Source organism: Thalassophryne amazonica, chromosome 5, assembly GCF_902500255.1.
Source record: "Thalassophryne amazonica chromosome 5, fThaAma1.1, whole genome shotgun sequence".
Taxonomy (NCBI): Eukaryota; Metazoa; Chordata; class Actinopteri; order Batrachoidiformes; family Batrachoididae; genus Thalassophryne; species Thalassophryne amazonica.
Window position 1 is genome coordinate 123,253,441 of NC_047107.1, and position 144,179 is coordinate 123,397,619.

Here is a 144,179-nt window from a genome sequence, read left to right on the forward strand (position 1 = left end):
ACCCCCTCCTGGTCCTGGACTTATTGCTGTGGTTATCATTCTATTTACAAGGCCTCGGGGACATGGAATACAACAACATCCACACAATGTTAGAATTGCAGCAAATACTGCTATAGACACTAATAGTGAAGAAATCAAAGACCTCCATCTTCCCATCCCTTCCAGCCACCAATCCCAGCCTTCGGTGTTTACTCCACTGTGCTCTTTCATCTTCCTGTTCAACGTCCTCAGCCCGTCGATGGCTTGAGTGAGACTGCCATCTGCAGCTGTGTTGTTGGGAATGAATGTGCAGCATTGTTCTCCGAACATGGCACAAACACCTCCTTTCTCTGCCAACAACATATCCAGAGCAATACGATTCTGGAAGGCCATAAGGGACGTGGCTTCTAACTGTGAATGGACAGCCTTAAATCCTTCCTCAGTCCAATTTCCTAATTTCTGTACATTGTAGTGGATGTAGTTTATTCTGTCCACGTTTTTATTAATTGAACACCACCAACAGATGGAAGATTCGAATCCAGCTGCTATTTGATCAACCAGTTTATACTCGTCAGGCACTCCTCTGGGGACTCCTATTGCATCAATATATGTTGGATTTCCCACTCCTTTCCAATCTCTTTTTACTCTATGTCTGACTATGCCTTTCTGCCAATCTTCAGGAATAAGAGAGGCTGCATATGTCGTGACGTCTTCAGTGGTCATGGGTATTATCATGTCCCGTGCTTATGGCTTTTAATAATAAGCCCAATCCAAAAAAGAAAAGTAGCATAACAAGGACTGTCCATGGGGTCCAGAAACCCTCGTTCTTTTGTTTTTTCCTTCGCCATTTCTGCACACTACAGCACACCTATGTTCAGAACAGTGGCTTCTCAATGTCTTCTGCTAGCTTTCGTGTCTAACCTGGATCTTAACACCAAGCTCACACACTATTACTAGTCTTGTCCTACTGTTCTTACTGTTTGTCTGTGTCTGCAGAAATGACTTTCTTACAGTGAGTTAAATGAATCCATGTACTTCTTTCCCCAATTTTCAAGGCCGTGGGTGTTGTGAGTAGTACTTGATGGGGCCCTTCCCATTTAGGTGAATGCCAGTGTTTTCTCTTGATGCTTCTTATCAACACCCAGTCTCCAGGTACCACTTTAGGGTCTTCCTGTGGAGAAATGGGATCATCAGTGTTTGGAGCTCTCCCTCGTTGTCTTTCTAACATCTTTCTCATGTAATCTGCCAAATTGGCTTCCTCAGGTACATCCCAAATTTGCCCATAATATGGCATAATATTTTCTGCCAAACAATGTTTCATACGGTGTCAACCCCATGGTACTAGTTATGTTTATATACATTTTTACCAAATCTACACAATGTGTCCATGGTCTGCCTGTTTCCTCCATTGTCTTTCTAAGTCTGTTTTTTACTGTTCCATTCATCCTTTCCACTAATCCGGCACTTTGTGGATGATAAGCACAATGATTTTTGAGATTAACCTGTAGCGCTTCTCCTACGTATTGCACTATTGTATTAACAAAATGCGCTCCATTATCTGAATAGACTGTTTCTGGTATTCCAAATCGTGGAATAATGTCTTTGCACAATGCCTTAGCCACTGTAAGTGCATCTGCATGTTTTGTAGGGAACAATTCTACCCATTTTGAGAAGGCATCAATTATGACTAAACAAAATTCCTTCCCTTCATGTTTGCTCAGCTGTATATAATCCATATGAATCACTTGAAAGGGATATTGTGGTGTTGGAAATTTGCCTCTTTGGGGTCTCAAATTGCCTTGTGAGTTGTGTTTTGCACATATCATGCATGCTCTACAATGCTGTTTTGCATATGCATCGAACCCATAAAGACAAAAAATAGATTGCAATTGCGATATCATACCCCCTGATGAGACATGCGTCACGCCATGGCTCATAATAGCTGCCCATTTAAACATATTTTTTGGCAATATGGGTTTCTTTTGTGGTCATACGTACAAATCATTTGCATACGTAGCTCCTTTATTTATCCACATTTGTTTTTCTCTTTCAGTTGCCTGCTGTTGCATGTCAGCAAGCAGTGTATGACCTAAATGCAAATCCAGAGGGGTGTCATATAGGAGAAAAATAGAAAGAGCTGTTGCTGCCTTTGCGGTTTTGTCAGCAAAGTCATTTCCTTGTGAAACACTGTCAGAGCCTTTGGTGTGAGCCGCACATTTGCATATAGCAATTTGCTTAGGCAATCTCACAGCCTTCAGTAGTGCAGTTTGGAGAGTGGCATGAGTCACTGGCTTTCCAGATGATGTCACCATTCCACGCTCTTCCCACAGTTTTGCAAACACATGCACTGTGCTGAAAGCGTACTGGCTGTCTGTATAAATTGTTACAGCCGTACCTTTACACAGATAGCAAGCTGCAGTTAAAGCAACTAATTCAGCTGCTTGTGCTGAAAATGAGGATGGCAATGAAGCAGAATCCAATACTTCTGAATTTGTGACAACAGCATATCCAGATTGTGTTTGTCCATAAGCGTTTTTAGTGGAAGAACCATCCACATACACAATTGTACTGTTTGGGATGGGTGTGTCCTGGAGGTCTGGGCGTGCTTTCGTACAGACCGTAGCTACATCAAGACAATTGTGCGGCTCACCATCCTCAGGTAAAGGTATCAATGTGGATGGATTCAATGTTGTACAGCGCTCTACCGTAAGATGTGGTTGTGATAATAGCAAGGACATACACGAAAGATGTCTTGCTGGGGACAAAAGGCTCATGTTTGTCTGCAACAGAAGTGCAGAAACTGCATGTGGAACTTTCAATGTCAGCTGATGGAATAGAACAACATTACTGCTACTTTGAACAGCCATAGAGGCTGCAACAACAGCCTGTACTCATGGTGGTAGAGCACTTGCTACTGCATCCAATTTAGATGAGTAGTAGGCAACTGGCCTCAATTTTGAGCCATACACTTGAACCAAAACACTAGTCATGAACTTATTCTTACAATCAACTGTTTGAATGAATGGTTTACTATAATCTGGTAGTGCCAAAACTGTGGATGACACTAATGTTTGTTTGACTTTTACAAAAGCTTCCTCAGCATCTATGTTCCATTCCAACACAGTTGACATTGAAATATCATCCTTGTACATCAAATCAGAAAGTGGACTAGTCAACTCTGCATAGCAGGGAATCCATGCCCTGCAGTAATTTGTCAGTCCAAGAAATGACATCATCTGCTTTTTGGTTTGTGGTTTTGGAGCGTGCAAAATTGCTTCCTTCCTGTCAGACAGGATCGTGCGCCCAGTGGCTGATAATTCATGTCCTAAATATTTTACTTTATCCCTACACAACTGAACTTTGTTTTTACTCACTTTGTGGCCATTATCAAATAAGAAACATAATAATGCTACTGTGTCAGTTATGCAGTTTTCTCGTGTGTCAGAGGCAATCAGAATGTCATCAACATACACTAATAGTTGGCTATCTGCCGGTGGAACGAAATTAGCTAAACATGCTGACATGACTTGAGAATAAATAGTTGGACTCTCTGCGTAACCCTGCGGTAATCTGGTAAATGTATATCGTTGTCCCCTAAAGGTAAAAGCAAACCAGAATTGACTATCTGGGTGTACTGGCACAGAGAAAAATGCATTACTTATGTCAATTACTGAGAAACTATTAGAATTTTGTCTCAGCGAATTTAACAAGGTGTGTGGATCTGGAACACATGGTGCTCTTTTAATCACAGCAGCATTTACTGCCTGCAGATCTTGAATCATTCTCCACCCTACTGAGGGCGGAGCCTTTTTTACAGGAAATATGGGTGTGTTACATGGTGAATCTGGACATGGCACTATTACTCCTGCTGTTAATAAATTCTCTATTACTGGCCTGATTCCTTCAATTGCATCAGGTTTCAATGGATACTGTCTTACACATGGTCTGTATTCTGTTTTTGGTCTTATAACTACAGGTTGTGCATTTTTTATCAGTCCTACGTCTGAAGGACCTGTTGTCCACAATCCTGATGGTACAGAAGAGAGAAGATCATCCTCTTCAGGACTCAACTGAAACACTCAGGATTGTGAAGTGGACACATCAATGTGTGTTCCAGCTGTCAGCACCAATGAGACATTAACTGGCACTTTATACAATTTAGTTGATTGACTGAACTCCGTTCGTGGTCCAACTCTGCTCCAATCAGTGGCTGACAAAGCTGTTATGACTGTCAGTCCCAATTCTTGCCATTCTGTCAAATATGGCTTACAAAGTGACACATGCAAAGGCATACCTGTGAATCTCAATTTTAAAACGTCTTCAGTGGCACCTGTCACTGTTATGACAGCTGTTGAGTTGCCATCATGAATCAAATCGGTCATTGTCAGCTTCACAGGTGAAATGTTTTTCAATTTGTTTTCATACACTGGTGTTCCTGGCAATATGCCACTGTGGACTCTAAATACACTCTCAAATCTGCATCTAAACTCTGTCCATGGTTCTCCTTCTTTCTGAGTTGTCCTGGTAATTTCAGTATAATTTATCTTTGGTCCTAACACACCTTTTGCACGTGTAATCATAGCTTCCACTCTTGTTTTCAAGACTAGATCATCATGTGTCAGTGGTATGCCTTGTTGGTCTGCAGGATTCCAGTCTCCGCGTATCTGACTCCATTTAGGGCCACATGCTTTCATCCACACCTGTTGGACTTCAGGTCCATTAAGGTGGTAAGATGTTCTAATGTTTTCTATATCCTGCATAAATCCCTCAATATCGACATGTGGCGATGGTATCATGTCGACTGCTGCTTTGATATCATCAGCATTCCATGTTCGATATACGAGCATGGTTGATCGCTGTCCTGCTGTTCCTGCACAAGGATTTGGTACTTCTATCATAGGATAGGCATCTCCCTGGTCACTGTGTTCCACCATGGGAGGGGCTGTAGGCACTTTCGCTTGACTGCGTGTTTGTGGTTTTTCTGGTTTTTCACTTTTTACCTTAGGTTTTACTGCCAAATCATACTGTGGTGGCGGCACATCGTCATCCTCTGGTAGAGGAGGATATAAAGGTGTTGTTGTCACCGACGATCCAGCCGGCGGTGGTTGTTGAGGCTGTTCTGGTTCTCTGTGCTGAATTATCACATCTTCTTCTGCCTTACCTACAGCTTTCTTTTTCCTTGCTTTCTCTAATCGTCGCTTCTCTGCTCCCTTCCGTCTGTTCTCTGCTTCCTCCTCCCAAAATGCCACTAAATCGGCCCCTACTTTCTGCATCTTTTTCTCATCACCTTTATGTTCCTGTTCTAACTCCTTCTTTAGCTTCTGTATACTGATCAGGTTCAGTCGTCCGTCAAAGTCATGTTTATTTATCCAGGTCTCCAATTTCTTTGTTGCTTTTGGATTTTTTGCTTCCATAAATTTCCAGTCGTCAGTTGATAAATTTTCCTTATTTTTAGACGTCTTACCCCCCATTTTTATTATCCCTTGTTATAATTTGGACTTCAGACGGGGGCACACCTAGGGTGTTCTAAATCTGAAGTTTTCACTTTCTTTGGACGTGACAATTAATTTGCCGTCGTGTGGTTGATTCCTTTCACCTCCCCGTAGGAAGCGGAATCACTTGCCTCCGCATCCACACACACGGTTGTCACTAACGTTGTCCAAAGTATTACACTTTCACACAGTTATTTACACTTACACAAAACACTATTTACACATAGAAACACTTTTAATAATCGTACGCGTATTCTTATGCCAGGGGAGCTCGCCCTCCCGTGAAATTTAACTAATGTCCTGCATTAGGGGACTCCACCGTTCCTGCGAGATTTAACTGCCTTTTTACAGTGCACGTATTTCTACCCGGGATTTCCCTTACGTATTAAAACAGAGGAGTCCGTACCCTCCTTCGGAATTTAACTACGTGCGTCCCTCGCAACCGTAGAGGAGTCCGCCCTCCTCGCGGATTTTAACTGCTTTACATTAACAGACGATTCCACGCCATCGCTTACGGAGTTTAACTGTTTTATGTGATCTGATCACCACTCACTCAGTACTGTTACAAAGAAATTCTACTCACTGACTCGACTTCCTGTCTGTCTTCTTCGGGAAAATCTCGTCAGCCAGACGATGCCAACGGTGGTCGACAATTGCAGACACGATCAATCGATCGGACCTTGGCCAAGGATTTACGTCTGGACTTGGCGACCCCCGCCGGACACCTCCGGTGTTGTTGAGATCCCGGACGTAGCCCCCAGTCAATGTTGGGTATTTTCTCCTCCAAACATTCTTAAAACCTTTGATAAGACAAACAGAGTCAAGAAACACCAGTGAGACAGAAAGTCAAATTAATCTCGCACGGAGTGCAGCCAGGCTGTACACCAAGGCTACACTAAAGTCTGGCCTGTGCTCCCACTCTTTTTATTAGAGAAGCCCTCATTACATCATAAAACTTGTCCTAAGGGGGGGGACAACGCGAGACAAGTTTCTTCCCGTAACATAAACACATACGTCAATAAGTGCAGCTGTAAGGAAAAACAGTTTCTTTCTTTTACTCTTATCGTCGAAGGTCAGCACATCCCGTTCGTCTGTTGCAGTTATCAGCTGTTGTGCATCTGCCTGGAGTGTCCTGGTCTTCACACTAAGCATCACATCACAACAGTCAAAACAACCTTCAGTTCTTTTACTCCCAGTTCAGCCTGACCCCGTCATGCTTCACTCCCAGTCGTTAGCGGCTACGAAAACAAAGTTGTATAATAATAATAAGTACATCCAGCTCTTCATTCCCAGTTCAGATTGACCCCAGCATGCTAAAAACAAGGTTGAATAACACGTACATTCTCAGGGTTAGGTGCAAAACAGCACAACACCGTTTTCATGAGAAAGAAGACAAAGGTACAAATGTTTAACAGTGATAACATATATACAAAATCTTTAACAACAGGAAAAACTAACCCAGCCCCAACCCCAAAGCGCAGCGGAGAACCGGAAATACGTCCGGTGCCCCAACTCGACCATACCCCAGCCTCTCGGGAGGGGTGGAACTACCGAAATGGCGAACGGCAACAGATCAGCCCACCCCTCCGACTGAGGTAAGTCTCCGCTGCACCACACCCCGGCAACACCAATGACGAACGGTACAAAGGCTCACCGAGGCTGGAGTGGAACCGGGCCCTAACCAAACCAAGAAAAACGCCTCTAACACCCCCCCCCAGGTGCAGAGGTCTTCTGAGAATGCTCAGCGTGACCAACCTGCACCACCCCACAACCCACAAGACAAACGGTCTTGGGGCAAGTGAGGTTGGGGTTAGGGATGTAGAGAAATAAAAAACAACAAAATAAAACGACCCAACAACCCAAACAGAAAATACCTAAAAACACATAAAAAAATGACAATTAAGTGAGCCCAGGCGGACTTCTAACCGCCTAACAATCACTCCGCCAGATACGCCTCTGACTCCCCATACAATTATAACCCCTATTTAAAAAAAACAAAACATTTACCCGTGCTAGATTTTTTTTTTAATTTTTTTTTTTATGTGTGTTATTTTGCCTGTCCCAGAACACTTGGAGATACGTCACCATTATTTCTCTTGACGCTTACGTGTCGGGGCAATACAGGAATCTCTGCTCGTCCGAGCTGCATGGGCTCGTCAACAGGAGAAGCCAGAGGTCCCGTCGGAGGAGCCTCAGTGGGGCGAAGAAGAGGCGGCCCAGATTTGTGTCGGGGAAAGCCCCGAGACGAAAAAACCCGCTCTGATGGGCGTCCTCTCTCGCGTCCACGCTCCTTCATCCGATCATCTAGACAAATCACCAACGATATTAGCTCATCTAAATAGTTTGGCTCGTCACGGACTGCCGGCTCGTCTTTTAATGACTCATTTATCCCATCTACAAACATTCCTCGTAAAGCTGTGGCACTCCAACCTGACTGAGCAGAAACCAGAGAACATTGCATCACCGCACAAGGCTCCGGACGACAAACAATCGGTTCGGACGCCGAATCTCTGGGTGACGGAGTTATCTGCACTAGTATCGATGATGCCGCAGCTGGAGCAGCAGGAAGCGGAACGGCTTGCGCTGCAAGCTCCGTAACACGGGCGTCTGTTTGTTTAATTTGGTTTGCGAGATACTGTAATTGCTCCCATATTTTCTCCAAGTGTTCTTGAACTTTTTCGGCAAAAGGAACCGCCTCTGCCGCTGGGTCCATTATGGAATGGCCGGGAACTACTGTTATGTGTCGACGCGGGTTGAGGAGCGGACCTGCGTCAGACGGAACCCAGCGCTACAAATAACCAGAAAAGCGGTTCCAAAAACAATATATTTATTACACCCACTGTGCCTAAAAGGTGTAAAAACAAAAACAGCGTCCCTCTGGTGGAGTGACTGTTGGCACGCTCTCCAGCGCCCGCAAGGATAGAAGCCCGGCGTTCCTGGACTCACTACCACCGCCAAACACCCCCCAGGTGGACACGACAAACCGACTCTCTGTGAAGCAAAGAAGAGGTGAGGTAAGTCAGCAGTTACAACAATATCTTTCAAAAGACACACGCTATCAGCAACACATTCAGGTCTGTATCTTTTTTAACTTTATGCAAATGAGTAGCTTCTCACAACAGGTGGAGGATCACTTATCCGCACGCCACAGCAGTGAGAAGCAAGCTGCACAATTCTCATCACAATTCCAGTATACTGTGTAACAAAACACCAAGTTACTATCAACACTTAATCAAACACTTAATTACCTTTAATGCGTGCTGACAGCATGTGTCCTCACCCTTCCTTGCTTCACGGGCTAGATGTGTCAAACCCAGGTGCGGTCCTCAGCGTCTCACAAACGAACGTCACAAGGTCGAGTTCCCGGCAGTTCTGCTTGAATCACACATGCCTTAAATGCAGAACGCCATCCAATTATCTGCTTCAGCTGAAAGTCTTTAAGGTTGCATGTGAGCACCAGTCACAGGTGCTACACATGATGTTGATGAGGGTGAGGACTCTTCAGCCAGCACCTTCTCCACAGACAAATCAGTTTCCATGCCACCTGAAGAGCAAAGAAAAGAAAAAAACACCAAAACATCCAGCCACACCCCCCAACACACAACATTTTGTCTGACTTAGTGATTAGCTCAGATAAGATAATTATAGTGGGCGATTTTAACATCCACACAGATGCTGAGAATGACAGCCTCAACACTGCATTTAATCTATTATTAGACTCAATTGGCTTTGCTCAAAATGTAAATGAGTCCACCCACCACTTTAATCATATCTTAGATCTTGTTCTGACTTATGGTATGGAAATTGAAGACTTAACAGTATTCCCTGAAAACTCCCTTCTGTCTGATCATTTCTTAATAACATTTACATTTACTTTAATGGACTACCCAGCAGTGGGGAATAAGTTTCATTACACTAGAAGTCTTTCAGAAAGCGCTGTAACTAGGTTTAAGGATATGATTCCTTCTTTATGTTCTCTAATGCCATATACCAACACAGGGCAGAGTAGCTACCTAAACTCTGTAAGTGAGATAGAGTATCTCGTCAATAGTTTTACATCCTCATTGAAGACAACTTTGGATACTGTAGCTCCTCTGAAAAAGAGAGCTTTAAATCAGAAGTGCCTGACTCCGTGGTATAACTCACAAACTCTCTCTGATTGTTCTGTCTGAGTTATTTTCATTAGTTAGTTCCTCCAAACCATCAACATGTCTATTAGACCCCATTCCTACCAGGCTGCTCAAGGAAGCCCTACCATTAATTAATGCTTCGATCTTAAATATGATCAGTCTATCTTTATTAGTTGGCTATGTACCACAGGCTTTTAAGGTGGCAGTAATTAAACCATTACTTAAAAAGCCATCACTTGACCCAGCTATCTTAGCTAATTATAGGCCAATCTCCAACCTTCCTTTTCTCTCAAAAATTCTTGAAAGGGTAGTTGTAAAACAGCTAACTGATCATCTGCAGAGCAATGGTCTATTTGAAGAGTTTCAGTCAGGTTTTAGAATTCATCATAGTACAGAAATAGCATTAGTGAAGGTTACAAATGATCTTCTTGTGGCCTCAGACAGTGGACTCATCTCTGTGCTTGTTCTGTTAGACCTCAGTGCTGCTTTTGATACTGCTGACCATAAAATTTTATTACAGAGATTAGAGCATGCCATAGGTATTAAAGGCACTGCGCTGCGGTGATTTGAATCATATTTATCTAATAGATTACAATTTGTTCATGTAAATGGGGAATCTTCTTCACAGACTAAGGTTAATTATGGAGTTCCACAAGGTTCTGTGCTAGGACCAATTTTATTCACTTTATACATGTTTCCCTTAGGCAGTATTATTAGACGGCATTGCTTAAATTTTCATATTAAATAAAATATTTAAAAAAATATTAAACAAATATGTAGGACTGCTTTTTTGCATTTGCGCAATATCTCTAAAATCAGAAAGGTCTTGTCTCAGAGTGATGCTGAAAAATTAATTCATGCATTTATTTCCTCTAGGCTGGACTATTGTAATTCATTATTATCAGGTTGTCCTAAAAGTTCCCTGAAAAGCCTTCAGTTAATTCAAAATGCTGCAGCTAGAGTGCTGACGGGGACTAGAGGGAGAGAGCATATCTCACCCATATTGGCCTCTCTTCATTGGCTTCCTGTTAATTCTAGTATAGAATTTAAAATTCTTCTTCTTATTTATAAGGTTTTGAATAATCAGGTCCCATCTTATCTTAGGGACCTCATAGTACCATATCACCCCAATAGAGCGCTTCGCTCTCAGACTGCAGGCTTACTTGTAGTTCCTAGGGTTTGTAAGAGTAGAATGGGAGGCAGAGCCTTCAGCTTTCAGGCTCCTCTCCTGTGGAACCAGCTCCCAATTCAGATCAGGGAGACAGACACCCTCTCTACTTTTAAGATTAAGCTTAAAACTTTCCTTTTTGCTAAAGCTTATAGTTAGGGCTGGATCAGGTGACCCTGAACCATCCCTTAGTTATGCTGCTATAGACGTAGACTGCTGGGGGGTTCCCATGATGCACTGAGTGTTTCTTTCTCTTTTTGCTCTGTATGCACCACTCAACATTTAATCATTAGTGACTGATCTCTGCTCCCCTCTACAGCATGTCTTTTTCCTGGTTCTCTCCCTCAGCCCCAACCAGTCCCAGCAGAAGACTGCCCCTCCCTGAGCCTGGTTCTGCTGGAGGTTTCTTCCTGTTAAAAGGGAGTTTTTCCTTCCCACTGTTGCCAAGTGCTTGCTCACAGGGGGTCGTTTTGACCGTTGGAGTTTTTCCGTAATTATTGTTTGGCCTTGCCTTACAATATAAAGCGCCTTGGGGCAACTGTTTGTTGTGATTTGGCGCTATATAAATAAAACTGATTTGATTTGATTTGATTAAGAGACGAAATTCAACTCCTTTGCACCCTGTGAATTATTTTGCACTCAGATTACAGTACACATATAAATAACAGAATTTCATCGCCCAAAAAAATGACCCCAGAAGAAAATATGCACACACATTAAGGCCAATAGTTACGATTTAACATTAATAAACAGTGACTTCCAGCAGCTATCCAAAAAATAAAATATACTTTCTGAAGGTAAGACGAACACACCTGCACTCTTAAAGTCCTCACAGAGCTGACTGTGCTCTCTGTAATTCCATGACTCAAATATGTGTTACTGGTCTTCCGTAGCATCCCGCGAAGGCATGGACTCCAGTGTGTCCTTCCTGCTGCTGCTGGTCCTGTGTGGACTGACTGTGGCTGAAGCCCAGCTGATGGTGTTCAACCTGCGGGCTAGCGACCTTCCTTCGGACATCCTGGGAACCTCCGACGGTTACGTGAAGGTGTCCTGTGGCCAAGCATATCTGGGCCAAACAGATGTCCGGAAAGATAACGCAAACCCCTGGTGGGAGGAGGAGTTCAGCTACAGCAACGGCCAGGAGAACAACGTGCTGAAGCTCAACGTTTATGACAGTGACGTTTTATTTGACGACCACTTGGGAACCTGCGAGCGTCAGATTAAGGTGGGAACCCATGAGCATGATTGTCACCTGGAGAAAGGCAGCACCCTGCATTACGTCTACACCCTGAGTTAAGACAGTCATCTGACCAGTGACCTGACCTCTGACCCTGACAACTAAACAATGCTTACATCCTCCTGTTTGGTTTTTCTGAGTATTTACATGTCCGTGTGAATATCACAAAGTCACCATCAAAATAGATGAACAGGAAAGATCCAAACTGCTTCACTCAATAAACTGAATAAACATCACTGTGTTTGTGTACTGTGTGTATTTTAGTTTAACACAACACGGAAGCAACTGATCTTCTTATTTGGTCTTCAAGATATTTTTTTCACTTTTAAAAACACAGTGGTGTTGTAGCCTCTCACTCTCATAAAATACTTCATGGGGTTGCTTTATATAACTTGACTCACTGAAAAACGAACCAACTTAAAAGAGCACCTGAATGAATTAAGTTGTTTAATAAGTTTGTAAGTTAGTTGATCTAGAGTTGATCTAACTTACAAACTTAAGTTCAAACAACTTAATTCATTCAGGTTTTACCAGTTGCAATGCTTTTAAGTTGGTTCAACTATTCTCTTTTTTCAGTGCTGAAGAGTATTTTCAGCATGAAAGGTTTTTGCATGACCACATTTTAGTAAGTTGATAAAAATTGTTCACAGTTCTTACAAACAGTTGGACAAAGGTTGACAATTTTTTTAATAATCAGCTTGATCATGAAATTGGAATTGCAATTTGTAATTAGGTCTGACATAAGTGAAATAAATTTAAAAAATAAATACAAAAAAAATCAGATAAAGATAATTTGCAAGGACATTACTGAGTAGAATCGAGGTAAAATAAAGAAGTTAGAAAAACATAAATAACAATAAACAAGGTACTAATAACAGTAAAACCTTTAAATTAAGTTGTTTCAACTTGTAAACACAAATCAGATCAAGTATACTAAACCATTTAACTATACTCAACAAAAATATAAACGCAACACTTTTGGTTTTGCTCCCATTTTGTATGAGATGAACTCAAAGATCTAAAACTTTTTCCACATACACAATATCACCATTTCCCTCAAATATTGTTCACAAACCAGTCTAAATCTGTGATAGTGAGCACTTCTCCTTTGCTGAGATAATCCATCCCACCTCACAGGTGTGCCATACCAAGATGCTGATTAGACACCATGATTAGTGCACAGGTGTGCCTTAGACTGTCCACAATAAAAGGCCACTCTGAAAGGTGCAGTTTTGTTTTATTGGGGGGGATACCAGTCAGTATCTGGTGTGACCACCATTTGCCTCATGCAGTGCAACACATCTTCGCATCATCCGTGAAGAGAACACCTCTCCAACGTGCCAAACGCCAGCGAATGTGAGCATTTGCCCACTCAAGTCGGTAACGACGACGAACTGGAGTCAGGTCGAGACCCCGATGAGGACGACTAGCATGCAGATGAGCTTCCCTGAGATGGTTTCTGACAGTTTGTGCAGAAATTCTTTGGTTATGCAAACCAATTGTTTCAGCAGCTGTCCGAATGGCTGGTCTCAGATGATCTTGGAGGTGAACATGCTGGATGTGGAGGTCCTGGGCTGGTGTGGTTACACGTGGTCTGCGGTTGTGAGGCTGGTTGGATGTACTGCCAAATTCTCTGAAACGCCTTTGGAGACGGCTTATGGTAGAGAAATGAACATTCAATACACGAGCAACAGCTCTGGTTGACATTCCTGCTGTCAGCATGCCAATTGCACGCTCCCTCAAATCTTGCGACATCTGTGGCATTGTGCTGTGTGATAAAACTGCACCTTTCAGAGTGGCCTTTTATTGTGGGCAGTCTAAGGCACACCTGTGCACTAATCATGGTGTCTAATCAGCATCTTGATATGGCACACCTGTGAGGTGGGATGGATTATCTCAGCAAAGGAGAAGTGCTCACTATCACAGATTTAGACTGGTTTGTGAACAATATTTGAGGGAAATGGTGATATTGTGTATGTGGAAAAAGTTTTAGATCTTTGAGTTCATCTCATACAAAATGGGAGCAAAACCAAAAGTGTTGCGTTTATATTTTTGTTGAGTGTAAATGCTTTGGCAAACTTTAGTTAGTCAGACTATAAATGTCTCATGGGCTTTAGTCAGCAATAACTGACTTGGAGTAACTTAAAAAAGCTCCATGAAAATTGTTACCTTAATTTTTTTTTTTGAGCAGCGCAAAGCTTTTAGAGTCCAAACAGAGGGAGAAAGTCTATTGTAAAGCAAGGTTAAAACTTTTTTTCAGTTTATTTTAAGTGTTAACTTCTACCCATCCACAGAGAGCTGTTGGGTGTGTTCTTCTTCTTGATGAATGTGACCTTAACCCAGGGCCGGTGCCAGCTATTTGGGTGCCCTAAGCACAAATGCTTTATGGTACCACCCAGCAATAAACAATAATTCAGAATTTGTAGTTTGTAGTTCTCTTTATTAAAATAACTTAATAACTTTTCAATACTCAATATTAAATTAATATTGAGTTATTATTACAATAATAACTCAATATTAAATTAATATTGAGTTATTATTGTAATAATAATTTATTAATGTTTTGAAAACGGCTGTAAATAAATAATTTTGCATTAACAATGGCACTGAACATGACAAGAAATAAATATAAAATTTAAAATATATAAATACCACCACCATTATTTAAAAATGTAATTATAACTACACTCTGTAGTTAATTCATTAAACTCATCTCAGAAAAAAATGTTAAACTTTTTCATGTTTCAGCTTTTAAACACAAGATTTTGTGCTTTTCTCCCATTTAGATCGTTGTCAGTTGGATGAAACATTATACCGTCAATGTAAATTTTCACAAATATTTGACATTGTACACACTAAAATAATTCTGAGTAATAAAATCAGAGTAACAATGAAAAGAATCAGCTGGCTCTAAATCACAATTTTGAAATAAAATGTTCAATTACATGGCAGTTAAGGCTTATTTAACATCAGTGAGCATAAGTGGGAATTTAATTGCACGATGAATTTAAAGCATCATGTGTTTCAGAGACTTGGCTGTAAACAAAGGATCATTCAGCTCTCTGTAGCCTAACTCCAGAAAACATGATTCCAAAAATGATCCGGGTGAGGTCACACTAGACACTATTAAAGTGATGCAGTGGATTAAAAAAAACATACACTCTGGATCTGGAAGATTCAAGTTCTTACATGAAAAACAGCAGAAATAAAAACACTCACTAATCTTCCACGTCATTATACTTTTGCTCTCCTGTAATGTTGAAGACAAGAACAATGCAGTTTACTTCTTTCAAGAAAAAAAAACAACCTGGCAATGATTCTGGTGCACAGTCCGGATCATTACCTGCACGATCAATCAGTCCGTGCGTGTGGGTCTCCCAGGCTGGGAGAAAACAAAAGGAGAGTTCCGCACTGTCTTCTCCTGACAGTGAGTGGCTCTCCTCTTGTCTGTAGCGCATAGTCGAGATGCGCGCACCGCAGCAGCCTTTTTCATCAGTGGAAAACTGTCTGCTGTGACACAGGCAGTGACACACGCACAGAGGCTGCCTATGCCACTTCCTGCCTGTGTGCCTTCTCCTCCGATTACTTTTGCTTATACCTATTAACATGCTTTACAAAATTTTTAGATATATCATTACTAGTGGATGATTTTTCACAAGCTTGTTTTTTGTGGTGCCCCCTGGCAGCATGGTGCCCTAGGCGCAGTGTGTAATTTGCGTGTGCGGAACGACGGCACTGCCTTAACCTTCAACTCTTCAATGAAATGGCTTCTATCATATGTGACCAAAATATGATGTATTCTTCCATTTCAAAAGATGATTTCTTTAAATTCCTCTAACCAGCCATTCTCTCTGTGCAAAAAAATGTGTACCTAGTCCTCAAAAGTGGTCCACTGTCTTGTAGGTGTAGATAAAGTGTAGAGTCCTGACCTGTGGTGGACCATGTCTTTGAGCACTGGCTGTTTAGTTTCACCAGTATAAAGGTCTAAGTATCACATCCTGCAGACCCAAGAGCTCAGAGGTGCAAGAGGTCAAGTGCCAACCAAAAAAAATCCATTGTGTGGATGGTCCCAGTCCACCCAGCTGTACATGGGTACCAACCTTGACTGTAACCTGCAATGGACAGTGATTCTATCCAGGGATCTTCATGAGCTCTCTTCTGGTTCACACTACGATATCCAGGGAGAAGCACCGATGGGCCTCAGGGTCTGTATAGGTCTTATATATGAAGAACCTTCATATATAAAATATGTACCTTCCTGGTCATCCAGTAGGGAGACAAGTTTAGTTGAAACCAAGTGGACCTACTGTTTAGTCTTCAAGTGAAGAAATTATGTGGGTGCTTTAAGGTGATTTCAGATCATTAGTTGTATAAAACCCAGTGGAAGTCACTTTGGTTCAGTTCGTTAAACTCTTTTCAAAATGTCTAGTCAGAAAACAGCTGAAACACAATATATACAGAAATCTTTATTTGCCCCAAAAATAGACAGTTCAGTTCACTGTAGAATGTGAAAAGTGAGTTCTACTCAGACACTGTAAAGAAACTGATGACTTCCAACCACTGAAGTTTACGAGGTCTGTTAGAAAAGTATCCGACCTTTTTATTTTTTTCAAAAACCATATGGATTTGAATCACGTGTGATTGCATCAGCCAAGCTTGAACCTTTGTGCGCATGCGTGACTTTTTTCACGCCTGTCGGTTGCGTCATTCGCCTGTGAGCAGGCTTTGTGTGAGCACTGGTCCACCCCTCTCATCGTTTTTTTATTGCGAATAAATGTCTTAACGATTTGGAGCTTTGCTGCATCAATTTTTTTCCAGAAACTGTCCTCCAGGTGGACACCGTTCGGAAAATTAATATGGCTTTCAGGGACGATTTTATGGGGATTATACAGATTAAAGGACTTAAAGGATTTAAGGACGGCCCACAACTGCTGAGAGCGCGGCGTGCTCCCAGCGCCGATCGACAGGCTCAGACCCCGCTGGAACAACCAGAACATTTCCAATGTGAAGGCTTTGTTGATCCGGAACCTCGTCTGCCTTTCACAAAAAGGCAGAAGTCGTGGACATCAGCACTTTTTCGGCACATTCCACTGTTACAGGAGTTTTTTTCATGGAAAGAGGAGCAGAGGGACGCGCCACAGAGCCGTTCATTATGCGGGACAAAACCACCTCGGTGTTGGTCTCACAGGACGGCTTAAAGGTGGATTTCAGATGGATTCCGGTTGCTTTTCAGTCGTGTGATTATCCGATTGTGATTGTGCATGAGCTGGACATGCCCCAACATGTCCTGGAAGGCTTCATCACGGTGTTGCTTTGCGCCATGCAGCTCCACCACGAAGCGCGGAACTCCTCCGCACGTCTGTCTCAATGTGCCGAAAAAATGCTGATGTCCGCGTCTTTTCACAATTCCTGTGCTAGTCAGACGACATACCGGATCAAGCGTCCAGTTTAGAAATGAACGGCACATTCCACTGTTACAGGAGTTTTTGTCATGGAAAGAGGAGCGGCTCCACCGCGCGTCGCAAAGCAACGCCGTGATGAAGCCTTCCAGGACATGTTGGGGCAGGTCCAGCTCATGCACAATCACAATCGGATAATCACATGACTGAAAAGCAACCGACAGCCGTTTGAAATCCACCTTTAAGCCGTCCTGTGAGACCAACACCGAGGTGGTTTTGTCCCGCGTAATGAACGGCTCCGTGGCGCGTCCCTACGCTTTTCTTTCCATGAAAAAACTCCTGTAACAGTGGAATGTGCTGATAAAGTGCTGATGTCCACGACTTAAGGAGGTTTCTTCCTGTTAAAAGGGAGTTTTTCCTTCCCACTGTCGCCAAGTGCTTGCTCACAGGGGGTCGTTTTGACCGTTGGGGTTTTTCAGTAATTATTGTATGGCTTTGCCTTACAATATAAAGCGCCTTGGGGCAACCATTTGTTGTGATTTGGCGCTATATAAATAAAATTGATTTGATTTGATTTGACTTCTGCCTTTTTGTGAAAGTCAGACGAGGTCCCGGATCAACAAAGCCTTCACGTTGGAAATGATCTGGTTGTTTCAGCAGGGTCTGAGCATGTCGATTGGCGCTGGGAGTGCGCCGCGCTCTCAGCAGTTGTGGGCCGTCCTTAAAGCACCAGTAACGCTCCTTAATCTGTATAATCCCCATAAAATCGTCCCTGAAAGCCATATTAATTTTCCGAATGGTGTCCACCTGGAGGTCTCTCACAGTTTCTGGAAAAAAACTGATGCAGCAAAGCTCCAAATCGTTCAGACATTTATTCGCAATAAAAAAACAAAGAGAGGGTGGACCAGTGCTCACACAAAGCCTGCTCACAAGCGAATGACGCAACCGACAGGCGTGAAAAAACTCACTCATGCGCACGAAGGTTCAAGCTTGGCTGATGCAATCACATGTGATTCAAATCCATATGGTTTTTGAAAAAAATAAAAAGTTTGGATACTTTTCGAACAGACCTCGAACTTAATTCAGATTATTCAAACAAACATAAAAGAACGGCAGCTCACTACAAAGACCAAATGTGGTACATTTAATATTTTAAATGAGTTGAATTATTAGTTGGATTATTATGATTGAGTGCAACATAGTTTTGCCAACTTTATTTTACTTAAATAAAAATAAAAAATCATTTATTTAATTTTACTTAACTGTTCTGAAGTAATCAGTTTGCCTTAAAATTCTTGAGTTGGACAAACTTATCAGGTTTTACCACACACATAGGAAAGCAACTTTACAACTGAAGGATTCATTAGAAGGAAAAATTAGACAAAGATGTTGTCTGGGTTTGTGCACTATATCCGCTAACAGACACTGAAAGTTATCATTTTAAAGTTATCACAGTTTTTAAAACATTTATATCAACAAAAAAGCCTCAAGTGATATAAAAACAAAAACACTTTCAGTGACATTACAGACACAATGTAAAATGTTAGCATTTTAAAAGTAACATGTAAAAGTAGTGAAGGGTTTGACTGCATTACTAAAAGTGTATAATGTGATGAGTGGTAATTACATATTTATTAAACACACCAAGATGACTAATGTCTATAAAACTACATTTATGTCAAAAGAGGACATTTGTACTTTAGGGCATCGGTTAGTGTAAAACAAATTTCAGCATTTATTTATATTTTCACTAAATAAACACATTTTTGAAACTAAGTGTTTGTACAAAATATTGTTTCCCTTTGCTAATAAAATCTTATTTTACAAAAAATAATAATAATTTTTGCTTATTTGCGATTTTTAAACTTTTTTCTTTGAAAAAAGTATCAAATTGTAGTTCCACAATAACATACCAAATGTAACATTGTTAATCAAAGAGGAATTGAAAACATGATATCCAGCCACTGCATTTAAAAAAATACCAATTACACATAATCACATGTTGCTCAATGTAATAAAGTATGCATAGTGTAAATATATCAAGCACTGCTAAGAATTCTACCAAATTTTGGAATTTTATGAAATGGCTCCAAAGTAAAATTCTGATGCTACAACTGTTACATTAGTGTTTTTATATTTGTGTTTGTTGTGTGGGCCGCTGAAGAGGAGGTACTGCTGGCCCACCACCAGATGACGCCCTGCTTGAAGTGCGGGCTTCAAGCATGAGAGGGCGTCATAGCAACTGGGAGTGACAACTGTCACTCGTCATCAGCACCAGCTGTCACTCATCCACATCACCACCACCATAAAGGCCGGACTGCAACTCCACCTCCCCGCCCGCCGAGAAATCAGCTACCTTGGAGGTAATTTCTCTGCTGACTTAAAACTGAATAATAGTCTGAACTCTTTTGCAGCCGTTTTCCTGTGGTGTTTCCTTATCCGCTGGATTGGCGTTTGGTGTGATTAGCGACTGCTTCGCCTCACACCCCAACCAGATAAGTGGTTAAACAGGAGCTGCACGAGTGTGTGATTGGAGGTGGAGGTGCTCCCTCCCAAAAGAACACAGACTGTGGGATTACTGAGTGTGCGTACTCACACTCACCTGTGCTGTTTTTGTTCTCTGCCAGCAGTGCCAGGTCTGACAGCTGAAGACGGTGGCCACCTGGGGACTCAGGACTTGGCGGCTCCGGTGTTCTTCAGATCCGTTGGTGGTGAGGGCCGTGTGGGATCCGGCTCGGTTCTGGACGGGCGTCTCCTATCCTCAAGCCTGCCCACACGTCACCCAACGTGTAATTGACTGTAGTTCCAAACTTGTTGTTGTCTGTATTCCGTTGTGCACAATTTACAACATTAAATTGTTACTGTTTTGACTTATCCATTGCCCGTTCATTTACGCCCCCTGTTGTGGGTCCGTGTTCCTACACTTTCACAACAGGATTTTTCGGCCAGCGTCATGGATCCTGAGGGGCGTCAACCATCGTTTGAACAGCCAATGGAAGAGGGAGGTGCACAGGCGCCAGCAGGAGGTGTGTTAGGTGAGCTGCAGCACATCTTAACCGCTTTTACTGCTTGGTTGGACTTAGTTACCGAGCAGAGCATTGTTCTCAATCGAAGGATGGAGGCTCTCACCGCCCAGGTGGAAGCGCATGCCCAGGGCGCTGCTGCAGCACCTCCTCCTGCTGACCGAATGCCAGAGACAGACATTCCACTGGTCGTTCAACGAACCCCCCCACCTTCCCCTGAAGCATACATAAGCCCTCCGGAGCCGTACGGAGGCTGTGTGGAGACGTGCTCGGACTTCTTGATGCAGTGCTCGCTCGTCTTTTCACAGCGTCCCGTCATGTATGCGTCAGACGCTAGCCGGGTGGCTTACGTTATAAATTTGCTTCGAGGAGAGGCACGCGCCTGGGCTACGGCACTCTGGGAGCAGAATTCACGGCTCCTAACGACATACGCTGGGTTTGTGAGGGAGTTCCGACAGGTGTTCGACCACCCTCATAGAGGCGAGACCGCTTCAAGCGTGCTGCTGTCGATAAGACAGGGGTGTCGGCGCGCAGCGAAGTATGCAGTCTACTTCCGCAGCGCGAGCCAGCTGGAATGCTGTTGCGCTCCGCACCGTCTTTGTAAACGGACTGTCTCTGGTCCTTAAGGAGCACCTGGTGGCGAAGGACGAGCCGCGGGATTTAGACGGGCTTATTGACCTGGTTATACGGTTAGACAACCGATTAACAGAACACCGACGGGAGCAAGATGAAGGGCGTGGTCAGGCACAAGCCGTCCCTCTCCCTCCCGGGTCCGAAAGGGAGCCGACTTCCCCACGCTCCACAGCCAGGGTACTCCACGTGACGACAGCTCCCCCTGCTGACGTTGCTATGGAAACGAGCAGGGCCAAAAGGCGATCAGATCAGAGACAAAGGAGGCTGATCCGTGGGGAGTGTTTTCTCTGCAGCTCAACCGAGCACACACAGAAAAAATGCCCCAAACGGTCAATACAGCAGCACTCGTCCTTAGAGACTGGGCTAAGGGTGGGTCACAACACCCACGCGGGGAGACCCCGAAAATCTGCACGCATCCCAGTCACGATCCTGAGTGGGGATCTAACCCTTCACGCCCCAGCACTGGTGGACACGGGGTCAGAGGGGAATCTGCTGGATAGCAGATGGGCAAAGGAGGTTGGGCTCCCTCTAGTGGCCTTACCGTCACCATTGTCGGTGCGGGCACTAGATGGCACCCTTCTTCCACTAATCACACACCAGACACAGCCAGTGACATTGGTTGCGTCTGGAAATCACAGGGAGGAGATTGTGTTTTATGTAACACCTTCTACCTCCCGAGTGATTTTGGGTTTTCCATGGGTGTTAAAACACAATCCCCGGATTGCTTCTGCACCTTTCAGAGTGGCCTTTTATTGTGGGCAGTCTAAGGCACACCTGTGCACTAATCATGGTGTCTAATCAGCATCTTGATATGGCACACCTGTGAGGTGGGATGGATTATCTCAGCAAAGGAGAAGTGCTCACTATCACAGATTTAGACTGGTTTGTGAACAATATTTGAGGGAAATGGTGATATTGTGTATGTGGAAAAAGTTTTAGATCTTTGAGTTCATCTCATACAAAATGGGACCAAAACCAAAAGTGTTGCATTTATATTTTTGTTGAGTATAATACTGATGGACAAAATTGTTTTCCACACCCAAACATCCGTCAGTCAGACTGTTTAAATAAGTATTCTTGAATGTTCAAAGTTTGTGCCTGCACTCGTTTCCCTTTAAACTCTGCTGTGACGTTTAGACTGGCGAGTTGGGGTCGCTTCGGTGCTTTTCCTCTTTCGTAAACACCTTGTCTGAGCCAGATGTGAATTCTGTTCCCAGTCATCATTGGACGATGTGTCCTCTGCTCTTTTGCCTTTAGAGCTAACTACTAATGAGGGAATGGTCCTCCCTCTTAAAACTCTCTTTCTAATTACTATAGGTTCATTCTCTTCCTCGGACATACTCTGGTCATCCTCACCTTTCATACCTGTTTTCTCTGTCTCCTGGTCTGAATCTAACACTAAAGTCAGGATGTCAGCATCTTCACCACTTGTCTCAGAGGTCCGACTGTAATCCTGCACATTTTCTTCCATCATCTGGGTCTGTGCATCTGCAGAACATTTAGCTTCCTCATCTTCATCCTTATTTTCAGTTTTATGAAGTTCTACTTCATCATCATCTTCCTCATTGGCTGCATCTGTCTCACCTTCAAGCCGGTCCCCTTCTGTACAGCCTCTATGCCAATGGCTTCTCCGCAGGGATCTCTGTTTTGGATTTTGAGGTTCTTCTGTGTCTTTGGACTTTGTTCCAGAAGCAACTGGGAGAGTTATTCTCCTGGTTCTGGTAGTTGTGCCTTCTTTTCTCTCTGGTAATGCTTCCTCTGGTGATTCTATGTTTTTATCAGCTTTCTCTGTCATTGTGACCACATCAGCTGGTTCATCAAAGTTCTCCTCCACGGTGTATTTAGCAAGAGGCTCTGCTTCCTTCCCAGTTGATGATGATTCCTCTGCTTCGTGAACAATTCCAGGGAACTCTGCCAAGTGTCTGGTTTCCTCTTGCTCAGGTTTTCCTTCTTCCTGCTGCTGTTCTGCTTCTATTTGGTCTTTCTGTCTTCTGTATTTTCCTGAGGTTGCAGCTTGAGCTTGTTCCACTGTCACAGCAGATGCATCTTCAGCCTGTGTTTGCTCAATGCATTCTTCGTGTAACATGGCAGTAGCTGTGGTATCTTTTGCTATGACCAGAGAGCCTTCAACCGATTTACTTGTCCCTTCTACCTCATCTGATGGCTCCTCAATCATTCCAGGAACAGTTGCCTCCACAGCTGCCACTGAGGTTTTCATCTCTTCAGACTCTGTCGGACTTACGTCCTCTGACAACGCGCCCTCGATCAGTCCTGCCTTTTCTACACATACTACAGCAGAGTTGTCTTCTTCCTCCCTTGTCATACTCTCCACGTGTTCTGTAAGTTGTTCTTTTCCAATTTGAGGCTTCTCCTCTTCCTTAAGCATCCTTTTAGTCTCTTCTTCCGTGTCTTTCTCCTCAGAAGAGTCAAGCATTGCTGTTTGTTCTTCTTCCTCCTCCTGACGCTGTACGCGGGCTCTTTTAGATTTCCGACTGGACGGGGTAGGAGCAGACTTCCTTCCCTTTCTTAGAATTCTTGTCTCTTCTATCACTTCATCTTCTTCAGCACCTTTATCTTCAGCTGTCCCTGGATCTTGTTTGTCCTTTTGTTGTTGGTTTGTTGAGGCTTGTCCAGTTTTTACTGCCTTTGTACCACTTCTCAGAAGTCTTATTTCAGAGAAGTTTGTTTCTTGCTCCTCTGGAAAAGGTTCCACTCTATCATCTTCTGCACTTTTGCCAGGAAAAGCCTGTCCTTGCTCGGCTACAGGTGCTTCTGAAACAGTGGACTCATTCTCCTCTGTGACCAATTCATCCATCACTGTTTCCTTGTGGTCCTTACTCTTATCCAAATCTTTCTTTCCCTCAGTCTCAGTTGCAGATGTGTCCTTTCGCTCTCTCTTGTCCACTCTGTCCTCCTCTGTCTGAGTTATCGAAAGCAGATTTGTGGCCTTTTCTCCATCAGAAGTCTCTTCCTGCCCCTTTGGCAATTCCTCTGAAAGCACAAACTGTTTCTGTTCCAGTGTGTCCGATTCTTCTCCCACAGACTCTACTGTCTCAATTCCTGGTTCTGTATCTTCTTCATTTTCACCTGAAGCCACTTCCTCCACCGTTTGCTCTGTCTGATCTGTTTCCAGCTCTAATACGTCTTCCTTTCCAACAGCCTTTTCACCTGGTGAAGATTCATCTTCTTCTTCTTCCTGATGCTGTATGCGGCCTCTTTTCGACTTCGGTCTCGGTGCGGCAGGAGTAGGCTTCCTTCCCTTCCTTAGAATTCTTTTTTCTGTTATCTCTTCTTCTTCAGCACTTTTATTTCCACATGTATCTGTATCTTCTTTGTCCTTTTCTTGTTGGTTTATTGAGGCCTTCTCTCTTTGTACTGTCTTTCCACCACTTCTCAAAACTCTTGTTTCTGTAATGATGGCTTCTTTTTGAGGTGTATCTTCCTCCGCACATTCTATGGCTGCCGTTTCTGTGATTTCACAGATACTGGCGGATGCGGATGTAGAGTCTTCTCCTGCTTCCTCTGCTTCTTTTGACAGCCGTTGGTCTTCAGCATTTCGACTCACTGCATGATCTGTGTCCTTGCCTTCAACAGAAATGTCACAATGGCCCAACTCAACGGCATCTTGTTTTTTCTCCAGTTCTGCTTCTTCTGAGACACCTTTCTCAGCCACTGCTGTCACTTTCTCCACAATAACCTCTCTAGTTATAGCTTCTTTTTTAGGACCAGATTCCTGCTTTGTGTTTTCTGTGATCTCTTTGTCTTTATTTTCCAGTGTTACGTCCTGACTTCTGACTTCTGTTGTGGATTCCTCTTCTTCCATTTGATCGAGGTCATTTGGTTTTGTGGATTCATCTTCTCTTCCACAAGTAGGTGTACCTCCTTGTGTCAACGTGCTTGTTTCCTTGTGTGCTTCCACCTCTTTGTTTTCTGCAGAGTCCCCACTTTGTTCTTTATGTTGTGCTCCCTGTGTATTTTGATAATTTACCTTTGTGCCCCTTCTGGATCTGTATTTTGTTGGACTTCTTATTCTCTTTCTTCCACCTCTTTGTGCTCTAGTTTCAACAACTGGTGGTAGTTCTTCTTCCTCAGAATCTGACCCTTCAGTAGAGGTCTTTAACTCTCTAAACTCCTCAGAGACCCCTGCTGGTGTTACGGATTCCTCTTCTTCCATTTGATCTTCTTCTTCAGGTGGTTTTGTGGATTTCCCTTCAGCTTTGACACTGGTCGATTTCCCTCTCAGAGTCCATGTGCTTGTTTTCTCTTGTTCTTCCCCTTTGTCTTCTGCAGATTCCTCACCCTGCTCTTTATCTTGTGCTTCCTTTTTATTTTGATCACTCACCTTTGATGGCAGATCTTCTTCAGCACTTCGAGCATGACCTGGTTCCACTTTTTCAACACAAACCTCACACTGTCCCACCTCTCCAGCATCCTTTTGTGTTTCCACAATGCTTATTAGCTCTGCTTCCACTTCTGATTCTCTTCTTTCTTGGAAGTGGGCTTCTTCATCCTCAGCATTTTCTCTTCCTTGCTTCATCTCTGCTTCTTTGTCTTCTCGTGTTACTGGTTCCTCTTTTTCATTGTTCTTTTCTCCTTGGAGGTGCACGTGAGCTCTTGTGGTAGACTGTCTTTCTGTAATAGACTTTTTCACACTTCTCAGAACTCTGATGTGAACTTGTGGTTCTTTTTGCTCATCTTCTGATGTTGTCCAAATCATCTCAGCTCCTTCAACTAGGGTCACGACCTCATCACACCATGCCACAGATTGTTTTCCTTCCACTGAATCTTGCGTTGTGACATCGTCTGTCACTTTCTTATCAAATCTCTTCTCTTCCACAGTTGACACAACAACCTCCGTTTCTCTTACAGGTGTTTCAGGAACTTGCTCCTTGGACTTAGTTTCTTCCTCTGTCAGGTCCTTCTGCTCTTCTTCCACATCAGCAGTCTTTTCTAGAACAACCTGACACTCTACAGCTGCTGATTCTTCTTGGACCTCATGATCATCTTTGCTCCTGTCATCCAAAGCAACAGTCACCATCTTCAAATTACAAACCTGATGGACCGCGTCCTTGCTCTCCTGTTCTTGTTCTGGTGACTCCTGGCATTGGCTGGATGTGACTCCAGCTGTGTCACTGATGTCTATAACTAATATTGTGCCCATTTGTTCCACTTCCATCATCTCATCTGTATCTCTTTCTGCTCCATTTCTACTGGTCTTTTCCTTTGTGTCATCTGACATCACTGCTTCTATTTTTACAGTTTCAAGTTCAGATTCATCTCCACATTTTCCTTCAGTCCCTCCCTTTATTTTATCCTCTTCCTCAGGTGTTTCCTCTCTCTTGTCTTCTTGTTGCTTAGTCGTTGTCAGTCTTGTCTCTTCTTTTTGAACGTCTGCCTCTTCAGATGTAGATTCTTTCTTCTCTTCACACTCTTTTTGGGGTTCTTCCTCTCTGCCAACATCAGATTTTGCTCCGATTATCTCAGTTCTTGTTTCTTCATCATCAATGTTCTTTTCGAGAGATACTCCTCCCTCACTTTCTAGATGTTCTTGCTGTTTTATGCCCTCCCCAGATCTGTATTTTATTGGGCTTCTCATCGTCTTTCTTCTAACTCTTTGTGCTCTGGTTTCAACAACTGGTGGCAGTTCTTCTTCCAAACTTGTTCCTTCAGCAGAAGCCTTTAACCCCCCAAAAGTCTCAGATGGCCCTGCTGATTGCTCTGTAATTGTACTTCCTCCTAGGATAGCCTCCTCAGCCACAGCCGGCAATTTCTCCTCCACAATTTCTATACTTACACATTGACTTAAAGGACCAGATTGTTCTGCTGTTAGGGATTCCTCTTCCTCCATTTGACTCTCTTCTTCCCTTGGTTTTGTAAGTTTATCTTCTGGTGTGACAGAGGTAGACATCCCTACCTGTGTCAGTGTGCTTATTTTTCCTTGTAGTTCCTCCTCAGCATTACTGTCTACAGTTTCCTTGTCTTGGTCCTGGTCTTGTTCTTTGCTTCTTGTGCTCTTAGGTGTTGGCTTAGGGGTGATTATCTTTGTTCCACTTCTCAGTTGTCTTTTTTCTACAACTTGTGCCTCGTCCTCATCCGCCCTTGTTACTTCTCCAGAGAAAAGGTTTTTGTTCATGTCTTCTGGGACTGGTATGGTCATCTCTGTGTCTGCAAAGGTCTTGGACCCAGTAGTCTGCAGATTCTCTGCTGTATCTTGTTCTGTGACACCATCCTTTACTATGTCTCCTTCCACTGGTATCGCAGCTGTTTTTGCTTCATCTTCTTCTCCAGTTGTCCCTGTACCTTTGTCCGCTTTCAGGTTTATTGCTCTGCTTAAGGATTCGCCCCCTGGTCTAACAGTCTTTCTCCCACCTCTTAGAGCTTTTGTTTCAATAACCACTGGGATTGCTGCATCACTTTTTGCATTATCGACATTAGCAAGTTTTTCTTCGCCAAGCTCTTTTTCCTCAACAATCAGTGGTTCAGCCATTTCAGACAAAGATGTTTCTTCAATATTTTCTGACTCTGAACTTTGATCCTCCACAGCAGAACTACCAAATGAAGTCTGGACCTTTTGAGCGGCCGTCACATCCAACTGTTCTTTTTCTATCTGCTCCCTGGCAGCTGATGTTTCTTCTGAGGCCTTCAGCTGGAGGTGATAGTAGGTTGTTTTCAGATCCACTGAGACAACGACAGCTTTCTTCTGGACTTCATGGATCTGAGAGGTGATGTCTGTTTCCTGAGCTGCAGCTGCTGGTTCAATGATAAAGTTGGCCTCCTCTTGAACTTCACTGGGTGACACTGTGGTTGATACACCATGATCCCTTCCAGGAGCTGTCTCAGATTCCTCTCTCGTGTCATCTCCCTCGACTTCCAGCACGTTTGTACTCTCAGCCATTCCTTCAGTGGGTTTCTCCTCCTCATTTTCCTCAGTCAAAAGTGTAACATTCTTTATAAATTCCTTCACACCAGCAGTCAGTTCTTCCACTGATAGTTCTCGTTCCATCTTTTCAACTTCTTGTGCCTCCTGCCTGTGTTCCTGTGCCTGCTTTTCCGCCTTCTCCAGTTCATCACCTCCTGTTCTGTTAATGTCTTCTTCTGGTTTTACGTCTGAAGGTTCTGCGACTGGCTCATCCAGTAAGGCATCTTGTCTTTCTGGCTCCTCACGTGTCTCCATTTTTTCTTCATTTGTGAGTTGCTCAGCTTCCTGTTGTTGCTTTTCTTCCATCGGTTTTTCTTGAGCAAATTCCTGCACAGCGACTCCACTCTGTTTGTTGGCTTCGTTCTCTAAAGCAACTTCACGTTCTTGCCCCTTCCTTACAGGCGATGCTTCAAATTCATCTAACCCTTTCTCTAAGTTCTTACGTATTTTCTGATCTTTGCTGACGTACTGGCGTTTGGGTGTTGGGGTTCTCACAATAGTTCTTCCTCTCAAAATTAACACACTACTCTGACGTGAGGTTTCTCTTTGTATCGATGGCGACTTATTGCGTTGCTGAGATCTTCGTCTGGGGGTTTCACTTTGTGCACGTTTTTTAACCTTTACAGCTGTTTTTCCAGCCTTCACACCACCTGACACCACTTGTGGTATATGACTTTTATCACAAGTTTTATCGCTTTCTTTTGAGTCGTTCTCACATGCAATGACTTTAGTCCCCTCGTCCGTTTGATCCAGGACCTCTACACCCTCGTCTGTGTCTAAACTGTCTGCAGGTATTAAATGCACTGCCGTTTTTTCCGTTTGAGATTCTTCATCAACTCCCTCAATTTCTGATGCAACAATTTCAACTGTTATATGTGTATCAAAGGATGGTTTGTGCAAACTTTGTGAGTTGTCAAGGTCGACAAGAGGAGCATCAGTCTCACCAGCTCCTGCTGTTGTTACTGCAGCTTTTTCTAAATTGCTGGTTAAAAGTGAGTCGTGGTCAGAGCTTTGTATATCTGTAGCTGTCGCATCATCCAACGACTGATCGAATACCCACTCACATTTTTCTTCAGAATCAATGCTAAGCACAGCCTAAATATGTGAAAAGAAAATTCAATCATGAATGAAAGCTTCATGAATCCCATATCAAACATCAAATTCAAATCTAATTTGCATACACACACCTCAGCTTGCCACGTTTGGACCAATTCCGAAGCGTTATGCACGTGCGTCTTCTGTTCTTCAACAAACTGGTTTGTTTGAGGAATTTCTGCCTCAGTGTCCTCGATCCTGGAAAAAGGAAGATCACCCGAGGTAAATTTCAAGCAATATTCAATGTTCAACCTAAAACCCAACCCATATGCATTTTTGGGGGCTGATACTAATATTAGGGAGTAAAAAATTTATGATACAGATATATCTCCCAGTGTATACAGTGCATCTGGAAAGTATTCACAGCGCTTCACTTTTTCCACATTTTGTAATGTTACAGCCTTATTCCAAAATGGAGGAAATTTATTTTTTCACCTCACAATTCTAGACAGAATACCCCATAATGACAATGTGAAACAGTTTTCTTTTTTGAGATTTTGGCAAATTTATTAAAAAGAAAAAAAACTAAGAAATGACATGTACATAAGTATTCACAGTCTTTGCCATGAAGCTGAAAACTGAGCTGAAAACATTTCTGCTGCTTTGAAGGTCCCAATGAACACAGTGCCCGCCATCATCTGTAAATGGAAGAAGTTCTGATCCACCAGGACTCTTCCTAGAGCTGGCCACCCGTCTAAACTGAGCGATCAAAAGAGAAGGACCTTAGTCAGGTAGGTGACCAAGAACCCGATGGTCACTCTGTCAGAGCTCCAGCATTCCTCTGTGGAGAAAGAAGAACCTCCCAAAAGGACAACTATCTCTGCAGCAATCCACCAATCAGGCCTGTATGGTAAAGTGTCCAGACAGAAGCCACTCCTTAGTAAAAGGCACATGGCAGCCCACCTGGAGTTTGACAAAAGGCACCTGAAGGACTCTCAGACCATGAGAAACAAAATTCTCTGGTCTGATGAGACAAAGACTGAAATCTTTGGCGTGAATACCAGGCATCATGTTTGGAGGAAACCAGGCAACATCCCTACAGTGAAGCATGGTTGTGGCAGCATCATGCTGTGGAGTTTTTCAGCAGCAGGAACTGGGAGACTAGTCAGGATTGAGGGAAAGATGAATGCAGCAATGTACAGAGACATCCTGGATGAAAACCTGCTCCAGAGCGCTCTTGACCTTAGACTGGGGCAACGGTTCATCTTTCAGCAGGACAATGACCCTAAGCACACAGCCAAGATATCAAAAGTGTGGCTTCAGGGCAACTCTGTGAGTGTCCTTGAGTGACCCAGCCAGAGCCCAGACCTGAATCTGATTGAACATCTCTGGAGAGATCTGAAAATGGCTGCGCATCGACGCTCCCCATCCAACCTGATGGAGCTTGAGAGGTGCTGCAAAGAGGAATGGACAAAACTGCCCAAAGATAGGTGCACCAAGCTTGTGGCATCATATTCAAGAAGACTTGAGGCTGTAATTGATGCCAAAGGTGCATCAACAAAGTATTGAACAAAGGGTGTGAATACTTATGTGATTTATTGTGGAAAAAGTGAAGCACTGTGAATACTTTCCAGATTCACTATAAATAAAATATGACAATGATCTTGAACATTTCATTATGAAACCCTTATGACAAAGAAATGTAACTGATGGTCGATGTTTCACAGTTTAAACGTGAACTTCATGATAAATAATTAAAATATAACCAACAACCAACCAATGTGCATTACGCCACCTTCACTTGAATTTGTAGTCGCCAAGTCGCGTCACTCAGCATTTGTATAAAATTTTCTTTTGTATTTTAGCCAAGCCTCACTGGTGGCATAGCAACCATTTGTCTCTTGTGGCTGTAAAATGCCCACTCTGACTGAAAAATGAATGGCAGCTGGTTGCTTTGCCTCTGTCTCTTGTAGCTAATGTGACTGTGGGGTGATGCGGTCCCAGCCAAAGCAGCATTGTAAACAACAGTGCTCTGAGAGCACAATGTGCTCTGCTGGCAAATGCTGCTTTGGTTCAAGTGCTTGCCACATTCTGATGACATTTCAAGGTATGTGATATTTGATTTCTGAATGCAGACACCAACTCATGAAACTGACAGTGTCTAGGTTTGTTAATCAAGGGCCATAACTCTGCTAAAATGTGTCAGTCTTGTACAATATTACAATATGCATATTACCAACACACACTTGCAACTATTAACAAGCCGATTTGTTTTAACACCAAGAGCAATCACAAACCCAAACAATGAGTCAGTACTTCTATCTTTGTGCGCCATGCCCACTGCTGGAAATTCCTATTTACTACACATTTTGCAGCAGTGAAGCAAATGAGAGGAGCTAAGCTCAACTCTACACACACACAAAAAACAACTCATTATTCCTTAAAAGCATATAGCAGTGCCACCGTGAGGCAGAGGTCTTGAAAAATAAAAGTTTTGACTTATGGTTTTGATTTATAAATCAAATTAATCTGGATAGAATAACTCCATTAATGCCAATTCTGTCATTTGTACAAAGTTAAAATATAACACATATCTTTTCATTTTAAATAATGCACTAATTCTGAAATTTTGTAACAAACACAGACAGATGCCAAAGGGATTATGGGTAAAATGAGCCTCCACTAACCCTGATTGGTTGACTCATTCATTCTATGTAAAAACCAACACATTAATGTGAGGTGTGTGTTGGTGTACAGATATAAATGTGCTTTTGTAAAATATGTCATTTGTTTATTTGTACCAAAAAGCCATCTGCAAAAGCCAAAAGTCAAGTTGTGATTAGATAACCGTCTGATATAACCAGGGTCAAAATACATAGAACACTGCCATCTACTGGTGCCCAGATGCTCAGACCCTATCCCATAATCCTTTGTGCACCAGAGAGTTGCTGCGGTATAAAACAGCACAGAGAGAAAACACGACAACAACTGTAAATTAACATTATACAACTAAAATGTTCATTTTTATGCTTTTCATCCGCTGCAGCAAGAGGCTGCAGCAACTCTCTTGCACGCAAAGGATATGGGATATCTCAATACTTAGGGCGAGTACTGCCATGAAGACTACTGGCCAGGAGATGGCAGTAGAGACCCTGAAAACTTGCTAAAACAAATATTCCAAATAAATAATCTGTGTCTGCTATGTTTAAGATGCATGGAATTTAATAAACGCGAACCAAATTTCATTTCATTTAATAGATAGATTGCTCATAACCAATTCCATGGTATGGAGCACAAACAAAAACAAATACATACTTTGGTAAAAGGAAAACACTAGAAATCAAAATTCAATACAAATCCAGAACCCCTTTCAAATAGGCACCAAGTTTACAAATGATTTTCCTGTTTTCAGATTGAAACAGTAACACAAACGTATGTTTAGATGGACACTCTCTATAGAAAACAGGGATATATTTTTCTCTTAGTCTCTTGACCTCATGATATGTACAAACAAACAAGACATGGAATTCATCTCCCACAGAACCGCTATTACAAAGGCCTTTGTATCTGCCAGTGACCTTGGGGATCCTGGTGTTATTAGTTCTCAGGTTGCAAATGGCCTGCCTGTATTTAAGGTTTTCACACAATAGGTACTTTTCTAATTTGAATTATTTTTTATATTCAACATAAACGTCACACGATGTCATTTCCCATAATTGGCTTTGCCATTTTTGTACATACTGGTCCTTTAAAATCCATTCCACAGTTAACTTAAGCCACTGAACACTACTGAAAGACTGTGAGGACCACATGTAGGACAAACCACATTCATCCAGGGTGTTCTTGACCTCCTGGAGCCACGGGACATAAAAACACCCTCACAGAACTGTTGGTACAAGTATTGATACATGTGTTTGTATGTTTTTGTTTGTTGTCATTATTTACTATCAATCTCCCCCAATACCCAATAATTATCTTTTTTACAGCTATGTGGATGGGGAATCTGCCGAGCTCACCATAAACCAAGTTGTTGCATGTAGATATTCTAACTTTCAGAATGTATTTAAGAAATGGAATGTGCATTTTTTCTAAAATATCAAATTTTCAGTAACCCCAAACTTGACATGCATATAACATACTGGTAACTGGCATTACTAACTTGTCAAATAAATCAAGGGTGACATCTAGTGGCAATTTGAGGTTTCTACTTTTCGTAAGCAAAGCAAACATTGCCCTTGAGGCAGAATCATGCAACTGTTTGATGGCCAACTTAAATGATCCATTATAATTTAAAGTCAGTCCCAGGTATTTAAAACAAGATACAATTTCCAAATTATTTCCATTACACATAAAGCTGAGATTTTTATTATTAGTTTTTCTGCTGCCAAATACTGTTATTTTTGTTTTGTTGCTATTCATTTTTAACCTCCACTTGTTACAATACTCACACATGTGATCAATGGCTTTTTGTAGCCCTGCGTTTGATGTAGCCATAACAGTATCTTCAGCATAAATCAGGACCAATAAGTTTAAGTAGATGTCCAACGTGGGACTGTCGAAGTCTACTGTCTGGCAGCCGTTCTGGATTAAATAAGATTCTAAGTCATTAATAAATAATGCGAAGACATCTTATATATATTACTCTGGAACAAAGAGGACAGACAGTGTTTGACATAAGCAGGACATTAAAGGGCAAACAGGAAGCAACTGCAGCTTACAGTGATTCCAACTGAAAATAATGGAGAAGCAGCCTGAGCGCCTTCTGGCATTTTTACATAAAACAAAGACAGTAACAATGTCTATAAACCCAGAGAATATATTGACGAGAGTTTTACGCACAATATACAAAGGGTTTAATGCTGTTGTCCGTGTGGAGCCTGATCAGAGCGTCTCAAATGCATTTCTCCTGTCGTGAATGTACTGAGATTACCCATAATACACTGGAGACGGCATGTCCACACTAAACCCTTCCAAATTAGTGCATTACTTTAAAACTAAAACATATGTCTGATATTTTCACTTTATAAAACTTCAAATGTGATGTTAATTTAAATAACTTGTCCGAAATCAGTTTGGTTAAAATTTTAACCATAGGTTAAAACTGCATGCATGGGTGATATTGCCAGCGCATCAGTATGGGGTCAAAAGAAATGATATTTTTCTTTCTTTTGCTTACTTTCACTTACTTTCTTTTCTGTGACCAGTTCTCCTGTGTCTGCAGAGAATAGAGTGGTTTCTCCTGAAACTAGCTCTTCTCTGTTTGAAGAGGATAGAATTGTACATCTATTACAAAACATTTAACAGGTAGGTACTCAAATCTTTGATATCAGACTTAATAAATGTTTGTAACTGTTAAGCTTTGTTCACTATGGCTGCAAAAATATGTTAGTGATCTAAAAATTATCGGACCAAAATTTATTGGAAGTTAATTGGTCCGCTGATGGTTTTCAAAATTACCTGAAAAGCTAATCCGATAATGAAAACATTATCTTTGATAATTAGCAGTTAGTGGATTAGCGGAACTGTGCCCACCACTGCTTATAATGCAAAATAAAAGTTTTCATATCTTCAAAAATAATACTGTTACAGATATGTTTGACAATGTTGAAAGATTTAAATCATAAACAAACAAAAACCTCTTTTATTATAACCTGCACCAATGCACCATGTTTCTGTCTTATGATGTCGTCAACAAACCTTCCTGGTTCTTCCTAAGTCAAAATCTCCTCGCTCACACACTGCCTGCCTTCACTTCAACCTACTGAGATTTGCTGGAGAGGTTCTCTGCTCCTCCTGGGTAAAGCCGGTAAAGGTCTTTGTGTCATATTAACCGTTAATTTGGGAGACCCAGTTGAGGACCATCACTTGCATTGTGAGGGAACGTCAGCTACATTTTGAATATGGTGTGTTTGTCTGATTATGATCCAACACGCAGGTGCCTCAGCGGCTGGAGAAGGCCAAGAACACGCCCACTTTTGTGCCAAGCAGTGACAGGTAGATGGCTGGGCTTGTCTTTTGCAATGGCAATAACAAGCTGCAGCACTGGAAAGCTCTAAGATGCTCAAACAATAACTGTGGCAATTCTGCAACACTGACATGGATCTTTAGCGCGTGCACAACTTTATGGAGTCCAACATTCACAGCCAAACTACTGGTGACCCTCCTTATTGCTCTACATCTTTATCTAACATTTGTGTGGGTTAAGAGTGGGAAATGTGTCCCATGGTTCAGCAATTTTAAGATCCCTGGGGCACCGATGGGAATCGAACACACTGACCCATCGATCATGAAGTTATCTCTTACATTACAACTTCTCCCGACTTGCCGTCCTCTGTGATTGTTTCTCTGATCTTCGTCTGATCTGAACCGCTACTCCTGCTCCCGCCCACAACAGGAACTTTGTCAGCGTCTGCAACAATTTTAATTGCTATAAAATACATTAAAACACATTTTGAGATGTAAAATATGAAATACAACTGACCTCTGACAGCTTCCAGTACTGTGGGTTCCTCCTGCAAACCAAAACCATTGGGATTATTTTGTTTTTAAAATGTATATTTTCATCAGCGCCCCTTCACAGATAGTACGAATAAGTAAAACTCAGGGCGACTCACGGCGAAACAGCTCGTATGAGCGAACCACAAACACATCTCACCGACGGGAAAGCGTGCATGATCCCGATGCGAAGGTTCGTGCATGCGACAGTGTCTTTCGAGCAGGAACACAGTGCGAGCAGCTGCACCACATTACGCTGCTGATGTGGAGAACAATAAAATAAAAAGCAGCTGTATAATCAGAGAATATCACATAAATAATACATATAAAGGAACGCAATACAGACCCCTGCAGTTAAATAACCCTGGTTAAAAAAAAATTCACTCACGGGATTGAAACCCATAAACTCAGATTACCAGACGGAAACATTACCACTCCACTACCATTGCTGGCCTGTAATTAGTGCAGAAAAAATGCCTGAAATCAACAAAGACAAAGGAACAACAAAGGAAATACGAGGTGCGCTGTGTGCGGCCGCTGCAAAGGTGAAAGATGTTTGATATATTTCCATGTGACAGCTGGCAGAGACATGTGCCTCACGGAGGAATGTTGTCAGTTCATGTACTTCCAAACACGGAACGTGTTCTCAAGCTTTGATGTCCAGGAACAGACATGCCCCCCAGTCCATTCAGCACCCAGACCAACGTGTCACTGTCTGTGTTATGTGGTCATTCATTTTCAGTATCTGTTATGTAATTCAATCAATTAATCAATCAATTTTTTTATATAGCGCCAAATCACAACAAACAGTTGCCCCAAGGCGCTTTATATTGCAAGGCAAGGCCATACAATAATTATGTAAAACCCCAACGGTCAAAACGACCCCCTGTGAGCAAGCACTTGGCTACAGTGGGAAGGAAAAACTCCCTTTTAACAGGAAGAAACCTCCAGCAGAACCAGGCTCAGGGAGGGGCAGTCTTCTGCTGGGACTGGTTGGGGCTGAGGGAGAGAACCAGGAAAAAGACATGCTGTGGAGGGGAGCAGAGATCGATCACTAATGATTAAATGCAGAGTGGTGCATACAGAGCAAAAAGAGAAAGAAACAGTGCATCATGGGAACCCCCCAGCAGTCTACGTCTATAACAGCATAACTAAGGGATGGTTCAGGGTCACCTGATCCAGCCCTAACTATAAGCTTTAGCAAAAAGGAAAGTTTTAAGCCTAATCTTAAAAGTAGAGAGGGTGTCTGTCTCCCTGATCTGAATTGGGAGCTGGTTCCACAGGAGAGGAGCCTGAAAGCTGAAGGCTCTGCCTCCCATTCTACTCTTACAAACCCTAGGAACTACAAGTAAGCCTGCAGTCTGAGAGCGAAGCGCTCTATTGGGGTGATATGGTACTACGAGGTCCCTAAGATAAGATGGGACCTGATTATTCAAAACCTTATAAGTAAGAAGAAGAATTTTAAATTCTATTCTAGAATTAACAGGAAGCCAATGAAGAGAGGCCAATATGGGTGAGATATGCTCTCTCCTTCTAGTCCCCGTCAGTACTCTAGCTGCAGCATTTTGAATTAACTGAAGGCTTTTTAGGGAACTTTTAGGACAACCTGATAATAATGAATTACAATAGTCCAGCCTAGAGGAAATAAATGCATGAATTAGTTTTTCAGCATCACTCTGAGACAAGACTTTTCTGATTTTAGAGATATTGCGTAAATGCAAAAAAGCAGTCCTACATATTTGTTTAATATGCGCTTTGAATGACATATCCTGATCAAAAATGACTCCAAGATTTCTCACAGTATTACTAGAGGTCAGGGTAATGCCATCCAGAGTAAGGATCTGGTTAGACACCATGTTTCTAAGATTTGTGGGGCCAAGTACAATAACTTCAGTTTTATCTGAGTTTAAAAGCAGGAAATTAGAGGTCATCCATGTCTTTATGTCTGTAAGACAATCCTGCAGTTTAGCTAATTGGTGTGTGTCCTCTGGCTTCATGGATAGATAAAGCTGGGTATCATCTGCGTAACAATGAAAATTTAAGCAATACCGTCTAATAATACTGCCTAAGGGAAGCATGTATAAAGTGAATAAAATTGGTCCTAGCACAGAACCTTGTGGAACTCCATAATTAACTTTAGTCTGTGAAGAAGATTCCCCATTTACATGAACAAATTGTAATCTATTAGACAAATATGATTCAAACCACCGCAGCGCAGTGCCTTTAATACCTATGGCATGCTCTAATCTCTGTAATAAAATTTTATGGTCAACTGTATCAAAAGCAGCACTGAGGTCTAACAGAACAAGCACAGAGATGAGTCCACTGTCCGAGGCCGTAAGAAGATCATTTGTAACCTTCACTAATGCTGTTTCTGTACTATGATGAATTCTAAAACCTGACTGAAACTCTTCAAATAGACCATTCCTCTGCAGATGATCAGTTAGCTGTTTTACAACTACCCTTTCAAGAATTTTTGAGAGAAAAGGAAGGTTGGAGACTGGCCTATAATTAGCTAAGATAGCTGGGTCAAGTGATGGCTTTTTAAGTAATGGTTTAATTACTGCCACCTTAAAAGCCTGTGGTACATAGCCAACTAACAAAGATAGATTGATCATATTTAAGATCGAAGCATTAAATAATGGTAGGGCTTCCTTGAGCAGCCTGGTAGGAATGGGGTCTAATAAACATGTTGATGGTTTGGATGAAGTAACTAATGAAAATAACTCAGACAGAACAATCAGAGAGAAAGAGTCTAACCAAATACCGGCATCACTGAAAGCAGCCAAAGATAACGATACGTCTTTGGGATGGTTATGAGTAATTTTTTCTCTAATAGTTAAAATTTTGTTAGCAAAGAAAGTCATGAAGTCATTACTAGTTAAAGTTAATGGAATACTCAGCTCAATAGAGCTCTGACTCTTTGTCAGCCTGGCTACAGTGCTGAAAAGAAACCTGGGGTTGTTCTTATTTTCTTCAATTAGTGATGAGTAGAAAGATGTCCTAGCTTTACAGAGGGCTTTTTTATAGAGCAACAGACTCTTTTTCCAGGCTAAGTGAAGATCTTCTAAATTAGTGAGACGCCATTTCCTCTCCAACTTACGGGTTATCTGCTTTAAGCTGCGAGTTTGTGAGTTATACCACGGAGTCAGACACTTATGATTTAAAGCTCTCTTTTCAGAGGAGCTACAGCATCCAAAGTTGTCTTCAATGAGGATGTAAAACTATTGACGAGATACTCTATCTCCCTTACAGAGTTTAGGTAGCGACTCTGCACTGTGTTGGTATATGGCATTAGAGAACATAAAGAAGGAATCATATCCTTAAACCTAGTTACAGCGCTTTCTGAAAGACTTCTAGTGTAATGAAACTTATTCCCCACTGCTGGGTAGTCCATCAGAGTAAATGTAAATGTTATTAAGAAATGATCAGACAGAAGGGAGTTTTCAGGGAATACTGTTAAGTCTTCTATTTCCATACCATAAGTCAGAACAAGATCTAAGATATGATTAAAGTGGTGGGTGGACTCATTTACTTTTTGAGCAAAGCCAATAGAGTCTAATAATAGATTAAATGCAGTGTTGAGGCTGTCATTCTCAGCATCTGTGTGGATGTTAAAATCGCCCACTATAATTATCTTATCTGAGCTAAGCACTAAGTCAGACAAAAGGTCTGAAAATTCACAGAGAAACTCACAGTAACGACCAGGTGGACGATAGATAATAACAAATAAAACTGGTTTTTGGGACTTCCAATTTGGATGGACAAGACTAAGAGTCAAGCTTTCAAATGAATTAAAGCTCTGTCTGGGTTTTTGATTAATTAATAAGCTGGAATGGAAGATTGCTGCTAATCCTCCGCCCCGGCCCGTGCTACGAGCATTCTGACAGTTAGTGTGACTCGGGGGTGTTGACTCATTTAAACTAACATATTCATCCTGCTGTAACCAGGTTTCTGTAAGGCAGAATAAATCAATATGTTGATCAATTATTATATCATTTATCAACAGGGACTTAGAAGAGAGAGACCTAATGTTTAATAGACCACATTTAACTGTTTTAGTCTGTGGTGCAATTGAAGGTGCTATATTATTTTTTCTTTTTGAATTTTTATGCTTAAATAGATTTTTGCTGGTTATTGGTAGTCTGGGAGCAGGCACCGTCTCTACGGGGATGGGGTAATGAGGGGATGGCAGGGGGATAGAAGCTGCAGAGAGGTGTGTAAGACTACAACTCTGCTTCCTGGTCCCAACCCTGGATAGTCACGGTTTGGAGGATTTAAGAAAATTGGCCAGATTTCTAGAAATGAGAGCTGCTCCATCCAAAGTGGGATGGATGCCGTCTCTCCTAACAAGACCAGGTTTTCCCCAGAAGCTTTGCCAATTATCTATGAAGCCCACCTCATTTTTTGGACACCACTCAGACAGCCAGCAATTCAACGAGAACATGCGGCTAAACATGTCACTCCCGGTCTGATTGGGGAGGGGCCCAGAGAAAACTACAGAGTCCGACATTGTTTTTGCAAAGTTACACACCGATTTAATGTTAATTTTAGTGACCTCCGATTGGCGTAACCGGGTGTCATTACTGCTGACGTGAATTACAATCTTACCAAATTTACGCTTAGCCTTAGCCAGCAGTTTCAAATTTCCTTCAATGTCGCCTGCTCTGGCCCCCGGAAGACAATTGACTATGGTTGCTGGTGTCGCTAACTTCACATTTCGCAAAACAGAGTCGCCAATAACCAGAGTTTGATCCTCGGCGGGTGTGTCGTCGAGTGGGGAAAAACGGTTAGAGATGTGAACGGGTTGGCGGTGTACACGGGGCTTCTGTTTAGGGCTACGCTTCCTCCTCACAGTCACCCAGTCGTCCTGCTTTCCCGGCTGCTCGGGATCTGCCAGGGGGTAACTAACGGCGGCTAAGCTACCTTGGTCCGCACCGACTACAGGGGCCTGGCTAGCTGTAGAATTTTCCACGGTGCGGAGCCGAGTCTCCAATTCGCCCAGCCTGGCCTCCAAAGCTACGAATAAGCTACACTTATTACAAGTACCATTACTGCTAAAGGAGGCCGAGGAATAACTAAACATTTCACACCCAGAGCAGAAAAGTGCGGGAGAGACAGGAGAAGCCGCCATGCTAAATCGGCTAAGAGCTAGTAGCTACGCTAAGCTAGCGGATTCCTAAAAACACGCAAAGTGAATAATGTGTAAATAATTTAGAGGTGATTCAGCAGAAGGAGTGCTTTAGTTAAGGCACGTAAAGATTACACTGGGAAACAAATCGTAATCTAGATAACTAGATCAATCTAACTGCGCAGATTAAACAGCTAACAGATACAGAAAAACACCGCTGTGCTCCGGAACAGGAAGTGATACAATACCGCAGTGAGAGCCAACCACCAGTAGAGGTTGGCTCTCACCAATTGCATATGTAGGTATTGTCGTAATTATTTATATAACTGTCCTGGCGGTGGTTTCTGTGTTTCTAATATGTGCACTGAGCCATCATCCAGCTGTCAGTGTGCTGTGATCAGCTGACAAGCTCCTCCCCGTGCTGTGTGCGATCAGATCTCGCTGTCCGGCCCACATGTGATCAGATCTGTACATACATATAAGCATTTTATGCAAGTGTGCTCCCCCTGGCATGCCAGATGTGTTGGGAGAGCGGTGGGGGGGGGGGGCACGTGCTCTTTGCAACTCCACAGTCGTGGGGACACTTAGACAAATTTCACATCCAGCTCAACAGTGATTGTCTGCTGACTGTTTTTGTAATGACAGTGTGAATGCCCACACATTTTCTAAGTGCTAAGCGAGCGGTGTTAGATGTTCATGTGTGACAGCTGGAATTTGGCCGACACCTGCCATAAGAGGGTTCGATAGGCTCGCACAGCACACACTCTGTCTTTCAGCTGCTTGTTTGCACAAATAGTTGTATCAACAGGTGTACGAGGCGTTGGAAGCAGCTACGATTTTACACGTTTTGCATACGATTCCTGCTTCATGCGCACTTTCTGCGCAGTTCGAACAAAATCACACTATGTGTGAAGGGGCCCTTAATAAAGGCAGGGTCTGGAAGCAGTATTCAAACTGTACCATGGTCCAGCCTGAACACTCCAGAGATTCAGGGTCATGTATCCGTGTGGTCATCACCTCCGTAACCACATCCGCCGTCGTACCTTCAGTGGTGACGAGCGGTTCCTCCGTGAACGACAGAGTCTTTGTCACCGCTGACAAACAAAATAAAACACATTTAAAGATCATGTGACATATTCATAAATAAAGTGTGTGTCTGTACAGTGTAGTTCTTGTTCATTGTCTTTTCCATGAATGTCAGGATAAAAAAAAGAGCAATCTAATGTGCATCAAAGGACTTTCCTTGAGAGTTTTTCTGAAGAAAAGTCTTTTCTCCAAGTTTTTGTTTTGAAAATATCAAATTAAAATTCATATATCAAATTCCTTGTATACGAGGGCTGTCCGTAAAGTATAGGTCCTTTTTATTTTTTTCAAAAACTATATGGATTTCATTCATATGTTTTTACGTCAGACATGCTTGCACCCTCGTGCGCATGCGTGAGTTTTTCCACGCCTGTCGGTGACGAGGTGTTTTTCCTGTTAAAGGAGATTTTTTTAATGAAAGACGTGCGGACGGGTCCGCGCGTCGGGACGCAGCTGACGCGGCGCGGCGGCACAGGAAAAACACCTCCGTGTTGATAACCATTTGTAAAATCCAGGCGGCTTTTGATGGCTTTCAGTGGAGTGAGTATATGAGAAATTGTTTATCAGCTGGAGATGTTCCAACTTGTCCTCAAGGCTTCCAACAGAGGTGTTTTTCCTGTGGCGGAGCGTCGCGGCGGCTGCGAGCCGACGCTGCAATCCGCCTGCACGTCTTTTATTAAAAAAATCTCCTTAAACAGTGGAATATCCGGATAAAATGCTGAAACCGACTTCTTCTGAAACTTCTCTGTTCTCTCACGACGTCCTGGATCAATAGAGCCTGAAATGTGGAGGTTTTAAGCTTGAAACAGGCTGATGACGCTGCCTGAGAGCGCAGCGCGACGTCTCGCACCGTGAAAAGTCCTTAAAGCGACAGAATCACCTCAAAATCTCTCATCAGCTGTTAAAATTTTCACTGAAGACCAGCTTAATTTTTCGAACCATGTCCACTTCGATGTGTCTCACAGGTTTAGAAAAAAATTTGATCAAACAAAGCGCCAGTCTCTCAGCAACTTCTCAGACAAAGGAATTCCGACGAGGGGCTGGACGACTCCTCCCACAAGGAGTGCTCACAGGCGAATGACGTCACCGACAGGCGTGGAAAAACTCACGCATGCGCACGAGGGTTCAAGCATGTCTGACGTAAAAACATATGAATGAAATCCATATAGTTTTAGAAAAAAATAAAAAGGACCTATACTTTACGGACAGCCCTCGTATGAGAACTTACTTAGCAACATTCTGAAAATATTACTTTCATGATGTAAAGTTTAAATCCAGACCGGATCCTGTCAGGTCTTTGAAGTTGATTAGTATTTGGGTGGGAGACCTTTTAGGAACACCAGGAGCTGTGCACATGTTTCTCCATGTAGAACTGGAGTTGTGTCAGGAAGGGTTATCCAGTGTAAACTTTGTGCCAAATGTCACTGGATCCACTAGGGGAACTGGGGCAGCTGAAAGTAGAGCCTAGTTTGAAATTAACTATACATATTGGCCTCCTTTTTCCACTCAACGTTGGTGCGCCAGTATATGGACATTACTGGAGAATGTGTGGACAAGTATGACTTCAGGCGTACTGATTGGCAATTTTAACAGAAATAACATCAATGATTAGCTCTGATGTTGATGACAATTTGACTTTGACTAGCATATATCCAGACTAAAAATATAAGATATTAACCACTAAACATCTTAACAACAAATTTATCTTCAATGTCAAAGTGGATACAGTAAAAGAAATTTATCCTGTAGAATAATTAACTGTTTCTCTACAATTCTTTAAGGACACATTTAACCTGTACTGCATAAAATCAGATTGACAAATAAGATGAGGAGGCTACATGGTGCTCAGGATAATACTGTAAACCATTCTCCAAGCTCAAACTGATATGTAGTATTTTTTTTATTTTTTATTTCTGTTTTCTTCTGTAATCTCAGGTGACCCCACCTGCTTCTTGCTTACTTGAAAATCTTCAAAAAATGCTAGTTTTCAGTATTCTTCACTTTCAACTAATTTGGCTTAATTAAACTGTTTCTTACCTCTCAGATCCATGGTCCGGATCTTGTTAGCAATATTGGTCCTCTGGGCGGGTGTTCCTGTGCGCTCTACCTCCCACAGCACATCCGCGTATTCTGGGTACTTGCTCAAATACTTCCCACAAACTGAGGGCAAGGACAGTGAGCATGCTGCAGTGTTGTTGTGCTTACAGCCTCAGATAGTACAAGTACAAAAATATTGCAAGAGAGTAGATTAAATCACATCCAAGCAGTAATTGTTCTGAATATAAGACAGTGTTTTTCCCCCTTTAGAATAAATACATCATTAGATTCACAACAGCAGAGTGTACCACTCTGAACTGAAGCAACCTGTCCCTCTAATTTGCTTACAGTGCTGCATGAAAGTTATTATACAACCTTTACTGTCATGCTGATAAATGTAGCAAAGTCATCAAACAACTCTCAAGCAGCCAAGAAATGTGACAGAGTGTAATTTGAAGATGGAAAGTCCAAAAAGACGAGTCTTAAAAGTGCTAAAACTCAGCTTATCATGGTCAGTGTGTCAGTATGTGGTTGAAAAAAGAAATGAGGGGCTGCCGAAAAAATGTGCTTTTATTACCATCAATTTTGCAGCCAGTCTGCGCTGTGTGATCTGATCCCGTCAGATCTCAGAAGCTAAGCAGTGTGTGTCCTGGTTAGTTCTTGGATGGGACATCTCTTCAGAACATTAGGGGCTGTGTGTGTGTTTCTCCAGGGAAAACTGGAGTTGTATCAGGAAGGGCATCCGGCATAAAAACGTCTGGCAAATACCAATGTGGGTGTAACTGTATTTGCTGTGGCGACCCCAACCAAATTGGAGCAGCCAAAAGGACAACAATTACCATCAATTTCAAAATAAAAGCACTTTTCAGTCTTGAGAAAGTATTCCCCCCCAAAAAATGTCTTGAACAAGGAGGATCATCTTTTAATGAGGGTTGTCTTATATTCAGAGCCAGTGCCATTAGCTGACATGTGTACCTTTATACATGGTGACTGAGAGGGGATACTTTAGCCCTAAATAGTCCTCTTTGAAACTGTGCACAAAGTCCTCCAGCAGGTAGAGGCCAATGCTGTGACCACGATGACATTTCCTCACGAATAAAGAATCCATCACAGGAAGTTGGTAGGTTCTAGTTGAAGAGGATTCAAATGAGACTCCTGGAAGGGAAAAAACAAAATAAACAAACAAAAAATCATAAACGCATTAAAAACGTTCCAATTCATAAAGCATGCCTAGGGGGGAAAAAATGTCAAATAATCAAGTTTAGTCATCATCTCACAATCACCTTACAGGAAGCATTTTGAATTTCAGAACATCTAGTTTTCTCGTTCCAGGAATTAGAAAACCTCAGAAAACTTTTTGTCTTTTGCCAGAACTAAAGAGCGACTGTGATAAAACAAATTACCCGAGGGTTTGACAGAGTAGAAGCCAACAGCTGCTCCATCTTTCCAAAGAATTTTTGCATAATCCTTTTCCGTGTGGCAGAGAAAAGGAAGCTCGTCTGTGTTCATCTCTGTTTCTTTATAGATCCAACGGTTAAGAATGTACAAAACTATTCTTTCTCCAACTGTCTCTACCTGAAGACAAAGAAACAAACAAATCTTTGTTAGAGTTGCACCATTATGCAGAAAACATACATATAGCCTCCAATTTCACTGTACTCCCCCCCCCCCTTTACAATGACAATAAAGAGTATTCTATTCTTTTCTATTCTGTTCTAAGAGAAGACACTTGGGCCTGTATCCATGAAGCAGCCCAATGGCTCCATCACACGGCAACGACGATTCCTGAACGAAGGGGAAAAACCCACAAAGTCACAATTCGTCGAGAAAAGGCTGACGAATGAGCTTTTGACTTTTCCCATCACCGAACAGCCTGTGAATCAAGAGCGCAAAAGGGACAAAAGAGGAACAAAATGAAACCGAAGCTAAGGCTGATCCCCATGCTTTAAACGAAACGCGCCCTGAGCCACTGCTGGAACAGTGTGTGTCTGCATCTTTGCGTTCCAGGACTCGGCACTCTGAAGTTTTTTGTTGTTTCAAATTCAGCAGCTGCTTGTGGCAAAATAACTAATTGTATCCACTCAAAAGATTGATTCTGACCTATATAAGGTGCCTGAGCCCAGTGAAGCTGACACCCTCCCCCCCAAACACACACACACATAAAAAAAAAAAATCCAAGCAAACAGGCTGAGTTTGCACTGTAACTTCTGACAGTACATGAATGCAGCAGCGGCAAAACCGGCTTCTGCACTGAAAACATTCGGCTGGTCGAACAAAGTCAAACTAAACGCTAACGTTACGAAAACTAAGCAAACGATTAAAAAAAATGTCAAGAATGACAGCAGAATGAAATACGGATGAACTGAGGTTTTCAGTGGCATTCATTCAAATTTTTCAACAGTTAATCGTGACGAAGCGCCAGCTGCAAGAATGAAGCTGCGCAAAGGTTAAACGATGCCAACAAGCCAATAAAAGTCCAGGTTTCTTGTTTCATTTGGGCTTCATTGCCCTTCGTTAAGTGCCGTGTGACTGGGTCATAAGGCTAAAAACAGCTCCTAATGATGTTATTCTGTGAAAAATCTTAGAATTCCCTTAATTCTTAGACATTTCTTAGAATTTTCCCTTGGTAAGAAGGAAAGTTGTCCGCAAAGCACCTTAGGCCTTAAGAGAGCTCCTAAGGTGCCAAACTGGTAAGAGTAGTGAGGAGGACTTTTAAGAAGCCTAAGAATGTCTTAAACAGAGAAGATGGCAGAAAAGACAGAGAGGAAGTAGATATTCTCCATATGTAGGATGACAGTGAGTCAGTAACACACTATCGGCTTGATCTATGTAATTAATTTATGTTAATTTACTGTCTTAATGTATTTATAAATTGTTTAGGCTCTTGTTATTATATACACACTGTTAATATTATCCTAATTTTCATTATTATTATTGGTATTACCAATATTGTTATTTTCTTTTATTATTACTTCTATTTTGTCATTTGATTTTTAAATTGACTACAATGGGAATAAGTGTTTTCACTTTCTTGTGTCCTGCATGCATTTTTTTCATATTCATAATTATATTATCTACTTACAATGGACTTACTAAATAAACACACGCATGCATGCACACACGCACACTTTCAATATATAGATATTCGGCATGTGAATGACGTTCATTCACATGCCGTCATCACGTTTCATCATAACATTAAGTTATCCTCAGGATTCCACGTCTTCATGCAGTTCAGCTTATATGATTGGTTGATTTTACTGTCCATTCATGACTAGGAGGGGCAGAGTGCATTTGTTTTTAATTTCTCCTCCCCTTTCCCTGACAACCAATCACAGCTCGTGGAGAACTGCGTCATACCTAGGAACAGGGTCAACCCTGCCTCCTCACAAAGATAAAAATTAGGAGCTCTTTGACAGGACTTTGAGGTGCTTCGCGGATACGGACCCAGAATTCTAAAGACTTGGACCATCAAGGACGGAGAGACAAGACTGTAATAGCCGGAGACAGGTGCGTAACGTAACCTGCGACGATGCAGGTGTGTGGTGACAGCGAGATGAGACCAAGTGCACACACAAAAAAGAGACCACACCAAGTAAAGTAGTACCCCCAAAAGTAAGCTCCCAAAATAAATGTAAAACTTGTCAAGATAACAAGAAAACAAGCACACAGGCCAGATTATCACATGCCCATTTATCCTAAAGTAAACATGCCCATTTATCCTGTGGTGTATTAAATCAGACTAGCGCAATTCCTGTGGATCAATCCACTCTTATCTATCGGAAATTCTTCAAAATAAAACCACAAACGGATGCGCAACAAAAATATGATGCAGGTGTGTAGTGACAGAGAGATGAGACAGAGTACACACGCACACACACACACACACACACACACACACATTAAACAAACAGAGGGAACAGTGATGTAAGGGAACATGAGAAAAGTAAAGCAGATGGTGGCAGAGGTATAATACAAAGAAAAAATATACCTTATGGCAATGTTAACAGGCTAACTTTAGCATGAAAAAGCACTATCGTCACATTATGTAACGCTAACCATGCTTTTATTTGTTTTCTTTGTGATTCTTATATTTCCTTTGGTCAGCTTTTGGGGTTTGATTTTATACATTTTTCTATACTATTTATATCATTCAATAAAATAATATTGATTAAAAACTCTCAAGCATTACATAATGTGATGCTAACAGGCTAAAGTTAGCAAGAGCTGAGTGCCTCCATTTTGAGCAATGGGATACATAATGCGCTTCAATAAACATACTTAGAGTTACAATTTTGCTGAGAAAAAGTTACTGCACATCTTTAGGTATGTTGCCTGAAAATATGACAATATAACTATGTGTGGGTTTTGAGGATGTTTTTTACCTGGACAGGCTAACTAACTAACTAGCTAACATATATCAGACACATATGGGCTTTGTGGAATTATACATAACATGAAACAGAGCGTAACAAAGGACACAACCTTCCTTAAACAAAATTATTCATAACCATCCCAAAGACATATCGTTATCTTTGGCTGCTTTCAGTGATGCCGGTATTTGGTTAGACTCTTTCTCTCCGATTGTTCTGTCTGAGTTATTTTCATTAGTTACTTCATCCAAACCATCAACATGTTTATTAGACCCCATTCCTACCAGGCTGCTCAAGGAAGCCCTACCATTTGTTAATGCTTCGATCTTAAATATGATCAATCTATCTTTATTAGTTGGCTATGTACAACAGGCTTTTAAGGTGGCAGTAATTAAACCATTACTTAAAAAGCCATCACTTGACCCAGCTATCTTAGCTAATTATAGGCCAATCTCCAACCTTCCTTTTCTCTCAAAAATTCTTGAAAGGGTAGTTGTAAAACAGCTAACTGATCATCTGCAGAGGAATGGTCTATTTGAAGAGTTTCAGTCAGGTTTTAGAATTCATCATAGTACAGAAACAGCATTAGTGAAGGTTACAAATGATCTTCTTATGGCCTCAGACAGTGGACTCATCTCTGTGCTTGTTCTGTTAGACCTCAGTGCTGTTTTTGATACTGTTGACCATAAAATTTTATTACAGAGATTAGAGCATGCCATAGGTATTAAAGGCACTGCGCTGCGGTGGTTTGAATCATATTTATCTAATAGATTACAATTTGTTCATGTAAATGGGGAATCTTCTTCACAGACTAAGGTTATTTATGGAGTTCCACAAGGTTCTGTGCTAGGACCAATTTTATTCACTTTATACATGCTTCCCTTAGGCAGTATTATTAGAAAGCATTGCTTAAATTTTCATTGTTACGCAGATGATACCCAGCTTTATCTATCCATGAAGCCAGAGGACACACACCAATTAGTTAAACTGCAGGAATGTCTTTCAGACATAAAAACATGGATGACCTCTAATTTCCTGCTTTTAAATTCAGATAAAACTGAAGTTATTGTACTTGGCCCCACAAATCTTAGAAACATGGTGTCTAACCAGATCCTTACTCTGGATGGCATTACCCCGACCTCCAGTAATACTGTGAGAAATCTTGGAGTCATTTTTGATCAGGATATGTCCTTCAATGCGCATATTAAGCAAATATGTAGGACTGCTTTTCTGCATTTGCGCAATAGCTCTAAAATTAGAAAGGTCTTGTCTCAGAGTGATGCTGAAAAGCTAATTCATGCATTTATTTCTTCTAGGCTGGACTATTGTAATTCATCATTATCAGGTTGTCCTAAAAGTTCCCTGAAAAGCCTTCAGTTAATTCAAAATGCTGCAGCTAGAGTACTGACAGGGACTAGAAGGAGAGAGCATATTTCACCCATATTGGCCTCTCTTCATTGGCTCTCTGTTAATTCCAGAATAGAATTTAAAATTCTTCTTCTTACTTATAAGGTTTTGAATAATCAGGTCCCATCTTATCTTAGGGACCTCATAGTACCATATCACCCCAATAGAGCGCTTCGCTCTCAGACTGCAGGCTTACTTGTAGTTCCTAGGGTTTTTAAGAGTAGAACGGGAGGCAGAGCCTTCAGCTTTCAGGCTCCTCTCCTCTGGAACCACCTCCCAATTCGGACAGACACCCTCTCTACTTTTAAGATTAGGCTTAAAACTTTCCTTTTTGAAAAAGCTTATAGTTAGGGCTGGATCAGGTGACCCTGAACCATCCCTTAGTTATGCTGCTATAGACTTAGACTGCTGGGGGGTTCCCATGATGCACTGAGTGTTTCTTTTTATTCACCTCTTTTTGCTCTGTATGCACCACTCTGCATTTAATCATTAGTGATTGATCTCTGCTCCCCTCCACAGCATGTCTTTTTCCTGATTCTCTCCCCTCAGCCCCAACCAGTCCCAGCAGAAGACTGCCCCTCCCTGAGCCTGGTTCTGCTGGAGGTTTCTTCCTGTTAAAAGGGAGTTTTTCCTTCCCACTGTCGCCAAGTGCTTGCTCATAGGGGGTCGTTTTGACCGTTGGGGTTTTTCTGTAATTATTGTATGGCTTTTGCCTTACAATATAAAGCGCCTTGGGGCAACTGTTTGTTGTGATTTGGCGCTATATAAATAAAATTGATTTGATTTGATTTGAACCTGTTTCTGTGTAGGCTCTCAGTTGTCCAGGTGGTTTCCATAGTAGAGAAGCTTGAATCTTCGACTGGACTGGGTTGCTTGACGCGAGGACGTTTCGCTTCAAATTGCAGATGCTTCTTCTCTACCAGAGTCTCTTCATTCTTCTCTACAAGAGTCAAGACAGAAGTCAGACCACCAGAGCAAGAATTTTAGCTGAGGAAGCTTCTGCGATTTGAAGTGAAACATCCTCGCGTCAAGCAACCCAGTCCAGTCGAAGATTCAAGATTCTCTATTGAACCGAAACGTCCTCGCATCAAGCAACCCAGTCCAATCGAAGATTCAAGATTCTCTACTTTGAACCTGTTGTTTTCTAAAATCCCATCCGGTTGTTAAGTTCTGATGTAACGCATCACGTGATAAATCTGTTTCCAGGTCCAAAGACCTGCAAGTTTACAATTAAAGTAACGTCCGTATGATCCTTTTAAGGATCTACAGTTTAAGTTTAGTTCATGTTCACAGTGTGCGCAAACCTCCATCCCTTAATAAAACTTTTTTCTTTTACTTTATATATTTTATTATGCACAGGTAAAGTATACATTTCTGTTTGTTAATAAAGAATTTTTTCATAATTAGAGTGATTTGGGGGTGTTTTACAAGGCTGGGATGGATTAAAATTACTTTAGTTATTTTCAATGGGAGAAATTTGTTTGAAATATGAGTAGATTGGCTTACAGGCTTGGTCACGGAACAAATTAAACTCGTAAATCAAGGTTCCACTGTACTACTAAAATGTAATTTTTTTATGCTTTTCATCACGTTAATAAGAGACTGCATCCATGAGACCCTAAAAACTTGCTAAAACATATATTACCAATGATCCGTGTCTGCTACGTTTAACCTGTGTGGAATTTAATAAACGCAAACCGAATTTCAGACATCTTATATAAATTACTCTGGAACAAAGAGGACAAACAGTGTTGTAAAGGACAATAAACAGGACGTTAAAGTGCAAACTTCACTTTCCCCCCGAACAACATGAACAGGAAGCGATCGCAGCCCACAGCAACTCCCATTGAAATAACGGAAAAACAACCTGAGCTTCTGGCATTTTTACATAAAACAAATGCAATAACAACGTCTATAAACCCAGTTGGTATATCCAGGAGAGTTTTAGCACAAAATACAAAGAGTTTTATATTGCGATGTTAATGCTGTTGTCCGTGTGCAACGGTTTAAGTGCAGCCTGATCAGAGCGTCTCAGTGCAGTTCTCAGTGATAATGACAGCGCGCCTTTTTTGTTTGGACCCAGAAGTTGAAAATCACATGATGCGTTACATTACACTTAACAACCGCATTAGTTCCAAATTGGTCAGTGTCCAACAACAGGTCCAGTGAAGAACACCAATGGACCTCTGAGAACGTGTGTGAAAATCGTGAGTGGATTTCTCAGCTAACATGTACCTGCACAACCCCGTCTCGAGCAGGATCTGCTGTCTTCACAATGTCCTCCAACGTCCACCATTGGTCCAGTAGGTAAAACGCTACAGCTGTGAAAAGATCAGTGGGAGGGAAGAGGGCCAAAAGCTTGTGCTGGTTATTGTATCGATACAGAGGAATGAGGCCAACATTGGAACTCTGGATGGGCATCTGAGGACAGGAAAACACAACTTTCAGCCATGTTTGGAAAATACCTGGACCATATTCATCCAGCCAGAGACTCCACCTTCAGTGTTATCTGCGACCACAGGTGTCTTTTACCTGGGTTGTGTCTGTAAGGCGGAGATATTCAGGGAAATCTGGGTTACTGTAGAGGAGTTTGTTCATGTAGATCAGGGATGAACGTTCCAGCTCTTCATGGCTGACATCAGCCAGAATGTCCACAGGGAACCTCATCCCTGAAAACAACAGGAGAGAAACCAGTGAGAACGTTCACCACCACTTCCTCTGTGTGTGTAGCAGTTATAGCATTTTTAATCTGCAGGCGGTTTTCTGCTCTAAAACGCTGCACAGTGAGCGAACGTCACCAAACCATCTTTTTTTCTGGACAATATCAGCGTGTTTCATCAAAAAATAATTCTGAAACATGTTGAGGAACATGCAATTCTGCCTTCAATATGTCATAAAAGGAAAGACAGAAGACTAAATTACATCACTTTAGAGCTGCGAACAATTGATGCACAAAGTGCAAAAAAACCACAGCTGCCACCAGGTTTAAAAAAAACAAACAGTATTCAACAGACACTTTGTCCAATTAGAATGTAAAAGGCAAACAAACACAAAAAAGATTTGTTGTCTAATGTTTTATTGGATTGAGGATAAGCAAAGCTCAATAGCATAAATGATGTTACTGACGCACACAGGGAGGTTTCTGGAAGTAATTTTAACTCATGAGTAACCAACATTATTTGGGACATGAAGTAAAAAGCAGATGCTGGGGTTCGTAAACCTTGGCCAAGTTTCCAAATACTAAATCCAATTTCTGGTGAAAGTTTGATTTTTCCAAGTTGGGGATGGGAATTCAGGGTTTCCTTTGAATGTGTCATGGTTCCCATTTATGGTACCTGTTTTTTGCTTCTTGGAATTTTTGATAACTCATATTTTTTACAGTTTCCTTAAGCTCTCAAGTGAATTTACCTCTGTGTATTTTCCTCATATTCTTAATTTATTATCTGCTGTGTATTTCCTTTTGCTTTACTTCCTGTCAATTGGGCTTCCGGCTTCACATGTTTGATAACTTCCTGCTTTGACTGAATCATGCACCGTTTAACAGCCACAGCTCATCATTCCATTGCTACACCAGCTCTCATGGCTACTTTCTTGTGTTCATTTCCCGTTTGACCTACAGTTGCCGACCAACACTTCCTCATGAGTTCCCTCAGAATTGCCTGCCATTTCCTGATCAGTCTGCTTGGTATGTTTGCTATCTTTGTTCTGTACCTCTGCTACTATCCCTGGATTATTCACTTGTTGCTTTCCATATGGACACTGTTTAATGGACTTCCTACCTCTCCTGTAGGCTCAGTGACCTTTGGTGTCTGTTCCCACATGAACGACTTTGTTTTGCAGCCTGTTTCTCTGAGGACACTGACTGTTTTAGTGACATCTGTGTTTAATAAAACTAACTTTTACCACATAGATAAGTGGTGTTCTCTGATCAGGGGTCCTCTATCTTGCTGTTACAGTAGAATCTGGCTATGACAGACCCCGTGGTGAATGACCCGATCAGAAAAGCACTCACAGTGCAGGCCCAGAGGTTACATACTCAGGAACAACAGATAATATACCTCACTGACATTCTCTGGTCATTACAGATCTCACAAGAAGTCAAGTCTGGGAGCATGCACTGGTACAGCACTTTGCCACATCCATGACACCAAGAAACCACATTGGGTCCTGGATGGCAACCAGACCATCCCAACATCTCTAAAATAAGCATATATATCTTCCATGCCAAGTGAAGCGTGAGTGTCCCCTTGGCCTTCTCCAGACAAGGGGGCCCTCAGCATTTAGATCATGGAGGCTTAGTCTCCCTAAGTAACCTCTCATTTTATACATCATTCCAGCAATACCCAAGGATTCTCTGACGAGACCTAGCACCAAAGACATCCAGTCATCCTCTTAAGTCCTATATATGCCCTGAGGCCTGTTGGTGCCAGTGCGTGTCTCCAGATTCCACAGCATGAAGCAGAAGAGAGTCTATAACTCTATAAATAGTTCAAGCCATGTTATTTCACCAGCCAGTGCCAGAAACCATTTACAGCTGGGCAGACTAAGACAATGCAGATTAAGCGTCTTGTCCAAGGACACAGACAGGTAACATAGTGGGATTCGAACACTGGTCTACGTATTGGCAGGCCAGCTACTTATCCACTGAGGTACATGATTTGCTGATGTCACAAGAGAACAATAAACAATTAAGCTTGCTGACTGGCCAAAGTAAGGTGCAGCGTGCAAAGAGGTCATATTTAGTCACCTAATTATTCATAGGTATGTTTTTTGCATAATTTGAAATAAACCAGTCACATTATCATCAGTCAACCCCTTTAAGAGCCAGAGTGCACTGGGAACTGGTACACTGCTACTGAAAAAGTGGACTAAAGTGGGAGAGCTAGTGACACCCGAAGAGAGCCGCCACAAAAGCTCCCTGAGGTGAAGCAGTGAATAAGTAAGGTGACGTTTGTGTTAACCTTTATTTCATTTAATGTTTTTTCTATTCAGTTTTGTTGTGTATTAAAGCAGCGTGTACATTCACGTATACTCTGCTATCTCTGCGTGAGGGCGTAATGAATTGTCCTCGTCAGTCTTTCAGAGCGGAACGTATTTTCCAATTCCTGCAAAAGTCTATATTAACTTGCTGCTGGTTGCCATGTTAGATGTACCTGAATGAAATGTGGGATAATCTGATCCACCTGCCATAACAAATATAAGTTAGTCCTCAGTGACCGCTTAATGAGCCGTGAGCACGACCTCAACAAGAATTCATTATACTTTGTTAGACTTTGTATCATCTTATTATGACTTTTTTGCATAATGACTGCAACACACAGGTGAAGTTATTGACACCAAATGAACATTTGGATTGAAAAACAAGTCCAGCTGTGATCAGAGTGAAACAGGAAGTCGCATGCTGAAAGTCCCCCTGAGACCTCCACATTAAAATGAAAATTTAATTGACTGAAGGACATGAAGCAGCTTTAGGGGCGTAGTATCGGTTATAACAGCTGCTCGTCCAAACAATATGCCGTGACTAGAGGCCCATTCTCACTAATCAGGTTAAGATGCACAGATTTACTCAGGCACAGGCTCTGTCTACATTTAGGGCTGAAGTTCTTGATATTCAAACTTCTTCCATATGTTCTCAAAAAAAAAAGAAAAAAAAAAAAGATTTGGCCTGATTTCACATAATGTATCCGAGTGAGACTTTTTTGGGAAACTGCTCATATTTACATATGGATGTGAATACTTGAAGATACCTACTTTTGGCTGGGCTGTGATTGGCCTCTTCATTTTGTGATGTAGCAAATGGAGTTCTTCCATGCGCGTGAAAAAGCAAATTAGATTTGGGTGAATACCAAGAAGCGGTGCCCCATCAGGACAGGATTAGGGATAGCTTCATCCACATGCATGTCATATTTACATGTAATTCTGTAATATATTTCCACAATGTACTGTGGGTGGAAGAGAAGATTCTGTGTCAAAGAAAGCAGAGTAGGTATTCAGTGGATAAGGAGTTGGACTACAGTCATAAAGACCTGAGTTTGATTCCCAATCACATTAGTCATCTGTATCTTTGGACTAGACACTTGTTCTGCATTACCCAAACAGCTGTGAATGGGTACTGGCCTTGGTTGGGGAAGTAACTGATGTCCTCCCCAGAGGGAACCTATGGAACCTGGAGATATGTAGGACCTACAAGTCCTATGTAGGACCTATTTCTTTTTCATAACAAATACTTTAAGACATTCATTCTTTTTATGGCTCTTATCTGAATCTGGGTCACAGCGTCACTGTTGTATTTCACAAAATTTTCTCAAATCTTCTGATCAATGTCTCAGTGAAATTTCTTCAATTTATTGCTCTAAAACACAGGAGCATGCATTTCAGAGCATCTAGAACCCTGAAGATCCCCCTGGCCTCAGGATTTGGTTTTCTCTGTTACTAATGTAACGGAGGCCAACCTCACTCCCAACACCTCAGAAGGATTCTCTGGTCACAAGGCCAGAGCCCTGGGTTTTAGCCTTCTGGTTAGAGAGTCCGACTTCCATGCCGGAGCTCGTGAGTTCGCGTCCCAAGGGGAGTGAATGGGCGGAGTCATAACAACACAACGCAGAGTGCAGCCGCTACACTAAATCACATCCCAGTGCTGGCAGTAAAACAGCCACAGGCCATCACCAGGCTTAACGGATGGTACAGTGTTCCTGGGTCGAATGGCTCATCTTTACTCCTCCAAATATACCCCTGATCATTGTGGCCAATCAACTCAACCTTTGTCTTATCTGACCATGAAACTTTGCTCCAGAAGGTTTCTTCTTTGTCCGTGTCGGCAGCTGCAACCTTTAAGCCCCATTTTCACTTTCACAGATATGCATCCTGGAAGGATAAGGTCTATGACGGTGACAAGCCAGCGTGTGAAAATCACTTGCAGGGATCGATGACATAACTCAAAGGACTTGTACCAGGTGATCTGTGATAAAACGATTGAACACCTGTAGCATACTCATTATATAACTTCAGCACAACCTTGGTGAATCCACCTGGTTCTAAATCTTGTTAGTTTGTGGTAGGTAGGTGTTTATTGTTCCACATCTAACAAGGAGGGACTCATGGTTTTCCACAGAATGCTTGAGGCTGAACACACACTTTGATTCCACCAACGCAGAACACAGCCTCACATGTTCCTCACAGTCAGCAGAGTAGGGCATTGTGGGAGTTACTGGCTAGACCTGTTTCATCAGTATGTCAACAGCCCCAAAGGGGATCTCATTGCCCGTAAACACAAACATCAGAACAACCTGCAGGTTCATCTTAATGTGTGGTGTTTTCTCCTTACACCCCTTTTCCAAACTGGAAGTCATTTGTCAGTCGATTGTTTAACCTCTGCGTTGTGTTTCCCTCTCTCAGGGCGCAAACTCAGAGTCTTCCAGATGGAAGGTTGCCACTCTAACCATGAGGCTAGCATCTGTCAGCGTTGGCGAATGAGGTTTTCTGACTACATATACACAGCACTCCAGCTTGTCCAAACATTTCATCTCTGCTATGTAAACAATCCACTATGTGTAGCGGCTGTACACTGTCTCTGCGCTGCGTTTTGTTTTTGACTCCTCCAACTCGCTCCCCACGGGATGCAAACTCATGATCTCCAACAATGGAGGCAGACGCTCTGTTCAGTCGGTTAAAACCTAGGCTCTGGCCTGAGTGTCTAGAGAATCCTTTGTATAGGCGCAGCAGCTCCTGCTGGCCCCCGTCGCATATGCAAACAGTCAAATCAAATCACTGATTTCTGATGAAACAAATATGCACAGCAGAAGTACTGGCCTTCCATAACTTGCTCAAGTGATCACCCAAACCGGTCGACTCAGCCGGTTATGGATGTGTTGAGCAATTCCATGAATTTCTGGAATATTTTACAATCTCCCATACCACATAAAGAAGCACTCATTTTGGTATACATAAATTGTTGACTCATAATTACTGTTGATAAATGATCTAATTAAGGAACACTGCCTAGTCGTGATTGGTTTATGTGAAAACTGGCTGAAACCTACTGCTGTCCTCCCCTTAAATGAAGCCTGTCCACCTGCATACACATTTAGTCATGTCCTTCATGATACAAGGCAAGGAGGAGGGGTTGCTTTTAGTCATAAATCTGGGTTTAGCTTAATGGCTTTTGGGGGTCCAAAATATAACTCATTTGAACATCTGACTCTCTGCTTTGCTCAGCGTGTCACGTATAGTTAAGGTCAGAAGAATACAATTAAAACGTGTTACGGTTTATATGCCCCAGCACCCATATTCTAAATTCTTAGATGAACTTGGTGATCTTATCTCTAATTTGGCAACCGGTGCAGATAACATTCTAATTGTTGGTGGCTTCAACATTCATGTAAGCAAGCCTTCTCACCCCCTCTGAAAATCATTCATGGACATAATGCATTAGAATTCCAGCAATGCATTCAGAGTTATAAAATGGTAAATGGACTGCATTTATATAGCGCTTTTCCATCTGCATCAGATGCTCAAAGCATTTTACAAATAATGCCTCACATTCACCCCGATATGAGGGTGCTGCCATACAAGGTGCTCACAACACACCAGGAGTAACTGGGGATTAAGGACCTTGCCCAAGGGCCCTTAGTGATTTTCTGGTCAGGCTGGGATTTGAACCAAGGATTCTCTGGTCTCAAGCCCAACACTTTAACCACTAGACCCTCACCTCCCCCTCGGGGTTCAACTCACATTAGCGGAAATACCCTAGATTTGGTCCTCGCTCTTAATGTCAGTGGTTTCAAATTTAATTTATTTCATTTATATAGCACCAAATCACAACAAAGTTGCCTCAAGGTGCTTCATACAAGTAAGGTCTAACCTTACCAACCCCTAGAGCAGGGGTGGCCAAGTTCGGCCCTCGAGAGCCACCTTCCTGACACTCTTAGTTGTCTCCCTGCTCCAACACACCTGAATCCAATAAAAGACTCATTAGCAGACTTTTAATGAGCCTTTCATTAAACTTCCTCTGATGACATTGTGGAAAAAACCTCAAGCAGACCAGACTCAAAGGGGTGACCCACTGCTTATGCCATTCTAACAATTACAAGGTTTTGCAAAGTTTTACAAAGCTGAAGAAACAGAAAACAGGAAATCAAACAACATAATAATATAAAGAAGATGAGAAGCCCAGGCAGGCATTAGCACCACAGGCAGGGGTCATCCAACATTCCTCATGCTGTCAGTGGGCCTGTTCCCGTGACAGGATCACTTCTGAATGCAGAAAGCAGCATGCAGCACCTGCTGCAGGCCTTGTATCTCACAATCAGTCCAGCCCCTTGCGGTTTGGATCCATCAATCCTGTGATCCTATGTGATGTTGTTTGTATCTTGGACAGAGTGGAAAAAGAACAGAATCAGTCAGCTGGAAAAAACTACACCTAAGATGACGTTGAAATTGAGGATGGCCCATTGGCTGTTCCAGCTATAACAAATATTTTGTGTTTGCGCCCTACAACCCATGTGGAATGTCTCAAACCTAAACCTGCTTCCAGGCATCTTATATATGCTACTCTGGAATCACCCCTAAACCCAAACAGTTCAACTGTCAACCCCACTGAGGTCCTTAGTCTGGGTCTCATGAACATAAGATCACTATCCTCAAAATCACTGTTGATCAATGATCTAATTATTGATCATCACTTAGGTATGATTGGGTTATGTGAAACCTGGCTTAAACCTACAGCTGTCCTCCCCTTAAATGAGGCCTGCCCACCAGCATATACATTTTGTCATGTCCCTCGTGATGCGAAGCAAGGCGGGGGTGTTGCTCTTATTTATAAATCTAGGTTTAACTTAATAGCTGTTGGGGGTCACAAATATAACTTGTTTGAGCATCTGATTATACGCTCTGCTCAGGATATTACGCATTGCCAAGGTCAGAAGAATAAAAATCAGCTGTATTACTTTGTCACTGTATATAGGCCTCCTGGCCCATATTCCGAATTCTTAGATGAATTTGGTGCGTTCATCTCTAACTTGTCAACTAGTGCAGATAACATTCTGATCATTGGTGACTTTAACGTTCATATAAATAAGCCTTCTGATCCCCTCTGCAAATCATTTATGGAAATTGTGGATGCATTAGGATTTCTGCAATGCATTCTGGACTCGACGCACATTAGTGGAAATACCCTGGATCTCGTTCTCGCATGTGGTATTGCTGTCACGAATATTGACATCATGCCTCTTACAACAGTGGTCTCTGATCACTCACTTATTAAGTTTATAGTTTCGCTGCTGTGTTTAGTGGAACAACAACCTTATTTATCACTGCGGCGATGCATAAACTCCTCAACTACAACTGAACTTGAACCTAGACTGCCTGATATCTTAGCTTCATGTTTGGAAAATACCCAATCAGTAGAAAGTCTTCTGGATACTTTAAACTCAGCGCTCAAAATTGCACTCGACATGATCACGCCACCTGTTTTAAATCAGTGCTCCCCCAAAACACAGTCACCTTGGTTCAATGATTACCTGCGTGACCTCAAGCATAAGGCCAGACTGTCTCCTCCTATATATCTTTCTGTGTTGACACTAATATTCCCCAGAAAAACATCATTGTTTATCCTAATAATAAACCATGGGTTACTAAAAACTTAAAGAATGTTATAAATAAGAAGAAAATAATTTTTTATATAGGGAATAATCAGGAAAGGAAAGAAATTAACAAAGAGGTTAAGAATGAAATTTGGAAAGCCAAAAGAGCTTATAAAGACAAGGTAGAACATAAGTATAGTAGTGGTGATCTGCGGGCGGCCTGGAGAGGCATCAAATCTATGGCCTCAGTCACTAATGTCCAACAGGAAAATAACAGAGCACCAATTAGAACAGAGGGGAGCAATGAAGATTTGCCAATTGCTTTTAATTGTTTTTACTCCCGGTTCGAGAACCATGATTTTTCAGACAAATTCTCTCTTGAGAGTATTCCCTCTGCTACTGACTGTAGTATAGTCATCAGTGAGGAAAGTGTAAAGAATTCCCTGAAGAGGGTTAATGTAAGAAAGTCCTGTGGTCCAGATGGAATTTGTGGACGCACATTAAGGTGTTGTGCTGACCAACTTAGCAGTGTCCTCCACCACATCTTTCAGAGGTCACTTAGCTGTGGCCAAGTACCTGACTTATGGAAATCTTCATTCATAATCCCTGTTCCAAAAAATCCATTCCCCAAACAGTTTAATGATTTTAGACCAGTAGCACTTACGTGACTGTGTATGAAGGTCTTCGAGAAAATGATGAAGAATATGATTATTTCAAATATGGAGGGGAGCATCGACCCACTCCAGTTTGCGTATCAGGCAGGTAAAGGTGTAGAGGACGCCAAGCTTTTTATCCTTAATTGCCTCTACAGACATTTGGAAAAACCTCAAGCCCATGCTCGGCGTTTATTTGCTGATTTTTCCTCACCTTTTAATTTGATGCAGCCGCATCTCTTATTAAAGAGGCTAATGTGTGATTTTAAATTGCCCCACCAGATTGTTTTATGGTCTTTCACAGACCGTGTATCAAACCCTGGACGTTCTCTGCATCCACTGATGATGAGATGGCTCCCGAGACGACGATCTCACCCGTCTGGTCACAAGGTCGAGTCTCTGGCAAATACACACTGTATACTCCAGTCTTAAATGCCACCATGTTCCAATCCATATAGATGCACCTCAGCTGTGAGTCCTGACGAGCCGCAGGTGATCAGGGTGAGGTCCTGATAACCTCAGCAACACAGCCACTCAGTCCCAAATGCAAGCCACCTGGAAGGAAAAACAAAAGACAGAAACAAAAAGGCAGCCAGGCCCCCCAGCCATACAACATAACTAACAGGAAGCAGAGGTTCAGACTCCTTAGCTTTATCCACCGGCTCACCACAAGGGTGTGTCCTTTCCCCCCTACTTTTTATTTTATATACAAATGAATGCAGAAGCGTTAGCTACCTAATCAAGTTTTCTGACGATACTGCTCTGCTGTCCCTTCTTCAGGGAGCTGAATCAGGACACGGGGAGGCCCTTGATGATTTTGTCTCATGGTGTGACATAAACTATTTAGACCTAAATGTGTCTAAAACGAAGGAGCTCATTCATTTTAGACATAATAAAAGTTTAACTACAGACAGCATCATTCACGGCAAAGCTGTGGAAAGAGTTCCTGCATATAAATACCTAGGCACCTTTTTTGACGAGAAGCTGAAATTTGATGTGAATACTGCAGACATCGTGAAGCGAGGGCAACAGAGAGTCTATCTCCTCCGCAAACTGAACTTTTTCTCTGTCAGTCTGTTATTATGTGTCGTTTTTATCAGTCTTCTATTGAAAGTCTCCTGTGTTTCTCTTTCATCTGCTGGTTTCCGAGCCTCGCACTGAAAGATAAAAACAGCTTGTACAGTATTATAAAAATATGTTCAAAGATCACTGGAGTGAAATTTAGGGATCTAACCAGTTTTTGTGACCAGCAAATTTTGAGGAAAGCAAATTGTATTTTGTCTTCTCCTGGTCACGTGCTGGCAGGTGAATTTTCCCTGTTGCCTTCAGGTCGTCGCTATGTTTCACCTGTCTGCAAGAAGAACCGTTTGTTAAAATCTTTTATTCCCTCTTCTATTTGTCTCATAAACTCTTTGTAGGGTTTTTCTTTTTTAAAAATATATATTAAATGGTTGTGATGACACTGTATCCCATAGTATTCTTTTTTTTTTTTGGCTAACTTATTTTCTATGTATTTTTTGTATTGGGTGGTTAACTGTGTTTTTGTGTGCCAGTACGCAAGCTGCTGAAACCAATTGCCCCTGGTGGGATGAATAAAGTCGTCTAAGTCTAAGAGGTCTAGAACGGAAATGGCATTGTTCAAAATTATAAGTATTCCACCTTGCGTGGCATGATGCTACCTCAAACCATAAGCATGCATTACTGGCTACAAAGTGGACCTATTACTCTGATTTGATCAACCAAAACAAGCATAACTCAAAGTTCTTGTTTGACACGGTGGCAATACTTATTCATGGACAATCACCTGCAGTTCGCACTCCTTTTACAGCACAAGATTTCCTAGATTACTTTGGGAAGAAAATTGAAGACATTAGGTTAAACATTAGGTTAGGGGAGGTGATGGTCTAGTGGTTAAGGTGTTTGGCTTGAGTCCAGAAGATCATGGGTTCAAATCCCCACCTGACTGGAAAATCACTAAGGGCCCTTGGGCAAGGCCTTTAATCCCCTATTGCTCCCGGTGTGTAGTGAGCACCTTGTATGGCAGCACCCTGACATCGGGGTGAATGTGAGGCATAATTGTAAAGCGCTTTGAGCATCTGATACAGATGGAAAAGCGCTATATAAATGCAGTACCACATATCCATACCACATATCCACATATACCACATATCCATTCCCAGCATGCCTTAACCCAGCCACTACACCCTGCTATTGAGGTGGGCGCCATTACTGAGGTATTACCTAGATTTACAGAATTTGACTGTATCTCACTAGGCATGCTGACAAAATTTGTAACGTCAACAAAAAGCACAACTTGTTTATTTGATGTCATACCAACAAAACTGTTTAAGGACCTGTGGCCCACTCTTGGGCCAACTGCACTGGAAATTATTAATCTTTCTTTAACTTCTGTATCTGTTCCTAAATGTTTCAAATCTGCAGTGATTAAACCATTACTTAAGAAACCTAATCTTGACCCTAGTCTATCATTTTGCTCTAAAATTCTGGAAAAAGTGGTTCTGGAAAAAGTGGTGTCACGGCAGTTCGTGGACTATCTTACTGAGAATAATCTCTTTGAGCCAATGCAGTCTGCTTTTAGAAAATATCATTCCACAGAGACAGCTCTCACTAAAGTGGTGATTCTCATTCATTCCGTGATGGCTGCACGAAATTAAAAGTGAAGCGGGGGGGGGTCAGGGTGGTTATGGTTAGGGTGGGGGGAAGGAGTAAGATTAGGTTATGATTAGGGTTGGGGGTGAGAGTAGGGTTAGGAATAGTGAGTTAAAAAAAGCTCCGTCATGAAAATATGACTCATTTCATCACGGCAGCACGAAAAAAAAAAAGTGAAACTAGGCTGGAAATTTGGGGTTCCACAGGGGTCCGTCTTAGGCCCCCTGCTTTTCTCCCTTTATATAGCACCCCTTGGGTACACATTGCAGTGTTTTGGGATTACCTTTCACTGCTATGCAGATGATACTCAGTTATACATGCTGATAACTGCTGGTAATCTCGTTCATATAAAATCCTTAGAAGATTGCCTTGCATCAGTGAGAAGTTGGATGTCTAGAAACTTCTTACTTTTAATCTCTGATAAGACTAAAATGGTGGTTCTTGGTCCAGTGAGACATCGGCATCAATTTGACCAGTTAACGCTTAGCCTAGGCTCGTGTGTCATACATCACACTGACAAAGTGAGGAACCTTGGGGTAATTTTGGATCATACATTGTCCTTTGACCTCCACATTAGAAATATTACGAGGTCTGCTTTCTTCCACCTGCGAAATATAGGGAAGATTCATCCCATCCTGTCTATGGCTGATGCTGAGACCCTGATCCATGTGTTTATCTCTTTTAGATTGGACTACTGCAATGTTCTATTTTCTGGTTTACCGCAGTCTAGCATTAGGGCTCTCTAACTGGTTCAAAACGCTGCAGCCAGACTTTTGACATGAAGCAGAAAGTTCGACCACATTACACCCATTTTGGCGTCTCTTCACTGGCTTCCTGTCCCAATGAGATCAGATTTTAAGGTTCTGCTACTAGTCTATAAAATTATTAACAGACTGGCACCTCCCTACCTCGCTGACCTAATTAAACCTTAAATTAAATGTACATGGTGGCGTGTAAAGCGTGCGGGGTACGCGTCAGCCCTCTGATGCCTTTCATTGTTTGATAAAATAGAACCTATGCAACTGGAAAAATTGAGTTTAATAGTTTTTAGACAAGGTGTGTGTACAGTTATGTCCACAACTGTAAGTGAAGCCACAATTTACTTCTACAAATTGAGACTTTACCCACAATATGTACATGTACATTAGTGAGAGTGGCAGGAAAAAACTTCCTTTTAATAAGACGAAATCTCAAGCAAAGCATATTCTAGGGGGCAGCCGTCTGCTTTGACGAGGGCGCCGAAGACACAAAACACAAATGACACAGTTGGAAATCTATTCATTTAATGACCAATCATTTATCGATTTAATAACAAATTAATAATTTCAGCTTTTAAATAAAAAAATGTTTTCCAGTGTAAGAGTTGCTGATGGTTTCTGTATGTGTGGGTCAGATATATGTCATTCAAGTATAAGGCAGTTAAAAATGTTTGGCTGGACTCTGAGAGTATCTCCAGCACATTGTGTGTCAAACTGTACCGTCCTGTCAAATACCACAAAAACATACACACACCGTCAGAAGCATCACCAGCCAAGCACGAAGTCCCCTTTGTGTTATGTTTGTGTGTATGTGTGAGCGAGAACAAAAACGCCCTCGGGCCTGGGAGTCATGAATACCACATATCCATCCTATTAACCAGGCTGTCAATGTGCACGCAGTGAGAATACACACCACATTTACTTCCACTTTTACATGTTTGAAGTGCAGGATGCATAAAGAAGCACAGTCTGAAATATGTTAAAACACACTGTGGTAAAAAATGCAATATGCACTGCAAATCAGCATGCAGTGGGTGAACACAACATTTGATGCAGTGTGCTTTGGGGTGAATGTAAGAGCATGCTTTGGGGTGAATGTAGCAGAGTGTTTTGGAGTGAATGTAAGAGCGTGCTTTGGGGTGAATGCGGCAACCTGCTTTGGGGTGAATGTAAGAGCGTGCTTTGGGGTGAACGTAAGAGCGTGCTTTGCGGTCAATGGAGCAGCGGCGTTAGGGTGAATGTAAGAGCGTGCTTTGGGGTGAATGTAAGAGCATGCTTTGGGGTGAATGTAAGCTCATGCTTTGGGGTGAATGCATCAACCTGCTTTGGAGTGAATGTAAGAGCATGCTTTGGGGTGAATGCAGCAGCATGCTTTGGAGTGAATGTAAGAGCAGGCTTTGGGGTGAATGCAGCAGCGTGCTTTGGAGTGAATGTAAGAGCATGCTTTGGGGTGAATGCAGCAGCGTGCTTTGGAGTGAATGTAAGAGCATGCTTTGGGGTGAATGCAGCAGCGTGCTTTGGGGTGAATGTAAGCGCGTGCTTTGGGGTGAATGCCACAACCTGCTTTGGAGTGAATGTAAGCTTGTGCTTTGGAGTGAATGCAGCAGTGTACTTTGGGGTGAATGTAAGATCGTGCTTTGGGGTGAATGTAAGAGCGTGCTTTGCGGTGAATGAAGCAGCGGCGTTAGGGTGAATGTAAGAGCGTGCTTTGGGGTGAATGTAAGAGCATACTTTGGTGAATGTAAGCTCGTGCTTTGGGGTGAATGCAGCAACCTGCTTTGGAGTGAATGTAAGAGCATGCTTTGGGGTGAATGCAGCAGCATGCTTTGGGGTGAATGTAAGAGCATGCTTTGGGGTGAATGCAGCAGTGTGCTTTGGAGTGAATGTAAGAGCATGCTTTGGGGTGAATGCAGCAGCATGCTTTGGGGTGAATGTAAGCGCGTGCTTTGGGGTGAATGCCACAACCTGCTTTGGAGTGAATGTAAGCTCGTGCTTTGGAGTGAATGCAGCAGTGTGCTTTGGAGTGAATGCAGCAGTGTGCTTTGGGGTGAATGTAAGAGTGTGTTTTGGGGTGAATGCAGCAGTATGCTTTGGGGTGAATGTAAGAGCGTGTTTTGGGGTGAATGTAAGAGCGTGATTTGGGGTGAATGCAGCAGCATGCTTTGGGGTGAATGTAAGAGTGTGCTTTGGGGTGAATGCAGCAGCATGCTTTGGGGTGAATGTAAGAGTGTGCTTTGGGGTGAATGCAGCAGTGTGCTTTGGGGTGAATGTAAGATGCGTGCTTTGGGGTGAATGCAGCAGCATGCTTTGGGGTGAATGTAAGAGCGTGTTTTGGGGTGAACGCAGCAGCGTGTTTTGGGGTGAAGGCAGTGTGTGATTGGTCACTGCGTGCAATCATATAATTCTACAGAAGACACTGTGTCATCAGAGCTCTGCAATTCGGTGCTTCAGTCATGCTTCACTGCTCCTATTCAAACTGTGATTAGTCCACATAAAACATGAAATTTTGGCTCCAAACTTTTTTACGTCAGAAATATAAAATCCACTGCAGTTGTTCCAGGTGTTTTTCTCAAACAATGCAGAATTTTTACTTGCATGTGTCCCACACACTGTAATGTCTGCTCGTCTGTCACGGCTGTTTCCCATGGACACACCCACACCCACTCTCACTGACCATCACCAGCTGAGCATAAAGTTCAGTTTGTCATGTGAGTATCTGTGTGTACGTACATGCGCAGTGAAAGTGTGCATGTTCCCTGGGGGCAGGGAGTCATGAATGCCAAAAACAAGGACCCGTAAAGCAGCCACACTTCAGTCCTAAAAACAGTGGTATGTAAAAGTTTGGGCACCCCTGATGATTTCCATGATTTTCCTTTATAAATCATTGGTTGTTTGGATCAACAATTTCAGTTAAATATACCTTAAAGCAGACAAACACAGTGACATTTGAGAAGTGAAATAAAGTTTATAGGATTTACAAAAAGTGTGCAGTAATTCTTTCAACAAAATTAGGCAGATGCATAAATTTGGGCACCCAACAGAAAAAAATACATAAATGCATAAATATCCTCCTAACAGCCTCTAAACACTTCCTATAGCTTCCAATGAGAGTCTGGATTCTGGTTGAAGGTATTCTGGACCATTCTTCTTTACAAAACATCTCAGGTTTGTTGGTTTCCGAGCATGGACAGCCCGCTTAAAATCACACCACAGATTTTCAATAATCTTCAGGTCTGGGACCTAAGATGGCCATTCCAGAATGTTGTACTTGTTCCTCTGCATGAATGCCTTAGTAGATTTTGAGCAGTGTTTAGGGTCATTGTCTTGTTGAAAGATCCAGCCTCAACGCATCTTCAACTTTGTCACTGATTCATGAACATTGTTCTCAAGAATCTGCTGATATTGACTGGAATCCATGTGACCCTCAACTTTAACAAGATTCCCAGTACCTGCACTGGCCACACAGCCCCACAGCATGATGGAACCACCTCCAAATTTTTACTGTAGGTAGCAAGTGTTTTTCTTGGAATGCTGTGTTCTTTTTCAACCATGCATACCATCCCTTGTTATGTCCAAATAATTCAATTTTAGTTTCATCAGTCCACAGCACCTTATTCCAAAATGAAGTTGGCTTGTCCAAATGTGCTTTAGCGTACCTCAAGCGACCCTGTTTGTGGCATGTACGCAGAAAAGGCTTCCTCTGCATTACAGCATCATACAGCATCTCCTTGTGCAAAGTGCGCTGTATAGTTGAACGATGCACAGAGACACTATCTGCAGCAAGATCATGTTGTAGGTCTTTGAAGCAGGTCTATGACAGTTCTCACCATCCTTCACTTTGGCTTATCTGAGGTTTTTCTTGGCCTGCCACTTCGGGCCTTAACTAGTACTGTGCCTGTGGTCTTCCATTTCCTCACTATGTTCCTCACAGTGGAAACTGACAGCTGAAATCTCTGAGGCAGCTTTTTGCATCCTTCCCCTAAACCATGATGTTGAACAGTCTTTGTTTTCAGGTCATTTGAGAGTTGTTTCGAGGCTCCCATGTTGCCACTCATTAGAAGAGATGCAAAGAGGAGAAACATTTGTAAATGGCCACCTTAAATACCCTTTCTCATGAATGGATTCACCTGTGTATGGAGGTCAACTTACCAAACCATTTTTGTGTTCCAATAATTAGTACTAAATGTATTCAAATCAATAAAATGACAAGGGTGCCCAAATTTCTGCACCTGCCCAATTTTGTTTAAATAATTACTGCACACTTTCTGTAAATACTAGAAATTTCATTTCACTTCTTAAATATCAGTGTGTTCGTCTGCTATATGACATATTTAACTGAAATTTCTGATCCAGACAACCAATGATTTATAAACTAAAATAGTGAGTTATCAGGGGTGCCCAAACCTTTGCATACAACTATACCACAACAGAAAACAACAAGCTTCAAGGATGTTTCTCCAAATTCTTAAAAGCTGTCAGCAAACAGGAAATAATTGCAGAGATCAACATCCAAAACCAAAAGCTCCCTGTTTCTTCGGACATAAACACACCTTCTATTTGCATGTTGTTTCTTATATCTGGAGTATTTGATTGACAGTAGGTTGCAGTGCTGGCATGCACCATCAGGAGACAGGTGCTCCTGTGGCACTGTCGGGTGTGCATGGTGTCCCAACGAGATTCCTCATCAACAAGCTGCAACATGCAAATTTAACAGCTTTATGGACGTTGGAGGCATTTTCACTTCTGACAGTAAACTGGGCTGTTTTATAGATTATAGTGTTTGTGCAAAAAAACAGAAAAAAACAAAACAAACTTCCTCAACAGTGATGACACCCCCACCTGAAATCTTTAGGAGTATGTGGCCCCTCCAGGCTGTTGTACTCTCTGGAAGCTGCATTTTAAATTAAAGCTGCAGCATGCAGGATTTAGGGGAGTTCATTAGCAGAAACGGAATGCAGTATTCATACACATCTGTTTATACGGCTATAAATTACCTGCAACAATGAACTGATGTGTCTTCATAAGTTTAGAGTGAGCCCTTCATATCTACATGGCACCAGTATCCCCATCGTCTGAGTCCTCCCAGCTGTAAATGGGGGCTGTGGAAGTAGCCTGTGTTGCAGTGCCATCTCATCCAAGGGCTGGTGAAAAGCACTGCATGTACAGTGCCCTCCAAATGTACTGGAACACTTGGTATTTCCACACATTTTAATTTGTTTATGCCATTTGAAATACAAGTAAAAATACAAAAATAAATAAATACATTTCTAAAATTATCTTCCTTAAACTCAAACTCAAAGCAAATCTCTACAACTTGATATAAAGTAATTAAAAATATGAAAGTCAAGATGATGGGTTGCAAAAGTAATGGTATAATACCTGTAAATAATCAGTTTTATTGCTAGTTTTCTTCAGACAAGTCAGGGGATGGATACATGTACATGTCCAAGTCACTGAATATGTTTTGGACTTTATTTACATCAATTATGAAGAAATACAAACAGTATGGCACTCTATGGTAAATCTGTGTGGACTAGACACACAGTGACTGCATTTTGTATCCCCACTTATACAGCTTCATGATGAAGTAGTACAAAGAAGGATTTTCTTTCACCAAAACATCACATCTAGGCTGACATCTCAGATGCAACTTTTGACACCACTTCATCATGAAGCTCCATAACTGGGTACCTCATGAAGATCCACCTCGGACCCCCGAGTGAAAACAAGGGAGCAGCTGAAGGGACTAAATTTTACTGTGCCATATTCCATCTTCAAAGATCTTTGAGAAGCGCATGGTGCATCAACACTCTTGTATGTACGTGCGTTTTTGTCCGTTGTCTGGCGTCACATGCAGCATTAATATCAAACTTTGTTGTGCACACTGTACAGATATGAGGAACGAAGTGAGCAGCCATGTAGTTAGTTTAAAATCTCTATATCAACAGGCATAATTAAAATCACTGAGGGACCCCCGACTTCACACACCCACTAACAGCCGCACCTGTCGCCGCTGGCAACCTCATTATGGACAAACATTATTAGGCTTCTTTTGACTGAGGAACATGTTGTTTCTTGCACTTTTCACACCACCCTTTAATGTCACACTGACAATCACTGAAATAAACAAACAGGGTAACCACATAACCTCATTACCTCCTCCGCTGATCGGTGGAGGCTAAAATGAGCTGATCACACTCCACGGTTTTGTCAAGAAAAGAGGACAAAAATGTGAATCTGAGGCACAAATATACCAGAAATCTAATTTCATGACTCTTAAAGGGCCCCTTCAAAACACCTGGGGCAGTTTTGTGTTGCTGCTTTCGAAAACAGAGTTTGAGCTCAACCTTTCTATCTGCTCCACCACGGAGGTTACGCCGATACCTGCAGTACCTGCTGTCTGTCAACTCAAATCACATGAACTATGAACTAACAAGAGGGGTGTGGCGGGGGCACGAACCATGAAGAAATCTGTCCTCTTCATTTAACTCGTTCTAATGATATAGTCCAGGGGTGGCCAAGTTCGGTCCTCAAGAGCCACATTCCTGACACTTAGTTGTCTCCCTGCTCCAACACACCTGAATCCAATGAAAGACTCATTAGCAGACTTTTAATGAGCCTTTCATTGGATTCAGGTGTGTTGGAGCAGGGAGACAACTAAGAGTGTCAGGAATGTGGCTCTTGAGGACCGAACTTGGCCACCCCTGATATAGTCCATGGGCCAAGCAGGTTTTCGGTACCACTTAAGGTGACTAAACAACACTTAGAATCCAGCCTCAGTGTATCATGGCCTACACAAAAATGTATGATAGCAATCTCAGGGTGGTAGCTGTAGCCAGGTAGGGGTCAGTGAAGAATTACACAGAGGTCAAACTTTAAAAATGCTCCAATCATGTTGAAAACTATATCACATTACTTGTCTGGTCATAACTTTTTTTATGTGTTGTTTTAAAATTTTATTTTATATGTGTTTTATTTTGTAAATTTGTGTTTTTAATGTTAAGCACTTTGGACACCAGTCGGTGCTGTAAAGCGCTTTATAAATAAATGTTGATTGATTGATAACAATTCCAAAAAGGTATAGTTTGGACTATCTATGATGGAATGTTTTGGAGTTATGGGGTAAAAACAGGAAAAATTGTGGCAAAGGTCAGTTTCAGTTTGTACAGGGGTCAAAAGTTAAAGTTGTTCCAATTTCAGTACAGAATGATGCAAATTATTGGTTGAAATAAAAGGATTAATAAGTGGAATAGTTTTGACTGTGTTGAATGTTCGGTCTCCAAGGTAAAGGTCACACAAGGTCAACATCTATTGGATTCTATGACATGTGACACGTTACCCTGTAACATGATAACTAAGCATGACAGATGGTACAAACTATTCCTTATTAGAACCCTATTAACCCAAACAATAATTTGCATCATTTTTTTTTACTGAATTTTAGCAACTTTAACTTTTGACCCCTGTACAAACGGAAATTGACCTTTGTCACCATTTTTGCTTTTTTTCTCCATAACTCCAGAACATTCCATCATAGATAGTACAAACTATACTTTTTTGGAATTGTTATGATCATACAAATAATATGCTCAATGTGATTGGAGCAATTTAAAATTTTGACCTCTGTGTAATTCTTCATTGACCCCTACCTGGCTATAGCTACCACCCTGTGATGGCTATCATACATTTTTGTGTAGGCCATGATACACTGAGGCTGGATTCGAAGTGCCGTTTAGTCACCTTCAGTGGTACCAATTAGGTCAAAATTGATGACTGGCTCATGGACTAATAGTGAGACACAATCCAACCACTAGGGGCAGTGGGCAGCCACAGTCCGACACCCAGGAACCAGCTTCAGAAAGAGAAACGCTGTCTTGCGGTCAAGCGTAGAGAAAGGCACATGGTATTACTGTGCATGTTCCTGATGTACACTGGGGTTGTTTTGGGCAGCTTGGTGGCTTAGTGGTTAGCACTGCTGCTTTACAACAAAAAGGTCCCAGGTTTGAAGCCGACCTGATCCTTTCTGTGAGGAATTTGCATGTTCTCCCTGTTTGTGTGGGCTCCCTTCAGGTTCAGAGGTCTCAAACTGTTCCTCTTTGCAACCACACTCAAAAAAATGACTCATTGGATGAACTCCATTCAATTATGTGCAGGATTTCCATCTAATAAATATGAGAATGGCTATACGCCCAAACGTTGGGTCAATAAAGTAAATGTGCGAGGCCGCGAGCATATACGCCCAACCACAACGGACCAATAAGCGCTAAGCGCACTTGTAATCTCACTTCCGGTTTCAATGTGGGAAGGAAAAAAGGTAGATATTTTCTCACCGGCTGCGGGAGGGTTCGCAGCCCGTGGAGGAGCTGTGATTGAAATTACTCATAACCATCCCAAAGATGTATCGTTATCTTTGGCTGCTTTCAGTGATGCCGGTATTTGGTTAGACTCTTTCTCTCCGATTGTTCTGTCTGAGTTATTTTCATTAGTTACTTCATCCAAACCATCAACATGCTTATTAGACCCCATTCCTGCCAGGCTGCTCAAGGAAGTCCTACCATTATTTAATGCTTCAATCTTAAATATGATCAATCTATCTTTGTTAGTTGGTTATGTACCACAGGCCTTTAAGGTGGCAGTAATTAAACCATTACTTAAAAAGCCATCACTTGACCCAGCTATCTTAGCTAATTATAGGCCAATCTCCAACCTTCCTTTTCTCTCAAAGATTCTTGAGAGGGTAGTTGTAAAACAGCTAACTGATCACCTGCAGAGGAATGGTCTATTTGAAGAGTTTCAGTCAGGTTTTAGAATTCATCATAGTACAGAAACAGCATTAGTGAAGGTTACAAATGATCTTCTTATGGCTTCGGACAGTGGACTTATCTCTGTGCTTGTTCTGTTGGACCTCAGTGCTGCTTTTGATACTGTTGACCATAAAATTTTATTACAGAGATTAGAGCATGTCATAGGTATTAAAGGCATTGCGCTGCGGTGGTTTGAATCATATTTGTCTAATAGATTACAGTTTGTTCATGTAAATGGGGAATCTTCTTCACAGACTAAAGTTAATTATGGAGTTCCACAAGGTTCTGTGCTAGGACCAATTTTATTCACTTTATACATGCTTCCCTTGGGCAGTATTATTAGACGGTATTGCTTAAATTTTCATTGTTACGCAGATGATACCCAGCTTTATCTATCCATGAAGCCAGAGGATACGCACCAATTAGCTAAACTGCAGGATTGTCTTACAGACATAAAGACATGGATGACCTCTAATTTCCTGCTTTTAAACTCAGATAAAACTGAAGTTATTGTACTTGGCCCCACAAATCTTAGAAGCATGGTGTCTAACCAGATCGTTACTCTGGATGGCATTTCCCTGATCTCTAGTAATACTGTGAGAAATCTTGGAGTTATTTTTGATCAGGATATGTCATTCAAAGCGCATATTAAACAAATATGTAGGACTGCCTTTTTGCATTTACGCAATATCTCTAAAATCAGAAAGGTCTTGTCTCAGAGTGATGCTGAAAAACTAATTCATGCATTTGTTTCCTCTAGGCTGGACTATTGTAATTCATTATTATCAGGTTGTCCTAAAAGTTCCCTAAAAAGCCTTCAGTTGGTTCAGAATGCTGCAGCTAGAGTACTGACGGGGACTAGCAGGAGAGAGCATATCTCACCCATATTGGCCTCTCTTCATTGGCTTCCTGTTAATGCTAGAATAGAATTTAAAATTCTTCTTCTTACTTATAAGGTTTTGAATAATCAGGTCCCATCTTATCTTAGGGACCTCGTAGTACCATATTACCCCATTAGAGCGCTTCGCTCTCAGACTGCGGGCTTACTTGTAGTTCCTAGGGTTTGTAAGAGTAGAATGGGAGGCAGAGCCTTCAGCTTTCAGGCTCCTCTCCTGTGGAACCAGCTCCCAATTCAGATCAGGGAGACAGATACCCTCTCTACTTTTAAGATTAGGCTTAAAACTTTCCTTTTCGCTAAGGCTTATAGTTAGGGCTGGATCGGGTGACCCTGGACCATCCCTTGGTTATGTTGCTTTAGACGTAGACTGTGTTTCATAATTATTGTATGGCCTTGCCTTGCAATGTGGAGCGCCTTGGGGCAACTGTTTGTTGTGATTTGGCGCTATACAAGAAAAAAGTTGATTGATTGATTGATTGATCTAAAGTGGTTATGTTTGGCTCATCACACCCAGGGAACAGTGTCAAACTAACACCATCTTACAGCCAACAAGCGGCATTTTGTTCAAAAACTGTTTTGTCATTGTTAACAGGCTTCCTTCCGTTCAAAATGCTTATGAAGTTTGTCTGTTTTCATCCATTGCGGTGTTTTCGCAGTAATTAAAGACGGCGCCATTAAATGTGTCAAACATACACCGCAATAGAGCCTTAAAAAGTGGTGTAAAAAACGTAGTTTAGATGCACAAATCATGTCAAATACACAATCACGGTTGGGCGAATAAGATAAGAGATTATATTTATCTGCCCAACGGTTGGGCGTGTAACGTACACTGTATGACTTATATGCCCAACAGTTGGGCGAATAAGGTAGGACATTATATTTATTTGCCCAACAGTTGGGCGTATAGCCTTTGCCAATAAATATATGTAGTGCCAACTCAAAAAAAAAAAAAACACATGCATGCAAGATTATTTCATTTAATTTAATTTAGTTGGGACTGCATATTTTTATTAGATAGAAATCCAGTCCAATGAGTCAGTTCCATCTGCTCAAAGTGGTGTTAATCAGTGAAATCACCTGGTGGCTGCAAAGAAAACCTGCACCCTCTTGGTCCTTTCTGAAATCAGTTTGACACCTCTGTTTAAACTGACTGTAGCTGTTTGAATGAGTCTGTTTGTCCATGTGTGCTGGCCCTGCGATGGACTGGCGGTCTGTCCGGGGTGCACTGCGCCTTTCGCCAAATGACCATGAATGACCACTAAGCGGGTTCAGAAAATGAATGAATAATATGATGCATTAAAATGACCTGTTCAAAAAAAAAAAAATCTCTCTCTTTTTCATCATCACTGTGAGACTTGACATGTGACAACATTTTTGTGTAATTTCTGCACAGCTCTAAATTTCTACAATAAAAAGGATCATCTGTAGAATTTCAGTGTTCCAGTTGGATCTGGATTACGGTCAGAGCTGTGGTCATTTTTAGGTTCACGGGTCAAATGGTCGCACCATCACTGGCCTTGGCAGAGGTCTGTGCTACACTGAGTGCTGCTTCAGATCACCTGAACACATAATTGTTGTTGACATGTTAATAGAAGATACAATGAAGACCTGTGGGCAGACGGTGGTGTTGTGGCGCACAATGGTACATGATGTTCCAAAGAGCAGAACCTGCAGTCCACAGTTCACTGTTTCACTTCATTTCAAACCTGGTAATCACACGCACGTGTACAGTTAATCTGACGCGGCCGCACAAATTGTGCGCACATTTACGCGCAACAAACGGCTGAAAAGGCTCCAAACGCGCAAACATGCAGCAAACTACATACAAACGTCAGAAAGTCTACTTTATCATCATCATCATCATCATCATCATCATCATGTCACCCGCCCTTTGGACGTTTCAGACAAGAAACTAAAGCTGGTGAGTGAACGCGCGTCTTTTTTAGGATACATTATTGCGCAAAAACGCGTCGGCATCTGCGTTTTATATAAACAGCACAAAAAGCCCACAAACAATAACTTTTATCTGTTCCAGACAAACGTGTTGCGGAGATAAAGAGATTCAGATCTGATATCAGCTGACCTGCAGGCCGCCAGCACCGGACCCATCCGGTCAGATTTAACGCCTCCGTGCGTCCCGGTCATCCAGCGCACGCAGAGCGCGCGAACGAGCCAGAAAAGACCATAAAAACTCACCTGGACGCTTCACGTCAAGCCTCTTCAGAGTCCAGATTAATGATAATAAAAAATGATTTCACTGTTGAGTTTAAATGACCAAACAGCGCTTGATATGATCAGGTAGGACCGTGTGCGCATGCGCCGCTCCGGCGTCCAATCCGGTGTAGCATCTTGCATAACCCAAAAATATAATCCGGTCTAACCCCGGATAACCCAACTCCAGGCAAATCGTGCCAGAACAATACGCGCACAGCTGCATGGCAAATCTCTTTATGATTTTTTTTTTTTTTTATTTATCTGTATAAGAACGATATACTTAAATGATAAATGATCCATAAATGATATATAGACACTTTCAGTGTTAATTTAACACTGGCGATTTTACTGTGTATGATATGATAATCCCAAGTAAATAAAAAACACTGTGCAAGAAGTCACATTCACCTCAGTTATGAAGTTTTTTTACAAGCAGTGCAACAGACAAAAGATCAAATTTGCAGTTTCTCCAATCACAGCCACAGAATCCTATATGACGTTTTTATATCTAAAAGTTAAATTTACATAATATAATCCAAAGTAGTAAATCAAAAATACTGTGCAAAAATAAGTGATATTCCACTCAGTTATAAAGTTCTTAACAAGTGTTGCAACAGAAATGTTCTGAAAGTTTTACAGCGTGATTGAAATTCATTTAAAAAAAAATGTCTGACAACTCTCAGAAATTAATTCTACATTTACTTAATCAACCAGTCCCAGCTGTTTCAATAAAATACAATATTATATAAAGATAAAATGCAAAATTCAATAAAAATACAATAAACTGAAAGAAGTTGTTACGTTCTTCCCCCGCTTGCTCTTAGGTGCCTTCAGCCTTCTAGGTGAAGCAGCAGGACCTTCGTGGCCGGGATGACGGTGGGGGATCGAACCCACGCAGCTCGCACCAAAAGACCATTCCTCTACCAGGTCAGCCAAAGGGGAACTCCCCATTAGCCAAGCTAGCGGGAACGTCTTTTCAACTGGGACCCGGGACTTTCATCCCGCTACACATCTCCCCACCATTTTTGGCTTCGTCCCGAAGTCACAGGTGCATCTTAGCATACTCTGTGACCCACATCCTGTTCGTGATGCCAGACTGAAGCAGCAGGACCTTCGTGGCCGGAACGACGGTGGGGGATCGAACCCACGCGGCTCGCACCAAAAGACCGTTCCTCTACCAGGTCAGCCAAAGGGGAACTCCCCGTTAGCCAAGCTAGTGGGAACGTCTTTTCAATTGGGACCTGGGACTTTCATCCCGCTACACAGGATATGTTATCTCCGAGTAGTCCAGAGTCCCCTCTGCTGTGGGGGAGGGGCAAAGCAGAAGGTGTGGGAGGAGTTCGGAGCACCCATGGAGACAGACCTTTGGTTGGTACCAAGGTGCTTCTGGAGGACCATGCGGCACCTCAGGAGGGGAAAATGAGGAACCATCCAAGCTGTCTACAGTAAGGATGGGACTCTGACCTCAACTGAGAAGGTAATCGGTCGCCGGAAGGAACACTTTGAGGAACTCCTGCATCAGACTGAAGCGCCCTCTGTAGTTGAGGCAGAGTTGGAAGCTGATGGGGGATCATCATCAACTTGCCTGGTGGAAGTCACTGAGGTAGTCAAACAACTCCGCCATGGCAAAGGTTTTCTCAGGAGGGTGGATGGTGTCTCCCATAGGGTGAGAAGCTCAGTCAGGAGCTCAGAGTAGAGTTGCTGCTCCTTCATGTTGAAAGGAGCCAGCTGAGGTGGTTCGGCCATCTGGTAAGGATGCCCCCTGGGCACGTGGTGTTGCAGGCACATCCAGCTGGGGAAGACCCAGGATTAGGTGGAGAGATTATATCTCCACACTGGCCTGCACGGGAACACTTCGGGATCCCCCAGTCAGAGGTGGTCAATGTGACCCGGAAAAGGGAAGTTTGAGGTCTCCTGCTGGAGCTATTGCCCCCGTGACCCAATTCCGGGTGCGGTTGAAGATGAGTGAGTGAAGTTATGTCTAATCCTGAATGGTCAACATCAAACCCCAAACAAAGCTAGAAATCAACTTTACAAAATCTCATACCTTCAAATCGGTGGCGGTCGTTGTTAACCCGGGCATCGACCAATCCGGTATGGAAATTTGATTTGAACTCTGCAGTGTGATTTTGGCTTGTTTTATGCCGGATGTCCTTCCTGACGCAGCCCTCTTCGTTTATCCGGGCTTGGGACTGACACTCAGAATGTAATCCAGGCTGCACAGCCCATGTGGCTAAGAAACCCTCCACCTGTGCTCTGGACCCTTTCCCCTCAGCCCTCCTAAAGGCCAATATCTCTGACATCTCTCCTTTCATCACCACGATCATAAACCACTCCTTCCTGGCTGGCCATATCCCACCTTCAGACCACTACTGAAAAAACCACCTTGGATCCAGAAATCCTCTCCAATTACAGGCCTATTTCAAACATGCCATTTTTATCAAAGGTTCTGGAGAAAATGGTCGCTGCACAACTTCACAACCACCTCAAGCACAATAATCTTTTTGCGAAGTTCCAGTCTGGCTTTCACCCTGGCCATAGCACAGAAACAGCCTTGGAATGACCTTTAAATGGTATCAGATTCTGGTTCCCCATGTCTTCTCATCGTCCTTGACCTAACAGCTGCGGGGAGGTGATGGTCTAGTGGTTAAGGTGTTGGGCTTGAGTCCAGAAGATCATGGGTTCAAATCCCCGCCTGACTGGAAAATCACTAAGGGCCCTTGGGTAAGGCCTTTAATCCCCTATTGCTCCCGGTGTGTAGTGAGCGCCTTGTATGGCAGCACCATGACATCGGGGTGAATGTGAGGCATGATTGTAAAGCGCTTTGAGCGTCTGATGCAGATGGAAAAGCGCTATATAAATGCAGTCCATTTACCATTTTACCATTTTTTGATACAGTTGACCACAGAATCCTCCTCCATCTCCTGCAACATACCATTGGACTCTCAGAAAATGTTTTAAATTGGTTCACTTCCTATCTGACTGACAGAACCGGGCATGTCACCCTGGGCAAAGCAAGATCACACACCCAGGATGTCATCTGCTGTGTCCCCCAGGGTTCTGTGCTGGCCCCACCCTTTTCACACTCTACTGCTTCCCCTGGGCCAGGTCATCTGCAAGCATGGGATACCCTACCATTCCTGACATACAACTCTATCTGAGAACAACTCCCACTTCCACTGCTCCCCTGCCAACATCCACACTGACCACCTGCTTGGAGGAGATAGAGGCATGGATGAAGTTAAATTTCGTTCAACTAAACAGCTCTAAAACACAAGCCATTCTCATTGGCACTCCACATCAGCTCCACTTTTTCACCATCATCAGCCTTACATTCATTGGCCAAAACATTCCCCTCTCCATTTCTGTCAAAAGCCTAGGTGTCAAAATTGGCTCACAACTCACTTTTGACACTCACATCAAACATCTCTGTAAAACATCATTCTACCACCTCAGGAACAATGCCAAACTCTGTTCAACTCTTACCCTGGCTGATGCAGAGAAGCTCGTCCACGCCTTTGTCTCCTCCAGGCTGGATTATTGTAATGCACTCCTCATCAGGATCTTTGGCAGGAATTTACAGAGACTGCAGTACATCCAGAACAGTTCTGTCAGGATCCTGATGAGGGTGCACAAATACGACCACATCACCCCCATCTTCAAATCTTTCCACTGGCTCCCTGTCCCACTCAGATTTGAGTATAAGGTCTCCATCCTCACCCACCAGTGCCTTTATGGACATGTCCCCCAATATCTCAAGGACTGCCCCCCCCCCAGCTCCCCACACACACCCTCTGATCCGCAAATACAAACACCCTCAAAGCCCCCAGAACCAATCTCCGCACCGGTGACCGGGCCTTTTGCTCTGAACGCCCTCCCAGACCACCTGAGGGCTCCACAGACCACTGATGTTGTTAAACAAAACTTAAAGACATATTTAGTTAAGAAAGCGTTCCGCTAAATTTTAGTACACCTTTTACAGTTTTTATTAATTTTGTCTCGTGTCTCTGTCTAATTAAGTCTGCACTGTGGCACTTTGAGATTGTCTAAATGTAAAGTGCATTATAAATAAAAATGTATTATTATTATTAGTTATAATATTAGCACAAATTCAAAGTAGAATGAGGCCAAATAATATTTACTGATTAAATTCTGTGAAATGTTCTGCATTTTGAAGTGGCCTTGTGCCCAGAGGATCCTCAGTTCGAGTCCCTGTCACACAAGTAAATTGCGAAAGGTCCTTAATCCCCAAGATGCTCCCAGTGTGCAGTTGAGCACCATGTGTGTGTGTTTGTGTGTGTATGTGTGTGAGAGAGAGAGGCATCATTGTAAAGCCCTTTGAGCAAAATTCAAAGATTCAAAGCTTCTTTGTCACGTAGAGTACTGTGTAGAATATGATGACATTGTTATTTAAATGCTTTCTTCACACACGAGACAATGAACAAACAGGACAACTTTACATTAAGTACAATAAAATGCTGTCTAATATAACTAACAACCCTAATATCAATCTATATATCAATATATGAGCATCTACATCAGATTGAAAAGTGGCACAGAAATACAGCCCATTTGCCATTTCCTGCTCATTTTGCTTTATTTAGTTTTATTTGATTTATTTCTTCAGGATGCTGTGCAGAGTGAGAAGTTCCACTCTGCACAGCATCCGTGTGTTTGTCTAACAACTGCAGCAACTTTCCTCTATTGTAAACTGTCATCTACCACTAGGTGGGGCTGCCCACTCATACTGCAAAAAACTGCAGCTACACTGCCAGCTTGAGGAAACCAAATTAATTTTGGAGGAGGTGAGGATGATTTCTGCAGAGAGGTCACAGGAAAACAGACTGAAGAGGCAGAAATGAACTCTGGTGGAGTTAAACCTTTACTGGCATAACAGACCTGGACATTGAATAGTTAACACCGAGAGATCAATGAGATTCTCTGATCAAAGCTGGTCTGAGTGAAGTCACTCCAACACTATCCAATTAACTAATCAAACCCCCATTTTCTTTATTCTGTGTAAATAACATATTGATTGTGAAATCTCCTCCAAAAAGGTGTCATCTAAATAGACTTTGGACAAGGGAAGATAACCAATGACAGTCACTGGTTGTGTCAGGTGACAACTTTGGTACTTTGGTCTCCTTGGAGGTTCCTTGGGTACCAAGGTGGTTTAGCTCATTTTTAGACCTTTGGGTTAGAGTTACACACATCTAACATCCCTGTAGGGCCACCATTTTTAGTCTGATTAGTTTGTGAACGAAGCCTTAGTGTCAGTCTGTCTCCCTTATCTCCCTGCCTCATAAAACCAGGTCCTGGTGTTTCCTGACTTAATGCATTGTTGTGAAACTTGAGCGCTCACCAGTGATCTAAGTTGAGGACTGGATGTCACTGGTACTCAATCTCTTAGGAGGATCCCTGGGTACGGTTGGAATGACTTTGTGTCAAACCAATTGTTACTTAGCTGAAGAGTCCAACTTACATAGTGAGGAAACGTCAGTGACAGGATGTTGTCTGTGTGGTGGTTTCTCTGGGGATGATCCAGCACCTGGTGTTGGATCAGGTGGGTCAGTGTTGAGGACCCTAGGAACTGGAGAGGTCCATGGACAAGCCCACATTTCACCTGGCTGCTGCAGATAGAAGACTGGTGATGGATCAGCTGTCTGCCTGAATGGTTGCCAACCAGGGTCCAAAATGCTTCTGTGGTTGGTTGGTTGGTTGGTTTGTTGATAGATACATACATACATACATACAACCCCAATTCCAATGAAGTTGGGACGTTGTATAAAATGTAAATTAAAAACAGAATACAATGATTTGCAAATCCTCTTCAACCTATATTCAGTTGAATACACCACAAAGACAAGATATTTAATGTTCAAACTGATAAGCTTTATTGTTTTTGTGCAAATAATTGCTCATTTTGAAATGGATGCCTGCAACATGTTTCAAAAAAGCTGGGACAGTGGTATGTTTACCACTGTGTTACATCATCTTTCCTTCTAACAACACTCAATAAGCGTTTGGGAACTGAGGACACTAATTGTTGAAGCTTTGTAGGTGGAATTCTTTCCCATTCTTGCTTGATGTACGACTTCAGTTGTTCAACAGTCCAGGGTCTCCGTTGTTGTATTTTGCGCTTCATAATGCGCCACACATTTTCAATGGGCAACAGGTCTGGACTGCAGGCAGGCCAGTCTAGTACTTTTACTATGAAGCCACACTGTTGTAACACGTGCAGAATGTGGCTTGGCATTGTCTTGCTGAAATAAGCAGGGATGTCCCTGAAAAAGACGTTGCTTGGATGGCAGCATGTGCTGCTCCAAAACCTGGATGTACCTTTCAGCATTAATGGTGCCATCACAGATGTGTAAGAGCCCATGCCATGGGCACTAACACACCCCATACCATCACAGATGCTGGCTTTTGAACTTTGCACTGGTAACAATCTGGATGCTCTTTTTCCTATTTTGTCCGAGGACATGACATCCATGATTTCCAAAAACAATTTGAAATGTGGACTCATGAGACCACAGCACACTTTTCCACTTTGCGTCTGTCCATTTCAAATGAGCTCAGGCCCAGAGAAGGCGGCGGGGTTTCTGGATGTTGTTGATGTATGGCTTTCACTCTGCATGGTAGAGTTTTAACTTGCACTTGTAGATGTAGCGATGAACTGTGTTAACTGACAATGGTTTTCTGAAGTGTTCCTGCGCCCTTAAGATCCTTTACACGATGCCAGTGTTATGTGGACCGCTGAAGAGGAGGTACTGCTGGCCCACCACCACCAGAGGGCGTCCTGTTTGGAGTGCGGGCTCCAAGCACGAGAGGGTGCCAGACCCAGAGGAAGTGACAGCTGTCACTCATCGCACCAGCTGTCACTCATCTACACCAGTACATAAGCCGGACTGCAACACAACATTAAATTGTTACTTTTTGGCTTACTCATTGTCCGTTCATTTGCGCCCCCTGTTGTGGGTCCGTGCTACGACACCTTCACAACAGGATTTCTTGGCCAATCGTCATGGACTCCGAGGGGCGTCAACCCAAGTTTGAACGGCCAATGGAAGAGCCAGGAGCGCAGGCGTCAGCGGGAGGCGTGTTGAGTGAGCTGCAGCAAATCTTAACCACCTTCACGGCTCGGCTGGATTTAGTGGCCAAGCAGAATGTTCTCCTTAACCGGAGGGTGGAGGCTCTCACCGCCAGGGTGGAAGCGCGCGATCAGGGCGCTGCTGCAGCCACTCCTCTGGCTGGTCCTGGGCCTGTAACAGACGTTCCACTGGTCGTTCAACGACCCCCCCCCACCGTCCCCTGAAGCATACATAAGCCCTCCGGAACCGTACGGAGGCTGTGTTGAGACGTGCGCAGATTTCCTCATGCAGTGTTCGCTCGTCTTTTCACAGCGTCCTGTCATGTACGCGTTATTACGCCAGCCGGGTGGCTTATGTTATTAGTCTGCTTCAAGGAGAGGCACGCGCCTGGGCTACGGCGCTTTGGGAGCAGAATTCACGGCTCCTAACGTCTTATGCTGAGTTTATACAGGAGTTCAAACAAGTTTTTGACCATCCCAACAGAGGCAAGACCGCTTCAAGCGTGCTGCTGTCAATGAGACAGGGGCGCCGCAGCGCAGCCGAGTATGCAGTCGACTTCCGCATCGCGGCAGCGAGATCCGGCTGGAATAACGTTGCGCTCCGCGCCGCCTTCGTAAATGGACTGTCTCTGGTCCTGAAGGAGCACCTGCTGGCCAAGGAGGAACCGCAGGATTTTGACGGGCTTGTCGATTTGGTTATACGCTTAGACAACCGTTTGAATGAGCATCGTCGGGAGCAGGCCGGGGGGCGTGACCGGGCACGAGCCGTCCCTCCCCCTTCCGGTTCCGAAAGGGTGACGTCGTCTCCACGCTTCACTGCCAGAGAGCTCCGTGTGGCTACAGCTCCCCCTGCTGAGGAGGCTATGGACACGAGCAGGGCCAAAATAAAAACAAACGTCAGACAAAGGAGGCTGGCCCGCAGGGAATGTTTTGTCTGCGGCTCTTGTGAGCATATGCAGAAGGACTGCCCCAAAACGGTCAAACTACAACGCCCATCCTTAGAAACTGGGCTAAGGGTGGGTCATAACACGCACGCGGGGAAACCCCGCAAATCTGCACGAATCCCAGTAACGATCCTTTGTGGGGATTTAACCCTTCACGCCCCAGCACTGGTAGACACGGGATCGGAAGGGAATCTGCTGGATAGCGGATGGGCAAAGGAAGTAGGGCTCCCCCTGGTGGCTCTGCCGGCACCATTGCAGATGCGAGCACTAGATGGCACCCTGCTTCCATTAATTACACATCAGACACAGCCAGTGACCTTGGTTGTGTCTGGAAATCACAGGGAGGAGATCGTGTTCCATGTAACACCTTCTACCTCCCGAGTGATTTTGGGATTTCCATGGATGGTGAAGCACAATTCCCGGATTGATTGGCCGTCTGGGGTTGTGACGCAGTGGAGCGAAACCTGCCACCGGGAGTGTTTAGGATCGTGCCATCGATTTGGTCCCGGGCGCTGAGTACCCGTCCAGTAGGTTGTACAACCTCTCACGTCCGGAACGCGAATCAATGGAGACCTACATCCGGGACTCTTTAGCTGCCGGGCTGATCCGGAACTCCACCTCCCCGATGGGTGCTGGTTTCTTTTTTGTGGGCAAAAAGGACGGCGGACTCCGTCCATGCATTGATTACAGAGGGCTGAACGAGATCACGGTTCGCAACCGATACCCGTTACCTCTGTTGGATTCAGTGTTTACGCCCCTGCATGGAGCCCAAATTTTCACTAAATTGGATCTTAGAAACGCGTACCACCTGGTTCGGATCCGGAAGGGAGACGAATGGAAGACGGCATTTAACACCCCATTAGGTCACTTTGAGTACCTGGTCATGCCGTTCGGCCTCACTAACGCCCCCGCGACGTTCCAAGCTTTGGTAAATGACGTCTTGCGGGACTTCCTGCATTGGTTCGTCTTCGTATATCTGGACGATATACTCATCTTTTCCCCGGACCCTGAGACCCATGTCCAGCATGTACGTCAGGTCCTACAGCGGTTGCTGGAGAACCGGCTGTTTGTGAAGGGCGAGAAGTGTGAGTTCCACCGCACTTCTTTGTCCTTCCTGGGGTTCATCATCTCCTCCAACTCTGTCGCCCCTGATCCGGCCAAGGTTGCGGCGGTGAGAGATTGGCCCCAACCAACAAGCCACAGGAAATTGCAGAAGTTCCTCGGCTTTGCAAATTTCTACAGGAGGTTCATTAAAGGCTACATTCAGGTAGTTAGCCCCCTGACTGCCCTGACCTCCACCAAGGTCCCCTTCACCTGGTCGGATCGGTGCAAAGCCGCGTTCCAGGAGTTGAAACGCCGGTTCTCGACTGCACCATTTCTGGTGCAGCCTGATCCTGATCGCCAGTACATAGTGGAAGTGGACGCCTCTGACTCAGGGATAGGAGCCGTGCTGTCCCAGAGCGTGGAGGATGATACGGTTCTCCATCCTTGTGCCTATTTTTCCCGCAGGTTGACCCCAGCTGAACGGAACTATGACGTCGGCAATCAGGAGCTCCTCGCGGTGAAGGAGGCTCTTGAAGAGTGGAGACACCTGCTGGAGGGGGCATCGTTGCCTTTCACGGTTTTCACGGACCATCGGAACCTGGAGTACATCCAGACCACCAAGCGGCTGAACCCCAGGCAAGCCCACTGGTCTCTGTTCTTCGGGCGCTTTGACGTCCGGATCACGTACCGCCCCGGGACCAAAAATCAAAAACCAGATGCATTGTCCCGGGTGCACGAAGAAGAAGCCAAAGCGGGGCTGTCGAACCCCACCGAGACCATCATCCCCGAGTCCACTGTCGTGGCCTCCCTCACCTGGGACGTGGAGAAGACCGTCCGGGAGGCCCTGGCAAGGAGCCCGGACCCGGGGACCGGCCACAAGAACAGACTGTACGTCCCACCAGAAGCAAGAGCTGCCGTATTGGACTTCTGTCACGGGTCCAAGCTGTCCTGTCATCCCGGAGTGCGTAGGACCGTGGCAGTAGTCCAGCAGCGCTTCTGGTGGGCGTCCCTGGAAACCGACGTCCGGGACTACGTCCAGGCCTGTACCATCTGCGCCAGGGGCAAGGCAGACCATCGGAGGACCTCGGGACTCCTCCAACCCCTGCCGGTGCCTCATCGCCCCTGGTCTCACATCGGCCTGGACTTCATCACGGGCCTCCCGCCGTCCCAGGGCAACACCGTTATTCTCACGATAGTGGACCGGTTCTCCAAGGCGGCCCACTTCGTGGCCCTCCTGAAGCTCCCGACGGCCCAGGAGACGGTAGACCTCCTGGTCCACCACGTCATGCGGCTGCATGGGATACCATCGGACATTGTATCAGATCGTGGTCCCCAGTTCTCTTTGCAGGTGTGGAAGAGTTTCTGTAAGGAGCTGGGGGCCACCGTGAGTCTCTCGTCCGGGTACCACCCCCAGACAAACGGCCAGGCAGAGCGGGCTAACCAGGAGTTGGAACAGGCCCTTCGCTGCGTCACCTCCGCGCACCCGGCGGCCTGGAGTCACCATCTGGCCTGGATCGAGTATGCCCATAACAGCCAAGTCTCGTCTGCTACCGGCCTCTCCCCTTTTGAGGCATGTTTGGGGTACCAGCCCCCATTGTTCCCGCTGGTGGAGGGAGAGGTCGGTGTGCCGTCGGTCCAGGCCCACCTCAGGAGGTGCCGCCGGGTGTGGCGGACCGCCCGCTCTGCCCTGTTAAAGGCCCGGACGAGGGCCAAGACCCATGCGGACCGCCGGCGTTCCCCGGCCCCCACATACCAGCCCGGGCAGGAGGTGTGGCTCTCGACCAAGGACATCCCTCTTTGTGTTGACTCCCCAAAACTGAAAGACAGGTTCATTGGTCCCTTCCGTATCCTCAAGATCATCAACCCGGCCGCAGTGAAGCTCCAACTCCCGGCTTCACTGCGGATTTCCCGTCTGAAGCCACACCACACCTCGCCCCTCTGTGCTCCGGAACCTACGCCGCCTCCTGCCCGGCTCATCGACGGGGAGCCTGCTTGGACAGTCCGCAGGCTCCTGGACGTCCGTCGTAAGGGCCGGGGGTTCCAATATCTGGTGGACTGGGAGGGGTATGGACCTGAAGAATGCTCCTGGGTGAAAAGGAGCTTCATCCTGGACCCGGCCCTCCTGGCCGATTTCTACAAAAGACACCCGGACAAGCCAGGTCCGGGTGAAGTTGAGGGGGGGTCCTTTTATGTGGGCCGCTGAAGAGGAGGTACTGCTGGCCCACCACCACCAGAGGGCGTCCTGCTTGGAGTGCGGGCTCCAAGCACGAGAGGGCGCCAGACCCAGAGGAAGTGACAGCTGTCACTCATCGCACCAGCTGTCACTCATCTACACCAGTACATAAGCCGGACTGCAACTCCACCTCCCCACCGAGAAATCGACTACCATTGGAAAGGTAATTTCTCTGCTGACAGACACTTTGTGTGTAATAACCTGAACTTCTATTGCAGCCGTTTTCCTGGAGTGTTGCCTTATCTGGAGGATTGGCGTTTGGTGTGACAGCAACGGCTTCGCCTCACACCCCAACCCAGATAAGTGGTTGACCAGGAGCTGCACGAGTGTGTGTGATTGGAGGTGGAGGTGCTCCCTCCTAACTGTGTTTGGACTGTGGATTACTGAGTGTGCGGACTCACACTCATACATCTTATCTCTGCTTTCTGCCAGCAGTACCAGGGTCGACAGCCGAAGACAGAGGCCACCTGGGGACTCAGGACTTGGCGGCTCCGGTGTTCTTCAGACCGTTGGTGGTGGAAGCCGTGTGGGACGCGGCTTCTCTCTCGTCGGGGGTCTTCTATCTTCAAGCCTGCCCACACGTCACCTGGTGTTAATTGACTGTGCAAATTCTGTGAATTTAGTTGTGTATTATCACAACATTAAATTGTTACTTTTTGGCTTACTCATTGTCCATTCATTTGCGCCCCCTGTTGTGGGTCCGTGCTACGACACCTTCACAACAGCCAGTTTTTAATGCAGTGCCGCCTGAGGGATCGAAGGTCACGGGCATTCAATGTTGGTTTTCAGCCTTGCCGCTTACATGTAGAAAGTTCTCCAGATTCTCTGAATCTTCTGATTATATTATGGACTGTAGATGATGGAATCCCTAAATTCCTTGCAATTGAATGTTGAGAAACACTGTTCTTAAACTGTTGGACTATTTTTTCATGCAGGCATTCACAAAGTGGTGATCCTCGCCCCATCTTTGTTTGTGAATGGCTGAGCCTTTGGGGATGCTCCTTTTATATCCAATCATGACCCTCACCTGTTTCCAATTAGGTGTTCTTTGAGCATTCATCAACTTTTCCAGTCTTTTGTTGCCCCGTCCCAACTTTATTGAAACATGTTGCAGGCATCCATTTCAAAATGAGCAAATATTTGCACAAAAACAACAAAGTCTATCAGTTTGAACATTAAATATTTTTTCAAATTGTTTTTTTTGTCTTTGTGGTGTATTCAATTGAATATAGGTTGAAGAGGATTTTCAAATCATTGTATTTTGTTTTTATTTATATTTTATACAATGTCCCAACTTCACTGGAATTGGGGTTGTAGATAGATAGATAGATAGATAGATAGATAGATAGATAGATAGATAGATAGATAGATAGATAGATAGATCAGAATCAAATTTATTGCAAAGTTCTCACATACAAGAAATTTGTTCTGGTGTTATTGGTGCATAAATAACAATAATAAAAAGAAAATGGAAAAATATTTCTGTAAGAAGTAAAAGACCCTATTTCAATTTATTTTCATTTATATATAACTATGTTCACTGTTAAATAAATATAGCATAGTGGAATGGGGCTGTGCAGAAACAGGTGATTGGAGTACAGATGTACAGTACCTGTCACTGCAGGGATGAACAATCTGTGCTTTATGGAAGTGTGTGTGTGTGTGTGTGGGGGGGGGGGGGGGGGGGTGCTGAGTAAGTAGGGGTCTCTGGTATTATTTATTAATCTAGCTGCTTATGGAAAGAAGCTGTTTTTGTGTCTTGAGATTTTGGTCCAATCAATCAATAAATCAATCAACAACTTTATTAATCCCACAAGGGGCAATTTCATTTGAGCAGTCCATTAAAACACACACACACACACACACACACACACACACACACACACACACACACACACACACACACACACACAATAACAATATATAACAACAATAAAACTAATAAAACAAATAAAAACAGACTTAAGGAGTTAAAATGAATAGCAATAATAATTAAATAAATAAAAACATGGCATGACTTTTAAATGCTCTGTAGGTCTGCAGAGCATTTAAAAGTCGACTCGCCAAAGGGATAAACGACTTTAAAAACCGGTTGGTTCTACACACTGGGGAAGCATAACGGCGTCCTGAAGGAAGCAGAGAAAACTCTCCTAAAAGAACAGGACCTGACAAGGACAAGATGCTTTCAGCCTTCCGGAGGAACTGTTGATTACAAAAGAGTGTAAATCTCTTTGTTTCACTCCGAGAATCTTTGAACAGATTTTAACAATGTTGTTCAGGCCGTTTCTGTCTTTCACTGAGGGGCTGTGAAACCAGCAGATAAATGAAAAACACAAACGACTCTCAATAAAAGGTAGGACCTCAGCTGTCTGCCGGGGGGGAGGTGACAAAAAGCTTGTGTCCTGGGTGAGAGGGATCAGCTACTATCTTCCTTATTCACCTCAGGCCCCTGGAGGTGTACAGGTCCTGTAGGGATGGCAGACTGCAGTCAATCACCTTCTCTGCTGTGTGAATGATACACTGCAGTCTGCTCCTGTCTTTAGCGGGGGCAGCAGCGAACCAGATGGTGATGGAAGAGATGATGACTCAATGATACCAGTGTAGAAGTTCACCATCATTGTTTTTTGCAGGTTGAATTTCCTCAGTTGCCACAGAAAGTACATCCTCTGTTGTGCTCTCTTGTTGAGAGAGCTGACATTCAGCTCTAACTTGAGGTCCTGGGTGATGGTGATCCCCAGGTAGCGCAATGACTCCACAATGGCGACTGGGCAGTCACATACGGTGATGGGGTGGGACAGGACTGGGTTCTTCCTGAAGTCAACAACCATCTCCACTGTCTTGACGGCGTTGAGCTCCAGGTTGTTCTGTCTGCATCAGGACACCAGGTGATTTATTTCCCTTCTGTAGGCAGACTCGTCCCCATCAGTGATGATTCCGATGAGGATCATATCATCTGCAAAGTTCAGGAGCTTCACAGACTGGTGACTGGAGGTGCAGCTGTTGGTGTACAAGGAGAAGAGGAGAAAGAACACAGTGTTGGAAGGATCCGGTGTGACGAAGACACACCGGTTGCACATGCTGCCTCCTGCTGGACAGGAAGTCAGTGATCCACCTGCAGGTAGAGGGGGGCACGCCAAGCTGAGAGAGCTTGTCCTGCAGGATAGATAGATATGTGTGTGTGTGTGTGTGTGTGTAATTTGTCTGCTGTAGTTAGACTAGCTGGCGGAGACTTGTAGCAGTCTTACTCCGTACAGCAGTGTGTTCTGTTCCAGCGGATGACCTCATGTGGTGAGGTGCTGGTTTGGAGCCGGTAGCTGTCTGCACTGACAAGGCCTCCATTATACTTCCAGGGTTGCTCTCCACGGGCAGTTTTAGTGTATAAATAAGCCCTCGTTTCATGCACCATGTCTATACCTCTGAGGGTGACTAAGACAAGCACACAGAACAGTTTTTTGTGAGTGATCGGTTGGATTACAAGACCAAGTCCTGAGTCCGGGGTGTGAACTGCTGGTTCTGTGACAAAACAAATAATCAGATTAATGAGGGGAAATCTTAAGGTGCAATTTTCAAATGTCCCTCGCATCTTACACATGGCTGTTTCTCAGCTCGAGGTGTGCGCTCACACACATATTTGCATCGAGGTGAGAGTACAGTGCCCTTCTGTGAGGTAATCAGATACCAGCATGAAGCCCTTTTTGATGGAAATGTGTCTTTTTCTCCGGTTTGGTGCCATCAGCACAGAATCACTGCTGCTTTCCTCTGCACTTATTTATTTATTCAAAATCCATCTACATAGAACACTGAGCACATACATGAAAATCTGTTCCTTTGACATGAATAAAGCTGGATGATAAATACTAGTTTAAATGTAGCCAGAATCACGCTGACAGAGCCCACAACACTAAAAAAGTAAAAAAAAAATAAAAATACAGAAAACACTGAAAAATATATATGTATTAAAAAAACTGCATTATTTCAACAAAATGTAAAATATCCACAACACAAACAGAAGTTTGTACCTGTAGGACGGCTACTGTTTGCATTGAAAATAAAACAATAAAATGTGGAATTATAGCTAGACAAATCATCAATACAGTAATAAAGTTCAGCTCCACCAACCAGGTAGAAATAAAGAGCAGAGCGCTCCAAAAAAAAAAAATATATATGAGAAAGATGGGGAAGTCTGAGTGTAAAGGGCATGAAGGCTACATGCTGGAATAGGAACGTGAACTAGAGCTTCAAGGAATACATCCTTGCTGCAAATGAAATCCATGTAAAATTACCTTCAAAACTAGGCGCAGGCCAGTCATCATCGAACTGGACTTTGACCTTCAAGACCTGTATCCTTGTTCCCAGTTTGGTAAACCAAGTTGGTAAACCTGTGTTATTTCTTCAAAGATTTACTGGGAGTACAGTGTTGCAGATATTTTTGGCCCTGTGACCTTCAAAATTAGGTCAACATCAGTCATCATTGAAGGTGACCTAGATCTTGAAGAGCTGTATCCTTGCTCCCATTTTGGTAAACCTGTGTTATTTCTTTGAAAAGTTATTGGGTGTACAATGTTGCAGATATTTTTGGCCCTGTGACCTTCAAAATTAGGTGAAGGTTAGTCATCAGTGAGGTCAAGGACACTCATCATCTCACTTGACCTAGACCTTCAAAGGCATGCATCCCTGCTGCAAATTTGGTAAACTTGTCTCAAATCTATGAAACGTTATAGGGAGTACAGAGTTATGGATGGATACGTGGATGGATGGACAACATTTCTATATCCTTTCTTTTTCTTTTTTGGGGGGGTCAACCATCATGTTTTTACTTCCAAGACCTTAAATATTTAGTTGTTTATTTTCTAGTGTTCCAGACTAATATATATATATATATATATATATATATATATATATATATATATATATGTGTGTGTGTGTGTGTGTGTGTGTGTGTGTGTGTGTGTGTGTGTGAACACAGTATTTATTGTCTCAGTTTGTATGGTTTGTGTCCATGTGTTAACTCAGGCTGGCATGTTTTTCCAGGTGTGTTTTATTGCAAAGCAAACACGCCATTAACCATTGATCGTTTTATCATGGGTACAAAGGTGAAACTTATTCAACAGAATTGTCCATGCAGAACTGGTCCACTTTGAAAAAGTGTAAGACATGAAGAGCAGCCTTGCCCCACTTGAAGTTATGTTCTGCTGTTCCCAGGTGAGCTTGTTATACAGAGACAGAATCATTGACAAACTCCCAGAGGACGTCTTCAGGCCAGTTTACCTGCTTGTTGTCTTTGACAATAAGGTATATCCGGCTGAATTCCAAAGTTTTGGTCCCATAGTGGATAAGAAGCTGGATAAGCTTGCTGGCTGCCAATATGCATATCTGGGTTTGAATCCCGCTTGTGCAAACTGTCTGTCTCCTTGGACAAGACACTTAGTCTGCATTGTCTCAGTCCACCCAGCTGTGGGTACCAGCCTTGGCTGGAGAAGTAACCTACGTTGGACTGGCGGACTGCTTCACCCTATAGAATCCAGACATACTAAGCTCCAGTACCAAAGGTTCTAAGTGCCTTTAAAGGACTTCCATACATAATTACAGTGCCCTCCAAAAGTATTGGAACACTTGGTATTTCACATATTTTAATTTGTTTATGTCATTTCAAATACATAAAATGCAGAAAAAATTTTAAAAATTCTAAAATTATCTTCCTTAAACTCAAACTGAAAACAAATCTCTACATCTTTATATAAATTAATTAAAAATATAAAAGTCAAGATGATGGGTTGCATAAGTCACAGAAGCCTATAACGTCTTCTGGGTTGTCTCGGTGGCTTTCCTCACTCTTCTCCTTCTTGCACGTCAGGTCCGCCCCTGTCTGGTCCCATGTCCTCCCCTGCTTTGCTCTTTACAGTCTGTCTGTGTCTGTGTCTTTACACTTTGATCCTGATTTTGATTTTCAGTTTAGGATTACTTTGGTCACTGGTTTTTATTTTACATCTTACCACTATAGTCATTAGGCAGGGGTGGTGGCCAAGTGGTTAATGTGCTTGGTTTCAGTTCAGAAGGATCCGGGTTCAAATCCTACCCCTGCCACATTTCTCCATGTAATGTGGCATTGCGTCAGGAAGGGCATCCGGCGTAAAACCTGTGCCAATTCAACATGCAGATCCACCTTGGATTTGATGTGGCGACCCCAAGTGCAAACAAGGGAGCAGATGAAGGGACTTACCTTTTACCACTATAGTCATTGCTTGTAATTTCTGTTAGTTTTGGCTTTTGTCACATATTAGTTTCAGCTCCTGCCTTTAATTCTCTTGTTGATCACGTTCCACTACTCACCTTTGTTTTTCTTGGTTTTGTTTCTTTGTTCCTTCCATGTGTAGATTCTTTTGCATTATATTTTGGATTCACCTTTCAGTTTATTTCTGTATGCTTAGTGTTCACACTACTGCACTCTCTTGCACCAGCTCACCCCATCTTTGTCTCCTCCCTCCATGCCACACTCTCTCGAGCGCCACTAGCTTAGCTTATGGCAATTTAAAAGTGGACGCTCTTGTTATGGCCGAACAACTTTCCACAGTTTCTGGGGATTCTGTGTTAGTACATGCCCGCGGCCGATGTGCTTGATGAATTCCTGCGCAAAAGTAGTTCCCAGATAATTGTGATACTGTATATTCCTGTGAAATAATGAGTATATCTCATCTAAATCAATTCTAAAATTTACCAGTAATAAAATTCTAAAGATAACTGAAGTTTTAAGAGTGACCGTAAAAAATATTTAAATAACGTAACAAAGTTTGTGAGCACCTTCACCTGTTATTGCTCAAGCACATTGTAAACATTGACACGATGGAGTTTGATGCGGAAGAGTTCAGAAAGATACAATTGGAATGTTTTGATTACCATTTACAGCAGGCGATGAAAAATTTGGGTGTTAACTTCGTGTTAAAGTCAGAACAAGAAGCTGCACTGAAAGAGATCTATCTGGGATAAAGAGACACATTCTGTGTTGTCGTCACAGAAAATGAGAGCGGCACACTGAGCAGTTTCACAAAAGAAGTCCGGCAAGCTCAATCTGTGGGCGCGAGCTATCCCACAATGCTAAAATAGCAGAGATGTTGGTCCAATGAGAGCGGCACTTTGAGCAGGGTGCCTCCACGCCTCCATTTCTGTCTGCTTTGCTTTTTGTCTCACTGCACCCTCTTGCTCTCATCTTTGTCTCTTTGTTCCCCACACCTGGGCCTTGGTTGCTGTGATTGCCAAATCTGTTATTTAAGCCTTGTGTGTGTTGTTCTTCTTGCTAGTTTGTTGTTTCTGTAAACCTCGTCCAAGCATTTTGTCATAGTCCTGACTGCCTTGCAGATTTTTTTGGATCACGGTTTTGTCTCAGCCTTTGAACTCTGTGTTTTTTGTTTTTATCTCAGCTAGTTTTTGACCACGCCTCAGCCTTGCCCCTGTCTGATACCTCTGCCATGCTGCCTGCTAATCTGCGTACTGAACTACTGCCTGCTTTTGAGATAAAGCCTTTTTGATCAATCCTACGCTTCTGTGTGACTCTGCCTTTGTGTCCCCACCCTCTCTGAGCCACGTCGCCTTACAACATGACAGCACAGTCACTCAGTTTTTGAGAACTCCACCCATATTTACCATTGAGTGACATACTGTTTGTATTTCTTCATAACGGATATAAATAAAGTCCAAGACATTTTCAATGACTTGGAAATGTTCATGTATCCATCCCCTGAATTGGCAGGGGATGGATACTGGCCATAAATGGCAATAAAACTGATTTATTTATGGGTATTATACCAAAGCATTCCATTACTTATGCAACCCATCATCTTGGCTTTTATATTTTTAATTAATTTCTATCAAATTATAGAGACTTGCTTTCAGCTTGAGTTTAAGGAAGATGATTCTTGAAATTTTTATTTTTTTTTGTATTTTTTATTTTATTTTATTTGAAATGGCATAAACAACTTAAAATGTGTGAAATTGCAAGTGTTCCAATATTTTTTGACAGCACTGTATGTGTCATCACCATAGAAATGGTCTAGAGCTGATGACAGCAGGTAGGAACTCCACTGGGACAGCATCTGAAATCCTGGACTGAATCTACGTTCTACACGATTTAAGACTGAGTTGGTGACTGTGTGCGTGTGTGTGGTCTCTCTGGTGTAGTTTCATAGCTGTTTCAGGGACTGACCTCTTGTGCACAGAGACCACAGATATTGAACCTTGTATCTGTTGGAGTTGCTTTCTCAGTTTGGTGGTGGTGGGGGTCACAGTCCCAAGCAGAGCTGGCTGTTGGCATTGGCTACATAGGGCTGCTGCTGAAAGCCCCCCTGCCAAAAAAAAAAAAAAATTAAAACAGTGCAACCCTCAACATTAATGCTTATCCAATTGTCTGGGACAAGTACAAAATGCAATCAGTGCCAAACCATAATCTTGCCGAGGGCACCACAATGGCTCGAGCTGCCTCTGGTCCCACTGAGACCACTGTGTGCCTTTACCTCCAAACCTTTCTAGTTCTTCCTTCAGCTCTTGGTACTTCTCACTGGACACAGGTGGAGGTGCGTCACCTCTGCTTAGTAACACATCCACTAGATTCCCAGAGGGGCAAACAATACCAGCAGTGCCCATGCAATGTGCAGTAGGCAAGACATACAAGGTGGGCCAATAAAATGTTACCACTCTTTTAATTCATAGGTAATTACAACAACCCACAGGCCATTGAGGCCCTGAAGACAAACATCCATCAGGAAATTCAGACAATCCGTCTTGAGATGTGTGGCAACAGCATCACAAACTTTAATGTGCGTGTTGCAGCTGTAATCCAAAGAAGAGGAGTGTGGACTGAACATATCATCAATTATTGAACTGTGCGGAAAACAAGAGACAAAGTGGGAAAACTTTGGTATCAAAGGTTAATTTGATGCTTCTGTTACAAGTCTGTAAATAAAATTTTTGAATAAGTTCTCATTTCAAAAACTTGTGTACGGTCAAAAAGTGGTAACATTTTATTGGTCCACCCTGTAGTTGGAATTTTTCAGGATAATGTGGAGTTTTCAGCAGAAATCACAGGTACAGATTGATGCATGCACCAAATCAAAGAATCGCATTGGGTCCTGGCTGGCAGCCACTCAGATAGACAACCAGTCCATCCCTCCATCTGCCGCAACCAGGTGAAAGATGGGTGTGTCTTTGGTCTCCTCCACACTGAGGCACCTTCATGCTACATCACGCCCAGACAAACGTGCCACATGGTCAAAATGCTCATGATACTCCTCATCTGAGCCTCCAAAGTCAATCCAGTAGTACCCAAGAGACCTACAGTATTAGTAGATCTAGTAGTCTGTTGGTCACACACAGCAGCCGACAGGCCATGTTGGAATGATGATGTCACACAAAGAGGTGGTGTCCCCTAAAAACTGTTGAGATATGGTTAAATTGTGTTTGCTTGGCAAAAAGCTTCTAGAGGAGTGAGACAGACAAAGGCCCTTTGACCTGCAACTCACACATCATCCAAAAAACAAAATGTACAAATCATGCTGAGTACTGTTACCTGCAGACCAAAGCTTTGGAATTCAGCTGGATATACCTGACTGTCAAAAACAACAAGCAGGTAAACCGGCCTGAAGAGCTCCACGGGGAGCTGAGCCAATGATTCTGTCTTTGCATAACAGGCACTCTTGGGAACAATGAAATCTATTGTAATTGCTTCAAGTGGGGCAAGGCTGCTCTTTATGTCTTATACTTTTGAAATGCCAGAAAATAAATCACAACTTAATGAAAATGAAAAAAAAAAACATCCTGGAAGAATAAGGAGCCAGTCAAAAGATTTGCTGAAACACTCACATGCACAGTTGGAAGACGGTCACACAACTTTTCAGAAAAATCTTAATGAGCCAAAGGAATGGAAAAACCCAAACAGCTTAGCTTGGACTGAGGTCAAAATACCAGACCGCAGAGAAAGAGCCATGCTTATTGTTCATTGTGTACCTGCAGATAGACAGACAGAGAGGGTCAGAGGGTCCGTATTCAAATTTCACCTGTCCCCTGCAGCCCCTGTGCCTCCGCGGAACAGCTATGAATTGAGTTTATTGTCACGAGCAAGTTCATATGGGCGAAGAGGACTGACGGGGGGCCACCGAGCAACCGCTAGAAATAAAATACCTGCCAGCTGAGAGCCTTCTGCTGCTTACAGCTGACCCCTTCAGCCAGAAGACAGCATTAAGAGGCTTCATTAGACTTGGAGAGCCATAACGTCAGAATCCATAGCACGTAGTCTCAACTGCATAGTGCAAGTGCATCTGCATCGTGTCCAACTTCACTTTGTTAAACTGTAGAGTGTCATCAGGGTACAAAGGGGTTGTATCTTTTCTCTTAATTAATCATGGGTTTGTTTTGGGTGTAACCTGAATTAAACCAATCAGATTATCCAACCCAGTCTGACGGATTGTCGTGATTCAGCAGCAGGAAATATACATTAATCTATTGGTTTGTCATATTGTCACGAAAAGTGCAAAATTTTTGTCATGGGAGCACAAATTCATTGTAATTCATTCCGTGATGGCTGCACGTAATTAAAAGTGCAGCGGGAGGGTGGGGGGTTATGGTTAGGGTTACGGGAAGGAGTAGGGTTAGTAATAATGAGTTAAAAAAAAAAAAACCCCGTCATGAAGACTTGAATCACGAAAAAAAAAAGTGAGACTGGGCTGGATTATCATACCTTTGAAGTCTTTAGGGTTGTACGGTTGTGAGACTTTGATGCTGAGGCAGCGACTGGATGTCTTTGGCTGTAGGCCTCTCCATTTGGAGGATCCTTGGGTACTGCTGGAATAACTTTAGGTCAAATGAGTGGTTACTTAGAGAGACTAAGATGAGGAGTATCACTTGCTTTGTGAGGAATCATCAGCTATCGCAGTTTGGAAATGTGCCGCAATTGTGTGTGAACCAGTGTTCAGGAGTCCAGCAGCTGGAGAAGCCAAGGTGGACACCCAAGATTTTGCTGGTTGCAGCAGAGGGATGGCTGTTTGATCCAGGACCTAAGGTGGCTCCATAGTGTGGCGGCTGCTTGTCTTGACTGGTTCTAACAGCCGGGTGCATTTGATCTTGGTGCATTGCTTTTAAGATGCAGGACTCAGAAATAGGATGTTGTCTGGTGAAGAATCAGATCTGCACTCAGTGCATCAAAGCTCACCAGCCCATCATTTATGGGAGCAGCAGACCACCATCAGAGCTCCCTGAGGTTAAACAGTCACTTTGTTTGTGCTGCACCTGTGTGCAGAAGCAGAGAGTCCACACATCACGAGCCTTCTTACGCGAGCCGTACCTCTGTGTCGCTCTCTATGGTGTAACTGCGTTATGCTGCCTGATGATAGTAATTCACCACATGTAATTTCGTGATCAAAGTGCCCATGGCGTACTGACGACCATGTGTACAACATGGCCGCGAGGCATAAAAATGACATCTGTGTTGTCAAGAATTACACTTGTGCTGCATTGTGCACTATGCGCTACTTTGTACACGTTGAAGGTAGGCCATGACAACCTCAGCTATATTTGCCAGAAGGCACATGGGAGAATTGAGCCCAGTGTTCCTACATTTGAACAAAGTCTGAGATCTACTACTTTCATTCTTTCTCTTTTTTAAGCTTGAAATTCACCTGATAGTGCAGCAGATAAGCGAATATTTAGAGCGGAATCCTGCAAATGGTGATAAAAGCATCAAATTCAGCAGAAATTCTCCTCAGACAATCCTCTTTTGAAAAAAACTGACTGGCCACTTGAATTTTCAGTTGGCGTTCAGGTAGAGGTTAATTGAAGAATTACACAGGAGTCAAAATTAAAAGATGCTTCAATCATATTGAAATCTATACCACATTATTTGCCTGATCATAAAGATTCCAAAAAGGTATGGTTTGGATGGTCTGTAACTGAATTCTATGGAGCTATGGGATAAAAACAGCAAGAAAGGTCAGTGTCGGTTTGTACAGGGGTCAAAAGTTAAAATTGCTCCAATTTTAGTAAAAAGTGATGCAAATTACTAGTTGAATTAACACAGTTTTAAAAAGGAATAGTTTGGACCATGTATCATCCTTACTTATCACGTTACGGGGTAACATATGTCACATGTCATAGAATCCAATAGACGTAGACCTTGTTTGACCTTTACTTTGGAGACCAAGCATTCGACACTGTCAAAACTATTCCATTTATTAATCCTATTAGCTCAACCAATAATTTGCGTCACTTTTTACCAAAATTGGAGCGACTTTAACTTTTGACCCCTGTACAAAATGAAACTGACCTTTGTCACCATTCTTGCTGTTTTTATCCCGTAACTCCATAGAATTCAATCACAGATAGTCCAAACTATACCTTTTTGGAATCTTTATGATCAGGCAAATAATGTGGAATATTTTTCAATGTGATTGGAGCATCTTTTAATTTTGACCTCTGTATAATTCTTCAATTGACCCCTACCTGACCACCGATTGAAAAGTCAAGTGGCCAATCGTTTTTTTTTCAAAAGAGGAGTGTCTAAGGAGTATTTCTGCCGAATCTGATGCTTTTATCACCATTTGCATGATTGTTTCAGTTATCTGCTGCACTATGAGGACTTCACTCTTTCACACACACAGAAACGTGACACTTGAATGGTCTTTTTTACATCAGCCCGTTGAGCAGACAGGAAGCGCACCGGCTGACACCACCTGCTGCTCTTTTGTGTTATATTACCTTTGCACAAGCAACAAGCTGATCAGATTTCAGCCTATAAATTGTCTTATACACTTTTAGACAATGTAGTCTTTGTGACAGACGGGGAAGAAATGGACATTTTGAACATATTTTTTTGACTGTGCAAAATCAAACTGCTGATCTGAAGTAGACAGTTCATTCTGTCATTTAATTAAAGTGTAAGAAAAGCCCGTTATGCCCTCCACCATGTCTGTCTGTTGTAGAGTTGTTCTGCTATTTACACTGTCCATATTTGTCTACACCTTATATACGAGGTGGTACCATGATGTGACTGTACCCTGCTTTCAATACAATTATTTATTTAGATATATTTTTATGCTTTTATAGTTTTAGAGTCTTGTAGTTTTATATGACCTGAATGATGTTGCTCTGACTCAATTTCAATTCAATTTATTAATTTATATAGCGCCAACTCACGACAAAGTCGCCCCAAGGCGCTTCACACAATTCACAACACAAATTAATCTAAAATCAAAATTAAAAGAAAAGCACAATAAAAAGGTAAAACACAGTAGAATAAAAAGAAATTACAAACCAAACACAAACAGATTAAATTAATGATAAGACAGTCTAAAAAAGTGGGTCTTCAGTCTTGATTTAAAAGTCTCCACCGTGTCAGACTGCCGAATAACAGCAGGTAGATCATTCCAAAGAGCCGGACCACGATAGGAGAAGGCTCTATACCCCACAGACTTTTTGTTCATCCTCGGAACACACAGAAGCCCTGCACCCTGCGAATGCAAGGGCCTTGCAGGTACGTAGGGCTTAACCAAGTCCGCCAGGTAGGAAGGTGCCAGTCCATGAACAATTTTATAAACCAACAATAAAACTTTAAAATCTGATCTGGCAGAAACCGGTAGCCAATGACTGACTGACTGACTAACTGGTCTAGCATTTTTAATTTCATTGTAGATGTTACAATTGTTGTGGACTTGGCGGCTCCAGTATTCTCCAGGTTCGGTGGCGGAGGAAATCGTGTGGTTCCGGTTCTTCTCAGGACAGACGTCTTCTATCCTCGAGCCTGCCCACACGTCACCTTTGTGTACTGACTGTTTGCAAAATTCTGTATTCCTCTGTATTGTGGTTGTGCTCATTCACAACAGTAAAGTGTTCATATTCGACTCTTTCATTGTCCGTTCATTTACGCCCCCTGTTGTGGGTCCGTGTCATTACACTCTCCCAACAACAATGACCATAAAGATTCTATTCTATTATGTAAAGAAAAAAAAAAAAACTGAAAACAGCAAGTAACATCAAAATAAACACTAATGGGGAAGAAAAAACTTTACCTCACCTCAGGGAGCTTTGGTGGCCACTCTTTCCACTCCTGCACTTTGACACTTTGTGTGCATATCCATAAACGTGCCAGAAAGGGTCTCATTTGACTCTGCCTTCAAAATAGCAATCTCTGGAATTGCTCCTAAAGGAAAAGGACAGATGACAATCTGATTGGATTAAATGATTTTTCACCTAAAACACACCCGTGACTCTGCAAATGCAACCTCTTTATGCACTGCAGCCTACTTTGTGCTCACATCGTGTGCAACAGTACAAAGTGGAGTCAGACACCTCCCAAGTGCGCTATATGTGCTTTATGCAGTGCAACATAGAGTCCTTGGATTTTTGTTCTTAAAACTTCTCATAACAAACAAATGTGACTGCATCTCAAAACAGCTTCTGCAAAATGACTTCAGTGTTTTATGAATAATGACCCAGTGAGTCCTGGCATCTAAATGAGCAAAATAAATAAATAAATAAATTAATTAATTAATCTTATTAAAGCTTCAGTGTGGAGGATTTAATGGCGTTTATTAGAAAAATGGAATGTAGGTTTTATAACTAGGTGTTAATTAGTACATAATTACCTGAAACTATGAATTGATCTGTTTTTATAAGATTAGAATGAACCCTTCAAATCTACACGTGGGCGGGGCCACTCGTGACGGCCGCCGTGTTAATGCAGAAAAAGGAGGAATCAGTGGTCGCTCACCTTTACGCTGTCTACTGGTTGCTAGTGCAGGCAAGCAAGACTGAGAACCTCAATATTTTTGTGAAATGGACAATCACAGGAGAAGGTCAGGGAGCATGAAAACCGGCATCACCAAAGAAACAAAAACGTGACAGTAAACTAGAGTGTGACTGGCAATCTGTAACCTCACCATTAGATGACACTAAATCCTACACACTGTAGCTTTAAGGAATTTTGTTTAAATAATGGAGCTCAACTGGTATATTTGAATTTTCAGGCCTTTTGCTCTTTGTGTTGTTAGCTTGTTGTTTAAATTATTCAGTCACACAGTGACCAGATATGCAGAATGTTGTCTGATGCTGAATGTTGTCTGATGCTGTCTCCACACTTTGAATTATAGCAGCGTGCCAGCTCCCACCCAACCTCCAGCAAAACTTGTATATATATATATATATATATATATATATATATATATATATATATATATCATTGCTGTTAGTTCATCAGTATTTGGATCCAAGCCTGGAGCTGCAGCCATAGAGGAGATTAAGAGCATTTTGTGCAACAAAGTCCAGAACTGACACGATGCAGTTATAGTCACACATTCTGAATGTGGAACATATCAAGTCATCTGCAGACCAACATTCTCTTATTAAATGCATCTTCATCCTGTCATATGCTCATAAAAGTGTGACTATTCCTAAATGTGCGCATTAAGTTATACATGTGCATGAACACTTCATATTTGCCATGTTAAATGTTTTTCTGCATCACCTCCAGCCATTAACTTAAAAAAGAAAAAAGTGTACTGTCATAATATACATAACAAGCATTAAAACCAGATAATCAACAGAGAACTTTAATTTGAATGTTTATTTAAAAAATCCCTTATTATTCTTTCAGGCCTCATTCAATGGTGTGTCAAAAATTCATGAATGCAGTTACACCTGAAGGCCACAAGACAAACAAACATACAAAATCATCATATTTTGAAATAAATAGTTAATCACGTATCAGAAATTGCTCCGGAAGCAAAATCATTTCCAATATAAAATTCACCAAAAATGGAAAGTCAGAACAAACAATAAATCCATGAAAGGATAATTATAGATAAAAATCTATAAAAGCCAAGAATAAAAGAACAAAAATTCTCAAGTACACACCTGAGAGAACAAAGTCCTCTGTTTATAACCCTGTTGACATTGTACTCATGTACTCATTCATCTATGATTGTTCACTAAGAATCAAAAATCATTTAAGTAGCTAAAAAAAAAAAAAAAAAAAAGCATCAAACAGATAAATAACACTCCCACACAACCCCATCTGCATAGGTAAATATACACAAAATCAAAGGTTTTAAATTTATTTGTTGCATTTTGTAGGCTCACCATATATATAGGAGCTGGTCATATAATTAGAATATGATGAAAAATTTTATTTATTTCAGTAATTCCATTCAAAAAGTGAAACTTGTATATTACATTCATTCATTACACACAGACTGATATATTTCGAATGTTTATTTCTTTTAATTTTGATGATTATAACTGACAACTAATGAAAATCCCAAATTCATTATCTCAGAAAATTTGCATATTACTTAAGACCAATACAAAAAAAGGATTTCTAGAAATGTTGGCCAACTGAAAAGTATGAATATGATGACAAGTATGAACATGTACAGCACTCAATAGGTAGTTGGGGCTCCTTTTGCCTGAATTCCAGCAGCAGTGCGGCGTGGCATGGAGTCGATCAGTTTGTGGCACTACTCAGGTGGTATGAGAGCCCAGGTTGCTCTGATAGTGACCTTCAGGTCTTCTGCATTGTTGGGTCTGGTGTGTCGCATCTTCCTCTTCACAATACCCCATAGATTAGGTCAGGCGAGTTTGCTGGCCAATTAAGAACAGGGATACCATGGTCCTTAAACCAGGTACTGGTAGCTTTGGCACTGTGTGCAGGTGCCAAGTCCTGCTGGAAAATGAAATCTGCATCTCCATAAAGTTGGTCAGCAGCAGGAAGCATGAAGTGCTCTACAACTTCCTGGTGGACGGCTGCGTTGACCTTGGACCTCAGAAAACACAGTGGACCAACACCAGCAGATGACATGGCCCCAAACCATCACCGACTGTGGAAACTTTACACTGGACCTTGAGCAACGTGGATTCTGTGCCTCTCCTCTCTTCCTCCAGACTCTGGGACCTTTATTTCCAAAGGAAATGCAAAATGTACTTTGATCAGAGAACATAACTTTGGAGCACTCAGCAGCAGTCTAGAGTCATTTTTGTCTTGAGTCCAGGCAAGACATCAAGTCAGCAGTCTGCCCCATGATTGTGCAGCTGACAGAACTAGACTGAGAGACCAGTTAAAGGACTTTGCAGGTGTCTGGAGTTAATTAGCTGATTAGAGTCTGACATCAGGTGTCTGCAATATTCAACCTTTTCACAAGATTGTAATTTTCTGAGATACTGAATTTTGGGGTTTTCATTAGTTGTCAGTTAAAATCATCAACATTAAAAGAAATAAACATTTGAAATATGTCAGTCTGTGTGTAATGAATTAATATACAAGTTTCACTTTTTGAATGGAATTACTGAAATAAATCAACTTTTTCATGAAATTCTAATTATATGATCAGCATGTACATATGTGTGTGTGTGTGTGTGTATATATATATATATATATAAATATATATATATATATATATATATATATATATATATTGTGTGTGTGTGTGTGTGTGTGAGATTTGAAACAATCATTGACATTGAAAATTTGTAATGCTTGTGTAGCAGTAGGTGAGACAATAATTCCATGTTTCAATGCAAACAAAAGACCCAGAAGAGTCACGTGTAAAGGACATTTTTGGTAAAAAACAAACAAACAAACAAACAATATTAACGGAAATGTTCTGGTGTAACAGGACAGCATAATATTGCAGTGATTAAAAAACAATAAAAGGTTTATTTTATTTTATTTTATTTTAAGTGGACATACATACTGTATTGTGCATAATCTGTTTTTTTTTTTTATTTTGTTTGTATGTTTTTGGCGGCGGGGTTTTCAACCATTTCATGCAAATGTGGTTGTTAAACGTTTGTGTGTGCATTTAGAAAATTCCCCGTGATGCACAAAATGTAGACCTGAAACTGCTCACGTTAAAGTACTGTGACATACGTCACAGACATCCATATCTGTTTGCTGTCTGAGACACGCCCACTGAGTGGGTTAGTGATGTGCAAGAGGCTCATTAAGGTTGCCTGGAGGAGGCGTGGCTAGTGTGGATCCTTTCCATTTAAAGTAACAAGCACAGAAATAAGTTATTTCTTAGTGACCTCAAAATGCATCATCTCCACATCTCCAGAGTATTTTTGGTTACAAACTGTAAAATCTGTTTTTAAGACACCTGGTGGCCTGTATTAGTGTCTTTAAAAGACACAAACTACATTTGTAAGAAAATGTACAGCAAAAATACAAAAAGCACAATATTTCATTTCCATTGGAAATTGCAGAGTAATAAAAGTCTTACAAAATAAAAATGCTTAAGTAAAGTTTGTATATTTCAAATCTCCATTATTCCTACAATATTTGTGGTGGGCACAGTTCAGCTAATAAGCTAATGGCTAATTAGCAAAGCTATGTTTTTCATTAGCAGATTAGCTTTTGCAGCTAACTGTGAAAACTATTAGTGGACCAGTTAGTGTTTAGATCCACTAAGTTTTAAAACGGCTAACATAAAAAAAACACAGATTAAACGGCAATAATGTTTGTAAAGTGTAAAGATGTGTTTTTGTTCATTGCACATGTGCAGGAGGTAAATGCATGAATTAGCATTTCTTATGGGTTTAATATTTTTTACATACAGTGAATACACTGCATATTCAGTGTAAACTAGTGCTCAATAATTATTTGATCATCACCCAATCTGGGCATGCTAAATCTTTTTGGGAACCTCTACGTTTATGCTTCAGCATATTAAAGTTTCAGCTCTTTTAATCTGCTTTTCTGGAACATCCCACGAGTCCTAAGGTTTGCTCGTCCAAAGGTTCTGGTCAATAAATGAATATATTTTGATGCCAAGTTTCAGTAGGCTGCACTGCTAGCTGTATACTTACATGTGATTTTCATTTCAATTAAAAAGACATTTCTTTCATCTGTGATACGAGAGTGAATGACATGTCACTTTGTTTTTAACTTTGCTGGTTATAAAGATGCACCGTACAACTTAAATGTCAAACACAATATTCCATCATTAAGACTTTGGCATTTAATTCAAATGGCAATTATCCAACCTTCACGGGTGACTCTGTGAATTGTGATGTTTGGCTTAATTTGGAGTAAATACACACACAGACTACTGAACTTTTGGATGAGTGAACAATTCCAGGGTTTTAGAGCAAAACAAACAAACAAAAAAAAGAAACAAACCTAAAGTCATGTCATAAAAGTTAGCATTTAGCTTGAGCTTCAGCTAAAATGTTTTAGCAATTAGCATGATCACTGTTAACTTTTCATAGTGGATTAGCAGTTCTTGAAGCTAACTTTTTGGGCTAGCTGTACCCAAAACCAGCCTGTCACCCCCCGCCCATTGCACCCTTCATGATTCTACGTGCGACGTTTCTCCATCAGCTTTTCCTCTAAACACTTAATCAGGATCGGATCCACTTTGGAGTCAAATTTGTTAGCAAACCAGTGTCCATAGTTCAGGAGCCAGCGAAGCTCAGCGGCGCCATAGATACAAACACTACGCCTATGTGTGCCAGTGCAGGGTGGATAAAGAGAGCCTTCTAAATAATTCCACTTCACCAGTCGCGTTTTACTCTTCAGATCCGTCACATCTGGGTCCGATCTGGGAATGTGGCCCGGCACCCCGGGGACCCGGACCAGAGAGGCCCAGAAATGTTCATCTGGTGAGTATGTGTCAGCAGACCATACCAGGAAGTCCAAAGCAATCTGACTGTTGCTTATGTAATTCACAAATTCCCGTGACAGGACAAAATATGCACTTCCAATGAACATTTCAATCCCGTGAGGAGGCGGGGCTTTTGGCACTGCGGTTTTGACAGGAATGTGGCGATACTCATAAGGCACGTTTTTCAGCTGATGCTGGAAACTGAAGCGTTGCTTCTTCAGCTCAGTGGGTCGACTCGTCTCCAGCATGTTGCTGCCGTTTAGCTGCTTCAGCTCCGTCACCAGCTCATAGTTTGACTTCAGAGGAAAATCCTGGCCACACAGGTTGATGATGTACTTCCACTTGACCTGTGACTTCAAGAGGTCAGCCATGCAGTTGAGGTCAGCCTTAAGCCTGGTGATGTGGGCGTATTCCACAGATTCCAGTTTTGAAGCGATGAAGACGTTTGGAATGCAGCGAGCCAGGTTCTTCATGGCCTTTAAAAAAGTCGGAGAGGACTTCTGGTCGTAGTGAATGCAGTAGATGTTTTGAGGTGCATACGTGGCGTGAAGAATGCGCTCCACCATGGGTGCATTCTTATGCACCACCAAGGAATACGCCAGCGGGAAACTCCTCTCCTTCTCCGACACACTGAACTCCTTATAACCTCTGCTTTGGATGAACGCCTGACAGTTGGAGGTCAAACTCACGGTGCTGTCGTCATCCGCGTCAATAATAACTTTGCGTTTTATCTCGAGAGCTTTGCCTATCTCCACCGGGTCGAGGTCGTAGATGGCCGTGCAGCTGACCTGGTATCTGTGTTTATGGTTTCCGGATGAGCTGGCAGGCATTCCGTAGGGCTCAATGTAGACGCTGTCCCTGACTGTGACTTTAACGTAGACCAGTTTGAGCAAACACAGCAGCAGCAGGAACAAAGGAAACAGGAAGCATCTGGATCTCAACCTCTGTGCACCGTGGAAACATCTCACTTTCATTCTGAAAACATAAGCACATAGAAACACTGATATAATATGGTTACTGCATATATAAAATAAACAAATTGCACTATGCAGCTTGGCAGCACAGTAGCTTAGTGGTTAGTACTGTTGCTTCACAGCAAGAAGGCTGTGGGATCGATTCCCACTTGGCACCTTTCTGTGTGGAGTCTGCATGTCCTCTCCGTGTTTGAGTGGGTTTCCTCCGGGTGCTCCGGCTTCCTCCCACATCCAGATTCATGCAGGTTAGGTGGATTGGAAACTTAATTGCCCGTAGGTGTGCGTGCGGGTGTGAATGTGTTTGTCTGTCTATATGTGGCCGGGGTGCCGAAAAGGGAAGCATAAGGAGAAAGATTCTAGGGGCCCGTGATTGACAGGGGCCCAGAGAGGCCCCTAATACAATTATAATACTGACAAAATAATATGGAAGGTGGCCCAGTAGCATTTCTTTTCATGGGGCACAAAATTGCTGGCGGCACCCCTGTGAGAGACTGGCGTCCTGTCTAGGGTAAACACTGCACCACACCCTATGACTGCTGGGACAGACTCCAACCCCCCGCCTCCTGTGACCCCTAATTGAAGTAAGTGGGTATACAAAATGGATAGAGGGATGGGTATAGCAAATAGATGGACTATGCATCTTTTTATTTGTGTTCATGTCATGAGGAGATAATCGGACTTTTGTGTTTAATTGATGCAAGATATGAGCAGTCCACAACCGTTTTTTTTTTATCTTGGAGCCCCCCCATCCGTATCAAATAAAGACAGACACCCCACCCCCACGATTTCAAATGAGACTCCATAGATGATGTCCAATACCATCTATCTCACTACACGTTTCTCAGTTGAGGTAGTCTGTGTTTGGATGTACTCAACATGCCAGAAGACACACCCGCACGAAAATCCCTAGAAGCTGGCATAGGATCAAACACGTACACAGTCCACAGAGGGTGGCACTGTGCAAAGACCTCAAAGGCAAAGGACTAAGTACTGTAAGAATGGTCAAGAAACTCCAGGAGCTCAAGGACGCTCACCAGGAACCGGGCAGCAGCGGTCCTAATGAAGGCGGACTGGTCGCTGCTGCATGTGATGATGATGATGCACTCTAAAAACAGATTGGTTCAAACAACCAAAGATTGGTTGAAATGTGGATGGACACATTTCAACCAATCTTTGGTTGTTTGAACCAATCTGTTTTTAGAGTGTGATGATGAAAGGGGAGCTCGGCCCAAGACGGGGAACCAGGGAATTATATCTTATCTTTCTGAACCGGCTGGTGTCTTTCAATGAAACTTCACACCGTGTGAAGATGTGCATGAAGAAAAATAATGATGCCCTGTATTGTTAACTCAGAAAGAATGTCAGTTCATTAGTAGATATAAGTGGCGCAACTTTTCATTTCCTAGAACTGGAAAATCAGGAGTGTTAAACATGCAGGTACACGTTAAACTAACAGCGTGTGCAACATTTCATATAAACCAGACACATAGAAGAGCCTTCAGTCACATTCATCGTTATACAAATATACACATTTGTAATATATATATGTGTGTGTGTGTAGTATTGTGTACATTAATATTATGGATAACGTTAATATCATATACCACAATATCCAAAAAATTATTGTATGTATGTGTATAGTATTAATATTATGGATAATGTTATGTTAATATCATATACCGCAATGTCCAAAAAATGACTGGACAGTGTTTTTGATCATTGTTTTACACATATACAAATATACACAGCACATAAGTTTTCAGACTCACCTTGCGCTCTGAGTGCGTCTGTGAGCGGCTGTCTGGTGCCATAAAAAACGCCTCCTCCACAGATCCTCTTCACAACCTTGATGTCAAAAAGTTTCTTCTTTAAGAGGAACAGCTGAACGTGGCACCACACGCGCATCGTGCGTGAACACGCACACGGATCAAACACCGGTCTGTGTCGGTGGTCCGGAGCTCCGTCCGTCACGGATTGTCAGGGAGGCGGGGGCGGAGCGTCGGGGGAACAGCCCGCCCACCGCCCTGCCTGCAGCCTGTTAGCCCCGCCCACAAACTTATAAAGACGACGACCTAAAGAAAGCAAGTGCGCGTGCGTCATTTTATTTTTCACAGCAGCGTGTCTGATTACAGAATTATTGTTACAAAAAAACAAAAAACAAAGCAAAACAGAAACGCGGTATTTTCAAACTGCTGCTTTCACACTGCAAAATTTGTTGGCGAGCAAAGTTTTACTGACGACGATGATCTTTGTGGAATTGATGGATACTCTGATTGCACCACGTGAGAAGCTGAATGAGGAATCTTTGTGCCTGGGTTTGACATGGACCTGATTCAAGAGGCCCAGGCTTGTAATGACTTGTTGGACTCAGCCATCAGAAGTGTATCTGGATGTTGTGAAAGTGTCGATCAGGGGTGGGCAACTTTGATTAACTGATTCCATCTGCTCAAAGTGATAATCAGTGAAATCACCTGGTGGAGTCAGTGGCTGCAAAGAAAACCTGCACCCTCTTGGCCCTTTCTGGAACAAGTTGCCCACCCCTGATGTAGACACATTCACTTATCTCTGCAGTGATGATATATGTATCTCTGGGTCCTCAGCCTTTGAGATTGAGAGGCACCTGTGAAGAGCTTGTGGAGTCATGAGTTCGCTGGACAGAGGTGTTTGGTGATGTCGATGAAAGTCCAAGACAGTTGTTTTTATTTGGTACTAAGTGTCTTCAAAGGATCCCTGGGTACCGCTGGAATGACTTTGTATCAAACAAGCAGTAATATGAGGATCTACATTGTGAGGGAGCCTCAGTTGTGAGATTTTGGCCATGTGGCCTGTTTCTCTGTGCAAGATCCAGTGCACAGGTACCTGAGTGTTGAAGACCCCAGTAGCTGAAGGCCAAGGGGATGCCCACCTGGCTGCGGCAGATAGATGGTTATTTTAGAGATGTGACAATGGACCAATTGTCTGCCTGAGTGGTTGCCATCCAGAACCCAAGGCAGTTCCATGGCATTGTGGATGCAGCAAAGCACAGCACCAGCACATGCTCCCAGACTTGACTTTTTTTTTCTTCAGATCTGTGTGGAAGCAAACACTTCCAGAAATGACCAAATCAACATGCAGATCCGTGCATATTGGATCTGCTATGGGGACGCCAAGTGAAAATATAACGCAATGCTAAAAGACCCTCAGCCACATGAGCATTGTCTTCTGTATAATTTGCAGCTCTTTAATAGGTATCCCAATTTTTTTATATATATATATGTGTGTATATACACACACACACATTTATTGTTATTGACAATTATCAAGATCCTATTGTCTTACGTGCAATTTGTACATGTTCAATAAAACCCCTCTATCAATCAATCATAAACAATATTGACGTTTTAATGAGCTTTAATAATGACATTTTACATGAGCTTTGAGTTAGCGGACATTAGTGTGCACGCTGACAAGTGTCTTGTAAATGACTCCAGAGGTGTTATCAGGTTACAAAAACGGCGTTTTCAGTTTTAGAAGTGTTTATTTCTCACTAGCCTTTACATAATATATGACAAAGAGGTTATAATTACACACAAACAAAACAGAGTCTGCAGCTAGCTAGACCAGCCTGTGACGTCACCACGCTAACGTCCGCGAAATGTCTTGCAAATTACTCCAGAGATGTTATCGGGTTACAAAAACAGCATTTTCAGTTTTAGAAGTGTTTATTTCTCGCTTTTACATAATATATGACAAAGAGAATACACACTGTATTCTCTTTGTCATATATTACAAAGTTTGCATCTAGCTAGACCAGCCACTGACATCACGGTGCTGTTCTACTCTGATTGGCTGTCACCCCTGCTCAAGGTCTGTGTCCCAAGAATGTCCGCTGTGAATTTGAAGACTCTGGCGGTAATAGGACTGGACGTATGCTGAACACAGACAGATGCACAGTCTTTGCTGTATTTGATGGCCTTGGGTAAAAAAGCAGAAGAAGGTGAGGTGATGGTCTAGTGATCAAGCGGTGGGCTTGAGACCAGAGGATCGTCAGTTCAAACCCCGGTCAGGCTGGACATCACTTAAGGCCCTTAGACAAGGCCTTTAATCCCCAAGTTGAGCCCAGTGTGTGAATGAGAGGCATCATTTTTAAGTGTTCTGAGCTTCTGATTCAGATGGAAAAGTGCTATATAACTGCAGTGCATTTACCACATAAGCTCAAAGAACTTACTGTATTTTCTGGAGTATAAATCACACCAGAGTATAAATCGCACCTGTTAAAAAATGTCTCTTGAAGAGGAAAACCCCATAGGGGAGAGTGGGGTAAGTTGTGCCATTTTTTACTTAAAGTTACTTTAAAGCGAGGCCATGAGAGTAACACCTCCAACTTAATTATGTAAATATATTTCAGGATGTGGTGCAACCGTGGGAACAATGACTTTGGAACTGAAGTAAGGTATTGAAGAAATATAGCTTTCTGAAAAAAAAGTGGTCTTGTGGCACAAATTGCCCCCGGTGCGGGGTAAGTTGTGCCTTTGGAGAGCATACATTGGGGTAAATTGTGCCATTAATTAAGTAAAACTGTATATTTTAATAACAGAAATTGTAATGCTAGCTGTAATAGCTAGACAAATGCAATACAAGCTTGCTCATTTAAGGTTTACTTAAAGTTATTTTAACAATATTTCTCAATATTTTCTTGAACAAGGCCCAACACTTCAGAACAAGGTTGAGTTCAAAATAAAAACATTTCCAAGGCCTAGAGCCACATGAACGCATAAGAACAAAATAAAATTCAAATGAAGAACTCTTCACAGATCTGGCCTACTACATCACATCCCACTTGTCAATGCTACAAGGGAATATACATTTCTGCTCCCTTCTGGCTGTACCACCAAGTTTTTGTGGTGTGGGTAGTTTCCTATACACATCCTCTCTAGGGATAACTCCATCATTTTCTTTGAAAGTGAAAATGGGCTTTCCATCCACAGACCTATTGCTTCTTCTTAGGAACTTTGCTCTGATGTCAGCACCATCAACCTTCTCAACCAATCCAACATAGTTGTAGGATTTGGTTTTGCCTGCAAAGTTTACAATAGCAAAGTCCCCAGCAGACAGATCCTTGTCACCATCATTATCATCATCATCATTCTGGACATCTGAACTGTCATAGTAGTCATAGAGTGTAGTCATAGAGTGTAGTCAGAGTGTGAATGACAGTGTGAGCCATATGATTATTACCTGTCCATCACTTTAGAGAGGTTATCAAAGAACTCCCCCACATTGTGCTTATTAAAGGCAGTAGCTCTACCAAGAGAGGTTGCTTCAGGAGTGCGGCATGATAATTGGTAGTGTGCTTTAAAGGCCGCAAACCAATGACATCCTATGAAAGATTAAGTTTTTTACCATTATTATAATATCTCTTAATTTTTCCCTTATTGAGCCATTGCAGTTTACATTAAGATTTACATAAGTTGAAGCTATAATAATAAGCATTTCCTTGGGAAATAATTATTAATGGTCCCTATTACGTTTTCTTAATAAATGCAAATTTAACCAAACCTGCTTTTTCCTCTTTGATCCAGCTGGCAGGGATATTGAAGTCATTTTTTTGTGCATACTCAAAAGCCAGTTCACTGCATTTAATGGGACTTAGACCATGAAACATCGCTGCTAGGGCCTTTATATGTTCTGCCAGCTCTTTCTCCATATGTTTGTTAAAGACTTGATTGGCAAATCCAGTTCTTTTATATCCTGGCCTTATTTCTTCTCCATCTATCTTTTTCTTCTCCATGTATTGTTTTAATGTCATCCTGCATATGTTCATCTGCCTTGCCACCTGACGAATGGGCTCCCCTTTCTCCACCTCTTGCACTGCTCTGTCCATGACCTCTAGAGGAGTGGAAGCTCTGTCTGTCTTCCTCTTATAATTTTGTGGCATGATGGTTTATTTCTGTTTTTACCCTAAAAATAGGAATGTCACACAGTTTTAGTGATTAAATATAAGAATGTAAAATTAAAAAAAAAAAAAAGTTTAAAATGTTCATAAGTGGGGGTGAGTTGTGCCACTGGCACAACTTAACCCAGACCTTTTGGCATAAATCACCCCAACCCCACCATTTTGGAAAAAATGCATGATCCAGCAGATTTAAGCTAACATCATTCTCACTATATAGACTCAAAGTGTAGCTTACCAAAGCACTGCAACATGTGTGAAATGTTTTTAAACTTGTCTATAACCGTTCAGATACAACAATAAATGAAAGTGCTAGGTCAGGAATAGTACATAATTCAAGAGGTAGCTCAACCCACAGTCTGGGGCCAGCTACCGCAAAAGCATGATCACCCCAGTGTTTATATTTTGACCTTGGAACATCTAAGTAAAGCTGGCCAGACGCCCTTAATGTTCTACTGTAGGTGTGCAAAGTTAAAATTTCAGACAAGTAGGGAGGTGCAAGGCCATAAATAGCTTTAAAAACAAACATTAAAATTTTAAAATCAATTCTAAAATGAACTGGAAGCCAGTGGAGTGAGTACAGGATGGGTGTAATATGCTCATGTCTAAAAGTGTTTGTTAAAAGATGAGCAGCAGCATTCTGCACCAACTGGAGACGTGCAAGAGACGACTGATTAATGCCCGAATAAAGTGCATTACAATAATCAAGTCTGGAGCTGATGAAAGCATGAATGGCTGTCTCAAGATCACGTCTACTGAGAAAGTGCTTTATTTTAGCCAAAAGGCGAAGTTGGAAAAAACTAGCTTTGACAACAGAATTTATCTGTTGATCGAACCTCAAACAGCTGTCAAATATCACTCCCAAATTCTTGACAGCTGGTTTTACATAGTTAGCCAAAGCACCAAAATTTGGTGTTACCACATTTGCTATGCCAGAGCGCTCAAACACCATGATCTCAGTTTTACCATCATCAGGTAAAGGAAGTTTTGGGACAGCCACTGCTTTACATCACGAATACAATTAAATAATGATGACAAAGCATCACTCCCATTAGTCCTCAAAGGCAGATAGATTTGCAGATCATCTGCATAACAATGAAAGGACAGGTTGTGCTGGGTTATAATTGACCCCAATGGCAGAAAGTACAAAGAAAATAGAATCGGCCCAAGGACAGAACCCTGCGGCACTCCACAAGACAGATGAACAGTTGATGAGGAGAGGTCCCCAATCATGACAGAAAAGCTCCTTTCAGCCAAATATGATCTAAACCACTTAAGCGCAGTACCATGAATGCCAATAAAATGTTCTAACCGGGAAACAAGTACTGTGTGATCCACAGTATCAAAGGCTGCTGTGAGGTCCAACAGAACCAGCACAGCAGGATTCCTTGCATCCACCGACAAAGTGATGTCATTATGAACTTTTAAAAGTGCTGACTCAGTGCTGTGTCGCGATCTAAACCCAGATTGGAATTTTTCAAGGATGAGATTGTCTTCTAAAAATGATTGTAACTGTAAAAAGACAACCTTTTCTAAAACCTTAGATAGAAATGGCAGATGAGACACAGGTCTAAAATTGGATAAAACTGATGAATCCAGGTGAGGTTTTTTAAGAAGAGGTCGAACCACAGCATGTTTAAAAGCAGCTGGAACAGACCCTGATCTAAGAAAAGCATTCATAAAAGTTAGGAGACCCGCCCCAACAGTATTAAAAACCTCCTCCAGCACCTTAGCTGGAACAACATCTGAAGGACAACTTGTAAGTTTTATGTGTTTTACAACATCAGCGAGAGATGCAAAAGAAATGGGCTCAAACTGTTCGAGCACAGCAGAATGTGCACGAGGAGCAGACAACTCAACATTACAGCTCTGATCAGCGTTCTGTCTGACTGATGAAACCTTATCAATAAAAAAATGAAGAAACTCCTCAGAGGTTGTGGTTGTAGCGTCCATCAAAACAGAGGTGTGTGGATTTACAATTGAGTTTATAGTCTGAAATAACACACTGGGACGATGACAACTGCTCGAAATAATATGAGACAGATATTGTGCTTTTGCCTCCTTCACAGCCTTCTGATAGTCAGTCAGACTGTCCCTCAGAAAACCCAGAGACACCTGTCGTTTGTCTTTTTTCCATTTTCTCTCTGCCTGTCTGCAGCGTTGCCTGAGGACACGGGTCGTGGCATTTAACCAGGGGTCAGATTTTGATTTCCTGGATTTGCAGCGCATCGGTGCAACAGAGTCCAAAATTACTGTGCATGTAGAGTGGAAAGAAGACAGGATGTTATCTGGGAGTAATGGAGAAACCAGTCCATTCATGGCATAAAATTGAGAGTCCATGAAGGCAGCAGCAAAGTCCCCCGCTGTCGAGGAGGTGACCAAACAGCGGCGAGAGACAGGAACAAGTGGCTTACTAGCAGATGGAGGAGCAATAAATTCAAAAATAACAGGAAAGTGATCTGAAATAGCAATGTCTGATATGTCCTTAAGTGAAACTGAGAGCCCAAAAGAAATAACCAGGTCCAAGGTGTGTCCAAGATTATGTGTTGATCCATCCACAACTTGTGTTAGAGACCAAAAGAGTTCAGGAGGCTTTTAAAATCATCAGCCAGCTGATTAGAAGGACAACAGATATGAATATTAAAATCACCACAGACCAAAAATTGATCATATTTTGGGATAAAATCTGCCAGAAACTCAGAAAACTCCTGAATAAAATCCTTATTAAATTTTGGTGGACGATAAACAACAGCACAGAGCACAGGACAGTCGAACTCCATCACAAACAACTGAAGTTCAAAAGTGGAGTAGGCACTAGAAGATAAAAATTGGCATTTAAAGCTGTCTTTAAAAACCGTGGTCACACCCCCGCCTCGACCTGGAAGAACTAACACTGGCAAGAAATCAGCGTCACTGTTCAAACATTCTTGGGATAAATGCACTTCTTTCTGGGTACACAAATTTCATCCAAACAGGTTTGGAGAAACGCTGTTGGTGGTTATTCTTCGGGATAGCCTTCAGTACCATCTGCTGATGACCCTGGGACTATTAACTGTGATAAACACCGTCAATCTCAGGCGTAAGGAGATGACCATTAGCTTGATGAACATTGTGGAGATAAGTTTCAGATAGAAGCAGAAAGTGTGCTGATTTCTAAAGATATGACCAGGGACAACCAGCCCTAATCTCCTCACCCTCCTACTGCCTCCTTCTCTGAACCTCCTCTCAGTTGCTGCTATCCAAGTACTGCTCTTTGACCCCTTTTCTCTGTTGAGCTTAGTCATGACTAATACCCACTGATAAGACACTGAGACATCATCTGGCCTCTTCTCACCCTCACCAAGATGGGTAAAGTCCTCCTATTACCCAACCATAACCTCAGACATCTGTTTTGAGTCACAGCAGAACGGCAACAAGAGATCCCCGCCCCATGCAGAACGTGGCCCGCATTAAGAACTTGGCCCAGGTTAGGGTTATGGTTATGGTAAGGGTTACGGCTAAGGTTAGCACCGGGCCCAGTTCATAACTGGGGCTGAGTTTTCTTGTATCCAGCAGAAACAGTAACATAAGAATGATTGTTTCTTCAAAGACAGCTGGTATTCTTAATTTAGCAGATATTTACCAAGTAAAGTACTTTCAAATAATAACTGTATTTTTAAAAAGAAATGTGAATTAGATTTTGTTATTAAGAGAAATTTGGATGGATCCGAATAGCAGTGCTAATGTTCGTTGGATGCTCTAACTGCAGTGACTGATATCTAAGTGAGCAGCTTTTTATTCATTTTCACTCTGTGAAGATCACATGAGAGATGAGAATCCTTTGGTCATAGGTGATTTCAGTGTGACCACAGACAGACAAGTCAACAAAACATACCTGTATAGCAGTGGTGGGCACAGCTAACCAAACATTAGCTTTGATAATCATTAATCCGCTAACTGAAAAGTTAACTTTTATAAAGCTAAACCAATAAATCCCCAAAAAAGTTAGCGGAAGTTACAGATAAAAGCTAAGTACACTGGCAGCTCCTGACACAACAATGAGACAGCGCTTCTGTCTCAGATCGGCTTTCTCTTAGCAAGAGACCTGGTGATCTGAGAGAAAGGAAAGAGGGGGGGGGAAAGATAATTTCTCTTCACACCATACAGACCTGCCGGTCATTTCACTGGAGTCTTGCACAGGCAGACAGTTTTGACTTATAGTTATAATTTTAAACAAACTAATTCCAGACAAGTTACTGAAATTAAAATTCTGTTTAAGTCCATCATTTTTAGCAATGTGTGGCTGCTCACACTGCCATGAACACTGCCATCTACTGCCAGTAGATGGCAGGCACTAAAATCTTTGATTTCAGACTTTACAAATGTTTTTAACTGTTAAGCTTTATTCACTATGCCCGCAAAAAAATATGTTAGCAGTCTAAAAGTTATCGGAACTAAATTTACCGGAAGTTAATTGGTCCGCTGATGGGCTATCTGGAAAGCTAATCCGCTAATGAAAACATTAGCTTCAATAATTAGCGGTTAGCGGATTAGCAGAACTGTGCCCACCACTGTTGTAGAGTGAGAATAAAGAGTTGGGCTACTGATATGTACACCTGATTTTGATTCCCAATCACACTACCTGTCTGTGTGACACTTCATCTCCATTGTCCATAGACAGTACACACACTCACCAGCCACTTTATTAGGTACACTTGTTCAATTGCTTGTTAACACAAATAGATAATCAACCAATCACATGGCAGCAACTCAATGCATTTCGGCATCTAAACATGAAGATGAGGTTCAAGCTGAGCATCAGAATGAGGAAGAAACAGGGGGGGCTAAAAAGAACTGTGTTAGCCGCTGCCCCCTCAAACATCCCTAACAACTGTTGGCTACATGTTGCTGGATCCAACATGTCGAGCGGTACTGCTGGAATTAGAACTTCAATACTGGCAGCAAAGCTAAGGAGACTGATTACATTCTTGTGGGAAGACACTAGAGACTCTTGAAGTACTAAATGTACTACAGAGGTGCCCAATTTGTGAACTCTGACTAGGCTTGAAAGTAGGAATATTTAACTCAAGAAATACTTTGAAAACAACACATTCACAAACAATACCTGAGCAATGCTGAGTGAACAGCTGTAGGTTAATATACAGTACATACAACCAACACATACATACACAAGTCATGTCAATAAAAGACTGAAAAAGTCAGAATTTAGCACTATAGACACACACACTCATCAGCCACTTCATTAGGTACACCTGGTCAATTACTTGTTAACACAAATCGCAAATCAGCCAATCACGTGGCAGCAAGTTAATGCATTTAGGCATCTAGACGTGGTGAAGACGAGCTGCTGAAGTTCAAACTGAGCATCAGAATGGGAAAGAAAGGGAGTTTAAGTAACCTTAAATGTGGCATGGTGGTTGGTGCCAGATGGACTGTTCTGAGTATTTCATAAACTGCTGAGCTACTGGGATTTTCACGCACAACCATCTCTAGGGTTTACAAAGAGTAGTCCAGAGAGCGGCAGTTGTGTGGACGAAACTGCCTTGTTGATATTAGAGGTCAGAGGAGAATGGGCAGACTGGTTGGATGGGCGACTGCATGATGCCAACATCTCTGACGACTGTTTCCAACACCTTTTTGAATCTATGCCACAAAAACGCACAGACCCTGATCTAAGACAAGCATTCATAAAAGTTAGGTGACCCACCCCAACAGTTAAAACCTCCTTCAGCACCTTAGCTGGAACAACATCTGAAGGACAACTTGTAAGTTTTATGTGTTTTACAACATCAGCGAGAGATGCAAAAGAAATGGGCTCAAACTGTTCGAGCACAGCAGAATGTGCACGAGGAGCAGACAACTCAACATTACAGCTCTGATCAGCGTTCTGTCTGACTGATGAAACCTTATCAATAAAAAAACTGAAGAAACTCCTCAGAGGTTGTGGTTGTAGCGTCCATCAAAACAGAGGTGTGTGGATTTACAACTGAGTTTATAGTCTGAAATAACACACTGGGACGATGACAACTGCTCGAAATAATATGAGACAGATATTGTGCTTTTGCCTCCTTCACAGCCTTCTGATAGTCAGTCAGACTGTCCCTCAGAAAACCCAGAGACACCTGTCGTTTGTCTTTTTTCCATTTTCTCTCTGCCTGTCTGCAGCGTTGCCTGAGGACACGGGTCGTGGCATTTAACCAGGGGTCAGATTTTGATTTCCTGGATTTGCAGCGCATCGGTGCAACAGAGTCCAAAATTACTGTGCATGTAGAGTGGAAAGAAGACAGGATGTTATCTGGGAGTAATGGAGAAACCAGTCCATTCATGGCATAAAACTGAGAGTCCATGAAGGCAGCAGCAAAGTCCCCCGCTGTCGAGGAGGTGACCAAACGGCGGCGAGAGACAGGAACAAGTGGCTTACTAGCAGATGGAGGAGCAATAAATTCAAAAATAACAGGAAAGTGATCTGAAATAGCAATGTCTGATATGTCCTTAAGTGAAACTGAGAGCCCAAAAGAAATAACCAGGTCCAAGGTGTGTCCAAGATTATGTGTTGGTCCATCCACAACTTGTGTTAGAGACCAAAAGAGTTCAGGAGGCTTTTAAAATCATCAGCCAGCTGATTAGAAGGACAACAGATATGAATATTAAAATCACCACAGACCAAAAATTGATCATATTTTGGGATAAAATCTGCCAGAAACTCAGAAAACTCCTGAATAAAATCCTTATTAAATTTTGGTGGACGATAAACAACAGCACAGAGCACAGGACAGTCGAACTCCATCACAAACAACTGAAGTTCAAAAGTGGAGTAGACATTAGAAGATAAAAATTGGCATTTAAAGCTGTCTTTAAAAACCGTGGTCACACCCCCGCCTCGACCTGGAAGAACTAACACTGGCAAGAAATCAGCGTCACTGTTCAAACATTCTTGGGATAAATGCACTTCTTTCTGGGTACACAAATTTCATCCAAACAGGTTTGGAGAAACGCTGTTGGTGGTTATTCTTCGGGATAGCCTTCAGTACCATCTGCTGATGACCCTGGGACTATTAACTGTGATAAACACCGTCAATCTCAGGCGTAAGGAGATGACCATTAGCTTGATGAACATTGTGGAGATAAGTTTCAGATAGAAGCAGAAAGTGTGCTGATTTCTAAAGATATGACCAGGGACAACCAGCCCTAATCTCCTCACCCTCCTACTGCCTCCTTCTCTGAACCTCCTCTCAGTTGCTGCTATCCAAGTACTGCTCTTTGACCCCTTTTCTCTGTTGAGCTTAGTCATGACTAATACCCACTGATAAGACACTGAGACATCATCTGGCCTCTTCTCACCCTCACCAAGATGGGTAAAGTCCTCCTATTACCCAACCATAACCTCAGACATCTGTTTTGAGTCACAGCAGAACGGCAACAAGAGATCCCCGCCCCATGCAGAACGTGGCCCGCATTAAGAACTTGGCCCAGGTTAGGGTTATGGTTATGGTAAGGGTTACGGCTAAGGTTAGCACCGGGCCCAGTTCATAACTGGGGCTGAGTTTTCTTGTATCCAGCAGAAACAGTAACATAAGAATGATTGTTTCTTCAAAGACAGCTGGTATTCTTAATTTAGCAGATATTTACCAAGTAAAGTACTTTCAAATAATAACTGTATTTTTAAAAAGAAATGTGAATTAGATTTTATGTTATTAAGAGAAATTTGGATGGATCCGAATAGCAGTGCTAATGTTCGTTGGATGCTCTAACTGCAGTGACTGATATCTAAGTGAGCAGCTTTTTATTCATTTTCACTCTGTGAAGATCACATGAGAGATGAGAATCCTTTGGTCATAGGTGATTTCAGTGTGACCACAGACAGACAAGTCAACAAAACATACCTGTATAGCAGTGGTGGGCACAGCTAACCAAACATTAGCTTTGATAATCATTAATCCGCTAACTGAAAAGTTAACTTTTATAAAGCTAAACCAATAAATCCCCCAAAAATTTAGCGGAAGTTACAGATAAAAGCTAAGTACACTGGCAGCTCCTGACACAACAATGAGACAGCGCTTCTGTCTCAGATCGGCTTTCTCTTAGCAAGAGACCTGGTGATCTGAGAGAAAGGAAAGAGGGGGGGGAGAAAGATAATTTCTCTTCACACCATACAGACCTGCCGGTCATTTCACTGGAGTCTTGCACAGGCAGACAGTTTTGACTTATAGTTATAATTTTAAACAAACTAATTCCAGACAAGTTACTGAAATTAAAATTCTGTTTAAGTCCATCATTTTTAGCAATGTGTGGCTGCTCACACTGCCATGAACACTGCCATCTACTGCCAGTAGATGGCAGGCACTAAAATCTTTGATTTCAGACTTTACAAATGTTATTAACTGTTAAGCTTTATTCACTATGCCCGCAAAAAAATATGTTAGCAGTCTAAAAGTTATCGGAACTAAATTTACCGGAAGCTAATTGGTCCGCTGATGGGCTATCTGGAAAGCTAATCCGCTAATGAAAACATTAGCTTCAATAATTAGCGGTTAGCGGATTAGCAGAACTGTGCCCACCACTGTTGTAGAGTGAGAATAAAGAGTTGGGCTACTGATATGTACACCTGATTTTGATTCCCAATCACACTACCTGTCTGTGTGACACTTCATCTCCATTGTCCATAGACAGTACACACACTCACCAGCCACTTTATTAGGTACACTTGTTCAATTGCTTGTTAACACAAATAGATAATCAACCAATCACATGGCAGCAACTCAATGCATTTCGGCATCTAAACATGAAGATGAGGTTCAAGCTGAGCATCAGAATGAGGAAGAAACGGGGGGGGCTAAAAAGAACTGTGTTAGCCGCTGCCCCCTCAAACATCCCTAACAACTGTTGGCTACATGTTGCTGGATCCAACATGTCGAGCGGTACTGCTGGAATTAGAACTTCAATACTGGCAGCAAAGCTAAGGAGACTGATTACATTCTTGTGGGAAGACACTAGAGACTCTTGAAGTACTAAATGTACTACAGAGGTGCCCAATTTGTGAACTCTGACTAGGCTTGAAAGTAGGAATATTTAACTCAAGAAATACTTTGAAAACAACACATTCACAAACAATACCTGAGCAATGCTGAGTGAACAGCTGTAGGTTAATATACAGTACATACAACCAACACATACATACACAAGTCATGTCAATAAAAGACTGAAAAAGTCAGAATTTAGCACTATAGACACACACACTCATCAGCCACTTCATTAGGTACACCTGGTCAATTACTTGTTAACACAAATCGCAAATCAGCCAATCACGTGGCAGCAAGTTAATGCATTTAGGCATCTAGACGTGGTGAAGACGAGCTGCTGAAGTTCAAACTGAGCATCAGAATGGGAAAGAAAGGGAGTTTAAGTAACCTTAAATGTGGCATGGTGGTTGGTGCCAGATGGACTGTTCTGAGTATTTCATAAACTGCTGATCTACTGGGATTTTCACGCACAACCATCTCTAGGGTTTACAAAGAGTAGTCCAGAGAGCGGCAGTTGTGTGGACGAAACTGCCTTGTTGATATTAGAGGTCAGAGGAGAATGGGCAGACTGGTTGGATGGGCGACTGCATGATGCCAACATCTCTGACGACTGTTTCCAACACCTTGTTGAATCTATGCCACAAAAACGCACGACAGTTCTGAAGACAAAAGAGGGTCCAACCCGGCACTAGCAAGGTGTACCTAACAAACTGGCCAGCGAGTGTACACACACACACATATATATATATATATATATATATATATATATATATATATATATATATATATATATATATATATATATATATATATATATATATATATATATATATCGGGTGTCCCAAAAGCTGAAAGGTTGAGGTTTTTCATACCAATGTCAATATTGGCCCTGCATTTTGTCAGTCTCTTAGACAACATGTTTAATGTAGGCCCCGCGTTGGCCAATTATGGCCTGCAAACGCTTTGGGGAAAAAGTGTTTTAAATGTTGTATATTTTTTTGGGGCACCCTATATATAGTAGCTCAGGGGTCACCAGCCCTGCTACTGGAAATCACCTGTTCTGTATGTTTTCCAATTGCTCCACCCTCTGCTAATGAACTAATTCAGTCTTGACTAATCAGATGGGGTACACATGGAAAAGATGCAGGGCAGGTGATCTCCAGAAGCAGGTTTTAATGGCCCCTGTTGTAGATTAATGACTGCAGCACATAAATCCACATGACAACTGAGTAGAGTTTAAACATTTGCGCTGTGTGGAATGATACAAAGAGACATTTGGCATTAATAAATGCAAGCTATTCCAATACCCCAGTCTTCAGAATCCACATCTTCCTGCAGGGTCTGTTCCCAGTAATAGTCCACTATTGCATTTGGCAGCAGTTCATCATCACCCCGCAAATGCACAGTCGTGATTTTCATCACAGGATTCAGACTGGTTGCCACTGCAGAAACAGAAAAGGCATTCAGCTCCACACGAATGCAAAGTCTAACAAATTCCCTTTCCTAATAGGTGCAAAATGTGTTTAAATAAAATGTGTTTGCAAGTGTTCAGAGAAACTGTAGATGGACCATTTATGAGGCAGGTGATTAATTATTGACAAGGCCATGCTTCATCGCTTGCTCCCTCTGATTCGGCTTCCCGTAAAAAAATGTCAAAGCCAGGAAGTTTCCATCACTGAGGCTAAGGTAAGACATGTCAAACCTGTTTGCGCTTCGTGGTTGCATTCTTGAACTTTCTCCCCGTGAAACATCTGTGGTATGTTTCCGTCAGTCTCTATCTTCAATAAGTAATAAGACAAAGGTTTTTGCTGGAACATTACCTGGCAAAACAGCAGGAAAAGTGGGTTAGGAATATGGTTTAACACAATACCGTATTTTCTGTGTTAACTGTGATTTTCTTTTTGTTTTTAGTGCTTTGTTTTTAAACCTGTAAAGTGTCTTTCAGCATTGTTAAAAGCACTATACAAATAAAATGTATTATTATTATTCATCAGTGAAAGTGCTGGCAATTTTTACAAAAAGGCTACTGCGACCAACAGCAGTGGCTTTTGCCATTTTAGATGAAGTGAAATGTGAAAGCATGACATACTACAACAGTACCCTGGACTCATTAATTCCAAAACTAGAGCACCGCGCTTATAGAGCACAAACCTCTGCCAACACTAGTTTCCAATTCCACAAATTTTTACCTTGGAAAAAATTTTCAAGGTCAAAGTCCTGTTAGAAGGGCCTTTTCGTGAGCTACATTAGATGTGTTCAAATGTCAGGCGGAAGTATTTAGTTGATGCACTCTGCATCCACGGCTAATTAACCTTGATGTGCGCTCAGCCAGGGAGAAGCTGAGAAACACCAGAGTTAAATAATCAGGTGTGAGTAGAACACACATGAAAACATGCACGGCAGGTGTCCTCCAGCAACAGATTTGGGCAGCTCTGATTTACAGTCTTTTGCAGACAATTCATTCTCTTATTAATATAGTCACTGGCTTCATTTCAACTTTTGCATTATGCATTCTCACCAACAGGTATTTCTGCTGTAATGCAACACAATTACAACACACACTTTAGACACTTTCCCATCCAGTTGAATGGGAAAGTGTGTGCAATCTTTTGACAGGTGGTGTTTATATACAATTTATAAGGACCTTGGAACACATTTCTCAGTATTTTCCCAATAACTGCTCTAAGGAAAGACTAATAATTCAACAGATTACAGTAAAATTTGTTGCCAGTGTTCATAGTATATTTTACCAACTCAAATGTCCTAAATACTGTTAAATAAAAATAGAAGTTGTTTGCTATTGTTATTTAAGAGCTTGTATATATTTCAGTATTTTTATTTTTGGAAATTTCAGCTAAATAAAAGTGGATTTATCTCCGGGGGGATTACACAAGTGCAGATATATTTGTGAAGGCCGAGAAGAAAGTCACTGAAAGTCTGGACCATCGTCTTGATCAAGCTAGTTTTTACTCAATGAGACGATGAGGTGGTGAAGTGTGTGCGAGTGCACAGCGCTATGCAACCATTTATCAGTTAGTGCCGCATGTCCTGTAATATTGTACATCTTATCTCAGCTGCCAAACGTGTTTTTTGTTTTGTTTTTTGTTTTATCGTCAGAGACACAGGTGGCGTGCTCACTAACCTTATCTCTGACATACATTGCGCCAACAGGTATGTTGTTCCCAATGACAGACTCTACCCAGCGTTCCGGAGCCAGATGCAGCTTGTTTTTACTGTCCTTTATTGATCCATCCGGCAGCACGTGAGCGAGGTGCCACTGATCCTGCAGGTGCAAGAAAAACATTTTCTCACTTCAGTGCTTCTTCCAGCTTTTGTTGAGGGAAATTTGAAATTCTGACTCCATTATTTTGTAATTATTAAGTTTTCATGGTCGATCCACTAAGAACCCGAGGAACAATTTGCAGTAAAAGTTGACAGCCAGCGGGAATCTCATTAGCTCTGCCTGAATCAAAGCGTGTTTTCCGAGGGTGCAGTAAACACGAGGCTTGTTGCTGTTTGTTGATCGCCTCACCTTCCATAACAACTTAAGAATGCTTCCAGATGGCATGATTCCTATCTGGACGAGCGGTGCCAGATCAGTGCTCCTGCCCACATCTCTTTTATCCCGGCCAGGAGCACATGTCGGCGTCGCTTTCCTTCTCCCACGCTGATTACAGCTGTGATCGTCCCTGTCTTTACAAGAGGCAGCATGACTGGAAGCCGGGATAGGACCTGGCGTGATGCCTCCATGGTTGTGAGCTTTAGTGGAGACTTTGGCCTTTGGAGCTCGACACATCAAATGTACATGCTGCTGGAGGAGCTCCACTAAGTTCCTCTGGCGTGATGCGAGGGACATAAGTTGAATTGTCAATGCTCCCAGATGAACGGAGTCCAGCCTGCTCCTGTGCCAAGAATCAAATGACACTGCTGTTATTTAAAGATGCAGAGTAACAACCGCAGTGTCTTTTTTAAGCATATTACTAATTACAGCAGTGATGGAGCAAACGGGTTAAAGAAGGACAAATTAAATGCAATAGTCCAGATTTCAGACCTGAATAATACTCATATAAATAATGATCTCTCCTGGTCACATGGGGTATTGCTCCCATCACTTCACATATCTCTTCCTGTTGGCGTGGGGGGCATTCTGTTCCCAGTTGTACTGCCGTGGTTCCAGGCCGCCTACGTGCCCATTGGGGCTGCTGCTGCAGGTTTAGGGGCAATGTGGCACTGATGCAATTTCTCACTGTCACTCATGACTCCAGATGTCAAATCTCATTACATCGACAATACTCTACACATAGATTCATAGCTTTTTGCGCACACACACGCGCACACACACACACACACACACACTTGTACATTCATGCAACTCACGTTCACTCACTGTACCTTGTAACTGCACCTGTTTGAACTTGTTACCTGTATAAAAGACACCTGTTCACACACTCAATCAATCACACTCCAACCTGTCCACCATAGCCAAGACCAAAGAGCTGTCTAAGGACACCAGGGACAAAACTATAGACCTGCACAAGGCTGGGATGAACTACAGGACAACAGGCAAGCAGAAAGTGGAAGAAACACAAGATGACTGTCAATCTCCCTCAGTCTGGGATTCCATGCAAGATCTCACTTTGTGGGGTAAGGATGATTCTGAGAAAGCTCAGAACTACACAGGAGGACCTGGTTGATGACCTGAAGAGAGCTGGGACCACAGTCAGAAAGATTACATTAGTAACACATGATGCTGTCATGGTTTAAAATCCTGCAGGGCAGCAAGGTCCCCCTGCTCAAGCCAGCACATGTCCAGGCCCGTTTGAAGTTCACCAGTGACCATATAGATGATCCAGAGGAGGCATGGCAGAAGGTCATGTGGTCAGATGAGACCAAAATAGAGCTTTTTGGAGTCAATTCCACATGACCATGTTTAAAGGATGAGAACAACCCCAAGAAAACCATCCCAACCGTGAAGCATGGGGGTGGAAACATCATACTCTGGGGGTGCTCTTCTGCAAAGGGGACAGGACGACTGCACTGTATTGAAGGGAGGATGGATGGGGTCATGTATTGTGAGATTTTGGCAAAGAACCTCCTTCCCTCAGTAAGAGCATTGAAGATGGGTCATGGCTGGGTCTCCATCTTCAAGCATGACAATGACCCCAAACACACAGCCAGGGCAACTAAGGAGGGGCTCCGTAAGAAGCATTTCAAGGTCCTTATTTTCCTCACTGTATAAAGTAAAAGATAAGCAAGTAACATTTAGAATCCAAGAATATTTTATGCAAAGAGAAGAAATATATAATTTAATGGGTTTGTATCATCCCACCGTCAATAGTGGACTGATTCAGGCCAGTAAGAAAATAAATCAGGACATTAAAAATATGCATATAGCGACTACGAAACAGAAAGCAACAAAGTTATTTCAAATTGTTAATCATGCTAGGGTTTTATGGGATCGAAAGTTAAAACCAAAGGGAATATTTGGGGGCACATAAATATTAGAAGCATATTTTCAAAAGCGGAAGAGCTTCAACATCTTCTGTCGAACTCAAATTTAGACTGTGTCTCACGGAGACCTGGTTAAAACCTCACTCCCCCTTAAGCCATATAACAGTACCTGGATACAAAATATATAGAAACGATAGATTAAATCGCAAAAGGTGCAGGGGTTATGATATATGTCAAAGAACATCTGCAATGTGAACAACTGGATTTACCCAATAACAACTTAGAGTGTATTGGTGTAAAATTTACATTATCGCCTGAAATGTCCTTTCTTGTATTTGTCCTCTACAGACCACCATCCGCTAAGGAAAATTTCTATGATGACCTGGGCAATTTGTTAAAAATTTACAGTGCAAAAGAAATAATCCTCTTGGGGGATTTCAACTTAAATTGGATGGACAAAAAAACAAGAAAGAAATTGAGTGACATGTGCGTTAAATATCAACTGTCACAATTAATCAATAAGCCTACCCGATAGCCTACCGTATCTCTAAAACATGCAATTTAATAACTGGAATGTCTGACCACAATCTTACATTAGTTGCACGTAAATTATCCCGACTTAGGACTAAAAACCAAAATAGAGAAATAAAGGTAAAATGTGTAGATATTATTCCAAAAAGAAATTTAGAACCTTGAGCCCTGAGTTATTTTCATTAGTTACTTCCTCCAAACCATCAACATGTCTATTAGACCCCATTCCTACCAGGCTGCTCAAGGAAGCCCTACCATTAATTAATGCTTCGATCTTAAATATGATCAATCTATCTTTATTAGTTGGCTATGTACCACAGGCTTTTAAGGTGGCAGTAATTAAACCATTACTTAAAAAGCCATCACTTGACCCAGCTATCTTAGCTAATTATAGGCCAATCTCCAACCTTCCTTTTCTCTCAAAAATTCTTGAAAGGGTAGTTGTAAAACAGCTAACTGATCATCTGCAGAGGAATGGTCTATTTGAAGAGTTTCAGTCAGGGTTTAGAATTCATCATAGTACAGAAACAGCATTAGTGAAGGTTACAAATGATCTTATGGCCTCAGACAGTGGACTCATCTCTGTGCTTGTTCTGTTAGACCTCAGTGCTGCTTTTGATACTGTTGACCATAAAATTTTATTACAGAGATTAGAGCATGCCATAGGTATTAAAGGCACTGCACTGCGGTGGTTTGAATCATATTTATCTAATAGATTACAATTTGTTCATGTAAATGGGGAATCTTCTTCACAGACTAAGGTTAATTATGGAGTTCCACAAGGTTCTGTGCTAGGACCAATTTTATTCACTTTATACATGCTTCCCTTAGGCAGTATTATTAGACAGCATTGCTTAAATTTTCATTGTTACGCAGATGATACCCAGCTTTATCTATCCATGAAGCCAGAGGACACACACCAATTAGCTAAACTGCAGGATTGTCTTACAGACATAAAGACATGGATGACCTCTAATTTCCTGCTTTTAAACTCAGATAAAACTGAAGTTATTGTACTTGGCCCCACAAATCTTAGAAACATGGTGTCTAACTAGATCCTTACTCTGGATGGCATTACCCTGACCTCTAGTAATACTGTGAGAAATCTTGGAGTCATTTTTGATCAGGATATGTCATTCAATGCGCATATTAAACAAATATGTAGGACTGATTTTTTGCATTTACGCAATATCTCTAAAATTAGAAAGGTCTTGTCTCAGAGTGATGCTGAAAAACTACACTCAACAAAAATATACCACCATGATTATATGACATATGACACCATGTGACACCATGATTAGTGCACAGGTGTGCCTTAGACTGCCCCCAATAAAAGGCCACTCTGAAAGTAGCAGTTTTGTTTTATTGGGGGGGGATACCAGTCAGTATCTGGTGTGACCACCATTTGCCTCATGCAGTGCAATACATCTCCTTTGCATAGAGTTGATCAGGTTGTCAGTTGTTGCCTGTGGAATGTTGGTCCACTCCTCTTCAATGGCTGTGCGAAGTTGCTGGATATTGGCAGGAACTGGTACATGCTGTCGTATACGCCGGTCCAGAGCATCCCAAACATGCTCAATGGGTGACATGTCTGGTGAGTATGCCGGCCATGCAAGAACTGGGACATTTTCAGCTTCCAAGAATTGTGTACAGATCCTTGCAACATGGGGCCGTGCATTATCCTGCTGCAAGATGAGGTGATGTTCTTGGATGTATGGCACAACAATGGGCCTCAGGATCTCATCACGGAATCTCTGTGCATTCAAAATGCCATCAATAAAATGCACCTGTGTTCTTCGTCCATAACAGACGCCTGCCCATACCATAACCCCACCGCCACCATGGGCCAATCGATCCACAACACTGACATCAGAAAACCGCTCACCACACGACGCCACACACGCCGTCTGCCATCTGCCCTGGACAGTGTGAACCGGGATTCATCCATGCAGAGACCACCTCTCCAACATGCCAAATGCCAGCAAATGTGAGCATTTGCCCACTCAAGTCGGTTACGACGACGAACTGGAGTCAGGTCGAGACCCCGATGAGGACGACGAGCATGCAGATGAGCTTCCCTGAGACGGTTTCTGACAGTTTGTGCAGAAAGTCTTTGGTTATGCAAACCGATTGTTTCAGCAGCTGTCCGAGTGGCTGGTCTCAGACGATCTTGGAGGTGAACATGCTGGATGTGGAGGTCCTGGGCTGGTGTGGTTACACGTGGTCTGCGGTTGTGAGGCTGGTTGGATGTACTGCCAAATTCTCTGAAACGCCTTTGGAGAGGGCTTATGGTAGAGAAATGAACATTCAATACACGAGCAACAGCTCTGGTTGACATTCCTGCTGTCAGCATGCCAATTGCACGCTCCCTCAAATCTTGCGACATCTGTGGCATTGTGCTGTGTGATAAAACTGCACCTTTCAGAGTGGCCTTTTATTGTGGGCAGTCTAAGGCACACCTGTGCACTAATCATGGTGTCTAATCAGCATCTTGATATGGCACACCTGTGAGGTGGGATGGATTATCTCAGCAAAGGAGAAGTGCTCACTATCACAGATTTAGACTGGTTTGTGAACAATATTTGAGGGAAATGGTGATATTGTGTATGTGGAAAAAGTTTTAGATCTTTGAGTTCATCTCATACAAAATGGGACCAAAACCAAAAGTGTTGCATTTATATTTTTGTTGAGTGTAATTCATGCATTTATTTCCTCTAGGCTGGACTATTGTAATTCATTATTATCAGCTTGTCCTAAAAGTTCCCTGAAAAGCCTTCAGTTAATTCAAAATGCTGCAGCTAGAGTACTGACGGGGACTAGAAGGAGAGAGCATATCTCACCCATATTGGCCTCTCTTCATTGGCTTCCTGTTAATTCTAGAATAGAATTTAAAATTCTTCTTCTTACTTATAAGGTTTTGAATAATCAGGTCCCATCTTATCTTAGGGACCTCGTAGTACCATATCACCCCAATAGAGCGCTTTGCTCTCAGACTGCAGGCTTACTTGTAGTTCCTAGGGTTTGTAAGAGTAGAATGGGAGTCAGAGCCTTCAGCTTTCAGGCTCCTCTCCTGTGGAACCAGCTCCCAATTCAGATCAGGGAGACAGACACCCTCTCTACTTTTAAGATTAGGCTTAAAACTTTCCTTTTTGCTAAAGCTTATAGTTAGGGCTGGATCAGGTGACCCTGAACCATCCCTTAGTTATGCTGCTATAGACGTAGACTGCTGGGGGGTTCCCATGATGCACTGAGTGTTTCTTTCTCTTTTTGCTCTGTATGCACCACTCTGCATTTAATCATTAGTGACTGATCTCTGCTCCCCTCCACAGCATTTCTTTTTCCTGATTCTCTCCCCCTCAGCCCCAACCAGTCCCAGCAGAAGACTGCCCCTCCCTGAGCCTGGTTCTGCTGGAGGTTTCTTCCTGTTAAAAGGGAGTTTTTCCCTCCCACTGTCGCCAAGTGCTTGCTCACAGGGGGTCGTTTTGACCGTTGGGGTTTTTCCGTTATTATTGTATGGCTTTGTCTTACAATATAAAGTGCCTTGGGGCAACTGTTTGTTGTGATTTGGCGCTATATAAATAAAATTGATTTGATTTGTGTTGTATGATGAATCTGCTTCATTTGAATTCTTACTAGTGAATATGTAAGTAGAACGAAATAAGAGCTTTTGTGAAATACTCACTTCCCTCAGCTGTAGTTATGAGCTGCTACTGTTTAGACTTTGTCATAAATGAACGTGTATGAACTGGCACATAGCTTGGGTTGATCTGACTGTACGGGTGGGTGTAGCCATTGATGAGCATTGCTTCTGCCTACACCTTTTGGGCACCATGTTCATTGTTTTCTTGTTTATATATTATTTACCTGAGTCTTGTTTTTAGAGTCATTAATGATTGGTGATCAATCATTCCCCCCCTGACAAAAGAACACTTCAAAGACATCATTACAAGCCCAAAATTACCATGATGTGCATGACCATGATGAGTGTATGTAAAGGTTTGATCACACCTGTCCAGAAATGAGCGGAAAAAGTTTACTTTGGTGTTGCAAATAATGTTCTCTATAGTTTGGAAATATACAAAGTTAGCGCTGATTGGGTAATCCTACGAGTGCTCTCTGTTCTGTGGAGAGATGATATGCACAAAGGGCTGAAGGAGGCTGAGCTACAACCCCTGGCAATAATTATGGAATCACCGGCCTTGGAGGATGTTCATTCAGTTGTTTAATTTTGTAGAAAAAAGCAGATCACAGACATGACACAAAACTAAAGTCATTTCAAATGGCAACTTAGTGGCTTTAAGAAACACTATAAGAAATCAGGAAAAAAAAATTGTGGCAGTCAGTAATGGTTACTTTTTTAGACCAAGCAGAGGGAAAAAAATAAGGAATCACTCAATTCTGAGGAATAAATTATGGAATCACCCTGTAAATTTTCATCCCCAAAACTAACACCTGCATCAAATCAGATCTGCTCGTTATTCTGCATCTAAAAAGGAGTGATCACACCATGGAGAGCTGTTGCACCAAGTGGACTGACATGAATCATGGCTCCAACACGAGAGATGTCAATTGAAACAAAGGAGAGGATTATCAAACTCTTAAGAGGGTAAATCATCATGCAATGTTGCAAAAGATGTTGGTTGTTCACAGTCAGCTGTGTCTAAACTCTGGACCAAATACAAACAACATGGGAAGGTTGTTAAAGGCAAACATACTGGTAGACCAAGGAAGACATCAAAGCGTTAAGACAGAAAACTTAAAGCAATATGTCTCAAAAATTGAAAATGCACAACAAAACAAATGAGGAACTAATGGGAGGAAACTGGAGTCAACGTCTGTGACCGAACTGTAAGAAACCGTCTAAAGGAAATGGGATTTACATACAGAAAAGCTAAACGAAAGCCATCATTAACACCTAAACAGAAAAAAACAAGGTTACAATGGGCTAAGGAAAAGCAATCGTGGACTGTGGATGACTGGATGAAAGTCATATTCAGTGATGAATCTCGAATCTGTATTGGGCAAGGTGATGATGCTGGAACTTTTGTTTGGTGCCGTTCCAACGAGATTTATAAAGATGACTGCCTGAAGAGAACATGTAAATTTCCACAGTCATTGATGATATGGGGCTGCATGCCAGGTAAAGGCACTGGGGAGATGGCTGTCATTACATCATCAATAAATGCACAAGTTTACGTTGATATTTTGGACACTTTTCTTATCCCATCAATTGAAAGGATGTTTGGGGATGATGAAATCATTTTTCAAGATGATAATGCATCTTGCCATGAAGCAAAAACTGTGAAAACATTCCTTGCAAAAAGACACATAGGGTCAATGTCATGGCCTGCAAATAGTCTGGATCTTAATCCATTTGAAAATCTTTGGTGGAAGTTGAAGAAAATGGTCCATGACAAGGCTCCAACCTGCAAAGCTGATCTGGCAACAGCAATCAGAGAAAGTTGGAGCCAGATTGAAGAAGAGTATTGTTTGTCACTCATTAAGTCCATGCCTCAGAGACTGCAAGCTGTTATAAAAGCCAGAGGTGGTGCAACAAAATACTAGTGATATGTTGGAGCGTTCTTTCGTTTTTCATGATTCCATAATTTTTTCCTCAGAATTGAGTGATTCCATATTTTTTTTCTCCTCTGCTTGGTCTAAAAAAGTAACCGTTACTGACTGCCACAATTTTTTTTCCTGATTTCTTATAGTATTTCTTAAAGCCAGAAAGTTGCCATTTGAAATGACTTTAGTTTTGTGTCATGTCTGTGATCTGCTTTTTTTCTACAAAATTAAACAACTGAAAGAACATCCTCCAAGGCCGGTGATTCCATAATTTTTGCCAGGGGTTGTAGTTTTGGTATGTCAGGATCCAACACATCTTTCTAGATACTAGCAGACACAGGTGCAGTGTCCATCCATTCTTTATTGTGTTATTCCTCCAGTGTGTATGTTTCTCTTCATAATCCAGATCTCCTGTTCGTAATATGACCAAAGATTGCAGTCGTGCCACACGTCACCACATCATCCACCATACACAGGTGCTGTTGATGTTTCTGGGCCTGGAGCAAAACCGCTCATGGTATCACATTCATTGCCGAGTGCTCCTTTGGGCTTTGATTGACTTGGTTGAAAACGTCTTTTCGCAAGTTCAGTTTGTAGCACCTGAGCGGCTTTTCAAGCATCTCTGCAGAAAAGTCTGAACATGATTAATGTCTAATGTTCGGGCATCAGGCCATCTAATCCCAGTGTTGCCTGCTTGGTCTGCAGCAACTGATCTGCCTGGGTCTCAAGGAGGAAGGGCAGCAGTCAGCAAAAAAAAAAGAAGATTAAAAAAAGAGGATGCAAGGCAAAACTTGACTCTACAAATAAAAATAAATGTCCATCTGCAATTCCCATGTACTACTGGCCTCTACTGTGATCTGGTTCAATTAAGATTCACAGACAGACACAAACTGACACACACCACCATTTATTCAGTCGCCAGTCGATACACAAATCTAATCCACTGAGGGATTCTTTTTTCCCTCCTTCAGACTGTGGCAGTTCTTTTCCTTTGTACTGGTTAGTTTCCTCATATACTGGTCAGGTTTCCTCATCTGTACTGGCTTGGTTCAGCTCAGACATACAGCAATTCTCTCTGGACGTCTACAATACGAGGTCAAAAATATACATGCAAGACACTGAATATTTGGTTAAATCTCCCAAACCATCTTTCACCTTGATCAAACACTTGTGGTAGCCATCAACATGGTTTGTGCAGAATTCTGGTTGGACATTTCCCTTCTTGGCAGAATTGGTAGTTCAATTACCGGTAAATTCACTGGTTTCCTGACATGGACCGGACTTTTAGTGACAGTCCAGATATTTTGGTCAGGGTTGAGATCAGCACGTTGGGAGGAACATGACAAAAGCCATTTCATAACCACCTTTGACCTGCATTTGGGGTCACTGTGCTGTTGGAAAATACGATTGTGTCCAAGTTTCAAGTGAAGCAAAGAAACTTTTTGGTGGCCAAGTGGTTAGTGCACTTGGTTTCAGTGCGGAAAGTTCCCGGTTCAAATCCCACCCGTCACATTTCTCCTTGTAACATGGCGTTGCATCTGGACATCCGGCGTAAAACTTGTGCCAAATTGACATCCAGATCCACCTGGGATTTGCTGTGGCGATCTCAAGTGCAAAAACAAGGGAGCAGCCGAAGAGACTTACTGTCTAGGTGGAAACAGACTAACAAGTTGTCTGAGATACATAGTCCGGCCGACGGATGTTGTAGAGGTCCACTTCATGCCTGCAGAAGTTTTGGAAATGCAGCTAATGTCTATGGAACTTTGATCAGCGGTAAGGCTGGATCATTCATTCATTCATTCAAAGTGACTGGTAGATCTTAGGTTCAAGTGAGTGCCAACCCAGAGAGAAATCAGTTTTCTTGAAGCAAGTCGGGATAAACACATGAACATTTCCAAGTCACAGAAAATGTCTTGTACTTCACATTTACATCAATCATTAAGAAATGCAAACAGTCTGGTACTGTATGATAAATCTGTATCAAGTAGGAGTTCCCAAAAACTAAGTGACTATGCTGGAAGGATCCTAGTGAGGGAAGCTACCAAGACACCCAGAGAAATCTGAAGGAGTTTTAGGCTTCTTTTGGTTGAAGAAACTGTGTGCAATGCAGCTTTGTTGGTTGTATTTCCATTCACAACTTTGTGTTGGCATGGAGTAGAGGTAAAATAGATCAAAACTAGGCTCAGATTTCCTATGTACCTTCTAAGAAACTGCACTTTAAATTGTGGATGTTCTTTTTAAGAAAATCCTGTTCCATACCAGTTCACGCTGAAGCGGTATCAGTGGTGATGCAACAGACAAAAGTTGCATTACACACCATCCACAACCACAGACGTTTATAACACCTTTAGAGTTGTCTGGGTGTCTTGGTGCCTTCCCTCGTCAGTCTCCTTCCAGCATGGTCACTGAATTTTTGAGAATTGCCTACATGACACAGATTGACCAAACAGTAACATACTGTTTGTATTTCTGAATGAATGATAGAATTGAAGTCATATCCAGTGACCTGTAAATGTACGTGTCCATCTTCTGACTGGTCTCAAGAAAGCTGCCTGAAAAAGTGATGAATCCATCCTTATATTTAGAATAAATTACACCTGTCCCAACTTTTTTGGAATGTGCTGCAAGCCTTAAATGTAGGACTGGATGTATGTTAACAAATGAAATGAAGTTGAGCACACAAAAGGGGGGGTGATGGTCTAGTGTTTAAGGTGTTCGGCTTGAGACCAGAAGATCCTTGGTTCAAATCCCAGCCTGACTGGAAAATCACTAAGGGCCCCTGGGCAAGGTCTTTAATCCTCTATTGCTCGTGAGCGCCTTGTATGGCAGCACCCTGACATCGGGGTGAATGTGAGGCATAATTGTAAAGCGCTTTGAGCATCTGATGCAGATGGAAAAGCGCTATATAAATGCAGTCCATTTACCAAAACACAAAATATCTTGGGATCATACTGTCTGCAATAAAATAGAAGTCCAAGAAACTAACCATATCATCACAACTTCACTGTAAAAAAAAAAAAAAAATAGTTGAGAATACTTCAAATTTGCAGGCAACAGTCTGTACTAAGACTTTTATGTTGTGCCGATGATTAACTATATACTATAACATATATTTCATCATCGGCACAACATAAAAGTCTTAGTGCAGACTGTTGCCTGCAAATTTGAAGTATTCTCAGCTATTTTTTTCACAGAGGTTTTCTGATTTTGTAATATATTAAAAGGTGTATACACTTGTACAGACTTCAGTGGTATTGAGCCTCTACTCTGTGGGCTGGATTTTCAATATGGTCTTTCTAAAATATTTGTTTTTATTGCTCATAAGAGGAAACACTCTGCTTGGCAACTTGGATGTAATGCAATTACTGAGACATGATACAATTTTGGCATTTGGCATTTAAGAGATATTGCACAGGGGAGAACTCACTTCTGTTGTATACTGGACCAATCCTTCCTTGCTAAACTGGTCCAGTCTAAACGGCGATACACAACCTGACCAGTGGGCACTTTAAGTTTGACTGCACAGATCTAAAAGGATTAATACACACTGTACAGTATGTGAAACGAACCATCAGTGGTAAAGTACCTCTGGTTATTTTGAAAATGAAAGAAATGCAATACACCATGAGCTTGTTTTTAAGAAGTCGTCATTTTAAAACAAAGACCAGGAAAAGGTTTATGCACTGACTGGTATTTGCGGGTAAGACAATCCTTCTCCAAATTCTGCTTGGTCATCACCTCAGTCAGCACAGTCTGGATTTGTTTCAGAGCTGCATGAAACTCACCTACGATATAACAGAAGCAAAAGTCAACAATGCAAAATAGCTACCTAAAACAATTTAATATGCACAAAATAAAAGCTAATTATGGTGTGCCCCCATTGTCTCTGTATGTAAAAATAGAATTTATCTGACAGAATTTGATTTATGAAGTTGTTCTACCTGGGTCCTCAGCTCCTGATTGTGGCCACGTTGACAATTCTCTTTGCTTCCTCCTCACCTGATCCAAAGCCACAGTTATGACTTTTGAATGGTTCACCTATGATGATGAGAAACAGTCATAACTTTTCTTGAAAAATTATGAATGTTTTATAAATTAAAACTACAGTGTGTAGGATTTAGTGTTACCTAGTGGTGAGGTTGCAGATTGCATTATGCTGTCACCAGTTATGACATTGTTTCCCTACATGTTTTCGTTTCTTTGGTGATGGAATTCCATGCTCCCTTTGCATTCACAAAAAAATGATGCATCTCAAACTTGTTAGTATGTACTAGCGACCAAGCGGTAAGCTTCAATGGCTTCAGAAGAAGCCCTACCGGAAGAAGAAGAAATTACTGGCCACTTGAGGCTGGGTCCAAAAGTGAGCAGGTTCCCATGCAAGTCCAATAAATATATCTGCAGGCTTTCACAACATCTTATTTTAAGACGTTTTATGCCATAAAGTTCTGTATAATTGGAGGCGTGGTTGTTTTGAGTGACAGCGGCTGAGTCAAGCGACTCCAAATTTCATGACATTGTTAACTCATTGTCCATTCGATGCAGCTGCTAGCTATTGTGGAGGCTATGTCTCATTTTGAGCATTTTAATCCAAACACTTGGAATATGTAAGACGTCTCTGCTGTAATATTAGCTCTGAGTGAAACTCTCGTCTTATTTAATGTTGCATGTTAATGGCATTGGTACTTTTTGTGGCTATCGATACCCTGATCCATTGGGTCCCTTTAATGTACAATTACTGAGAAAGCAAGCAGCTCATAACTTATAATGCCCACACTTAACAAAACTGTTGAGAACCACCACGCAGTCTCCAAAAATATGATTTAACAAGCACCTGAACTGAGGTTAGCCTGTTAGCATAGCTGGCTCAGACTTGAAGATAGCACAGGTTCAGGCTTCTTTCATCATACAACGGAGCCACCCACACTCCACCTCTCGAGGACATAGGTCACGACATAGTCAGAATCAGAACTGCCACCGCTGCCAACAGATATAGGGTTCATATCGGCTGTTTCAGGTCTCTATAGAAAACCTGTGGGCGACACCATGCAGGGTTTGTCCAGTATAAATCACGTATACTAGTAATCAGTAGATGGTGTACAGAGGAACAACGACTGAAGATTCCTCTTTTTTGTCTTCAGTTTTCCACAATAGACGGAGTAAGCATGTCCCCTTTGGGTAACTGTAGCAACACGGCGGCCTCCATGAGCGGCCCAAACCCTTGTAGATATGAAGGGCTCATTCTCGGCTCATGAAAACACCCTTTTTCTACTGCAGGTATTATGTGCAATTGTTGTGAATGCTGTATTCCATTCCTGATAATACGTAAATACCTCTAAATCCTACACACTGTAGCTTTAAAGTGAGTGCTAAAGTGTTAAAAACAGTGACACGTTCACAGTAACAGCAGACGTCTTTAAGAAAACAACTGCTTGTGATCATCAGCCCTCTGCTATACAATTTTACAAAAGATGTTTGTGTCTACATGCATTTTACCATTCCCCAGCTGTCTATAAAGGACACTTAAGTGTCGTGGTATTTTGAGTTTACAGACTGCTCACGCTTTCAGCAGCAATGTCCTTCTTTGTTGACTGAATGCCACAGCGCTCTCTGCCTCTGTCTCTGTCACTTGATTCTCTAGTTTGCACATCTGCTGCGTCACTGAGGCTGAAGCTGAGCTGGCAGGAGTGCTGCTTGTGCCAAAGTGCCACAGAGGATGCGTCACCTGAAAGTAACATATGCAGACCTCGGTAAAACTCACAAATGTGAATTAATCCAAAGGCTTCAACTTTCTTACAGGTTAAAAAAGACTGAATTAAACATAAATGTTTGAACACAAAGCTCTAGTGTGTGGGAAGTAGTGCCATTTAGTGGTACGGATGCATATTGCAATATTCGTTTACAGGTCAAGATTCTGTTTCCCTTCACATTTTTGCTTCTTTGGCCAAAGAGACTCGTGCTCCTTTTTGTGTGATATGAAGTACGTATGATCCTCTGTTTCATTAAAAACAAGTTCTCAAAATTGCAGTCTGCAGGAGGAACAACGATTGATTCCTCTGTTTTTCTTCAGCCTTGTTATGGATTAGACGCGGATTGAGGAGCGGTCCAGTATCTGACTGAACCCAGCATGAAATAATCAGAAGCAGTTCCAAAAAGAAAACATTTATTTTTCTCCCTTTGTGCTATACATGAAATACTAAATAATTATAGTTCTGGTGAGGTGAAAAGGCAGCGCGCTCTCTCAGCATCTCAACAGTCGGAGTCCGAACGTTCAGGACTCAGGAGTTCCGCCAACACCCCCCCCCCCAGGTGACTTTCCCAGACTGTACTCTGCGAAGGAGGAACAGAGATGAGATTATTCAACACTTATTACTACGAAATATTGTTTAGAGGCAAACTTATCAGCTACACGTTTAGGTCTGGTTTCAAAACTTAGTTCAAAGAGGCTGCTGCTCACAGCTAGTGGAGGATCATTAATCCGCACGCCACTGCCGTGAGGAGCACGCCAAACAATTTCCACCAATAATTACTTATAGCTGCGTATAAACGTCAATTTACATTCATGGATAAACCTTTCAGAATATTCACCTCTGTCGTGTGCTGACAACGTTTGCCTCTCATCCTCGTCCTCCTTCACAGGCGCGATGTCAGACTCTGAAACGGCCCTCAGCGTCCCCACACGGTCGTCACAAGGTCGTATTCTCCGGCAATCTTATCCAACTCACTGCTGGTTTAAATGTAGTTCTTCATCACTACATTGGTACCAGCTGGAAGTCCTCAGATCTGCACGTGAACATCACAGGTGTCGTGGATTGTCCTGATAGAGAGCCGCATGAGAATGCAACAGGTGCAGCCAATCATTTTAACAGAGGAGAGAGACTCTTCTGCAGCACATTTTCCTCAGAGAACAGCCCCAAATCACCTGGGAAGGAAAATAAACACAAAACAACCCAACCTTGTCCAGCCAAACCCCCCCTCAACACACAACAAGCCTGCCATGCTCACTACAAAATGGGAATGGTGGAGTAAGTATGCCACTTCTGGGCTACTATATCAACATGGTGGTGTGCATGATGGGGTCACACCCATGTACGAGATATGAAGGACTCATACAACGCTCATGAAAACACACTAATTCATTGTAGCAGTTAATTATACACTAATAAAATTGGTTATGAATGCTATATTCCATTTATGTTAAACAGTCCTAAATCCTGCACACTGTAGCTTTATAGTACCAATTTGTGACTTCCTTATTTACACTACGATTAGATCATACCATATTTTGCCCTATCTTGTCATATCTGGCAATACTTATCTTTGTCCACCAACGTGGCTAAAGTATCTTTAAAACAAAACACAAGTTTTCACATCATTTTCTTAATCTTAACAGGAATTACACGAGTAAATGCAGGAGCTCAGAGTGCAGACGGCGTCAGTCAAGGCTAGATGGAGCCTATCTTGAAAGGCACAATGACTTGGCTGATTATAAGCAGACCTGGTCTGAACCCAAGAGAGCTTTTCATTCTAATTAACAGTCTTTCAAATTTCACAAATCCAACAAAATTGAGTTTCTACTGAAATCCGAGCATTAAAATGTTGGTTTATTTTTTATGCAAAATTACAGCTCATTTTAATGAAAAGAACCAATTTAACTGGTTCAGAATTCCATAACAAATATTTTATTCTTTTTAACGCTGTCTGCAGGAGAAAGCTTGCATGCGCATGAGCTTTTGAAATTACTGCAAGTTACCTCTGACCTTGCGTGATATGCGTAGATGGGGCATGCAGGCTAACGTCTGAAAACTGTCTAATAAATCACTTCAGAGGTGTTACCTGGTTTCAAAAACAGCATGTTATTTCTCCTGAACTTTTACAAAATGTACGAGGTCTGTGAGAAAAGTATCGGACCTTATTATTTTTTTAAAAAACCATATGGATTTGAATCACGTGTGATTATGTCAGCCAAGCTTGAACCCTCGTGGGCATGCAAGAGTTTTTTCACACCTGTTGGTGACGTCATTCGCCTGTGAGCACACCTTGTGGAAGGAGTGGTCCAGCCCCCTCGTCGGAATTCCTTTGTCTGAGAAGTTGCTGAGAGACTGGCGCTGTGCTTGATCAAAATTTTTTCAAAAACTGTGAGGCACATCCGAGTGGAGACCATTCGAGAAATTCAGCTGGTTTTCGGTGTAAATTTTAACGGCTGATGAGAGATTTTGGATTGTTTCTATCGCTGTAAGGACTTCCCACGGAGCAGGACGTCGCGCAGCGCTCCGAGGCGGCGCGTCATCCTGTTTCAAGCTGAAAACCTCCAAATTTAAGCCTCTGTTGACCCAGGACGTCGTGAGAGAACAGAGAACTTTCAGAAGAGGTCGGAATCAGCAGTTTATCCGGACATTCCACTGTTAAAGGAGATTTTTTTAATGAAAGACGTGCGGACGGATTGCGCGGCCGCCACAGGAAAAACACCTCCGTTGGAAGCCTTAAGGACAAGTTGGAACATGCCCTGCTGTTAAACAATTTCTCAAAAGCCACCAAAAGCCGCGTGGATTTTACAAATGGTTATCAACACGGAGGTGTTTTTCCTGTGGCAGGTGCGCCGCGCTGGCTGCGAGCCGACGCGCCAATCCGTCCGCACGTCTTTCATTAAAAAAATCTCCTTTAACAGTGGAATGTCCGGATAAACTGCTGATTCCGAGCTCTTCTGAAACTTCTCTGTTTTCTCACGACGTCCTGGGTCAACAGAGGCTTAAATTTGGAGGTTTTCAGCTTGAAACAGGATGACGACATCGCCTCGGAGCACTGCGCGACGTCCCACTCCGTGGGAAGTCCTTACAGCGATAGAAACAATCCAAAATCTCTCATCAGCCGTTAAAATTTACACCGAAAACCAGCTGAATTTCTCGAATGGTCTCCACTCGGATGTGCCTCACAGTTTTTGAAAAAATTTTGATCAAGCACAGCGCCAGTCTCTCAGCAACTTCTCAGACAATGAAAATCTGACGAGGGGGCTGGACCACTCCTTCCACAAGGCGTGCTCACAGGCGAATGACGTCACCGACAGGCGTGAAAAAACTCACGCATGCGCACGAGGGTTCAAGCTTGGCTGATGTAATCACACGTGATTCAAATCCATATGGTTTTTTAAAAAATAAAACTGTCGGTTTCTTTTCTAAAAATAGACCTCGTATAAGAAACAAATTAGATTTATACAGAAATAAATTGTTTCAGAGCATTTTCAGAGCGTGTTCCACCATGTTAGATTACTTTGATCGAGCGAGCAGCCAGCTGACGTCACCGTGCATCTCTACTCTGATTGGCTGTCGCTGTGTGCTTCCCAGCATCCCTCATGCAATTCGTGGGGAACCCCCACATGATCTATGACGTCGTTATAGCAGACTGTATGGGTCACTACTGTAAGTAGTTCAAGGCCGTCCGTTCTTTTGAAATTTTCCCTTTCAAGGGAACAATTTTTTTTTTTTTTCTCGAGACAACGTGAATTTTGATCATATTGGCAAAGTCATATTATGAATCCCCAATTTAAAGGCTAAAAAGTAAGACCCTCCAGCTACTCCCTTGTTTTTTTCCCACTCGGGGTCACCATGGCAAATGCAAGGTGGATCTACATGTTGATTTGGCACAAGTT

General features: G+C 42.4%; 3 protein-coding genes across 3 annotated transcripts; 1 reads left to right on the forward strand and 2 right to left on the reverse strand.

Annotated features, from left to right (window-relative positions):
- The first annotated feature begins 11,676 nt into the window (after positions 1-11,676).
- On the forward strand, positions 11,677-12,168 carry LOC117511246 (protein C2-DOMAIN ABA-RELATED 1-like). The gene has a single exon (XM_034171250.1). It carries the CDS (start codon positions 11,677-11,679, stop codon positions 12,064-12,066), a length of 390 nt encoding a protein of 129 aa, XP_034027141.1. The 3' UTR covers positions 12,067-12,168.
- A 9,912-nt stretch (positions 12,169-22,080) lies between these two features.
- Positions 22,081-79,860, reverse strand: LOC117510006 (trichohyalin-like). The gene is made up of 12 exons (XM_034169613.1): positions 79,770-79,860; positions 79,605-79,682; positions 52,074-52,210; positions 51,777-51,962; positions 45,165-45,336; positions 44,737-44,916; positions 43,762-43,884; positions 41,602-41,735; positions 26,699-29,075; positions 25,301-26,614; positions 23,879-25,264; positions 22,081-23,827 (listed from the first exon to the last, which is right to left on the reverse strand). Exons 1-12 carry the CDS (start codon positions 79,858-79,860, stop codon positions 22,176-22,178), a joined length of 7,830 nt encoding a protein of 2,609 aa, XP_034025504.1. The 3' UTR covers positions 22,081-22,175.
- Positions 79,861-106,097: 26,237 nt separating this feature from the next.
- Positions 106,098-110,016, reverse strand: LOC117511247 (beta-1,3-galactosyl-O-glycosyl-glycoprotein beta-1,6-N-acetylglucosaminyltransferase 4-like). Its single transcript, XM_034171251.1, has 2 exons — positions 109,807-110,016; positions 106,098-108,038 (listed from the first exon to the last, which is right to left on the reverse strand). The coding sequence occupies exon 2, from the start codon at positions 108,035-108,037 to the stop codon at positions 106,757-106,759; it is 1,281 nt and encodes a 426-aa protein (XP_034027142.1). The 5' UTR covers position 108,038; positions 109,807-110,016; the 3' UTR covers positions 106,098-106,756.
- Positions 110,017-144,179: the final 34,163 nt, after the last annotated feature.

What these genes read in the sequence shown, in the direction of transcription:
- LOC117511246 (XM_034171250.1), top strand. Translation starts at nt 11,677, where the DNA reads ATGGACTCCAGTGTGTCCTTCCTGCTGCTGCTGGTCCTGTGTGGACTG.
- LOC117510006 (XM_034169613.1), bottom strand. Translation starts at nt 79,860, where the DNA reads ATGTCCATAAAGGCACTGGTGGGTGAGGATGGAGACCTTATACTCAAA. An exon ending in CTACTCTGTCAAACCCTCGG is followed by an intron (nt 44,917 to 45,164) that starts GTAATTTGTTTT and finishes TTTCCCTTCCAG; the next exon opens with GAGTCTCATTTGAATCCTCT. An exon ending in AACAAGCACATGGACTCTGA is followed by an intron (nt 25,265 to 25,300) that starts GAGGGAAATCGA and finishes CTGAAGGGAAAT; the next exon opens with CCACAAAACCACCTGAAGAA.
- LOC117511247 (XM_034171251.1), bottom strand. Translation starts at nt 108,037, where the DNA reads ATGAAAGTGAGATGTTTCCACGGTGCACAGAGGTTGAGATCCAGATGC.